The sequence below is a fragment of the Podarcis bocagei genome (assembly GCF_964188305.1).
Source record: "Podarcis bocagei genome assembly, chromosome: 16".
NCBI classification, from domain to species: Eukaryota; Metazoa; Chordata; class Lepidosauria; order Squamata; family Lacertidae; genus Podarcis; species Podarcis bocagei.
The window spans coordinates 65,957-209,281 of record NC_138142.1 but is presented as its reverse complement, the minus strand read 5'-3'; positions in this window follow the sequence as shown (position 1 = coordinate 209,281).

The window sequence follows — 143,325 nt, the reverse complement described above, 5'->3', positions numbered from 1 at the left end:
TGGTCTCATTGCACACACTTTGCGATTTCTGCGTCAATGTGCATTAACAGCAAAGAACACGACATGAAGTAAGTGTAATCCAATATAATTCTTTCTATGTACTTTGAAACCAAAACAACCTGTTTGAGCTTATTACATCGCTTTGCTATTTGTGGGTGAATGAACACCGAAAGAACTTATTCGAAGCTTAATCATCCTTTTTCTATTAACATGGAACCAAGACAACTTTGCTTGATTTGGGCTGATAACAAACATGCCACTGCGATTTTTGGTTGAATGTGCATTCTAACCCCCAAAACACCAACTTGAAATAAGCCCAATCAGAGCTTTATTATCTTCTTTTTATGTAGATAGAACCCGAAACACCTTTTTGCTTTGGTTTTGGTGTGATTCTGGCGCACATCCAAATAACACCATGCGAATTGAAAAAAGCCCAATCAAAGCTTATTCATCTTCTTTCGACGCATATAGAAGCGAAAAGATGGTGTTGTCTTATTTTGGTCTCACTTTGCGATTTCTGTGTCAATCTGCATTAACAGCAAAGAACACGACATGAAGTAAGTGCAATCCAATATAATTCATTCTATGTACTTTGAAACCAAAACAACCTGTTTGGGTTTGTTTAGGCTCATCACACCGCTTTGCTATTTGTGGGTGAATAAACACCGAAAGAGCATTCAAAGCTTATTCGTCCTTTGCCTATTGCGATGGAACCAAAACACCTATGCTTGATTTCCGCTGGTAACAAACATGTCTGCGATTTTTGGTTGAATGTGCATTCTAACCCCAAAAACACCAACTTGAAATAAGCCCAATAAGAGCTTTATTATCTTCTTTTTATGTAGATGGAACCCAAAACACCTTTTTGCTTTGGTTTTGGTGTGATTCTGGCGCACATCCAAATAACACCATGCGAATTGAAAAAAGCCCAATCAAAGCTTATTCTTCTTTCTACGCATATAGAAGCGGAAAGATGGTGTTGTGTTATTTTGGTCTCATTGCACACACTTTGCGATTTCTGCGTCAATGTGCATAAACACCAAAAAACACACCTTGAAATAAGCGCAATCCAAGATTCTTCTTTCTGGGTAGTTGGAAACCAAAACAACCGGATTGGCTTTGTTTAGGATTCGTACACTTCGCTTTGCTATTTGTGGGTGAATGAACACCAAAAGGGCAATCGAAGCTTATTCGTCCTTTTTCTATTGAGATGTTACCATATATTTACTTATGCTTGATTTGGGCTGGTAACAAACATTTCTGCGATTTTTGGTTGAATGTGCATTCTAACCCCCAAAACACCAATTTGAAATAAGCCCAATCAGAGCTTTATTATCTTCTTTTTATGTAGATGGAACCCAAGACTCCTTTTTGCTTTGGTTTTGGTGTGATTCTGGCGCACATCCAAATAACACCATGCGAATTGAAAAAAGCCCAATCAAAGCTTATTCGTCTTCTTTCTACGCATATAGAAGCGGAAAGATGGTGTTGTGTTATTTTGGTCTCATTGCACACACTTTGCGATTTCTGCGTCAATGTGCATTAACAGCAAAGAACACGACATGAAGTAAGTGTAATCCAATATAATTCTTTCTATGTACTTTGAAACCAAAACAACCTGTTTGAGCTTATTACATCGCTTTGCTATTTGTGGGTGAATGAACACCGAAAGAACTTATTCGAAGCATAATCATCCTTTTTCTATTAAAATGGAACAAAGACAACTTTGCTTGATTTGGGCTGATAACAAACATGCCACTGCGATTTTTGGTTGAATGTGCATTCTAACCCCCAAAACACCAACTTGAAATAAACCCAATCAGAGCTTTATTATCTTCTTTTTATGTAGATAGAACCCGAAACACCTTTTTGCTTTGGTTTTGGTGTGATTCTGGCGCACATCCAAATAACACCATGCGAATTGAAAAAAGCCATCAAAGCTTATTCATCTTCTTTCGACGCATATAGAAGCGAAAAGATGGTGTTGTCTTATTTTGGTCTTACTTTGCGATTTCTGTGTCAATCTGCATTAACAGCAAAGAACACGACATGAAGTAAGTGCAATCCAATATAATTCATTCTATGTACTTTGAAACCAAAACAACCTGTTTGGCTTTGTTTAGGCTCATCACACCGCTTTGCTATTTGTGGGTGAATAAACACCGAAAGTGCATTCAAAGCTTATTCGTCCTTTGCCTATTGCGATGGAACCAAAACACCTATGCTTGATTTCCGCTGGTAACAAACGTCTGCGATTTTTGGTTGAATGTGCATTCTAACCCCAAAAACACCAACTTGAAATAAGCCCAATCAGAGCTTTATTATCTTCTTTTTATGTAGATGGAACCCAAAACACCTTTTTGCTTTGGTTTTGGTGTGATTCTGGCGCACATCCAAATAACACCATGCGAATTGAAAAAAGCCCAATCAAAGCTTATTCGTCTTCTTTCTACGCATATAGAAGCGGAAAGATGGTGTTGTGTTATTTTGGTCTCATTGCACACACTTTGCGATTTCTGCGTCAATGTGCATTAACAGCAAAGAACACGACATGAAGTAAGTGTAATCCAATATAATTCTTTCTATGTACTTTGAAACCAAAACAAACTGTTTGGCTTTGTTTAGGCTCATTACACCGCTTTGCTATTTGTGGGTGAATGAACACCGAAAGAGCATTCGAAGCTTATTCGTCCTTTGCCTATTGCGATGGAACCAAAACACCTATGCTTGATTTCCGCTGGTAACAAACATGTCACTCTGCGATTTTTGGTTGAATGTGCATTCTAACCCCCAAAACACCAATTTGAAATAAGCCCAATCAGAGCTTTATTATCTTCTTTTTATGTAGATGGAACCCAAGACTCCTTTTTGCTTTGGTTTTGGTGTGATTCTGGCGCACATCCAAATAACACCATGCGAATTGAAAAAAGCCCAATCAAAGCTTATTCGTCTTCTTTCTACGCATATAGAAGCGGAAAGATGGTGTTGTGTTATTTTGGTCTCATTGCACACACTTTGCGATTTCTGCGTCAATGTGCATTAACAGCAAAGAACACGACATGAAGTAAGTGTAATCCAATATAATTCTTTCTATGTACTTTGAAACCAAAACAACCTGTTTGAGCTTATTACATCGCTTTGCTATTTGTGGGTGAATGAACACCGAAAGAACTTATTCGAAGCATAATCATCCTTTTTCTATTAAAATGGAACAAAGACAACTTTGCTTGATTTGGGCTGATAACAAACATGCCACTGCGATTTTTGGTTGAATGTGCATTCTAACCCCCAAAACACCAACTTGAAATAAACCCAATCAGAGCTTTATTATCTTCTTTTTATGTAGATAGAACCCGAAACACCTTTTTGCTTTGGTTTTGGTGTGATTCTGGCGCACATCCAAATAACACCATGCGAATTGAAAAAAGCCATCAAAGCTTATTCATCTTCTTTCGACGCATATAGAAGCGAAAAGATGGTGTTGTCTTATTTTGGTCTTACTTTGCGATTTCTGTGTCAATCTGCATTAACAGCAAAGAACACGACATGAAGTAAGTGCAATCCAATATAATTCATTCTATGTACTTTGAAACCAAAACAACCTGTTTGGCTTTGTTTAGGCTCATCACACCGCTTTGCTATTTGTGGGTGAATAAACACCGAAAGTGCATTCAAAGCTTATTCGTCCTTTGCCTATTGCGATGGAACCAAAACACCTATGCTTGATTTCCGCTGGTAACAAACGTCTGCGATTTTTGGTTGAATGTGCATTCTAACCCCAAAAACACCAACTTGAAATAAGCCCAATCAGAGCTTTATTATCTTCTTTTTATGTAGATGGAACCCAAAACACCTTTTTGCTTTGGTTTTGGTGTGATTCTGGCGCACATCCAAATAACACCATGCGAATTGAAAAAAGCCCAATCAAAGCTTATTCGTCTTCTTTCTACGCATATAGAAGCGGAAAGATGGTGTTGTGTTATTTTGGTCTCATTGCACACACTTTGCGATTTCTGCGTCAATGTGCATTAACAGCAAAGAACACGACATGAAGTAAGTGTAATCCAATATAATTCTTTCTATGTACTTTGAAACCAAAACAAACTGTTTGGCTTTGTTTAGGCTCATTACACCGCTTTGCTATTTGTGGGTGAATGAACACCGAAAGAGCATTCGAAGCTTATTCGTCCTTTGCCTATTGCGATGGAACCAAAACACCTATGCTTGATTTCCGCTGGTAACAAACATGTCACTCTGCGATTTTTGGTTAAATGTGCATTCCAACCCCCAAAACACCAACTTGAAATAAGCCCAATCAGAGCTTTATTATCTTCTTTTTATGTAGATGGAACCCAAAACACCTTTTTGCTTTGGTTTTGGAGTGATTCTGGCGCACACCCAAATAACACCATGCGAATTGAAAAGTCCAATCAAAGCTTATTCGTCTTCTTTCTACGCATATAGAAGCGGAAAGATGGTGTTGTGTTATTTTGGTCTCATTGCACACACTTTGCGATTTCTGCGTCAATGTGCATAAACACCAAAAAACACACCTTGAAATAAGCGGAATCCAAGATTCTTCTTTCTGGGTAGTTGGAAACCAAAACAACCGGATTGGCTTTGTTTAGGATTAGTACACTTCGCTTTGCTATTTGTGGGTGAATGAACACCGAAAGGGCAATCGAAGCTTATTCGTCCTTTTTCTATTGAGATGTTACCATATGTTTACTTATGCTTGATTTGGGCTGGTAACAAACATGTCTGCGTGTCAGAGCTGCTTCCAGATCCTAGCTCACAGAGGATCACGCTAGCCAGCGGTCACTTGTAAAAGTCTTTATTGAGTTACAGTTTCCATTCTCAAGCTGCTGCGCGCAGCTCTACGTCTTGAGGGTTAGACCGGCGAAGCTCCGTCTGAGTCTCCGCCCCCTGTGCACCAGCTTACTAACCTAGCCTTACTCCACCTTTTCCGCCTGACCGTTCTTCTCTGGGTCCCTCTGCCCCCCGTGGTCTCTTCCTTCCGGGATTCTTCTGACGCTGACCCCCCGGACCCTCCTGTCTCCTTGCGCCGGGCTTTAGGACCTGGCTCCCTTTCCGGGCTGCTTACTGCGCCACCTTCCTGTGCATTTGAACTTGGCGCGCGCGCCCAACCTTCCACTTTCCGCCTGACCGTTTCTTCGCTCCCCGATGGAGGTGTGGCCACTCCTGACTCGTGCCCTCCCTCCTGTTGTGAGCTGCCAGCGCTTGATACCTGGCGCCCTTCCTCTCCCCTGCTCTCTGTTGGTGACGCTGGTCCCGATTTCCAACTGCTCCCCTATGAGCCCCCTCTGGACCCTTCTTCCTGGGGTGTCCCCCTAGGCTCCCCCCTTGCCCTGGCCACTGGTGCTCCTTTCTGTGAATCTTCTGATTCACTGGAAAGACTTGGAGATCTCGGATCGTCGTCATCACTCATCTTTTCTTCTGCCTCCTCCCCCTTGCTCTCTGTTTCCTCCCTTGCCCTTGCCTCTACTCCTGAACCCCTGACACTGCGATTTTTGGTTGAATGTGCATTCTAACCCCAAAAACACCAGTTTGAATTAAGCCCAATCAGAGCTTTATTATCTTCTTTTTATGTAGATGGAACCCAAAACACCTTTTTGCTTTGGTTTTGGTGTGATTCTGGCGCACATCCAAATAACACCATGCGAATTGAAAAATGCCCAATCAAAGCTTATTCGTCTTCTTTCTACGCATATAAGAAGCGGAAAGATGGTGTTGTGTTATTTTGGTCTCATTGCACACTGCGATTTCTGCGTCAATGTGCATTAACAGCAAAGAACACGACATAAAGTAAGTGTAATCCAATATAATTCTTTCTACGTACTTTGAAACCAAAACAACCTGTTTGAGCTTATTACATCGCTTTGCTATTTGTGGGTGAATGAACACCGAAAGAGCTTATTCGAAGCTTAATCATCCTTTTTCTATTGACATGGAACCAAGACAACTTTGCTTGATTTGGGCTGATAACAAACATGTCACTGCGATTTTTGGTTGAATGTGCATTCTAACCCCCAAAACACCAACTTGAAATAAGCCCAATCAGAGCTTTATTATCTTCTTTTTATGTAGATGGAACCCGAAACACCTTTTTGCTTTGGTTTTGGTGTGATTCTGTCGCACATCCAAATAACACCATGCGAATTGAAAAAAAGCCCAATCAAAGCTTATTCGTCTTCTTTCTACGATATAGAAGCGGAAAGATGGTGTTGTGTTATTTTGGTCTCATTGCACACACTTTGCGATTTCTGCGTCAATGTGCATAAACACTAAAAAAAACACACCTTGAAATAAGCGCAATCCAAGATTCTTCTTTCTATGTACTTTGAAACCAAAACAACCTGTTTGGCTTTGTTTAGGCTCATTACACCGCTTTGCTATTTGTGGGTGAATGAACACCGAAAGAGCATTCGAAGCTTATTCGTCCTTTGCCGATTGCGATTGTCAGGGGATTAGGAGCAGAGGCACGGGCAAGGGAGGAGACAGAGAGCGAAGGGGAGGAGGCAGAAGAAAAGATGAGTGATGACGACGACCCGAGATCTCCCAGTCTTTCCAGTGAATCAGAGGATTCACAGAAAGGAGCACCAGTGGCCAGGGCAAGGGGGGACTCAGGGGGGAGCAGCTGGAAATCGGGACCAGCGTCACCGCCAGGAAGCAGGGAAGAGAAAGGGAGCCAGGGGGGAAGCGCTGGCAGCTCACCACAGGAGGGAGGGCATGAGTCAGGAGTGGCCACGCCTCCATCGGGGAGCGAAGAAACGGTTAAGAGGAAAGTGGAAGGTTGGGCGCGCGCGCCAAGTTCAAATGCAGAGGAAGGCGGCGCAGTGAGCAGCCCCGAAAGGGAACCAGGTCCTAAAGCCCGGCGCAAGGAGGCAGGAGGGTCCGGGTCAGCGTCAGAAGAATCCCGGAAGGAAGAAGCCCCGGGGGGTAGAGGGACCCAGAGGAGGACAGTCAGGCGGAAAAGGTGGAGCAAGGCTAGGATATTAAGTTGGTGCACACGGGGCGGAGACTCAGACGGAGCTTCGCCGATCTAGCTACTAGACGTAGAGTTTGCGCGCAGCAGCGTGAGAATGGAAACTGTAATTCAATAAAGACTTTTACTTAATGATCGCTGGCTAGCGTGATCCTCTGTGAGCTAGGATCTTCAAGCAGCTCTGACAGCGATGGAACCAAAACACCTATGCTTGATTTCCGCTGGTAACAAACATGTCACTCTGTGATTTTTGGTTAAATGTGCATTCTCACCCCAAAAACACCAACTTGAAATAAGCCCAATCAGAGTTTTATTATCTTCTTTTTATGTAGATGGAACCCAAGACTCCTTTTTGCTTTGGTTTTGGTGTGATTCTGGCGCACATCCAAATAACACCATGCGAATTGAAAAAAGCCCAATCAAAGCTTATTCGTCTTCTTTCTACGCATATAGAAGTGGAAAGATGGTTGTCAGGGGTTTAGGAGCAGAGGCAAGGGCAAGGGAGGAAACAGAGAGCGAAGGGGAGGAGGCAGAAGAAAAGATGAGTGATGACGACGACCCGAGATCTCCGAGTCTTTCCAGTGAATCAGAGGATTCACAGAAAGGAGCACCAGTGGCCAGGGCAAGGGGGGAGTTTAGGGGGGCACCCCAGGAAGATAGAGCCAGAGGGGACTCAGAGGAGAGCAGTTGGAAATCGGGACCAGCGTCACCGCTAGGGAGCAGGGAGGAGGAAGGGAGCCAGGGGGCAAGCGCTGGCAGCTCACCACAGGAGGGAGGGCATGAGTCAGGAGTGGCCACACCTCCATCGGGGAGCGAAGAAACGGTTAAGCGGAAAGTGGAAGGTTGGGCGCGCGCGCCAAGTTCAAATGCAGAGGAAGGCGGCGCAGTAAGCAGCCCGGAAAGGGAGCCAGGTCCTAAAGCCCGGCGCAAGGAGGCAGGAGGGTCCGGGTCAGCGTCAGAAGAATCCCGGAAGGAAGAAACCCCGGGGGGCAGAGGGACCCAGAGGAGAACAGTCAGGCGGAAAAGGTGGAGCAGGGCTAGGATATTAAGTTGGTGCACAAGGGGCGGAGAATCAGACGGAGCTTCACCGATCTAGCTACTAGACGTAGAGTTGCACGCAGCAGCTTGAGAATGGAAACTGTAACTCAATAAAGACTTTTACTTGATGATCGCTGGCTAGCGTGATCCTCTGTGAGCTAGGATCTTCGAGCAGCTCTGACAGTAAGCTCCGTCTCTCAAGTGTGGGCATCTACAGCCTCGAGGAGGGGAGAGAAGCAGGTGCCTACCAGCGAGCTCACGAACGGCAGCCGACATGACGGCTGAGCAGCAGATAGAGGAACTCAGAAAAGCAGTGTCACAACTGAATGCAGAGGCTCTCGCATCCCGGAAGAGAGAGGAGGAGGCAGCTGCCGCCTGCAGGGATCTCCAAGTCAGGTTAGACGTGCTTACAAAGCAGACACCCAGACAGGAGGGAATTGGGTTGGCGAGACGAACAGGTGGTCTGGTCTCTCACTTCGATGGGAACCTGCAACAGTATCCCAACTTTAGAGCAGATGTACTGTGCGCACTGCAACTGCTGAATAAAGACTTTAGAGATGAGCAAGAGAAGGTGGGATTCATCATGTCCCATTTGCATGGGGATGCTAAAGCATGGCTGCGCAATCTATGGAGAGATAAGGATCCGCTGCTCCAAGATGCGGATGCCTTTATTAAAGCGATGGATGGGTGTTTTTTATCAAGCATTGACGTGGATCTTGCCCGGAAGGAGGTGCATGGACTAAGGCAAGGGAGGGCCAGCGTAAGGCAATATCATGCCCGCTTTTTCGCTTTGGTCAGTGCCCTGGAATGGGACAGAGATTCGGCCCCTGTGAGAGACCTCTTTTGGGAGGGGCTGCACAGCTCGATTAAAGATGAAATCGCGAGGGGGGAGAGACCCCGGACCACCCAGGAGGTCGTTCAGAGGGCACTGGCAGTGGGGGTGCGGCTGGAAGATCGTCCGTGGAGCAGGGACGAAGGGCGTGGAGGGCGCGAACCAGCCAGGGGCCCCTCCTTCCTTCCCAGAGACGCAGCGTGGGCGCAATCCACGCCTCCACCAGGAGGAGGAGCGGAACCTATGGAGGTTGGAGGGGCAAGGGCTCAGTCAGCAACCAGAGCCCTAGCACCGGCAGCAGTGAAAGCGAAGCCTCCTAGAGGGAACAGGAAGTGTTACGTTTGTGAGGAGCCAGGGCACATGGCGAAAGAGTGTCCCCAGAGGCCCCACAAGCTCACTGCAGCCTCAGCAATGGTGACTGCAGCGACGCAGCAAGGTGGACCACAGCAGGGAAACGACGCAGTCTGGCTGGAGGAAGAGGCACTGGGGCCCAGCCAGACGTGTTAGTGACGCAGTCCCCAGAGATTTTACAGCCCGTGAACCCCCTCCCGCCCAAACCAGTAGTGAGGCTCACCGCATCTCTCCAGCTGCCCAATGGAATCACCATGGACGTGCCAATCACCGTGGACTCGGGCAGCAATGCGGACTTTATAGGGCAGGACTTTGTCGACAAACACGCTATACAGTTGCTGCCGGCCACACTGCCCCTGCAGGTTGTCACGGTGGATGGCAGGGAGCTGCTAGGGGGGCAAGTGGTGAAGCAGACGCCACCGATGGTGATGCGCCTTGGGAATCACAAAGAAGTCATCAGCTTCAATGTCACTCAACTATCGGATACGCCCATTGTATTGGGAATGAGTTGGCTGGACAAGCACAGCCCAACGCTGGCTTGGTACCAGAGGCAGCTGATCTTCGGCTCTTCCTTTTGTGCTGAACACTGCATCGTGCCCCGGCAGGAAGGAGAGGAAGAGGAGTCACAGCTGCTGCTAGGCACGCTGCAAGCGATTCCCCACAAGTACGCAGAATTTTTGGAAGTTTTCTGCGAAAAGGAGGCGGACAGACTACCCCCTCACAGACCATATGACTGCAAAATTGACCTGCTGCCGGGGGCGGTGCTGCCTAAAGGGAAACTGTATTCCATGTCAGAGGACGAACTGCAAGAACTCAAGGAGTTCATAGATCATAATTTGGAGCGCGGTTTCATCCGAGAGTCCAAGGCAGCGGGGGGCAGTCCTGTATTCTTTGTTAAAAAGCGAGACACGCCCCAAAAAAGACTGGTCGTGGACTATCGCATTTTAAACAGTGGGACCAAGCCATCGGACTTCCCCATGCCCCGAATCGACGACCTCCTAGCGAAGGTGCGGAAGGGAAAAGTGTTCACCAAGTTGGACCTGCGAGGGGCGTACAACCTCATTCGCATGCGGGAAGGAGATGAGTGGAAGACGGCCATTTTCACGCCACTGGGGACCTACGAATATAGAGTTATGCCTTTTGGATTGCAAAATGGCTCCCACGTTTTTCAAGCTTTCATGCATCACGTGTTGGCGGGCCTTCTCTACAAGACGTGCGTCTGTTTCTTAGATGACATCCTGATCTTTTCGGAATCGCAGCAGGAGCATGACGGGCACGTCAAGGAAGTGCTGAGCAGGCTAAAGCAACATAGGCTCTACGCCAAGCTGGAGAAGTGCCAATTTGACGTGACGGAGGTGGACTTTCTGGGCTACAAGCTGTCTGACAAGGGGCTCGCCATGGACAGCGCCAAGGTTCGAGCGGTGTTGGATTGGAAGAGTCCACGCAACCGGAAGGAGGTCCAACGGTTTGTCGGCTTCGCGAACTTCTATCGCAAGTTTATCAAAGGCTTCGCTATGCAGACAGCGGCCATCACAGACACGCTTAGCTCCAAGAAAAAGAAGTTCGTTTGGACGGAGCAGGCGGAGCAGTCCTTTCAGGCACTCAAGCGTCTCTTCGCGTCGGAAGAGCAGCTGCTTCATGTCAACCCCAGCAGGCCGATGAGGGTGGAGACAGACGCCTCGGACAGAGCCGTGGGGGCGGTCCTGCTGCAGAAGGACCAGCAGGGGGTGTGGCGACCGGGAGCGTTTTACTCCAGGAAGCTCAGCAAGTCCGAGCAGAACTACACCATCTGGGACAGGGAGTTGCTGGCCATTCATGCAGCGTTCAAAGCGTGGAGGCACTTCCTGATCGGCGCCAAGCACACGGTGCAGGTTTGCACGGACCACAAGAATCAGGAGCACTGGCGCACGGCACAGTTCCTAAACCAGAGGCAGATACGTTGGGCTGAGTTCTTTGCGAACTTCGACTTCCGCATAGAGTATGTCCCGGGGGACACTAACATCATGGCGGACGCCCTCTCCCGTAAGCCACAGTATCTGGAGGACGCAACGCCAGCGGCCGCCATGCACATCTTCGCACCAACAGTGTGGGCGTGCGCCGCGGCCACCGTGGACCTGGAGGCGGTGCGACGAGCGTTGCAGGATGACTCCTTCGCGCAAGCAAAGATGGCAGAGGTGCAAAGGGGCAAGGCTGCGGCCGACGGTTTCCAGCTACGAGATGGATTGCTCATCCGTAAAGGGGCCATCTACGTGCCGGGAGACGACCTTCGCGCCAAGGTGCTGCAGCAGCTGCACGACGCGCCCACGGCCGGGCACTTTGGCAAGGAGAAGACGGTGGAATTAGTAGCCAGGGATTTCTGGTGGCCTGGAATGAGAGGGGAGGTCGCAGACTACGTGGCGAGGTGTGACACCTGCCAGAGGGCCAAGCCAGTGCACAGACCGCCGGCCGGACTGTTGGAACCGCTGCAAACTCCGGTCGAACCTTGGGAAAGGGTGGCTCTGGACTTTGTCACAGATCTGCCCAGCTCGAGAGGCAAGACGGCAGTGCTGGTGGTGGTGGACCTGTTTTCCAAGATGGCACATTTCATTCCGTGTGCGAAGGTGGCCACGGCGGAGCAAACCGCCAAACTGTTCATAGACCACGTGTTCAAGGTTCACGGTCTGCCACGGTCTATTCTGTCCGACCGGGGGCGGCAGTTCATCTCGAATTTCTGGCAGAAGCTGATGGGCTTCCTGAACGTCAAGATCAACCTGGCGTCGGCGAGACACCCGCAGACCAACGGACAAGCGGAGCGGGTCAATGCCATCATGCAGCAGTACCTGAGATGTTATGCAAATCAACAGCCTGCGACGTGGGTGGATTACCTGCCGCTTGCCGAGTTCGCCTACAACAACACGAAGCACGTGTCCACGGGGGTCACGCCGTTCTTCGCCAACAATGGGAGGCACCCCAGAACCTTCCCGGGACTGGAAAGAATGGGGGAGGGGGAGCCGCAGACAGCAGATGCGTTCGCGTCGGAGCTGCAGGAAGTCCACGATCAGCTGAGGCGCCACCTGGAGCTGGCCAAACACGCATACAAGGTACAAGCGGACAAGCACAGAAGGGTTGGCGAAGAGCTCCACGTGGGAGACTGGGTCTGGTTAGCAGCCCACGCAGTGCCGGCCAGGTCGTTGGCCAAGATGAAACTAGGGCATAAACAACTGGGGCCCTACCAAGTCGAAGAGCAGGTCAACCCGGTAGCTTTCAGACTGGCACTTCCGGAGGGTTCAAGAATGCATCCGGTGTTCCACAGATCGGTGCTCACTCCCTACAAGGCACCGCACAGGTTCCAGGAACCCGGAACGGCGCCGAGTCCGGTCAGAGACAGAACAGGGCACGCGGGAGTGGCACAGAAGGAGCGCATCAACGAAGTCACGGAGATTTTGGACTCCAGATGGGGGGAGGAGGGGGTAGAATACTTCTTCGAGCAGCTCTGACAATGGTGTTGTGTTATTTTGGTCTCATTGCACACACTTTGCGATTTCTGCGTCAATGTGCATTAACAGCAAAGAACACGACATGAAGTAAGTGTAATCCAATATAATTCTTTCTATGTACTTTGAAACCAAAACAACCTGTTTGAGCTTATTACATCGCTTTGCTATTTGTGGGTGAATGAACACCGAAAGAGCTTATTCGAAGCTTAATCATCCTTTTTCTAGTAACATGGAACCAAGACAACTTTGCTTGATTTGGGCTGATAACAAACATGTCACTGCGATTTTTGGTTGAATGTGCATTCTAACCCCCAAAACACCAACTTGAAATAAGCCCAATCAGAGCTTTATTATCTTCTTTTTATGTAGATGGAACCCAAAACACATTTTTCCTTTGGTTTTGGTGTGATTCTGGCGCACATCCAAATAACACCATGCGAATTGAAAAAAGCCCAATCAAAGCTTATTCGTCTTCTTTCTACGCATATAGAAGCGGAAAGATGGTGTTGTGTTATTTTGGTCTCATTGCACACACTTTGCGATTTCTGCGTCAATGTGCATAAACACCAAAAAACACACCTTGAAATAAGCGCAATCCAAGATTCTTCTTTCTGGGTAGTTGGAAACCAAAACAACCGGATTGGCTTTGTTTAGGATTAGTACACTTCGCTTTGCTATTTGTGGGTGAATGAACACCGAAAGGGCAATCGAAGCTTATTCGTCCTTTTTCTATTGAGATGTTACCATATGTTTACTTATGCTTGATTTGGGCTGGTAACAAACATTTCTGCGATTTTTGGTTGAATGTGCATTCTAACCCCAAAAACACCTGTCAGAGCTGCTCGAAGATCCTAGCTCACAGAGGATCACGCTAGCCAGCGATCATTAAGTAAAAGTCTTTATTGAGTTACAGTTTCCATTCTCAAGCTGCTGCGTGCAACTCTACGTCTAGTAGCTAGATCGGCGAAGCTCCGTCTGATTCTCCGCCCCTTGTGCACCAACTTAATATCCTAGCCCTGCTCCACCTTTTCCGCCTGACTGTTCTCCTCTGGGTCCCTCTGCCCCCCGGGGTTTCTTCCTTCCGGGATTCTTCTGACGCTGACCCGGACCCTCCTGCCTCCTTGCGCCGGGCTTTAGGACCTGGCTCCCTTTCCGGGCTGCTTACTGCGCCGCCTTCCTCTGCATTTGAACTTGGCGCACGCGCCCAACCTTCCACTTTCCGCTTAACCGTTTCTTCGCTCCCCGATGGAGGTGTGGCCACTCCTGACTCATGCCCTCCCTCCTGTGGTGAGCTGCCAGCGCTTGCCCCCTGGCTCCCTTCCTCCTCCCTGCTCCCTAGCGGTGACGCTGCTCCCGATTTCCAACTGCTCTCCTCTGAGTCCCCTCTGGCTCTATCTTCCTGGGGTGCCCCCTAAACTCCCCCCTTGCCCTGGCCACTGGTGCTCCTTTCTGTGAATCCTCTGATTCACTGGAAAGACTCGGAGATCTCGGGTCATCGTCATCACTCATCTTTTCTTCTGCCTCCTCCCCTTCGCTCTCTGTTTCCTCCCTTGCCCTTGCCTCTGCTCCTAAACCCCTGACATCCATCCCCCCCTCGAAGCCCCCCATTCCCCCCTCCCCTCCTTCCGGTGCTGGAGCTGGGTGCTGCTGTCGCAAAGGGACGAACGTCGGATATCGTTCGCTTCCCGTGGCGGGCCTCCATCTGAAGGCTCCCGGGTCTTCCTCCCTGCTCCCGTCGACGACGGTCACCTCCGCTTCCATCTCTGTGCCGCCATGCTCGAAACCAGGGTCGTCCCCGAAAACGTCCATGTCCGTCTCTCCCTCACTTCCTCCTGGCGGCGTTGCTCGTCCTGGGCATTCCAGCCACTTTCTGCGGAACTGCTCCTCTGGTTTATCGTCCCACCAATACGAGGGTTCTGATGCAGATCCCGAGGGTGACCCCTCCGGGGAACGGACGTCTTGTGTCGGGTCCTCGTCCGAGTCGAACCCCCGGAAAGTGCTGGCCGAAAGCGTGGGCGTGAAAAGCCAGTCGTCGAAAAATTCTGCTGGCATTGGTCTATGTGGGAAGAGGGCGTGAAACTCGTCTTTGAGTAGAGGTTCGTCCAAGGCGTAGCCCGGCACCCAGCTGTTCGCACTGGCCGGGGTGCCCTCCTTGGCGAGAAAGTATTCTACCCCCTCTTCCCCCCATCTGGAGTCCAAAATCTCCGTGACTTCGTTGATGCGCTCCTTCTGTGCCACTCCCGCGTGCCCTGTTCTGTCTCTGACCGGACTCGGCGCCGTTCCGGGTTCCTGGAACCTGTGCGGTGCCTTGTAGGGAGTGAGCACCAATCTGTGGAACACCGGATGCATTCTGGAACCCTCCGGAAGTGCCAGTCTGAAAGCTACCGGGTTGACCTGCTCTTCGACTTGGTAGGGCCCCAGTTGTTTATGCCCTAGTTTCTTCTTGGCCAACGACCTGGCCGGCACTGCGTGGGCTGCTAACCAGACCCAGTCTCCCACGTGGAGCTCTTCGCCAACCCTTCTGTGCTTGTCCGCTTGTACCTTGTATGCGTGTTTGGCCAGCTCCAGGTGGCGCCTCAGCTGATCGTGGACTTCCTGCAGCTCCGACGCGAACGCATCTGCTGTCTGCGGCTCCCCCTCCCCCATTCTTTCCAGTCCCGGGAAGGTTCTGGGGTGCCTCCCATTGTTGGCGAAGAACGGCGTGACCCCCGTGGACACGTGCTTCGTGTTGTTGTAGGCGAACTCGGCAAGCGGCAGGTAATCCACCCACGTCGCAGGCTGTTGATTTGCATAACATCTCAGGTACTGCTGCATGATGGCATTGACCCGCTCCGCTTGCCCGTTGGTCTGCGGGTGTCTCGCCGACGCCAGGTTGATCTTGACGTTCAGGAAGCCCATCAGCTTCTGCCAGAAATTCGAGATGAACTGCCGCCCCCGGTCGGACAGAATAGACCGTGGCAGACCGTGAACCTTGAACACGTGGTCTATGAACAGTTTGGCGGTTTGCTCCGCCGTGGCCACCTTCGCACACGGAATGAAATGTGCCATCTTGGAAAACAGGTCCACCACCACCAGCACTGCCGTCTTGCCTCTCGAGCTGGGCAGATCTGTGACAAAGTCCAGAGCCACCCTTTCCCAAGGTTCGACCGGAGTTTGCAGCGGTTCCAACAGTCCGGCCGGCGGTCTGTGCACTGGCTTGGCCCTCTGGCAGGTGTCACACCTCGCCACGTAGTCTGCGACCTCCCCTCTCATTCCAGGCCACCAGAAATCCCTGGCTACTAATTCCACCGTCTTCTCCTTGCCAAAGTGCCCGGCCGTGGGCGCGTCGTGCAGCTGCTGCAGCACCTTGGCGCGAAGGTCGTCTCCCGGCACGTAGATGGCCCCTTTACGGATGAGCAATCCATCTCGTAGCTGGAAACCGTCGGCCGCAGCCTTGCCCCTTTGCACCTCTGCCATCTTTGCTTGCGCGAAGGAGTCATCCTGCAACGCTCGTCGCACCGCCTCCAGGTCCACGGTGGCCGCGGCGCACGCCCACACTGTTGGTGCGAAGATGTGCATGGCGGCCGCTGGCGTTGCGTCCTCCAGATACTGTGGCTTACGGGAGAGGGCGTCCGCCATGATGTTAGTGTCCCCCGGGACATACTCTATGCGGAAGTCGAAGTTCGCAAAGAACTCAGCCCAACGTATCTGCCTCTGGTTTAGGAACTGTGCCGTGCGCCAGTGCTCCAGATTCTTGTGGTCCGTGCAAACCTGCACCGTGTGCTTGGCGCCGATCAGGAAGTGCCTCCACGCTTTGAACGCTGCATGAATGGCCAGCAACTCCCTGTCCCAGATGGTGTAGTTCTGCTCGGACTTGCTGAGCTTCCTGGAGTAAAACGCTCCCGGTCGCCACACCCCCTGCTGGTCCTTCTGCAGCAGGACCGCCCCCACGGCTCTGTCCGAGGCGTCTGTCTCCACCCTCATCGGCCTGCTGGGGTTGACATGAAGCAGCTGCTCTTCCGACGCGAAGAGACGCTTGAGTGCCTGAAAGGACTGCTCCGCCTGCTCCGTCCAAACGAACTTCTTTTTCTTGGAGCTAAGCGTGTCTGTGATGGCCGCTGTCTGCATAGCGAAGCCTTTGATAAACTTGCGATAGAAGTTCGCGAAGCCGACAAACCGTTGGACCTCCTTCCGGTTGCGTGGACTCTTCCAATCCAACACCGCTCGAACCTTGGCGCTGTCCATGGCGAGCCCCTTGTCAGACAGCTTGTAGCCCAGAAAGTCCACCTCCGTCACGTCAAATTGGCACTTCTCCAGCTTGGCGTAGAGCCTATGTTGCTTTAGCCTGCTCAGCACTTCCTTGACGTGCCCGTCATGCTCCTGCTGCGATTCCGAAAAGATCAGGATGTCATCTAAGAAACAGACGCACATCTTGTAGAGAAGGCCCGCCAACACGTGATGCATGAAAGCTTGAAAAACGTGGGAGCCATTTTGCAATCCAAAAGGCATAACTCTATATTCGTAGGTCCCCAGTGGCGTGAACATGGCCGTCTTCCACTCATCTCCTTTCCGCATGCGAATGAGGTTGTACGCCCCTCGCAGGTCCAACTTGGTGAACACTTTTCCCTTCCGCACCTTCGCTAGGAGGTCGTCGATTCGGGGCATGGGGAAGTCCGATGGCTTGGTCCCACTGTTTAAAATGCGATAGTCCACGACCAGTCTTTTTTGGGGCGTGTCTCGCTTTTGAACAAAGAATACAGGACTGCCCCCCGCTGCCTTGGACTCTCGGATGAAACCGCGTTCCAAATTATGATCTATGAACTCCTTGAGTTCTTGCAGTTCGTCCTCTGACATGGAATACAGTTTCCCTTTAGGCAGCGCCGCCCCCGGCAGCAGGTCAATTTTGCAGTCATATGGTCTGTGAGGGGGTAGTCTGTCCGCCTCCTTTTCGCAGAAAACTTCCAAAAATTCTGCGTACTTGTGGGGAATCGCTTGCAGCGTGCCTAGCAGCAGCTGTGACTCCTCTTCCTCTCCTTCCTGCCGGGGCACGATGCAGTGTTCAGCACAAAAGGAAGAGCCGAAGATCAGCTGCCTCTGGTACCAAGCCAGCGTTGGGCTGTGCTTGTCCAGCCAACTCATTCCCAATACAATGGGCGTATCCGATAGTTGAGTGACATTGAAGCTGATGACTTCTTTGTGATTCCCAAGTCGCATCACCATCGGTGGCATCTGCTTCACCACTTGCCCCCCTAGCAGCTCCCTGCCATCCACCGTGACAACCTGCAGGGGCAGTGTGGCCGGCAGCAACTGTATAGCGTGTTTGTCGACAAAGTCCTGCCCTATAAAGTCCGCATTGCTGCCCGAGTCCACGGTGATTGGCACGTCCATGGTGATTCCATTGGGCAGCTGGAGAGATGCGGTGAGCCTCACTACTGGTTTGGGCGGGAGGGGGTTCACGGGCTGTAAAATCTCTGGGGACTGCTTCACTAACACGTCTGGCTGGGCCCCAGTGCCTCTTCCTCCAGCCAGACTGCGTCGTTTCCCTGCTGTGGTCCACCTTGCTGCGTCGCTGCAGTCACCATTGCTGAGGCTGCAGTGAGCTTGTGGGGCCTCTGGGGACACTCTTTCGCCATGTGCCCTGGCTCCTCACAGACGTAACACTTCCTGTTCCCTCTAGGAGGCTTCGCTGTCACTGCTGCCGGTGCTAGGGCTCTGGTTGCTGACTGAGCCCTTGCACCTCCAACCTCCATAGGTTCCGCTCCTCCTCCTGGTGGAGGCGTGGATTGTGCCCGCGCTGCGTCTCTGGGAAGGAAGGAGGGGCCCCTGGCTGGTTCGCGCCCTCCACGCCCTTCGTCCCTGCTCCACGGACGTTCTTCCAGCTGCACCCCCACTGCCAGTGCCCTCTGAACGACCTCCTGGGTGGTCCGGGGTCTCTCCCCCCTCGCGATTTCATCTTTAATCGAGCTGTGCAGCCCCTCCCAAAAGAGGTCTCTCACAGGGGCCGAATCTCTGTCCCATTCCAGGGCACTGACCAAAGCGAAAAAGCGGGCATGATATTGCCTTACGCTGGCCCTCCCTTGCCTTATCATCAACCTTTTATTCGACCGTCAGTCAGAAAAAAGTACAATTGTCAATACACAGTTAAAACATCCAAGAAGATTTTTGAGCTTAGCCAACACTAAAATGGGCTAAACAGATAGCCCCATATCAATACAATCAATTAAAGTCTTGCGACGCTTAAAAGCTAAAAAAAGAAATTTGGCCACCAAGGAAGGTATAGCTCTAGTGACGTTATTCAGCAAGTGTAAAACCTGGTTTTCTCTGGGTAGGGAGCTAAATTGACATAGAAGTGGGTCTATAAAATTTTGTCTAAGCTCTGCATAAGAAGGGCAAGTCAAGAGAATGTGTTCGGTGGACTCAACCACACCCATGGCACAATGACAGGTTCTCTGGGCGTATGGTACTCCCCTGTACCTTCCCCACAATATCGCAGAGTCAAGGACATTTAATCTAGCCGCTGTAAGAAGTCTGCGGTATTCCACATAGTGGATTTCTGCAAGGTAGGGGGCTGGTATGGTCCGATAGATCTGGTCCCCTAGGAACATCCCTGGTTTTACCTGGGCTATGTCCTCTTGCCTAGCAATGTCACTCAGTCTCCGGGAGATCACAGCTCTAGCTTGATTGTACGACATAGACTCAAAGTAAAGGTGAGACAATCCGCAGGCTTGAACCTCATTAGTGACCTCCCTTTCCCATGATGATTGGAAATCGTCCCTCAATATCAAGGGGGCAATACCCACTGGTTTAAAACAAAGCTTGAGCCATAGCCAGAGCTTCGTCTTCAAGGCCACATACCGTAGAGCTTGCCAGCCGACCTCTAATCTCATAACTGCACCCGCTACCGAGGGGGGAATCCTAAGGATGGCTCTAAGGAATCGCGTTTGGATAGAATCCAGTTTCAAAAAGTCCCTACGGGAGCCTAAAGAGATGCCCACCAAAAGAAGGGGGAGGACTTTCATTTGAAAGAGTCTCAAAGCTATCGTCACTGATTGAGCCTGATTCTTAGCATATAGAGATCTAATCTGGATGGCTGCTTTAGATGCATTAGTTGTTATATAGTCTCTATGGGCCAGAAAAGACCTATTTGACCGTATTACTTGTCCCAGATATTTAAAGCAGTTAACCTGCTCTAGGGGGATCCCGTTCATCGACCATCGATAGAGTCTCGGTCGGGCAGAGAAGACCATGATCTTGGTCTTAGCATAGTTGGGTTGGAGCTCATGCTGATCACAGTATTCATGTAGAGCTTGCAACATTCTCCTCAGTCCAATAGGGGATCTAGCAAGAAGTGCGGCGTCATCCGCATACAGAAGAACATTCAGAGATCGGCCTGCTAGTTTGGGGGGGTGGAAAGCATCATTGGCCATGTGAGTCACCAGTGAGTTAATGTAAAAGTTAAACAATGCTGGGGCCAATAAACAACCCTGTCTTACCCCTCTAGTGGTGGTAACGGGGTTGGAGACTAGGCCTTTATTGTCTAGCCTGATTCTCAGAAAGGTGTTTGTATGGAGGCTGATAATCAGATGAAGGAGACGACGATCGATATTTGTTGCAGCCAGTTTTGTCCATAGCTGCTTTCTAGAGATTCGATCAAATGCCTGCTTAAGGTCAATAAAAGCCACATGAAGAACCTTTGGGGCTTTGCCGGCATACTTTTCCGCCAGGTGATTCAAGGTTAATATTTGGTCTGTAGTAGATCTTCCAGGGCGAAAACCCGCCTGTTCATCGGCAATGATATTGTCGTCCTCCATCCATTTCGATAGTTTGTTTAGTAGGTACCCCGAGTAAATCTTCCCAATGACATTTAGCAAGCTGATTGGCCTAAAGTTGCTCGGCTCTGTACGTGGGCCTTTCTTATGTATTAATACAATCAACGCAGAGCTCCAGCTAGAGGGAAATTTTGCTGTTTTGTTTATATGCGTGTAAAGTGCTGCTAAAAGTGGGATCCACCAATCTTTATTTGCTTTGATGGCATCAATGGATATAAGGTCATCACCGGGGGCCTTGCCTGCTTTAAATCGATCTATGAGAGTTTCAACTTCAGGGCATGTAACTGGGTCCCAATCGGGCAGTGCTTCCGGCTCCACCGTATCTCCGCAGGCATCATGGGCTGCATACAGATCGGCGAAGTATCTTTCCCAAGTGTCCGCTGAGATGTGGGGTTCTATTCTTGCAAGCGGCCTACCCAGGTATCTGGAAATTAACTGCCAAAAAGAGGCTGGATTTCTATTCTCTGCAGCTATCAAAAGGTTGTTCCAATTGTTTCTTTCTGCCTCAAGCTTCTTTTCCTTTAGTAGGGCTTTATAACTTCTCCTGAGGGTGATAAGACGGTTACTTGGCATGGGGTCATTTGATGCTCTGTATGCCAACCATTCATTATACAGATGATTCTTGAAGTTTTTGCATTCCTCATCGAACCATTTTTTGTGGAAAAACTGTTTACCATGCTTTGTGGGGGACCGGACTAGTGTTGGTTTTAGAAGTTCTACTATATCGTCATATATTGGTAGAGGCTCATCCGCCTGCATAAGGGAAGCCCTTTTTATTTGGAGCTGATCAGACCAGAGAAGTTCGTTCAACTGCTGGGCCGAATTGGAGGTCCATTTAAGGGCTGTAGGTCTTATCTCCAGATGATCATTTGATAGGTGCACAAAGGAGTGTCTATCAAGTTCGTCAGCCAGAGTCAAGGAAATTTCTAGAGGGAAGTGATCACTCTCCAATCTTGTAGCCACCATAAGCTGGATATTTTTGGGGTAAGGTCAGGAGATATCCATACAAAGTCAATAGTGGATGCACGTGAACCTGACCAATAGGTGAATTCGGCAGGGTAGTCCGAGCTGACTGCCCCATTTAGCAGAAGGAAATTGAGGGCCAGCAAGGTTTGCCTGCATTTGAAACCTGCGTAGGTGGCTATGTTATCTTTGAATTTCCTTGGTAAAAGATCTGTAGTCACAAGAGGTGAAGAAGGGTACTTGCTAAATTTAGAGAATAAGATTTGGTCAGTATGTGACAGGCGTCCATTAAAATCTCCCGCCAACAGAAAAGTGGCTTCGGGGTATTTATCAAAAAGTGTTTCCAATGTCACTTGGATTTCCTGCCATCTCTGATCAACCAAATTTCTCTTATAGATTGGGCATAAGTAGATATTGATCACTACTATCGTTTCCTCTGCTGTTTGCAACTTTATAATCAGCATGAGTGACGACTGGATGTCAATTTTTTCGGCCTGAAAATTTATGGCTAAGGAAACAAAGGTAGCCAAGCCTCCTTGCGGTCTACCATGTGATAACGAGTTCTGTGTGGCATTCAGGTAAAAGCCCTTGTATCCTGTTAGATAGAAGTCCTCACAGGCCCATGACTCTTGGAATAGAAGGATGTGGCTGCCATTTATATAGGCAACAAATGATGGATCTGTCAGTTTGGATTTAATACCAGCCACATTCCATGATAGTAGTGTAAGAGGCCGCTTTGTGTTTCCCTCAAGTCATGATTTCTCTTGCGTGGTTAATCCTGGAGAATCCAAATGGGGGTGCACGCTGCGTGGAGGGGCAGTAGGGTGAAAAAAGGCAGTGATTTTTGATTGTTTGCATTTCAGGTTCAAGTTGTCACATGTCACAGGAGCAGCCAGAGGCTGGGGCGAATTTATAGATCGCTGTAAGAGAAAGTCTTGGTACGAGGGGGTGTTACTAGCCGACAAGTCCATAGACTCGTCGTTTGCCGTATGCTCTATAGTTGCAGGAGTCGTGCCTTGAGGATCGAGGCTTGTTGATGGAAAAGCACTATGTAAGACAGAAGAAAGACATCCTTTTCGGTTAGCTTCCAGTAGCATGTTTAGCCTTGCCACTGCCTCAGTGTTTGTCCAAAGGGCTGCTGGATCTCCCAGAGTCTCTTGCATCGTCATGGTATCAGCACAAGGAATGCAGCCATTTTGAGGACTGGAGATCGTTATCGCTGCAGGGGGGTCCACATGGGCTTGTGTCTGGCAATCTTTAGGAGCATCTATAATAGCCGAAGCTGGACCTGTCAAAGCTCTACCCCTTAAGGCAGTCCCTTCTTGCCGGTGGGATGGTCGGTTAGTAAATCGTGGGGAGGGGTTCATAGGAAGGGTCCGTTGCTGGGAATTCCGATCATAATCCTCAATCCTCCTTGTAGGCCTGCTAACCAAGTTTGCTGAGTTTGGGGTTTTCCCAATAGTGCCCCTACAGTTGTTAAAGAAGCATCTTTGTGGGAAGATTCCAAACCAGTTGAGACGATTTTGAAGTTTGCTCAAAAGTGCAGGAAGCCTGGGAGAGTCGAACTTGAGCAACAAGCGCTTAAATTTTGGAGTCTCTGGCAGCCATTCTAATGATAGGAGACCACCCTGGGCCAAGTAGGACCTGGTCAACCTTCGCAATGAGATCACAGCTGCTTTACAATTTATCCAGGCATAGTAGGGGAAGCAGGAGTGAGCGATGTTCAAGCATATATTGTTAGGAGTGAGTTGGAGGTTTACTAGCTGCTGCCCCCTACTTAGACTCTGTGCCTCATGATTATCAGGTCCCTGATGATTTAATGGCGGATTCAAAATCGAGACAGGGGTTTTGATGAAGGCATTTAGTTTTTCCTCTAACATATTGATGGAAGCTGATAGCACCTTTATTTTGTCAGCCAAGTGCAGGCAAAATTTCTGCAAAGTCCTCAGCTCCACTGATTGTACTATATCACATAAAGATTTACGATGAGGGTCGGGGTAGGGAGAGAGGCCATCTGGGCTGGAGGTTATATCCAACAGCGATTTGTCTCCTGGCAAGGGAGTATTTGCAGTCGTTGCAGGGTCACATGGGCAGTCTACCTGCTTGGAGGTGTTTAAAAGGTTGTTTGGAGTCATTGCAGGATCATGTAGGCAATCTAACTGCTTGGAAGTAACAGGTGAAGGAGGCACAAGGTTGCAGAAAAACTCCTCCAATGATGAGATAGAAGGCTCGAAGATCTTAGGTGGTGAATCCAGCCCAGTAGGCTTCAAAACCTTAGACATAGGTTCTGAGGCATTAAAGGAACAGTCTTCCACAGAGGAGGTACGGCCACGTTTTAGGCTCGTCATCCTAAACCCCTTGAGCGGCTCGGTTATCTAAGAGTCCTTCAAAGGCCAAACAAGAGCTGTGGAAGGCCAGGGAAGCGCGGTCGGTGACTGCCCAAGTTACAGCTTATCAGGTTGTTAGAGAAGCTCATTAAGGAGATTTATGGCGCTGACTTTGCAAGCTTCCACCGGGTGAGTTCCTGGCGTTTTCATCAAAACATTATCGTGCCGACTTCCAGAGAAAAATAGGAGCGGAGTAACTTACAGCATGAACTGGAAAGGGGAGCTCCGACAAGCGTGTCTTACTTCGTCCCCCTCCCTTGCCTTAGTCCATGCACCTCCTTCCGGGCAAGATCCACGTCAATGCTTGATAAAAAACACCCATCCATCGCTTTAATAAAGGCATCCGCATCTTGGAGCGCCGGATCCTTATCTCTCCATAGATTGCGCAGCCATGCTTTAGCATCCCCATGCAAATGGGACATGATGAATCCCACCTTCTCTTGCTCATCTCTAAAGTCTTTATTCAGCAGTTGCAGTGCGCACAGTACATCTGCTCTAAAGTTGGGATACTGTTGCAGGTTCCCATCGAAGTGAGAGACCAGACCGCCTGTTCGTCTCGCCAACCCAATTCCCTCCTGTCTGGGTGTCTGCTTTGTAAGCACGTCTAACCTGACTTGGAGATCCCTGCAGGCGGCAGCTGCCTCCTCCTCTCTCTTCCGGGATGCGAGAGCCTCTGCATTCAGTTGTGACACTGCTTTTCTGAGTTCCTCTATCTGCTGCTCAGCCGTCATGTTGGCTGCCGTTCGTGAGCTCGCTGGTAGGCACCTGCTTTTCTCCCCTCCTCGAGGCTGTAGATGCCCACACTTGTGAGACGGAGCTTACTGTCAGAGCTGCTCGAAGATCCTAGCTCACAGAGGATCACGCTAGCCAGCGATCATTAAGTAAAAGTCTTTATTGAGTTACAGTTTCCATTCTCAAGCTGCTGCGTGCAACTCTACGTCTAGTAGCTAGATCGGCGAAGCTCTGTCTGATTCTCCGCCCCTTGTGCACCAACTTAATATCCTAGCCCTGCTCCACCTTTTCCGCCTGACCGTTCTTCTCTGGGTCCCTCTGCCCCCCGGGGTTTCTTCCTTCCGGGATTCTTCTGACGCTGACCCGGACCCTCCTGCCTCCTTGCGCCGGGCTTTAGGACCTGGCTCCCTTTCCGGGCTGCTTACTGCGCCGCCTTCCTCTGCATTTGAACTTGGCGCGCGCGCCCAACCTTCCACTTTCCGCTTAACCGTTTCTTCGCTCCCCGATGGAGGTGTGGCCACTCCTGACTCATGCCCTCCCTCCTGTGGTGAGCTGCCAGCGCTTGCCCCCTGGCTCCCTTCCTCCTCCCTGCTCCCTAGCGGTGACGCTGGTCCCGATTTCCAACTGCTCTCCTCTGAGTCCCCTCTGGCTCTATCTTCCTGGGGTGCCCCCCTAAACTCCCCCCTTGCCCTGGCCACTGGTGCTCCTTTCTGTGAATCCTCTGATTCACTGGAAAGACTCGGAGATCTCGGGTCGTCGTCATCACTCATCTTTTCTTCTGCCTCCTCCCCTTCGCTCTCTGTTTCCTCCCTTGCCCTTGCCTCTGCTCCTAAACCCCTGACAAACACCATGCGAATTGAAAAGTCCAATCAAAGCTTATTCGTCTTCTTTCTACGCATATAGAAGCGAAAAGATGGTGTTGTGTTATTTTGGTCTCATTGCACACACTTTGCGATTTCTGCGTCAATGTGCATAAACACCAAAAAACACACCTTGAAATAAGCGCAATCCAAGATTCTTCTTTCTGGGTAGTTGGAAACCAAAACAACCGGATTGGCTTTGTTTAGGATTAGTACACTTCGCTTTGCTATTTGTGGGTGAATGAACACCGAAAGGGCAATCGAAGCTTATTCGTCCTTTTTCTATTGAGATGTTACCATATGTTTACTTATGCTTGATTTGGGCTGGTTACAAACATGTCTGCGTGTCAGAGCTGCTTCCAGATCCTAGCTCACAGAGGATCACGCTAGCCAGCGGTCACTTGTAAAAGTCTTTATTGAGTTACAGTTTCCATTCTCAAGCTGCTGCGCGCAGCTCTACGTCTTGAGGGTTAGACCGGCGAAGCTCCGTCTGAGTCTCCGCCCCCTGTGCACCAGCTTACTAACCTAGCCTTACTCCACCTTTTCCGCCTGACCGTTCTTCTCTGGGTCCCTCTGCCCCCCGTGGTCTCTTCCTTCCGGGATTCTTCTGACGCTGACCCCCCGGACCCTCCTGTCTCCTTGCGCCGGGCTTTAGGACCTGGCTCCCTTTCCGGGCTGCTTACTGCGCCACCTTCCTGTGCATTTGAACTTGGCGCGCGCGCCCAGCCTTCCACTTTCCGCCTGACCGTTTCTTCGCTCCCCGATGGAGGTGTGGCCACTCCTGACTCGTGCCCTCCCTCCTGTTGTGAGCTGCCAGCGCTTGATACCTGGCGCCCTTCCTCTCCCCTGCTCTCTGTTGGTGACGCTGGTCCCGATTTCCAACTGCTCCCCTCTGAGCCCCCTCTGGACCCTTCTTCCTGGGGTGTCCCCCTAGGCTCCCCCCTTGCCCTGGCCACTGGTGCTCCTTTCTGTGAATCTTCTGATTCACTGGAAAGACTCGGAGATCTCGGATCGTCGTCATCACTCATCTTTTCTTCTGCCTCCTCCCCCTCGCTCTCTGTTTCCTCCCTTGCCCTTGCCTCTACTCCTGAACCCCTGACACTGCGATTTTTGGTTGAATGTGCATTCTAACCCCAAAAACACCAGTTTGAAATAAGCCCAATCAGAGCTTTATTATCTTCTTTTTATGTAGATGGAACCCAAAACACCTTTTTGCTTTGGTTTTGGTGTGATTCTGGCGCACATCCAAATAACACCATGCGAATTGAAAAATGCCCAATCAAAGCTTATTCGTCTTCTTTCTACGCATATAGAAGCGGAAAGATGGTGTTGTGTTATTTTGGTCTCATTGCACACACTTTGCGATTTCTGCGTCAATGTGCATTAACAGCAAAGAACACGACATAAAGTAAGTGTAATCCAATATAATTCTTTCTACGTACTTTGAAACCAAAACAACCTGTTTGAGCTTATTACATCGCTTTGCTATTTGTGGGTGAATGAACACCGAAAGAGCTTATTCGAAGCTTAATCATCCTTTTTCTATTGACATGGAACCAAGACAACTTTGCTTGATTTGGGCTGATAACAAACATGTCACTGCGATTTTTGGTTGAATGTGCATTCTAACCCCCAAAACACCAACTTGAAATAAGCCCAATCAGAGCTTTATTATCTTCTTTTTATGTAGATGGAACCCAAGACTCCTTTTTGCTTTGGTTTTGGTGTGATTCTGTCGCACATCCAAATAACACCATGCGAATTGAAAAAAGCCCAATCAAAGCTTATTCGTCTTCTTTCTACGCATATAGAAGCGGAAAGATGGTGTTGTGTTATTTTGGTCTCATTGCACACACTTTGCGATTTCTGCGTCAATGTGCATTAACAGCAAAGAACACGACATGAAGTAAGTACAATCCAATATGATTCTTTGAAACCAAAACAACCTGTTTGGCTTTGTTTAGGCTCATTACACGGCTTTGCTATTTGTGGGTGAATGAACACCGAAAGAGCATTCGAAGCTTATTCGTCCTTTGCCGATTGCGATGAACCAAAACACCAATGCTTGATTTCCGCTAGTAACAAACATGTCACTCTGTGATTTTTGGTTAAATGTGCATTCTCACCCCAAAAACACCAACTTGAAATAAGCCCAATCAGAGTTTTATTATCTTCTTTTTATGTAGATGGAGCCCAAGACTCCTTTTTACTTTGGTTTTGGTGTGATTCTGGCGCACATCCAAATAACACCATGCGAATTGAAAAAAGCCCAATCAAAGCTTATTCGTCTTCTTTCTACGCATATAGAAGCGAAAAGATGGTGTTGTGTTATTTTGGTCTCATTGCACACACTTTGCGATTTCTGCGTCAATGTGCATTAACAGCAAAGAACACGACATAAAGTAAGTGTAATCCAATATAATTCTTTCTACGTACTTTGAAACCAAAACAACCTGTTTGAGCTTATTCATCGCTTTGCTATTTGTGGGTGAATGAACACCGAAAGAGCTTATTCGAAGCTTAATCATCCTTTTTCTATTGACATGGAACCAAGACAACTTTGCTTGATTTGGGCTGATAACAAACATGTCACTGCGATTTTTGGTTGAATGTGCATTCTAACCCACAAAACACCAACTTGAAATAAGCCCAATCAGAGCTTTATTATCTTCTTTTTATGTAGATGGAACCCAAGACTCCTTTTTGCTTTGGTTTTGGTGTGATTCTGGCGCACATCCAAATAACACCATGCGAATTGAAAAAAGCCCAATCAAAGCTTATTCGTCTTCTTTCTACGCATATAGAAGCGGAAAGATGGTGTTGTGTTATTTTGGTCTCATTGCACACACTTTGCGATTTCTGCGTCAATGTGCATTAACAGCAAAGAACACGACATGAAGTAAGTGCAATCCAATATGATTCATTCTATGTACTTTGAAACCCAAACAACCTGTTTGGCTTTGTTTAGGCTCATTACACCGCTTTGCTATTTGTGGGTGAATGAACACCGAAAGAGCATTCGAAGCTCATTCGTCCTTTGCCGATTGCGATGGAACCAAACCCCTATGCTTGATTTCCGCTGGTAACAAACATGTCACTCTGTGATTTTTGGTTAAATGTGCATTCTCACCCCAAAAACACCAACTTGAAATAAGCCCAATCAGAGTTTTATTAACTTCTTTTTATGTAGATGGAACGCAAGAATCCTTTTTGCTTTGGTTTTGGTGTATTTCTGGCGCACATCCAAATAACACCATGCGAATTGAAAAAAGCCCAATCAAAGCTTATTCGTCTTCTTTCTACGCATATAGAAGCGGAAAGATGGTGTTGTGTTATTTTGGTCTCATTGCACACACTTTGCGATTTCTGCGTCAATGTGCATTAACAGCAAAGAACACGACATGAAGTAAGTGCAATCCAATATGATTCTTTCTATGTACTTTGAAACCAAAACAACCTGTTTGGCTTTGTTTAGGCTCATTACACCGCTTTGCTATTTGTGGGTGAATGAACACCGAAAGAGCATTCGAAGCTCATTCGTCCTTTGCCGATTGCGATGGAACCAAAACACCTATGCTTGATTTCCGCTGGTAACAAACATGTCACTCTGCGATTTTTGGTTAAATGTGCATTCCCCCCAAAAAAACACCAACTTGAAATAAGCCCAATCAGAGCTTTATTGTCAGGGGTTCAGGAGCAGAGGCGAGGGCAAGGGAGGAAACAGAGAGCGAGGGGGAGGAGGCAGAGGAAAAGATGAGTGATGACGACGACCCGAGATCTCCGAGTCTTTCCAGTGAATCAGAAGATTCACAGAAAGGAGCACCAGTGGCCAGAACAAGGGGGGAACCTAGGGGGACACCCCAGGAAGAAGGGTCCAGAGGGGGCTCAGAGGGGAGCAGTTGGAAATCGGGACCAGCGTCACCAACAGAGAGCAGGGGAGAAGAAGGGCGCCAGGTATCAAGCGCTGGCAGCTCGCAACAGGAGGGAGGGCACGAGTCAGGAGTGGCCACACCTCCATCGGGGAGCGAAGAAACGGTCAGGAGGAAAGTGGAAGGCTGGGCGCGCGCGCCAAGTTCAAATACACAGGAAGGCGGCGCAGTAAGCAGCCCGGAAAGGGAGCCAGGTCCTAAAGCCCGGCGCAAGGAGACAGGAGGGTCCGGGGGGTCGGTGTCAGAAGAATCCAGGAAGGAAGAGACCCCGGGGGGCAGAGGGACCCAGAGGAGAACAGTCAGGCGGAAAAGGTGGAGCAGGGCTAGGATATTAAGTTTGTGCACAAAGGGCAGAGACTCAGACGGAGCTTCGCCGATCTAGCCACTAGACGTAGAGTTGCACGCAGTAGCTTGAGAAAGGAAACTGTAACTCAATAAAGACTTTTACTTAATGATCGCTGGCTAGCGTGATCCTCTGTGAGCTAGGATCTGGAAGCAACTCTGACAGTAAGCTCCGTCCCTTAATTGTGGGCATCTACAGCCTCGAGGTGAGGAGAGAAGCAGGTGCCTACTAGTGAGCTCACGAACGGCAGACGACATGACGGCTGAGCAGCAGATAGCGGAACTCAGAGAAGCAGTGTCACAACTGAATGCCGAGGCTCTCGCATCCAGGAAGAGAGAGGAGGAGGCAGCTGCCGCCTGCAGGGATCTCCAGGTCAGGTTGGACATGCTTACTAAGCAAGGGCAACTGACACCCAAACAGGAGGGAATTGGGTTGGCGAGACGAACAGGCGGTCTGGTCTCTCACTTCGATGGGAATCTGCAACAGTACCCCAACTTTAGAGCAGATGTAATGTGTGCACTGCAACTGCTGAAAACAGACTTTAGAGATGAGCAAGAGAAAGTGGGATTCATCATGTCCCATTTGCATGGAGATGCAAAAGCATGGCTGCGCAATTTGTGGAGGGATGGGGATCCGGCGCTCCAAAATGCGGATGCCTTTATTAAAGCGATGGATGGGTGTTTTTTATCAAGCATTGACGTGGATCTTGCTCGGCAGCAGATACATGGACTGAAGCAAGGGAGGGCCAGCGTCAGGCAGTACCATGCACGCTTTTTCGCTTTGGTCAGTGCCCTGGAATGGGACGGAGATTCGGCTCCTGTAAGAGACCTGTTTTGGGAGGGATTGCACGGCTCGGTTAAAGATGAAATTGCGAGGGGGGAGAGACCCCGGACCACGCAGGAGATCGTTCAGAGGGCGCTGGCAGTGGGGGTGCGGCTGGAAGAACGTCCGTGGAGCAGGGACGAAGGGCGTGGCGGGCGCGAACCAGCCAGGGGCTCCTCCTTCCTTCCCAGAGAAGCAGCGCGTGCGCAATCCACGCATCCACCAGGAGGAGGGGTGGAACCTATGGAGGTTGGAAGTCCAAGGGCTCAGTCAGCAGCCAGAGCCCTAGCACCGGCAACAGTGAAAGCGAAGCCTCCTAGAGGGAACAGGAAGTGTTATATCTGCGAGGATCCACAGCATATGGCGAAAGAGTGTCCCCGGAGGCTCCACAAGCACACTGCAGCCTCAGCAATGGTAACTGCAGCAACGCAGCAAGGAGTACCACAGCAGGGAAACGACGATGTCTGGCTGGAGGAAGAGGCACTGGGGCCCAGCCAGACGTGTCAGTGAAGCAGTCCCCAGAGATTTTACCGCCCATGGACCCCCTCCCGCCCAAACCAGTGGTGAGGCTCACCGCATCGCTCCAGCTGCCCAATGGAATCACCATGGACGTGCCAATCACCATTGACTCAGGAAGCAATGCGGACTTTATAGGGCAGGACTTTGTCGACCGGCACGCTATACAGTTGCTGCCTGCCACGCTGCCCCTGCAGGTTGTCACGGTGGATGGCAGGGAGCTGCTAGGGGGGCAAGTGGTGAAGCAGACGCCACCAATGGTGATGCGGCTTGGGAATCACAGGGAAATCATCAGCTTCAACGTCACTCAACTATCGGACACGGCCATTGTATTGGGCATGAGTTGGCTGGACAAGCACAGCCCAACGCTGGCTTGGTACCAGAGGCAACTGACCTTCGGCTCTTCCTTTTGTGCTGAACACTGCATCATGCCCCGGCAGGATGGAGAGGAAGAGGAGTCACAGCTGATGCTAGGCACGCTGCAAGCGATTCCCCACAAGTACGCAGAATTTTTGGAGGTTTTCTGCAAGAAGGAGGCAGACAGGCTGCCCCCCCACAGACCATATGACTGCAAAATTGACCTGCTGCCAGGGGCGGCGCTGCCTAAAGGAAAGCTGTATTCCATGTCTGAGGACGAACTGCAGGAACTCAAAGAGTTCATAGATCATAATTTGGAGCGCGGTTTCATCCGGGAGTCCAAGGCAGCGGGGGGCAGTCCTGTATTCTTTGTTAAGAAGCGGGACACGCCCCAAAAAAGGCTTGTAGTGGACTATCGCATCTTAAACAGTGTGACCAAGCCATCGGACTTCCCCATGCCCCGAATCGATGACCTCCTCGCAAAGGTACGGAAGGGCAGCGTGTTCACCAAGTTAGACCTGCGAGGGGCGTACAACCTCATTCGCATGCGGGAAGGAGATGAGTGGAAGACAGCCATGTTCACGCCACTGGGCACCTACGAATATAGAGTTATGCCTTTTGGATTGCAAAATGGCTCCCACGTTTTTCAAGCGTTCATGCATCACGTGTTGGCGGGGCTCCTCTACAAGACGTGCGTCTGTTTCTTAGATGACATCCTGATCTTTTCGGAATCGCAGCAGGAGCATGACAGACACGTCAAGGAAGTGCTGAGCAGGCTGCAGCAGCATAGGCTCTACGCCAAGCTGGAGAAGTGCCAATTCGACGTGACGGACGTGGATTTTCTGGGCTACAAGTTGTCTGAGAAGGGGCTCACCATGGACAGCGCCAAGGTTCGAGCGGTGTTGGATTGGAAAAGCCCACGCAACCGGAAGGAGGTCCAACGGTTTGTCGGCTTTGCGAACTTCTATCGCAAGTTTATCAAAGGCTTCGCTATGCAGACAGCGGCCATCACGGACACGCTTAGCTCCAAGAAAAAGAAGTTCATCTGGACAGAGCAGGCGGAGCAGTCCTTTCAGGCACTCAAACGTCTCTTCGCGTCGGAAGAGCAGCTGCTGCATGTCGACCCCAGCAGGCCGATGAGGGTCGAGACAGACGCCTCGGACAGAGCCGTGGGAGCAGTCCTGCTGCAGAAAGACCCGCAGGGGGTTTGGCGTCCGGGAGCGTTTTACTCCAGGAAGCTCAGCAAGTCCGAACAGAACTACACCATCTGGGACAGGGAGTTGCTGGCCATTCATGCAGCGTTCAAAGCGTGGAGGCACTTCCTGATCGGCGCCAAGCACACAGTGCAGGTCTGCACGGACCACAAGAATCTGGAGCACTGGCACACGGCACAGTTCCTGAACCAGAGGCAGATACGTTGGGCTGAGTTCTTTGCGAACTTCGACTTCCGAATAGACTACCTCCCGGGGGACCCCAACATCATGGCGGACGCTCTCTCCCGTAAGCCACAGTATCTGGAGGACGCCACGCCAGCGGCCGCCATGCACATCTTCGCACCAACAGTGTGGGCGTGCGCTGCGGCAACAGTGGACCTGGAGGCGGTGCGACGAGCGTTGCAGGATGACTCCTTCGCGCAAGCAAAGATGGCAGAGGTGCAAAGGGGCACGGCAGCGACCAACGAGTTCCAGCTGAGAGATGGATTGCTCATCCGTAAAGGGGCCATCTACGTGCCGGGAGACGAACTTCGCGCCAAGGTACTGCAGCAGCTGCACGACGCGCCCACTGCTGGGCACTTTGGCAAGGAGAAGACGGTGGAATTAGTCGCCAGGGACTTCTGGTGGCCGGGAATGAGAGGGGAGGTCGCGGACTACGTGGCGAGGTGTGACACCTGCCAGAGGGCCAAACCAGTGCACAGACCGCCGGCCGGACTGTTGGAACCGCTGCAAACTCCGGTTGAACCATGGGAGAGAGTGGCCCTGGACTTTGTCACGGATCTGCCCAGCTCGAGGGGCAAGACGGCCGTGCTGGTGGTGGTGGACTTGTTCTCCAAGATGGCACATTTCATCCCGTGTGCTAAGGTGGCCACGGCGGAGCAAACCGCCAAACTGTTCATAGACCACGTGTTCAAGGTTCACGGTCTGCCACGGTCTATTCTGTCCGACCGGGGGGCGGCAGTTCATCTCGAATTTCTGGCAGAAGCTGATGGGCTTCCTGAACGTCAAGATCAACCTGGCGTCGGCGAGACACCCGCAGACCAACGGGCAAGCGGAGCGGGTCAATGCCATCATGCAGCAGTACCTGAGGTGTTATGCGAATCAACAGCCTGCGACGTGGGTGGATTACCTGCCGCTCGCCGAGTTCGCCTACAACAACACGAAGCACGTGTCCACGGGGGTCACGACGTTCTTCGCCAACAACGGGAGGCACCCCAGAACCTTCCCGGGACTGGAAAGAATGGGGGAGGGGGAGCCGCAGACAGCAGATGCGTTCGCGTCGGAGTTGCAGGAGGTCCACGATCAGCTGCGGCGGCACCTGGAGCTGGCCAAACATGCATACAAGGTGCAGGCGGACAAACACAGAAGAGTTGGCGAAGAGATCCATGTGGGGGACTGGGTCTGGTTAGCAGCCCACGCAGTGCCGGCCAGGTCGTTGGCCAAGAAGAAGCTGGGGCATAAGCAACTGGGGCCCTACCAAGTCGAAGAACAGGTCAACCCGGTGGCTTTCAGGCTGGCGCTTCCGGAGGGTTCCAGAATGCATCCGGTGTTCCACAGATCGGTGCTCACTCCCTACAAGGCACCGCACAGGTTTCAGGAACCCGGAACGGCACCGAGTCCGCTCAGAGAAAGAACCGGGCACGCGGGAGTGGCACAGGAGGAGCGCATCAACGAAGTCACAGAGATTTTGGACTCCAGATGGGGGGAAGAGGGGGTAGAATACCTTCTCGCCAAGGAGGGCACCCCGGCCAGTGCGAACAGCTGGGTGCCGGGCTACGCCTTGGACGAACCTCTGCTCAAAGACGAGTTTCATGCCCTCTTCCCACATAGACCAATGCCAGCAGACTTTTTCGACGACTGGCTTTTCACGCCCACGCTTTCTGCCAGCACGTTCCGGGGGTTCGACTCGGACGAGGACCCGATACGAGACGCCCGTTCCCCGGAGGGGTCACCCTCGGGATCTGCCTCAGAACCCTCGTATTGGTGGGACGATAGACCAGAGGAGCAGTGGCGCAGGAAGTGGCTGGAAGGTCCAGGACGAGCAACGCCGCCAGGAGGAAGTGAGGGAGAGACGGACATGGACGTTTTCGGGGACGACCCTGGTTTCGAGCACGGCAGCACAGAGATGGAAGAGGAGGTGACCGTCGTCGACGAGAGCAGGGAGGAAGAACCGGGAGACTTCAGATGGAGGCCCGCCACGAGAAGCGAACTGTATCCGACGTTCGTCCCTCTGACACAGCAGCACCCAGCTCCCACACCGGAAGGAGGGGAGGGGGGAACGGGGGGCTTCGAGGGGGGGATGGATTTCAGGGGTTCAGGAGCAGAGGCAAGGGCAAGGGAGGAAACAGAGAGCGAGGGGGAGGAGGCAGAAGAAAAGATGAGTGATGACGACGACCCGAGATCTCCGAGTCTTTCCAGTGAATCGGAAGATTCACAGAAAGGAGCAGCAGTGGCCAGGGCAAGGGGGGAGCCTAGGGGCACACCCCAGCAAGATAGAGCCAGAGGGGACTCAGAGGAGAGCAGTTGGAAATCGGGACCAGCGTCACCGCCAGAGAGCAGGGAAGAGGAAGGGAGCCAGGGATTAAGCGCTGGCAGCTCACAACAGGGGGGAGGGCATGAATCAGGAGTGGCCACACCTCCATCGGGGAGCGAAGAAACGGTCAGACGGAAAGTGGAAGGTTGGGCGCGCGCGCCAAGTTCAAATGCACAGGAAAGTGACGCAGTAGGCAGCCCTGAAAGAGAGCCAGGTCCTAAAGCCCGGCGCAAGGAGACAGGAGGGTCTGGGGGGTCGGCGTCAGAAGAATCCAGGAAGGAAGAGACCCCGGGGGGCAGAGGGACCCAGAGGAGAACAGTCAGGCGGAAAAGGTGGAGCAGGGCTAGGATATTAAGTTGGTGCACAAAGGGCGGAGACTCAGACGGAGCTTCGCCGATCTAGCCACTAGACGTAGAGTTGCACGCAGTAGCTTGAGAATGGAAACTCTAACTCAATAAAGACTTTTACTTAATGATCGCTGGCTAGCGTGATCCTCTGTGAGCTAGGATCTGGAAGCAACTCTGACAACGTCCATGTCCGTCTCTCCCTCGTTTCCTTCTGGGGACGTTGCTCGTCCTGGACCCTCCAGCCACTTCCTGCGCCACTGCTCCTCTGGTCTATCGTCCCACCAATACGAGGGTTCTGAGGCAGATCCCGAGGGTGACCCCTCTGGGGAACGGGCGTCTCGTGTCGGTTCCTCGTCCGAGTCGAACCCCTGGAACGTGCTGGCTGAAAGCGTGGGCGTGAAAAGCCAGTCGTCGAAAAAGTCTGCTGGCATGGGTCTATGTGGGAAGAGGGCATGAAACTCGTCTTTGAGCAGAGGTTCCTCTAAAGCGTAGCCCGGCACCCAGCTGTTGGCACTGGCCGGGGTGCCCTCCTTGGCGAGAAGGTATTCTACCCCCTCTTCCCCCCATCTGGAGTCCAAAATCTCTGTGACTTCGTTGATGGGCTCCTCCTGTGCCACTCCCCCTTGCTCGGTTCCCTCTCGGAGCAGACTCGGTGCCGTTCCTGGTGCCTGAAATCTGTGAGGTGCCTTGTAGGGAGTGAGCACCGATCTGTGGAACACCGGATGCATCCTGGAGCCCTCTGGAAGCGCCAGCCTGAAAGCCACCGTGTTGACCTGCTCTTCTACTTGGTAGGGCCCCAGTTGTTTATGCCCTAGTTTCTTCTTCGCCAACGACCTGGCCGGTACTGCGTGGGCTGCTAACCAGACCCAGTCTCCCACATGAATCTCTTCGCCAACCCTCCTGTGTCTGTCCGCTTGTACCTTGTATGCGTGTTTAGCCAGCTCCAGGTGCCGCCGAAGCTGATCGTGGACCTCCTGCAACTCCGACGCGAACGCATCCGCAGTCTGCGGCTCCCCCTCCCCCATTCTTTCCAGTCCCGGGAAAGTTCTGGGGTGCCGTCCGTTGTTGGCGAAGAACGGCGTCACCCCCGTGGACACGTGCTTCGTGTTGTTGTAGGCGAACTCGGCGAGAGGCAGGTAATCTACCCACGTCGCAGGCTGTTGAGTAGCATAACATCTCAGGTACTGCTGCATGATGGCATTGACCCGCTCCGCTTGTCCGTTGGTCTGCGGGTGTCTAGCCGAAGCCAGGTTGATCTTGACGTTCAGGAAGCCCATCAGCTTCTGCCAGAAGTTCGAGATGAACTGCCGCCCCCGGTCGGACAGTATAGACCGCGGTAGACCGTGAACCTTGAACACGTGATCTATGAACAGCTTGGCGGTTTGTTCCGCCGTGGCCACCTTCGCACACGTAATGAAATGTGCCATCTTGGAGAACAAGTCCACCACCACCAGCACTGCCGTCTTGCCCCTTGAGCTGGGTAGATCCGTGACAAAGTCCAGGGCCACTCTCTCCCACGGTTCGAACGGGGTTTGCAGCGGTTCCAGCAGTCCCGCCGGCGGTCTGTGTACTGGTTTGGCCCTCTGGCAGGTGTCGCACCTCGCCACGTAGTCTGCGACCTCCCCTCTCATTCTGGGCCACCAGAAGTCCCTGGCGACTAATTCCATTGTCTTCTCCGTGCCAAAGTGCCCGGCAGTGGGTGCGTCGTGCAGCTGCTGCAGTACCTTGGCGCGAAGATCGTCCCCCGGCACGTAGATGGCCCCTTTACGGAGGAGTAATCCATCGCGAACTTGGAACTCGCCGGTCGCCGCCGTGCCCCTTTGCGCCTCTGCCATCTTTGCTCGCGCGAAGGTGTCGTCCTGCAACGCTCTCCTCACCGCATCCAGGTCAACTGTCGCCGAAGCGCACGCCCACACCGTCGGCGCGAAGATGTGCATGGCAGCCGCTGGCGTCGCCTCCTCCAGACACTGTGGTTTACGGGATAGGGCATCCGCCATGACGTTGGTGTCCCCCGGGACATACTCTATTCGGAAGTCGAAGTTTGCAAAGAATTCGGCCCAACGTATCTGCCTCTGGTTCAGGAACTGCGCCGTGCGCCAGTGCTCCAGATTCTTGTGGTCCATGCAGACCTGCACCGTGTGCTTGGCGCCGATCAGGAAGTGCCTCCACGCCTTGAATGCTGCATGAATGGCAAGCAACTCCCTGTCTCAGATGGTGTAGTTCTGTTCAGACTTGCTGAGCTTCCTGGAGTAAAACGCTCCAGGCCTCCAAGCCCCCTGCGGGTCTCGCTGCAACAGGACTGCTCCCACGGCTCTGTCCGAGGCGTCTGTCTCGACCCTCATCGGCCTGCTGGGGTCGACATGCAGCAGCTGCTCTTCCGACGCGAAGAGACGCTTGAGTGCCTGAAAGGACTGCTCCGCCTGTTCCGTCCAGATGAATTTCTTTTTCTTGGAACTGAGCGTGTCCGTGATGGCCGCTGTTTGCATAGCGAACCCCTTGATAAACTTGCGATAGAAGTTCGCAAAGCCAACAAACCGCTGGACCTCCTTCCGGTTGCGCGGGCTCTTCCAGTCCAACACTGCACGAACCTTGGCGCTGTCCATGGCGAGCCCCTTGTCTGACAACCTGTAGCCCAGGAAATCCACCTCCGTCACGTCGAACTGGCACTTTTCCAGCTTGGCGTAAAGCCTATGCTGCTGTAGTCTGCTCAGCACTTCCTTGACGTGTCTGTCGTGATCCTGCTGCGATTCAGAAAATATCAGGATGTCATCCAAGAAGCAGACACACGTCTTGTAGAGGAGCCCCGCCAGCACGTGATGCATGAAAGCTTGAAAACAGTGGGAGCCATTTTGCAATCCAAAAGGCATAACTCTGTATTCGTAGGTGCCCAGGGGCGTGAACATGGCTGTCTTCCACTCATCACCCTCCCGCATGCGAATGAGGTTGTACGCCCCACGCAGGTCCAACTTGGTGAACACGCGGCCCTTGCGTACCGTCGCGAGGAGGTCGTCGATCCTGGGCATGGGGAAATCCGATGGCTTGGTCACACTGTTCAAGATCCGGTAGTCCACTACAAGTCTTTTTTGGGGCGTGTCCTTCTTCTTAACAAAGAATACAGGACTGCCTCCCACTGCCTTGGACTCTCGGACGAAACCGCGCTCCAAATTATGATCTATGAACTCTTTGTGTTCCTGTAGTTCGTCCTCCGACATGGAATACAGCTTCCCTTTGGGCAGCGCCGCCCCTGGCAGTAGGTCAATCTTGCAGTCATATTGTCAGAGCTGCTTCCAGATCCTAGCTCACAGAGGATCACGCTAGCCAGCGGTCACTTGTAAAAGTCTTTATTGAGTTACAGTTTCCATTCTCAAGCTGCTGCGCGCAGCTCTACGTCTTCAGGGTTAGACCGGCGAAGCTCCGTCTGAGTCTCCGCCCCCTGTGCACCAGCTTACTAACCTAGCCTTACTCCACCTTTTCCGCCTGACTGTTCTTCTCTGGGTCCCTCTGCTTCCCGTGGTCTCTTCCTTCCGGGATTCTTCTGACGCTGACCCCCCGGACCCTCCTGTCTCCTTGTGCCGGGCTTTAGGACCTGGCTCCCTTTCCGGGCTGCTTACTGCGCCACCTTCCTGTGCATTTGAACTTGGCGCGCGCCCAACCTTCCACTTTCTGCCTGACCGTTTCTTCGCTCCCCGATGGAGGTGTGGCCACTCCTGACTCATGCTCTCCCTCCTGTTGTGAGCTGCCAGCGCTTGATACCTGGCGCCCTTCCTCTCCCCTGCTCTCTGTTGGTGACGCTGGTCCCGATTTCCAACTGCTCCCCTCTGAGCCCCCTCTGGACCCTTCTTCCTGGGGTGTCCCCCTAGGCTCCCCCCTTGCCCTGGCCACTGGTGCTCCTTTCTGTGAATCTTCTGATTCACTGGAAAGACTCGGAGATCTCGGGTCGTCGTCATCACTCATCTTTTCTTCTGCCTCCTCCCCCTCGCTCTCTGTTTCCTCCCTTACCCTTGCCTCTCCTCCTGAACCCCTGACACATATGATCTGTGGGGGGGGGGTAGCTTGTCCGCCTCCTTCTCGCAGAAGACCTCTAAAAATCCCGCGTATTTGTGGGGGATTGCTTGCAGCGTCCCCAGCTGCAGCTGCGCTTCCTCCCCCTCTCCCTCCTGCCGGGGCAGAATGCAGTGTTCAGCGCAGTATGATGAGCCAAAGACTAGCTGCCGCTGGTACCAAGCCAACGTCGGACTGTGTCTGTCCAGCCAACTCATGCCCAAGACAATAGGCGTGTCCGACAGTCTGGTGACATTAAAAGTGATGATTTCCCTGTGATTCCCAAGTCGCATCACCATTGGTGGCGTTTGCTTCACCACCTGCCCCCCTAGCAGCTCCCTGCCATCCACCGTGACGACCTGCAGGGGCAGCGTGGCAGGCAGCAGCTGTATAGCGTGTTTATCGACAAAGTCCTGCCCTATAAAGTCCGCATTGCTTCCTGAGTCAACGGTGATTGGCACGTCTAGAGTGAGGCCATTGGGTAGCTGAAGCGATGCAGTGAGCTGCAGTACTGGTTTGGGCGGGAGGGGGTCTGTGGGTTGCAAAATCTCTGGGGACTGCTTCACTGACTCGTCTGGCTAGGCCCCAGTCCCTCTGTCTCCAGCCAGACTCCGTCGTTTCCCTGCTGTGCGTCTCCGTGCTGCGTAGCTGCAGTCACCGTCGCAGAGGCTGCATTGAGCTTGTGGATCCTCTGGGGACACTCTTTCGCCATGTGCTGCGGACTTTCGCAGATGTAACACTTCCTGTTCCCTCTAGGAGGCTTCGCTTTGACTGCTCCCGGTGCTGTGGCTCTGGTTGCTGACTGAGCCCTGGCACCGCCAACCTCCATCGGTTCCGCTCCCCCTCCTGGCGGAGGCGTGGATTGCGCACGCGCAGCTTCCCTGGGAACGAAGGAGAACCCTCTCGCTGGTTCGCGCCCTCCACGTCCTTCGTCCCTGCTCCATGGACGTTCCTCCAGCCGCACTCCCACCGCCAGCGCCCTCTGAACGACCTCCTGCGTGGTCCGGGGTCTCTCCCCCCTTGCAATTTCGTCTTTAACCGCACTGTTCAATCCTTCCCAAAATAGGTCTCTGACTGGAGCTGAATCTCTGTCCCATTCCAAGGCACTGACCAATGCAAAAAAGCGGGCATGGTACTGTCTTACGCTGGCCCTCCCTTGCTTCAGCCCATGTACCTCCTTCCGGGCAAGATCCACGTCTATGCTAGATAAAAAGCAGCCATCCATCGCTTTAATAAAGGCATCCGCGGTTCGGAGCGCCGGATCCTTATCTCTCCACAAATTGCGCAGCCATGCTTTAGCCTCTCCATGCAAATGGGACATGATAAATCCCACCTTCTCTTGCTCATCTCTAAAGTCTTTGTCCAGCAGTTGCAGTGCACACTGTACATCTGCTCTAAAGTTGGGGTACTGTTGTAAATTCCCATCGAAGTGAGAGACTAGACCGCCTGTTCTTCTCCCCAACCCAATCCCCTCCGGTTTGGGTGTCAGTTGCCCTTGCTTCGTAAGCACTTCCAACCTGACCTGGAGATCCCTGTAGGCGGCAGCTGCGTCCTCCTCTCTCTTCCTGGATGCAAGTATCTCGGCATTCAGTCGTGTCACTGCTTCTCTGAGTTCTCCTATCTGCTGTTCGGCCGTCATATTGTCTGCCGTTCATGAGCTGAGTCGTAGGCACCCGCCTTCTCTCCTGTCCGCGAGGCTGTAGATGCCCACAACGTGAGACGGAGCTTACTGTCAGAGCTGCTTCCAGATCCTAGCTCACAGAGGATAACGCTAGCCAGCGGTCACTTGTAAAAGTCTTTATTGAGTTACAGTTTCCATTCTCAAGCTGCTGCGAGCAGCTCTACGTCTTATGGGTTAGACCGGCGAAGCTCCGTCTGAGTCTCCGCCCCCTGTGAACCAGCTTACTAACCTAGCCTTACTCCACCTTTTCCGCCTGACCGTTCTTCTCTGGGTCCCTCTGCCCCCCGTGGTCTCTTCCTTCCGGGATTCTTCTGACGCTGACCCCCCGGACCCTCCTGTCTCCTTGCGCCGGGCTTTAGGACCTGGCTCCCTTTCCGGGCTGCTTACTGCACCACCTTCCTGTGCATTTGAACTTGGCGCGCGCGCCCAACCTTCCACTTTCCGCCTGACCGTTTCTTCGCTCCCCGATGGAGGTGTGGCCACTCCTGACTCGTGCCCTCCCTCCTGTTGTGAGCTGCCAGCGCTTGATACCTGGCGCCCTTCCTCTCCCCTGCTCTCTGTTGGTGACGCTGGTCCCGATTTCCAACTGCTCCCCTCTGAGCCCCCTCTGGACCCTTCTTCCTGGGGTGTCCCCCTAGGCTCCCCCCTTGCCCTGGCCACTGGTGCTCCTTTCTGTGAATCTTCTGATTCACTGGAAAGACTCGGAGATCTCGGGTTGTCGTCATCACTCATCTTTTCTTCTGCCTCCTCCCCCTCGCTCCCTTGCCCTTGCCTCTACTCCTGAACCCCTGACAACACCAATTTGAAATAAGCCCAATCAGAGCTTTGTTATCTTCTTTTTATGTAGATGGAACCCAAAACACCTTTTTGCTTTGGTTTTGGTGTGATTCTGGCGCACATCCAAATAACACCATGAGAATTGAAAAAAGCCCAATCAAAGCTTATTCGTCTTCTTTCTACGCATATAGAAGCGGAAAGATGGTGTTGTGTTATTTTGGTCTCATTGCAAACACTTTGCGATTTCTGCGTCAATGTGCCTTAACAGCAAAGAACACGACATGAAGTAAGTGCAATCCAATATAATTCTTTCTATGTACTTTGAAACCAAAACAACCTGTTTGGCTTTGTTTAGGCTCATTACACCGCTTTGCTATTTGTGGGTGAATGAACACCGAAAGAGCCTTCGAAGCTTATTCGTCCTTTGCCTATTGCGATGGAACCCAAACACCTATGCTTGATTTCCGCTGGTAACAAACATGTCACTCTGCGATTTTTGGTTAAATGTGCATTCCCCCCCAAAAAACACCAACTTGAAATAAGCCCAATCAGAGCTTTATTGTCAGGGGTTCAGGAGCAGAGGCGAGGGCAAGGGAGGAAACAGAGAGCGAGGGGGAGGAGGCAGAGGAAAAGATGAGTGATGACGACGACCCGAGATCTCCGAGTCTTTCCAGTGAATCAGAAGATTCACAGAAAGGAGCACCAGTGGCCAGAACAAGGGGGGAACCTAGGGGGACACCCCAGGAAGAAGGGTCCAGAGGGGGCTCAGAGGGGAGCAGTTGGAAATCGGGACCAGCATCACCAACAGAGAGCAGGGGAGAAGAAGGGCGCCAGGTATCAAGCGCTGGCAGCTCGCAACAGGAGGGAGGGCACGAGTCAGGAGTAGCCACACCTCCATCGGGGAGCGAAGAAACGGTCAGGAGGAAAGTGGAAGGTTGGGCGCGCGCGCCAAGTTCAAATACACAGGAAGGTGGCGCAGTAAGCAGCCCGGAAAGGGAGCCAGGTCCTAAAGCCCGGCGCAAGGAGACAGGAGGGTCCGAGGGGTCCGCGTCAGAAGAATCCCGGAAGGAAGAGACCACAGGGGGCAGAGGGACCCAGAGGAGAACGGTCAGGCGGAAAAGGTGGAGTAAGGCTAGGTTAGTAAGCTGGTGCACAGGGGACGGAGACTCAGACGGAGCTTCGCCGGTCTAACCCTTAAGACGTAGAACTGCGCGCAGCAGCTTGAGAATTGAAACTGTAACTCAATAAAGACTTTTACAAGTGACCGCTGGCTAGCGTGATCCTCTGTGAGCTAGGATCTGGAAGCAGCTCTGACAGTAAGCTCCGTCTCACGTTGTGGGCATCTACAGCCTCGCGGACAGGAGAGAAGGCGGGTGCCTACGACCCAGCTCACGAACGGCAGACAATATGACGGCCGAACAGCAGATAGGAGAACTCAGAGAAGCAGTGACACGACTGAATACCGAGATACTTGCATCCAGGAAGAGAGAGGAGGACGCAGCTGCCGCCTACAGGGATCTCCAGGTCAGGTTGGAAGTGCTTACGAAGCAGGGGCAACTGACACCCAAACCGGAGGGGATTGGGTTGGGGAGAAGAACAGGCGGTCTAGTCTCTCACTTCGATGGTAATTTACAACAGTACCCCAACTTTAGAGCAGATGTACAGTGTGCACTGCAACTGCTGGACAAAGACTTTAGAGATGAGCAAGAAAAGGTGGGATTTATCATGTCCCATTTGCATGGAGATGCTAAAGCATTGCTGCGCAATTTGTGGAGAGATAAGGATCCGGCGCTCCAAACCGCGGATGCCTTTATTAAAGCGATGGATGGCTGCTTTTTATCCAGCATAGACGTGGATCTTGCCAGGAAGGAGGTACATGGGCTGAAGCAAGGGAGGGCCAGCGTAAGACAGTACCATGCCCGCTTTTTTGCATTGGTAAGTGCCCTGGAATGGGACAGAGATTCAGCTCCAGTCAGAGACCTATTTTGGGAAGGATTGAACAGTGCGGTTAAAGACGAAATTGCGAGGGGGGAGAGACCCAGGATCACGCAGGAGGTCGTTCAGAGGGCGCTGGCGGTGGGGGTGCGGCTGGAGGAACGTCCATGGAGCAGGGACGAAGGGCGTGGAGGGCGCGCACCAGCGAGAGGATTCTCCTTCGTTCCCAGGTAAGCTGCGCGTCCGCAATCCACGCCTCCGCCAGGAGGGGGAGCGGAACCGATGGAGGTTGGAGGTGCCAGGGCTCAGTCAGCAACCAGAGCCACAGCACCGGGAGAAGTCAAAGCAAAGCCTCCTAGAGGGAACAGGAAGTGTTACATCTGCGAAAGTCCGCAGCACATGGCGAAAGAGTGTCCCCAGAGGCTCCACAAGCACACTGCAGCCTCAGCAATGGTGACTGCAGCTACTCAGCACGGAGACGCACAGCAGGGAAACGACGGAGTCTGGCTGGAGACAGAGGCACTGGGGCCCAGCCAGACGAGTCAGTGAAGCAGTCCCCAGAGATTTTGCAGCCCACAGACCCCCTCCCGCCCAAACCAGTAGTGCAGCTCACTGCTACGCTTCAGCTACCCGATGGCCTCACTCTAGACGTGCCAATCACCGTTGACTCAGGAAGCAATGCGGACTTTATAGGGCAGGACTTTGTCGATAAACACGCTATACAGCTGCTGCCTGCCACGCTGCCCCTGCAGGTCGTCACGGTGGATGGCAGGGAGCTGCTAGGGGGGCAGGTGGTGAAGCAAACACCTCCAATGGTGATGCGACTTGGAAATCACAGGGAAATCATCAGTTTTAATGTCACCAGACTGTCGGACACGCCTATTGTCTTGGGCATGAGTTGGCTGGACAGACACAGTCCGACGTTGGCTTGGTACCAGCGGCAGCTAGTCTTTGGCTCCTCATACTGCGCTGAACACTGCATTCTGCACCGGCAGGAGGGGGAGGAGGAGGAAGCGCAGATGCAGCTGGGGACGCTGCAAGCAATCCCCCACAAATATGCGGGATTTTTAGAGGTCTTCTGCGAGAAGGAGGCGGACAAGCTACCCCCCCACAGATCATATGACTGCAAGATTGACCTGCTGCCAGGGGCGGCGCTGCCCAAAGGGAAGCTGTATTCCATGTCGGAGGACGAACTACAGGAACTCAAGGAGTTCATAGATCACAATTTGAAGCGCGGTTTCATCCGAGAGTCCAAGGCAGTGGGGGGCAGTCCTGTATTCTTTGTTAAGAAGAGGGACACGCCCCAAAAAAGACTTGTAGTGGACTATCGGACCTTGAACAGTGTGACCAAGCCATCGGACTTCCCCATGCCCAGGATCGACGACCTCCTCACGACGGTGCGCAAGGGACGCGTCTTCACCAAGTTGGACCTGCGAGGGGCATACAACCTCATTCGCATGCGGGAGGGTGATGAGTTCACGCCCCTCGGCACCTACGAATACAGAGTTATGCCTTTTGGATTGCAAAATGGCGCCCACTGTTTTCAAGCTTTCATGCATCACGTGCTGGCGGGGCTCCTCTACAAGACGTGTGTCTGCTTCTTGGATGACATCCTGATATTTTCTGAATCGCAGCAGGATCACGACAGACACGTCAAGGAAGTGCTGAGCAGACTACAGCAGCATAGGCTTTACGCCAAGCTGGAAAAGTGCCAGTTCGACGTGACGGAGGTGGATTTCCTGGGCTACAGGTTGTCAGACAAGGGGCTCGCCATGGACAGCGCCAAGGTTCGTGCAGTGTTGGACTGGAAGAGCCCGCGCAACCGGAAGGAGGTCCAGCGGTTTGTTGGCTTTGCGAACTTCTATCGCAAGTTTATCAAGGGGTTCGCTATGCAAACTGCAGCTGTCAGAGCTGCTTCCAGATCCTAGCTCACAGAGGATCACGCTAGCCAGCGATCATTAAGTAAAAGTCTTTATTGAGTTACAGTTTCCATTCTCAAGCTGCTGCGTGCAACTCTACGTCTAGTGGTTAGATCGGCGAAGCTCCGTCTGAGTCTCCGCCCCTTGTGCACCAACTTAATATCCTAGCCCTGCTCCACCTTTTCCGCCTGACTGTTCTCCTCTGGGTCCCTCTGCCCCCCGGGGTCTCTTCCTTCCGGGATTCTTCTGACGCCGACCCCCCGGACCCTCCTGTCTCCTTGCGCCGGGCTTTAGGACCTGGCTCCCTTTCCGGGCTGCCTACTGCGTCACTTTCCTCTGCATTTGAACTTGGCGCGCGCGCCCAACCTTCCACTTTCCGTCTGACCGTTTCTTCGCTCCCCGATGGAGGTGTGGCCACTCCTGACTCGTGCCCTCCCCCCTGTTGTGAGCTGCCAGCGCTTGATCCCTGGCGCCCTTCCTCTTCCCTGCTCTCTGGCGGTGACGCTGGTCCCGATTTCCAACTGCTCCCCTCTGAGTCCCCTCTGGCTCTATCTTCCTGGGGTGTCCCCCTAGGCTCCCCTCTTGCCCTGGCCACTGCTGCTCCTTTCTGTGAATCTTCTGATTCACTGGAAAGACTCGGAGATCTCGGGTCGTCGTCATCACTCATCTTTTCTCCTGCCTCCTCCCCCTCGCTCTCTGTTTCCTCCCTTGCCCTTGCCTCTGCTCCTGAACCCCTGACATCCATCCCCCCCTCGAAGCCCCCTCTTCCCCCCTCCCCTCCTTCCGGTGCGGGAGCTGGGTGCTGCTGTGTCAGGGGGACGAATGTCGGATACAGTTCTCTTCCCGTGGCGGGCCTCCATCTGAAGTCTTCCGGTTCTTCCTCCCTGGTCTCGTCGACAACGGTCTCCTCCGCTTCCATCTCTGTGCCGCCGTGCTCGAAACCCGGGTCGTCCCCGAAAACGTCCATGTCCGTCTCTCCCTCGCTTCCTTCTGGCGGCGTTGCTCGTCCTGGACCCTCCAGCCACTTTCTGCGCCACTGCTCCTCTGGTCTATCGTCCCACCAATACGAGGGTTCTGAGGCAGATCCCGAGGGTGACCCCTCCGGGGAACGGGCGTCTCGTGTCGGTTCCTCCTCCGAGTCGAACCCCCGGAACGTGCTGGCTGAAAGCGTGGGCGTGAAAAGCCAGTCGTCGAAAAAGTCTTCTGGCATTGGCCTATGCGGGAAGAGGGCATGAAACTCTTCTTTGAGCAGAGGTTCGTCCAAAGCGTAGCCCGGCACCCAGCTGTTGGCACTGGCCGGGGTGCCCTCCTTGGCGAGAAGGTATTCTACCCCATCTTCCCCCCATCTGGAGTCCAAAATCTCTGTGACTTCGTTGATGCGCTCCTCCTGTGCCACTCCCGCGTGCCCGGTTCTCTCTCTGAGCGGACTTGGTGCCGTTCCTGGTTCCTGAAACCTGTGCGGGGCCTTGTAGGGTGTGAGTACCGATCTGTGGAACACCGGATGCATCCTGGAGCCCTCCGGAAGCGCCAGCCTGAAAGCCACCGGGTTGACCTGCTCTTCGACTTGGTAGGGCCCCAGTTGCTTATGCCCTAGTTTCTTCTTCGCCAACGACCTGGCCGGCACTGCGTGGGCTGCTAACCAGACCCAGTCTCCCACATGGATCTCTTCTCCAACCCTTCTGTGTTTGTCCGCTTGTACCTTGTATGCGTGTTTGGCCAGCTCCAGGTGCCGCCGCAGTTGATCGTGGACCTCCTGCAACTCCGACGCGAACGCATCTGCTGTCTGCGGCTCCCCCTCCCCCATTCTTTCCAGTCCCGGGAAGGTTCTGGGGTGCCTCCCGTTGTTGGCGAAGAACGGCGTGACCCCCGTGGACACGTGCTTCATGTTGTTGTAGGCGAACTCGGCGAGAGGCAGGTAATCCACCCACGTCGTAGGCTGTTGATTCGCATAACATCGCAGGTACTGCTGCATGATGGCATTGACCCGCTCCGCTTGCCCATTGGTCTGCGGGTGTCTAGCCGACGCCAGGTTGATCTTGACGTTCAGGAAGCCCATCAGCTTCTGCCAGAAGTTCGAAATGAACTGTCGCCCTCGGTCGGACAGAATAGACCGCGGCAGACCGTGAACCTTGAACACGTGGTCTATGAACAGTTTGGCGGTTTGTTCCGCCGTGGCCACCTTCGCACACGGAATGAAATGTGCCATCTTGGAGAACAAGTCCACAACCACCAGCACGGCCGTCTTGCCCCTCGAGCTGGGCAAATCCGTGACAAAGTCCAGGGCCACTCTCTCCCATGGTTCGACCGGAGTTTGCAGCGGTTCCAACAGTCCGGCCGGCGGTCTGTGCACAGGTTTGGCTCTCTGGCAGGTGTCACACCTCGCTACGTAGTCCGCGACCTCCCCTCTCATTCCGGGCCACCAGAAGTCTCTGGAGACTAATTCCACCGTCTTCTCCTTGCCAAAGTGCCCGGCAGTGGGCGCGTCATGCAGCTGCTGCAGTACCTTGGCGCGAAGTTCGTCTCCCGGCACGTAGATGGCCCCTTTACGGATGAGCAATCCATCTCTCAGCTGGAACTCGTTGGTCGCTGCCGTGCCCCTGTGCACCTCTGCCATCTTTGCTTGCGCGAAGGAGTCATCCTGCAACGCTCGTCTCACCGCCTCCAGGTCAACTGTTGCCGCAGCGCACGCCCACACTGTTGGTGCGAAGATGTGCATGGCGGCCGCTGGCGTTGCCTCCTCCAGATACTGCGGCTTACGGGAGAGAGCATCCGCCATGATGTTGGTGTCCCCCGGGACATATTCTATTCGGAAGTCGAAGTTCGCAAAGAACTCAGCCCAACGTATCTGCCTCTGGTTCAGGAACTGTGCCGTGCGCCAGTGCTCCAGATTCTTGTGGTCCGTGCAGACCTGCACCGTGTGCTTGGCGCCGATCAGGAAGTGCCTCCACGCTTTGAACGCTGCATGAATGGCCAGCAACTCCCTGTCCCAGATGGTGTAGTTCTGTTCGGACTTGCTGAGCTTCCTGGAGTAAAACGCTCCCGGCCTCCAAACCCCCTGCGGGTCTTTCTGCAGCAGGACTGCTCCCACGGTTCTGTCCGAAGTGTCTGTCTCCACCCTCATCGGCCTGCTGGGGTTGACATGAAGCAGCTGCTCTTCCGACGCGAAGAGACGCTTGAGTGCCTGAAAAGACTGCTCCGCCTGCTCTGTCCAGATGAACTTCTTTTTCTTGGAGCTGAGCGTGTCCGTGATGGCCGCTGTCTGCATGGCAAAGCCTTTGATAAACTTGCGATAGAAGTTCGCGAAGCCGACAAACCGTTGGACCTCCTTCCGGTTGCGTGGGCTTTTCCAATCCAACACTGCACGAACCTTGGCGCTGTCCGTGGCGAGCCCCTTGTCAGACAACTTGTAGCCCAGGAAATCCACCTCCGTCACGTCGAATTGGCACTTCTCCAGCTTGGCGTAAAGCCTATGCTGCTGTAGCCTGCTCAGCACTTCCTTGACGTGTCCGTCATGCTCCTGCTGCGATTCCGAAAAGATCAGGATGTCATCCAAGAAACAGATGCACGTCTTGTAGAGGAGCCCCGCCAACACGTGATGCATGAACGCTTGAAAAACGTGGGAGCCATTTTGCAATCCAAAAGGCATAACTCTATATTCGTAGGTGCCCAGGGGCGTGAACATGGCTGTCTTCCACTCATCTCCTTCCCGCATGCGAATGAGGTTGTACGCCCCCGCAGGTCCAACTTGGTGAACACGCTGCCCTTCCGTACCTTTGCGAGGAGGTCGTCGATTCGGGGCATGGGGAAGTCCGATGGCTTGGTCACACTGTTTAAGATGCGATAGTCCACCACAAGCCTCTTTTGGGGCGTGTCCCGCTTCTTAACAAAGAATACAGGACTGCCCCCCACCGCCTTGGACTCTCGGATGAAACCGCGCTCCAAGTTATGATCTATGAACTCTTTGAGTTCCTGCAGTTCGTCCTCAGACATGGAATACAGCTTCCCTTTGGGCAGCGCCGCCCCCGGCAGCAGGTCAATTTTGCAGTCATATGGTCTGTGGGGGGGTAGCCTGTCTGCCTCCTTCTCGCAGAAAACCTCCAAAAATTCTGCGTACTTGTGGGGAACCGCTTGCAGCGTGCCTAGCTGCAGCTGTGACTCCTCTTCCTCTCCTTCCTGCCGGGGCACGATGCAGTGTTCAGCACAAAAGGAAGAGCCGAAGGTCAGCTGCCTCTGGTACCAAGCCAGCGTTGGGCTGTGCTTGTCCAGCCAACTCATACCCAATACAATGGGCGTGTCCGATAGTTGAGTGACGTTGAAGCTGATGATTTCCCTGTGATTCCCAAGTCGCATCACCATTGGTGGCGTCTGCTGCACCACTTGCCCCCCTAGCAGCTCCCTGCCATCCACCGTGACAACCTGCAGGGGCAGCGTGGCAGGCAGCAACTGTATAGCGTGCCGGTCGACAAAGTCCTGCCCTATAAAGTCCGCATTGCTTCCTGAGTCAATGGTGATTGGGACGTCCATGGTGATTCCATTGGGCAGCTGGAGCGATGCGGTGAGCCTCACTACTGGTTTGGGCGGGAGTAAAATCTCTGGGGACTGCTTCACTGACACGTCTGGCTGGGCCCCAGTGCCTCTTCCTCCAGCCAGACTCCGTCGTTTCCCTGCTGCGTTGCTGCAGTTACCATTGCTGAGGCTGCAGTGTGCTTGTGGAGCCTCCGGGGACACTCTTTCGCCATATGCTGTGGATCATCGCAGATGTAACACTTCCTGTTCCATCTAGGAGGCTTCGCTTTCACTGCTGCCGGTGCTAGGGCTCTGGCTGCTGACTGAGCCCTTGCACTTCCAACCTCCATAGGTTCCGCCCCTCCCCCTGGCGGAGGCGTGGATTGCGCACGCGCTGCTTCTCTGGGAAGGAAGGAGGAGCCCCTGGCTGGTTCGCGCCCTCCACGCCCTTCGTCCCTGCTCCACGGACGTTCTTCCAGCCGCACCCCCACCGCCAGCGCCCTCTGAACGATCTCCTGCGTGGTCCGGGGTCTCTCCCCCCTCGCAATTTCATCTTTAACCGAGCCGTGCAATCCCTCCCAAAACAGGTCTCTTACAGGAGCCGAATCTCTGTCCCATTCCAGGGCACTGACTAAAGCGAAAAAGCGGGCATGGTACTGCCTTACGCTGGCCCTCCCTTGCTTCAGTCCATGTATCTGCTGCCGAGCAAGATCCACGTCAATGCTTGATAAAAAGCACCCATCCATCGCTTTAATAAAGGAATCCGCATTTTGGAGCACCGGATCCTTATCCCTCCACAAATTGCGCAGCCATGCTTTAGCATCTCCATGCAAATGGGACATGATGAATCCCACTTTCTCTTGCTCATCTCTAAAGTCTTTGTTCAGCAGTTGCAGTGCACACATTACATCTGCTCTAAAGTTGGGGTACTGTTGCAGGTTCCCATCGAAGTGAGAGACCAGACCGCCTGTTCGTCTCCCCAACCCAATTCCCTCCTGTTTGGGTGTCAGTTGCCCTTGCTTCGTAAGCATTTCCAACCTGACCTGGAGATCCCTGTAGGCGGCAGCTGCCTCCTCCTCTCTCTTCCTGGATGCAAGAGCCTCGGCATTCAGTTGTGACACTGCTTCTCTGAGTTCCGCTATCTGCTGCTCAGCCGTCATGTTGTCTGCCGTTCGTGAGCTCGCTAGTAGGCACCCGCCTTCGCTCCTCTCCTTGAGGCCGTAGATGCCCACAATTAAGAGACGGAGCTTACTGTCAGAGCTGCTTCCAGATCCTAGCTCACAGAGGATCACGCTAGCCAGCGATCATTAAGTAAAAGTCTTTATTGAGTTACAGTTTCCATTCTCAAGCTGCTGCGTGCAACTCTACGTCTAGTGGTTAGATCGGCGAAGCTCCGTCTGAGTCTCCGCCCCTTGTGCACCAACTTAATATCCTAGCCCTGCTCCACCTTTTCCGCCTGACTGTTCTCCTCTGGGTCCCTCTGCCCCCCGGGGTCTCTTCCTTCCGGGATTCTTCTGACGCCGACCCCCCGGACCCTCCTGTCTCCTTGCACCGGGCTTTAGGACCTGGCTCCCTTTCCGGGCTGCCTACTGCGTCACTTTCCTCTGCATTTGAACTTGGCGCGCGCGCCCAACCTTCCACTTTCCGTCTGACCGTTTCTTCGCTCCCCGATGGAGGTGTGGCCACTCCTGACTCGTGCCCTCCCCCGTGTTGTGAGCTGCCAGCGCTTGATCCCTGGCGCCCTTCCTCTTCCCTGCTCTCTGGCGGTGACGCTGGTCCCGATTTCCAACTGCTCCCCTCTGAGTCCCCTCTGGCTCTATCTTCCTGGGGTGTCCCCCTAGGCTCCCCCCTTGCCCTGGCCACTGGTGCTCCTTTCTGTGAATCTTCTGATTCACTGGAAAGACTCGGAGATCTCGGGTCGTCGTCATCACTCATCTTTTCTTCTGCCTCCTCCCCCTCGCTCTCTGTTTCCTCCCTTGCCCTTGCCTCTGCTCCTGAACCCCTGACAGCAGCCATCACGGACACGCTCAGTTCCAAGAAAAAGAAGTTCATCTGGACGGAACAGGCGGAGCAGTCCTTTCAGGCACTCAAGCGTCTCTTCGCGTCGGAAGAGCAGCTGTTGCATGTCGACCCCAGCAGGCCAATGAGGGTGGAGACGGACGCATCAGACAGAGCCGTGGGAGCAGTCCTGTTGCAGAAAGACCCGCAGGGGTCCTGGAGGCCGGGAGCGTTTTACTCCAGGAAGCTCAGCAAGTCTGAACAGAACTACACCATCTGGGACAGGGAGTTGCTTGCCATTCATGCAGCATTCAAGGCGTGGAGGCACTTCCTGATCGGCGCCAAGCACACGGTGCAGGTCTGCACGGACCACAAGAATCTGGAGCACTGGCGCACGGCGCAGTTCCTGAACCAGAGGCAGATACGTTGGGCCGAATTCTTTGCAAACTTCGACTTCCGCATAGAGTATGTCCCGGGGGACACCAACGTCATGGCGGATGCCCTATCCCGTAAACCACAGTATCTGGAGGAGGCGACGCCAGCGGCTGCCATGCACATCTTCGCACCGACGGTGTGGGCGTGCGCTTCGGCTACAGTTGACCTGGATGCGGTGAGGAGAGCGTTGCAGGACGACACCTTCGCGCGAGCCAAGATGGCAGAGGCGCAAAGGGGCAAGGCGGCGACCGGCGAGTTCCAAGTTCGCGATGGATTACTCCTCCGTAAAGGGGCCATCTACGTGCCGGGGGACGATCTTCGCGCCAAGGTACTGCAGCAGCTGCACGACGCACCCACTGCCGGGCACTTTGGCCCGGAGAAGACGATGGAATTAGTCGCCAGGGACTTCTGGTGGCCCAGAATGAGAGGGGAGGTCGCGGACTACGTGGCAAGGTGCGACACCTGCCAGAGGGCCAAACCAGTACACAGACCGCCTGCGGGACTGCTGGAACCGCTGCAAACCCCGTTCGAACCGTGGGAGAGAGTGGCCCTGGACTTTGTCACGGATCTGCCCAGCTCGAGGGGAAAGACGGCAGTGCTGGTGGTGGTGGACTTGTTCTCCAAGATGGCACATTTCATCCCGTGTGCGAAGGTGGCCACGGCGGAACAAACCGCCAAACTGTTCATAGATCACGTGTTCAAGGTTCACGGTCTGCCGCGGTCTATACTGTCCGACAGGGGGCGCCAGTTCATCTCGAACTTCTGGCAGAAGCTGATGGGCTTCCTGAACGTCAAGATCAACCTGGCTTCGGCTAGACACCCGCAGACCAACGGACAAGCAGAGCGGGTCAATGCCATCATGCAGCAGTACCTGAGATGTTATGCGAATCAACAGCCCGCGACGTGGGTGGATTATCTGCCCCTCGCCGAGTTCGCCTACAACAACACGAAGCACGTATCCACGGGGGTGACGCCGTTCTTCGCCAACAACGGACGGCACCCCAGAACCTTCCCGGGACTGGAAAGAATGGGGGAGGGGGAGCCGCAGACAGCAGATGAGTTCGCGTCGGAGTTGCAGGAGGTCCACGATCAGCTTCGGCGGCACCTGGAGCTGGCCAAGCACGCATACAAGGTACAAGCAGACAAACACAGGAGGGTTGGAGAAGAGATTCATGTGGGAGACTGGGTCTGGTTGGCAGCCCACGCAGTACCGTCCAGGTCGTTAGCGAAGAAGAAACTAGGGCATAAACAACTGGGGCCCTACCAAGTCGAAGAGCAGGTCAACCCGGTGGCTTTCAGGCTGGCGCTTCCGGAGGGCTCCAGGATGCATCCGGTGTTCCACAGATCGGTGCTCACTCCCTACAAGGCACCCCACAGGTTTCAGGGACCAGGAACGGCACCGAGTCCGCTTCGAGAGGGAACCGAGCAAGGGGGAGTGGCACAGGAGGAGCCCATCAACGAAGTCACAGAGATTTTGGACTCCACATGGGGGGAAGAGGGGGTAGAATACCTTCTCGCCAAGGAGGGCACCCCGGCCAGTGCCAACAGCTGGGTGCCGGGCTACGCTTTGGAGGAACCTCTGCTCAAAGACGAGTTTCACGCCCTCTTCCCACATAGACCCATGCCAGCAGACTTTTTCGACGACTGGCTTTTCACGCCCACGCTTTCAGCCAGCACGTTCCAGGGGTTCGACTCGGACGAGGAACCGACATGAGACGCCCGCTCCCCGGAGGGGTCACCCTCGGGATCTGCCTCAGAACCCTCGTATTGGTGGGACGATAGACCAGAGGAGCAGTGGTGCAGGAAGTGGCTGGAGGGTCCTGGGCGAGCAACGCCCCTAGGAGGGACTGACGAAGAGGCGGACATGGACGTGTTCGGGGACGATCCGGGTTTCGAGCACGGCGGCACAGAGATGGAAGCGGAGGTGACCGTTGTCGACGAGAGCAGGGAGGAAGAACCGGAAGCCTTCAGTTGGAGGCCCGCCAAGGAAAGCGATCTGTATCTGACATTTGTCCCCATGACACGGCAGTACCCAGCTCCCGCACCGGAAGGAGGGGAGGGGGGAAGGGGGGGCTTCGAGGGGGGGATGGATGTCAGGGGTTCAGGAGCAGAGGCGAGGGCAAGGGAGGAAACAGAGAGCGAGGGGGAGGAGGCAGAGGAAAAGATGAGTGATGACGACGACCCGAGATCTCCGAGTCTTTCCAGTGAATCGGAAGATTCACAGAAAGGAGCACCAGTGGCCAGAGCAAGGGGGGAACCTAGGGGGACACCCCAGGAAGAAGGGTCCAGAGGGGGCTCAGAGGGGAGCAGTTGGAAATCGGGACCAGCGTCACCAACAGAGAGCAGGGGAGAAGAAGGGCGCCAGGTATCAAGCGCTGGCAGCTCGCAACAGGAGGAAGGGCACGAGTCAGGAGTAGCCACACCTCCATCGGGGAGCGAAGAAACGGTCAGGAGGAAAATGGAAGGTTGGGTGCGCGCGCCAAGTTCAAATACACAGGAAGGTGGCGCAGTAAGCAGCCCGGAAAGGGAGCCAGGTCCTAAAGCCCGGCGCAAGGAGACAGGAGGGTCCGGGGGGTCCGCGTCAGAAGAATCCCGGAAGGAAGAGACCCCGGGGGGCAGAGGGACCCAGAGAAGAACGGTCAGGCGGAAAAGGTGGAGTAAAGCTAGGTTAGTAAGCTGGTGCACAGGGGGCGGAGACTCAGACGGAGCTTCGCCGGTCTAACCCTTAAGACGTAGAGCTGCGCGTAGCAGCTTGAGAATGGAAACTGTAACTCAATAAAGTCTTTTACAAGTGACCGCTGGCTAGCGTGATCCTCTGTGAGCTAGGATCTGGAAGCAGCTCTGACATTTATTATCTTCTTTTTATGTAGATGGAACCCAAAACACCTTTTTGCTTTGGTTTTGGAGTGATTCTGGCGCACACCCAAATAACACCATGCGAATTGAAAAGTCCAATCAAAGCTTATTCGTCTTCTTTCTACGCATATAGAAACTAAAAGATGGTGTTGTGTTATTTTGGTCTCATTGCACACACTTTGTGATTTCTGCGTCAATGTGCATAAACAACAAAAAACACACCTTGAAATAAGCGCAATCCAAGATTCTTCTTTCTGGATAGTTGGAAACCAAAACAACCGGATTGGCTGTTTAGGATTAGTACACTTCGCTTTGCTATTTGTGGGTGAATGAACACCGAAAGGGCAATCGAAGATTATTCGTCCTTTTTCTATTCAGATGTTACCATATGTTTACTTATGCTTGATTTGGTCTGGTAACAAACATGTCTGCGATTTTTGGTTGAATGTGCATTCTAACCCCAAAAACACCAATTTGAAATAAGCCCAATCAGAGCTTTATTATCTTCTTTTTATGTAGATGGACCCCAAAACACCATTTTGCTTTGGTTTTGGTGTGATTCTGGCGCACATCCAAATAACACCATGCGAATTGAAAAAAGCCCAATCAAAGCTTATTCGTCTTCTTTCTACGCATATAGAAGCGGAAAGATGGTGTGTTATTTTGGTCTCATTGCACACAATTTGCGATTTCTGCGTCAATTTGCATTAACAGCAAAGAACACGACATGAAGTAAGTGTAATCCAATATAATTCTTTCTATGTACTTTGAAACCAAAACAACCTGTTTGAGCTTATTACATCGCTTTGCTATTTGTGGGTGAATGAACACCGAAAGAGCTTATTCGAAGCTTAATCATGCTTTTTCTATTGAGATGGAACCAAGACAACTTTGCTTGATTTGGGCTGATAACAAACATGTCACTGCGATTTTTGGTTGAATGTGCATTCTAACCCCCAAAACACCAACTTGAAATAAGCCCAATCAGAGCTTTATTATCTTCTTTTTATGTAGATGGAACCCAAAACACCTTTTTGCTTTGGTTTTAGTGTGATTCTGGCGCACATCCAAATAACACCATGCGAATTGAAAAAAGCCCTATCAAAGCTTATTCGTCTTCTTTCTACGCATATAGAAGCGGAAAGATGGTGTTGTGTTATTTTGGTCTCATTGCACACACTTTGCGATTTCTGCGTCAATGTGCATTAACAGCAGAGAACACGACATGAAGTAAATGTAATCCAATATAATTCTTTCTATGTACTTTGAAACCAAAACAACCTGTTTGAGCTTATTACATCGCTTTGCTATTTGTGGGTGAATGAACACCGAAAGAGCTTATTCGAAGCTTAATCATCCTTTTTCTAATGAGATGGAACCAAGACAACTTTGCTTTATTTGGGCTGATAAAAAACATGTCACTGCGATTTTTGGTTGAATGTGCATTCTAACCCCCAAAACACCAACTTGAAATAAGCCCAATCAGAGCTTTATTACCATCTTTTTATGTAGATGGAACCCAAAACACCTTTTTGCTTTGGTTTTGGTGTGATTCTGGCGCACATCCAAATAACACCATGCGAATTGAAAAAAGTCCAATCAACGCTTATTCGTCGTCTTTCTACGCATATAGAAGCGGAAAGATGGTGTTGTATTATTTTGGTCTCATTGCACACACTTTGCGATTTCTGCGTCAATGTGCATTAACAGCAAAGAACACGACATGAAGTGTGCAATCCATTATAATTCTTTCTATGTACTTTGAAACCAAAACAAACTGTTTGGCTTTGTTTAGGCTCATTACACCACTTTGCTATTTGTGGGTGAATGACACCGAAAGAGCATTCGAAGCTTATTCGTCCTTTGCCTATTGCGATGGAACCAAAACACCTATGCTTGATTTCCGCTGGTAACAAACATGTCACTCTGTGATTTTTGGTTAAATGTGCATTCCCCCCCAAAAAACACCAACTTGAAATAAGCCCAATCAGAGCTTTATTATCTTCTTTTATGTAGATGGAACCCAAAACACCTTTTTGCTTTGGTTTTGGAGTGATTCTGGCGCACACCCAAATAACACCATGCGAATTGAAAAAAGCCCAATCAAAGCTTATTCGTCTTCTTTCTACGCATATAGAAGCGGAAAGATGGTGTTGTGTTATTTTGGTCTCATTGCACACACTTTGCGATTTCTGCGTCAATGTGCATTAACAGCAAAGAACACGACATGAAGTGTGCAATCCATTATAATTCTTTCTATGTACTTTGAAACCAAAACAACCTGTTTGGCTTTGTTTAGGCTCATTACACCGCTTTGCTATTTGTGGGTGAATGCACACCGAAAGAGCATTATGAACACCGAAAGAGCATTCGAAGCTTATTCGTCCTTTGCCTATTGCGTTTGAACCAAAACACCTATGCTTGATTTCCGCTCGGAACAAACATGTCACTGCGATTTTTTGTTAAATGTGCATTCCCCCCAAAAAAACACCAACTTGAAATAAGCCCAATCAGAGCTTTATTATCTTCTTTTTTTGTTGATGGAACCCAAAAAACCTTTTTGCTTTTGTTTTGGAGTGATTCTGGCGCACACCCAAATAACACCATGCGAATTGAAAAGTCCAATCAAAGCTTATTCGTCTTCTTTCTACGCATATAGAAGCGAAAAGATGGTGTTGTGTTATTTTGGTCTCATTGCACACACTTTGCTATTTCTGCGTCAATGTGCATAAACACCAAAAAACACACCTTGAAATAAGCGCAATCCAAGATTCTTCTTTCTGGGTAGTTGGAAACCAAAACAACCGGATTGGCTTGGTTTAGGATTAGTACACTTCGCTTTGCTATTTGTGGGTGAATGAACACCGAAAGGGCAATCGAAGCTTATTCTTCCTTTTTCTATTGAGATGTTACCATGATTACTTATGCTTGATTTGGGCTGGTAACAAACATGTCTGCGATTTTTGGTTGAATGTGCATTCTAACCCCCATAACACCAACTTTAAATAAGCCCAATCAGAGCTTTATTATCTTCTTTTTATGTAGATGGAACCCAAAACACCTTTTTGCTTTGGTTTTGGAGTGATTCTGGCGCACACCCAAATAACACCATGCGAATTGAAAAAAGCCCAATCAAAGCTTATTCGTCTTCTTTCTACGCATATAGAAGCGAAAAGATGGTGTCATTTTGGTCTCATTGCACACACTTTGCGATTTCTGCGTCAATGTGCATTAACAGCAAAGAACACGACATGAAGTAAGTGCAATATAATTCTTTCTATGTACTTTGAAACCAAAATAACCTGTTTAGCTTTGTTTAGGCTCATTACACCGCTTTGCTATTTGTGGGTGAATGAACACCGAAAGAGCATTCGAAGCTTATTCGTCCTTTGCCTATTGCGATGGAACCAACACACCTATTCTTGATTTCCTCTGGTAACAAACATGTCACTGCGATTTTTGGGTAAATGTGCATTCTAACCCCCAAAACACCAACTTGAAATAAGCCCAATCAGAGCTTCATTATCTTTTTTTTATGTAGATGGAACCCAAAACACCTTTTTGCTTTGGTTTTGGAGTGATTCTGGCGCACACACAAATAACACCATGCGAATTGAAAAAAGCCCAATCAAAGCTTATTCGTCTTCTTTCTACGCATATAGAAGCGGAAAGATGGTGTTGTGTTATTTTGGTCTCATTGCACACACTTTGCGATTTCTGCGTCAATGTGCATTAACAGCAAAGAACACGACATGAAGTGCAATCCAATATAATTCTTTCTATGTACTTTGAAACCAAAACAACCTGTTTGAGCTTATTACACCGCTTTGCTATTTGTGGGTGAATGAACACCGAAAGAGCTTATTCGAAACTTAATCATCCTTTTTCTATTGAGATGGAACCAAGACAACTTGGCTTGATTTCGGCTGATAACAAAAATGTCACTGCGATATTTGGTTGAATGTGCATTCTAACCCCCAAAACACCAACTTGAAATAAGCCCAATCAGAGCTTTATTATCTTCTTTTTGTGTAGATGGAACCCAAAACAGCTTTTTGCTTTGGTTTTGGTGTGATTCTGGCGCACATCCAAATAACACCATGCGAATTGAAAAAAGCCCAATCAAAGCTTATTCGTCTTCTTTCTACGCATATAGAAGCGGAAAGATGGTGTTGTGTTATTTTGGTCTCATTGCACACACTTTGCGATTTCTGCGTCAATGTGCATTAACAGCAAAGAACACGACATGAAGTAAGTGCAATCCAATATAATTCTTTCTATGTACTTTGAAACCAAAACAACCTGTTTGAGCTTATTACACCGCTTTGCTATTTGTGGGTGAATGAACACCGAAAGAGCTTATTCGAAGCTTAATCATCCTTTTTCTATTGAGATGGAACCAAGACAACTTGGCTTTATTTGGGCTGATAACAAACATGTCACTGCGATTTTTGGTTGAATGTGCATTCTAACCCCCAAAACACCAACTTGAAATAAGCCCAATCAGAGCTTTATTACCATCTTTTTATGTAGATGGAACCCAAAACACCTTTTTGCTTTGGTTTTGGTGTGATTCTGGCGCACATCCAAATAACACCATGCGAATTGAAAAAAGTCCAATCAACGCTTATTCGTCGTCTTTCTACGCATATAGAAGCGGAAAGATGGTGTTGTATTATTTTGGTCTCATTGCACACACTTTGCGATTTCTGCGTCAATGTGCATTAACAGCAAAGAACACGACATGAAGTAAGTGCAATCCAATATAATTCTTTCTATGTACTTTGAAACCAAAACAAACTGTTTGGCTTTGTTTAGGCTCATTACACCACTTTGCTATTTGTGGGTGAATGACACCGAAAAAGCATTCGAAGCTTATTCGTCCTTTGCCTATTGCGATGGAACCAAAACACCTATGCTTGATTTCCGCTGGTAACAAACATGTCACTCTGCGATTTTTGGTTAAATGTGCATTCCCCCCCCAAAAAAACACCAACTTGAAATAAGCCCAATCAGAGCTTTATTATCTTCTTTTTTTGTTGATGGAACCCAAAACACCTGTCAGAGCTGCTTCAAGATCCTAGCTCACAGAGGATCACGCTAGCCAGCGGTCATTAAGTAAAAGTCTTTATTGAATTACAGTTTCCATTCTCACGCTGCTGTCTGCAACTCTACGTCTACTAGCTAGATCGGCGAGGCTCCGTCTGAGTCTCCGCCCCGTGCGCACCAACTTAATATCCTAGCCTTGCTCCACCTTTTCCTCCTGACTGTCCTCCTCTGGGTCCCTCTACCCCCCGGGGCTTCTTCCTTCCGGGATTCTTCTGACGCTGACCCGGACCCTTCTGCCTCCTTGCGCCGGGCTTTAGGACCCGGTTCCCTTTCGGGGCTGCTCACTGCGCCGCCTTCCTCTGCATTTGAACTTGGCGCGCGCGCCCAACCTTCCACTTTCCTCTTAACCGTTTCCTCGCTCCCCGATGGAGGTGTGGCCACTCCTGACTCCTGCCCTCCCTCCTGTGGTGAGCTGCCAGCGCTTCCCTCCTGGCTCCTTTCCTCTTCCCTGCTTCCTGGCGGTGACGCTGGTCCCGATCTCCAGCTGCTCCCCCCTGAGTCTCCTCTGGCTCTATCTTCCTGGGGTGCCTCCCTAGACTCCCCCCTTGCCCTGGCCACTGGTGCTCCTTTCTGTGAATCCTCTGATTCACTGGAAAGACTGGGAGATCTCGGGTCGTCGTCATCACTCATCCTTTCCTCTGTCTCCTCCCCTTCGCTCTCTGTTTCCTCCCTTGCCCGTGCCTCTGCACCTAAACCCCTGACAACACCTTTTTGCTTTGGTTTTGGAGTGATTCTGGCGCACACCCAAATAACACCATGCGAATTGAAAAGTCCAATCAAAGCTTATTCGTCTTCTTTCTACGCATATAGAAGCGAAAAGATGGTGTTGTGTTATTTTGGTCTCATTGCACACACTTTGCGATTTCTGCGTCAATGTGCATTAACAGCAAAGAACACAACATGAAGTAAGTGCAATCCAATATAATTCTTTCTATGTACTTTGAAACCAAAACAACCTGTTTGGCTTTGTTTAGGCTCATTACACCGCTTTGCTATTTGTGGGTGAATGAACACCGAAAGAGCATTCGAAGCTTATTCGTCCTTTGCCTATTGCGTTTGAACCAAAACACCTATGCTTGATTTCCGCTCGGAACAAACATGTCACTGCGATTTTTTGTTAAATGTGCATTCCCCCCAAAAAAACACCAACTTGAAATAAGCCCAATCAGAGCTTTATTATCTTCTTTTTTTGTTGATGGAACCCAAAAAACCTTTTTGCTTTTGTTTTGGAGTGATTCTGGCGCACACCCAAATAACACCATGCGAATTGAAAAGTCCAATCAAAGCTTATTCGTCTTCTTTCTACGCATATAGAAGCGAAAAGATGGTGTTGTGTTATTTTGGTCTCATTGCACACACTTTGCTATTTCTGCGTCAATGTGCATAAACACCAAAAAACACACCTTGAAATAAGCGCAATCCAAGATTCTTCTTTCTGGGTAGTTGGAAACCAAAACAACCGGATTGGCTTGGTTTAGGATTAGTACACTTCGCTTTGCTATTTGTGGGTGAATGAACACCGAAAGGGCAATCGAAGCTTATTCTTCCTTTTTCTATTGAGATGTTACCATGATTACTTATGCTTGATTTGGGCTGGTAACAAACATGTCTGCGATTTTTGGTTGAATGTGCATTCTAACCCCCATAACACCAACTTTAAATAAGCCCAATCAGAGCTTTATTATCTTCTTTTTATGTAGATGGAACCCAAAACACCTTTTTGCTTTGGTTTTGGAGTGATTCTGGCGCACACCCAAATAACACCATGCGAATTGAAAAAAGCCCAATCAAAGCTTATTCGTCTTCTTTCTACGCATATAGAAGCGAAAAGATGGTGTCATTTTGGTCTCATTGCACACACTTTGCGATTTCTGCGTCAATGTGCATTAACAGCAAAGAACACGACATGAAGTAAGTGCAATATAATTCTTTCTATGTACTTTGAAACCAAAATAACCTGTTTAGCTTTGTTTAGGCTCATTACACCGCTTTGCTATTTGTGGGTGAATGAACACCGAAAGAGCATTCGAAGCTTATTCGTCCTTTGCCTATTGCGATGGAACCAACACACCTATTCTTGATTTCCTCTGGTAACAAACATGTCACTGCGATTTTTGGGTAAATGTGCATTCTAACCCCCAAAACACCAACTTGAAATAAGCCCAATCAGAGCTTCATTATCTTTTTTTTATGTAGATGGAACCCAAAACACCTTTTTGCTTTGGTTTTGGAGTGATTCTGGCGCACACACAAATAACACCATGCGAATTGAAAAAAGCCCAATCAAAGCTTATTCGTCTTCTTTCTACGCATATAGAAGCGGAAAGATGGTGTTGTGTTATTTTGGTCTCATTGCACACACTTTGCGATTTCTGCGTCAATGTGCATTAACAGCAAAGAACACGACATGAAGTGCAATCCAATATAATTCTTTCTATGTACTTTGAAACCAAAACAACCTGTTTGAGCTTATTACACCGCTTTGCTATTTGTGGGTGAATGAACACCGAAAGAGCTTATTCGAAACTTAATCATCCTTTTTCTATTGAGATGGAACCAAGACAACTTGGCTTGATTTCGGCTGATAACAAAAATGTCACTGCGATATTTGGTTGAATGTGCATTCTAACCCCCAAAACACCAACTTGAAATAAGCCCAATCAGAGCTTTATTATCTTCTTTTTGTGTAGATGGAACCCAAAACAGCTTTTTGCTTTGGTTTTGGTGTGATTCTGGCGCACATCCAAATAACACCATGCGAATTGAAAAAAGCCCAATCAAAGCTTATTCGTCTTCTTTCTACGCATATAGAAGCGGAAAGATGGTGTTGTGTTATTTTGGTCTCATTGCACACACTTTGCGATTTCTGCGTCAATGTGCATTAACAGCAAAGAACACGACATGAAGTAAGTGCAATCCAATATAATTCTTTCTATGTACTTTGAAACCAAAACAACCTGTTTGAGCTTATTACACCGCTTTGCTATTTGTGGGTGAATGAACACCGAAAGAGCTTATTCGAAACTTAATCATCCTTTTTCTATTGAGATGGAACCAAGACAACTTGGCTTGATTTCGGCTGATAACAAAAATGTCACTGCGATATTTGGTTGAATGTGCATTCTAACCCCCAAAACACCAACTTGAAATAAGCCCAATCAGAGCTTTATTATCTTCTTTTTGTGTAGATGGAACCCAAAACAGCTTTTTGCTTTGGTTTTGGTGTGATTCTGGCGCACATCCAAATAACACCATGCGAATTGAAAAAAGCCCAATCAAAGCTTATTCGTCTTCTTTCTACGCATATAGAAGCGGAAAGATGGTGTTGTGTTATTTTGGTCTCATTGCACACACTTTGCGATTTCTGCGTCAATGTGCATTAACAGCAAAGAACACGACATGAAGTAAGTGCAATCCAATATAATTCTTTCTATGTACTTTGAAACCAAAACAACCTGTTTGGCTTTGTTTAGGCTCATTACACCGCTTTGCTATTTGTGGGTGAATGAACACCGAAAGAGCATTCGAAGCTTATTCGTCCTTTGCCTATTGCGATGGAACCAACACACCTATTCTTGATTTCCTCTGGTAACAAACATGTCACTGCGATTTTTGGGTAAATGTGCATTCTAACCCCAAAAACACCAACTTGAAATAAGCCCAATCAGAGCTTCATTATCTTCTTTTTATGTAGATGGAACCCAAAACACGTTTTTGCTTTGGTTTTGGTGTGATTCTGGCGCACATCCAAATAACACCATGCGAATTGAAAAAAGCCCAATCAAAGTTTATTCGTCTTCTTTCTACGCATATAGAAGCGGAAAGATGGTGTTGTGTTATTTTGGTCTCATTGCGCACACTTTGCGATTTCTGCGTCAATGTGCATAAACACCAAAAAACACACCTTGAAATAAGCGCAATCCAAGATTCTTTTTCTGTGTATTTGGAAACCAAAACAACCGGATTGGCTTTGTTTGGAATTAGTACACTTCGCTTTGCTATTTGTGGGTGAATGAACACCGAAAGGGCAATCGAAGCTTATTCTTCCTTTTTCTATTGAGATGTTACCATGTTTACTTATGCTTGATTTGGGCTGGTAACAAACATGTCTGCTGTCAGAGCTGCTTCAAGATCCTAGCTCACAGAGGATCACGCTAGCCAGCGGTCATTAAGTAAAAGTCTTTATTGAATTACAGTTTCCATTCTCACGCTGCTGTCTGCAACTCTACGTCTACTAGCTAGATCGGCGAGGCTCCGTCTGAGTCTCCGCCCCGTGCGCACCAACTTAATATCCTAGCCTTGCTCCACCTTTTCCTCCTGACTGTCCTCCTCTGGGTCCCTCTACCCCCCGGGGCTTCTTCCTTCCGGGATTCTTCTGACGCTGACCCAGACCCTTCTGCCTCCTTGCGCCGGGCTTTAGGACCCGGTTCCCTTTCGGGGCTGCTCACTGCGCCGCCTTCCTCTGCATTTGAACTTGGCGCGCGCGCCCAACCTTCCACTTTCCTCTTAACCGTTTCTTCGCTCCCCGATGGAGGTGTGGCCACTCCTGACTCCTGCCCTCCCTCCTGTGGTGAGCTGCCAGCGCTTCCCTCCTGGCTCCTTTCCTCTTCCCTGCTTCCTGGCGGTGACGCTGGTCCCGATTTCCAGCTGCTCCCCCCTGAGTCTCCTCTGGCTCTATCTTCCTGGGGTGCCTCCCTAGACGCCCCCCTTGCCCTGGCCACTGGTGCTCCTTTCTGTGAATCCTCTGATTCACTGGAAAGACTGGGAGATCTCGGGTCGTCGTCATCACTCATCCTTTCCTCTGTCTCCTCCCCTTCGCTCTCTGTTTCCTCCCTTGCCCGTGCCTCTGCACCTAAACCCCTGACATCCATCCCCCCCTCGAAGCCCCCCAGTCCCCCCTTCCCTCCTTCCGGTGCTGGAGCTGGGGGCTGCTGTTGCAAAGGGACGAACGTCGGATATCGGTCGCTTCCCGTGGCAGGCCTCCAGCGGAACTCTTCCAGGTCTTCCTCTCTGCTCTCGTTGACGACAGTCACCTCCTCTTCCATCTCTGTGCCGCCGTGCTCGAAACCAGGGTCGTCCCCGAAAATGTCCATGTCCGTCTCTCCCGCACTTCCTCCAGGCGGCGTTGCTCGGCCGGAACAGTCCAGCCACTTCCTGCGGAACTGCTCCTCCGGCCTATCGTCCCACCAATACGAGGGTTCTGAGACAGATCCCGAGGGTGACCCCTCCGGGGAACGGACGTCTCGTGTTGGTTCCTCGTCCGAGTCGAACCCCCTGAACGTGCTGTCCGAAAGCGTGGGCGTGAAAAGCCAGTCGTCGAAAAAGTCTGCTGGCATAGGTCTATGTGGGAAGAGGGCATGAAACTCGTCTTTGAGCAGAGGTTCGTCTAAAGCGTAGCCCGGCACCCAGCTGTTCGCACTGGCCGGGGTGCCCTCCCTGGCGAGAAAGTATTCTACTCCCTCTTCCCCCCATCTGGAGTCCAAAATCTCCGTGACTTCGTTGATGCGCTCCTCCTGTGCCACTCCCGCGTGCCCCGTTCCTTCTCTGAGCGGACTCGGCGCCGTTCCGGGTTCCTGGAACCTGTGCGGTGCCTTGTAGGGAGTGAGCACCGATCTGTGGAACACCGGATGCATTCTGGAACCCTCCGGAAGCGCCAGCCTGAAAGCCACCGGGTTGACCTGCTCTTCGACTTGGTAGGGCCCCAGTTGTTTATGCCCTAGTTTCTTCTTGGCCAACGACCTGGCCGGCACTGCGTGGGCTGCTAACCAGACCCAGTCTCCCACGTGGAGCTCTTCGCCAACCCTTCTGTGTTTGTCCGCTTGTACCTTGTATGCGTGTTTAGCCAGCTCCAGGTGGCGCCGCAGCTGATCGTGGACGTCCTGCAGCTCCGACGCGAACGCATCTGCTGACTGCGGCTCCCCTTCTCCCCTGCATTCCAGTCCCGGAAAGGTTCTAGGGTGCCGCCCGTTGTTGGCGAAGAACGGCGTGACGCCCGTGGATACGTGCTTCGTGTTGTTGTAGGCAAACTCTGCAAGCGGCAGGTAATCCACCCACGTCGCAGGCTGTTGGTTTGCATAACATCTCAGGTACTGCTGCATGATGGCATTGGCTCGCTCCGCTTGCCCGTTGGTCTGCGGGTGTCTCGCCGACGCCAGGTTGATCTTGACGTTCAGGAAGCCCATCAGTTTCTGCCAGAAGTTCGAGATGAACTGCCGCCCGCGGTCGGACAGAATAGACCGTGGCAGACCGTGAACCTTGAACACGTGGTCTATGAACAGTTTGGCGGTTTGCTCCGCCGTGGCCACCTTAGCACACGGAATGAAATGCGCCATCTTGGAGAACAGGTCCACCACCACCAACACTGCCGTCTTGCCCCTTGAGCTGGGCAGATCCGTGACAAAGTCCAGAGCCACCCTTTCCCAAGGTTCGACCGGAGTTTGCAGCGGCTCCAACAGTCCAGCCGGCGGTTTGTGCACCGGCTTTGCCCTCTGGCAGGTGTCACACCTCGCTACGTAGTCTGCGACCTCCCCTCTCATTCCAGGCCACCAGAAATCCCTGGCTACTAATTCCACCGTCTTCTCCTTGCCAAAGTGCCCGGCCGTGGGTGCGTCGTGCAGCTGCTGTAGCACCTTGGCTCGAAGTTCGTCACCCGGCACGTAGATGGCCCCTTTACGGATGAGCAAGCCATCTCGTAGCTGGAAACCGTCGGCCGCTGCCTTGCCCCCTCGCACCTCTGCCATCTTCGTTTGTGCGAAGGAGTCCCCCTGCAACGCTCGCCGCACCGCCTCTAGGTCCACGGTCGCCGCGGCGCACGCCCACACTGTCGGTGCAAAGATGTGCATGGCGGCCGCTGGTGTTGCGTCCTCCAGATACTGTGGCTTGCGGGAGAGAGCGTCTGCCATGATGTTGGTGTCCCCCGGGACATACTCTATTCGGAAGTCGAAGTCCGCAAAGAACTCAGCCCAACGTATCTGCCTCTGGTTCAGGAACTGTGCCGTGCGCCAGTGTTCCAGATTCTTGTGGTCCGTGCAAACCTGCACCGTGTGCTTGGCGCCGATCAGAAAGTGCCTCCACGCCTTGAACGCTGCATGAATGGCCAGCAACTCCCTGTCCCATATGGTGTAGTTCTGCTCGGACTTGCTGAGCTTCCTGGAGTAAAACGCTCCCGGCCGCCACACGCCCTGCGGGTCCTTCTGCAGCAGGACCGCCCCCACTGCTCTGTCCGAAGCGTCTGTCTCCACCCTCATCGGCATGCTGGGGTTGACATGAAGCAGCTGCTCTTCCGACGCGAAGAGACGCTTGAGGGCCTGAAAGGACTGCTCCGCCTGCTCTGTCCAGATGAACTTCTTCCTCTTGGAGCTAAGGGTGTCAGTGATGGCCGCCGTCTGCATCGCGAAGCCCTTGATAAACTTGCGATAGAAGTTCGCAAAGCCGACAAACCGTTGGACCTCCTTCCGGTTGCGTGGGCTCTTCCAATCCAACACCGCTCGAACCTTGGCGCTGTCCATGGCGAGCCCCTTGGCAGACAGCTTGTAGCCCAGAAAATCCACCTCCGGCACGTCAAATTGGCACTTCTCCAGCTTGGCGTAGAGCCTGTGTTGCTTTAGCCTGCCCAGCACTTCCTTGACGTGCTTGTCATGTTCTTGCTGCGACTCCGAAAAGATCAGGATGTCATCCAAGAAACAGACGCACGTCTTGTAGAGAAGTCCCGCCAACACGTGATGCATAAATGCTTGAAAAACGTGAGCGCCATTTTGTAGTCCAAAAGGCATAACTCTGTATTCGTAGGTACCCAGTGGCGTGAACATGGCTGTCTTCCACTCATCACCTTCCCGCATGCGAATGAGGTTGTACGCCCCCCGCAGGTCCAACTTGGTGAACACCTTTCCTTTCCGTACCTTCGCCAGGAGGTCGTCGATGCGGGGCATGGGGAAGTCCGACGGCTTGGTCACACTGTTCAAAATCCTGTAATCCACTACGAGTCTTTTTTGGGGCGTGTCTCGCTTCTTAACAAAGAATACAGGACTGCCCCCCACTGCCTTAGACTCCCGGATGAAACCGCGCTCCAAATTATGATCGATGAAGTCTTTGAGTTCCTGCAGTTCGTCCTCAGACATGGAATACAGCTTCCCTTTAGGCAGCGCCGCCCCCGGCAGCAGGTCAATTTTGCAGTCATATGGTCTGTGAGGGGGTAGCCTGTCCGCCTCCCTCTCGCAGAAAACTTCCAGAAATTCTGCGTACTTGTGGGGAATCGCTTGCAGCGTGCCTAGCAGCAGCTGTGACTCCTCTTCCTCTCCTTCCTGCCTGGGTACGATGCAGTGTTCAGCACAAAAGGAAGAGCCGAAGACCAGCTGCCTCTGGAACCAAGCCATCGTTGGGCTGTGCTTGTCCAGCCAACTCATACCCAATACAATGGGCGTGTCAGACAGTTGAGTGACGTTGAAGCTGATGACTTCCCTGTGATTCCCAAGTCGCATCACCATTGGCGGCGTCTGCTTCACCACTTGCCCCCCTAGCAGCTCCCTGCCATCCACCGTGACAACCTGCAGGGGCAGTGTGGCCGGCAGCAACTGCACAGCGTGCCTGTCGACAAATTCCTGCCCTATAAAGTCCGCGTTGCTGCCGGAGTCGATGGTGATTGGCACGTCCATGGTGATTCCATTGGGCAGCTGGAGAGATGCTGTGAGCCTCACTACTGGTTTGGGCGGGAGGGGGTTCACTGGCTGTAAAATTTCTGGGGACTGCGTCACTAACACGTCTGGCTGGGCCCCAGTGCCTCTTCCTCCAGCCAGACATTGTCGTTTCCCTGCTGTGGTCCTCCCTGCTGCGTTGCTGCAGTCACCATTGCTGAGGCTGCAGTAAGCTTGTGGGACCTCTGGGGACACTCTTTCGCCATATGCCCTGGCTGCTCACAGACGTAACACTTCCTGGTCCCTCTAGGAGGCTTCGCCTTCACTGCTGCCGGTGCTAGGGCTCTGGTTGCTGACTGAGCCCTTGCACCTCCAACCTCCATAGGTTCGGCTCCTCCTCCTGGCGGAGGCGTGGATTGCGTTCGCGCTGCTTCTCTGGGAAAGAAGGAGGGGCCCCCGGCTGGTTCGCGCCCTCCACGTCCTTCGTCCTTGCTCCACGGACGTCCTTCCAGCCTCACCCCCACGGCCAGTGCCCTCTGAACGACCTCCTGGGTGGTTCGGGGTCTCTCCCCCCTCGCTATCTCATCTTTAATCGAGTTGTGCAGTCCCTCCCAAAAGAGGTCTCTTACAGGAGCCGAATCTCTGTCCCATTCCAGGGCGCTGACCAAGGCGAAAAAGCGTGCATGATACTGTCTGACGCTGGCCCTCCCTTGTCTCAGCCCATGCACCTCCTTCCGTGCAAGATCAATGTCAATACTTGATAAGAAACACCCATCCATCGCTTTAATAAAGGCATCCGCATTCTGGAGCGCCGGATCGTTATCTCTCCATAAATTGCGCAACCATGCTTTCGCCTCCCCATGCAGATGGGACATGATGAACCCCACTCTCTCCTGTTCATCTCTAAAGTCTTTATGCAACAGTTGCAGTGCGCACAGTACGTCGGCTCTAAAGTTGGGATACTGTTGCAGGTTCCCATCGAAGTGAGAGAGCAGCCCGCCTGTCCGTCTCGCCAACCCAATTCCCTCCTGCCGGGGTGGTTGCTTTGCCAGTACGTCTAACCTGACCTGGAGATCCCTGCAGGCGGCAGCTGCCTCGTCCTCTCTCTTCCTGGATGCGAGAACCTCGGCGTTCAGTTGTGCCACTGCTTTTCTGAGGTCCTCTATCTGCTGCTCAGCCGTCATGTCTCCTGCCGTTCGTGAGCTCGCTAGTGGGCGCCTGTTTCTCTCCTCTCCTCGAGGCTGCAGATGCCCACAATGTGGAGACGGAGCCTACTGTCAGAGCTGCTTCAAGATCCTAGCTCACAGAGGATCACGCTAGCCAGCGGTCATTAAGTAAAAGTCTTTATTGAATTACAGTTTCCATTCTCACGCTGCTGTCTGCAACTCTACGTCTACTAGCTAGATCGGCGAGGCTCCGTCTGAGTCTCCGCCCCGTGCGCACCAACTTAATATCCTAGCCTTGCTCCACCTTTTCCTCCTGACTGTCCTCCTCTGGGTCCCTCTACCCCCCGGGGCTTCTTCCTTCCGGGATTCTTCTGACGCTGACCCAGACCCTTCTGCCTCCTTGCGCCGGGCTTTAGGACCCGGTTCCCTTTCGGGGCTGCTCACTGCGCCGCCTTCCTCTGCATTTGAACTTGGCGCGCGCGCCCAACCTTCCACTTTCCTCTTAACCGTTTCTTCGCTCCCCGATGGAGGTGTGGCCACTCCTGACTCCTGCCCTCCCTCCTGTGGTGAGCTGCCAGCGCTTCCCTCCTGGCTCCTTTCCTCTTCCCTGCTTCCTGGCGGTGACGCTGGTCCCGATTTCCAGCTGCTCCCCCCTGAGTCTCCTCTGGCTCTATCTTCCTGGGGTGCCTCCCTAGACGCCCCCCTTGCCCTGGCCACTGGTGCTCCTTTCTGTGAATCCTCTGATTCACTGGAAAGACTGGGAGATCTCGGGTCGTCGTCATCACTCATCCTTTCCTCTGTCTCCTCCCCTTCGCTCTCTGTTTCCTCCCTTGCCCGTGCCTCTGCACCTAAACCCCTGACATCTGCGATTTTTGGTTGAATGTGCATTCTAACCCCCATAACACCAACTTTAAATAAGCCCAATCAGAGCTTTATTATCGTCTTTTTATGTAGATGGAACCCAAAACACCTTTTTGCTTTGGTTTTGGAGTGATTCTGGCGCACACCCAAATAACACCATGCGAATTGAAAAAAGCCCAATCAAAGCTTATTCGTCTTCTTTCTACGCATATAGAAGCGAAAAGATGGTGTTGTGTTATTTTGGTCTCATTGCACACACTTTGCGATTTCTGCGTCAATGTGCATTAACAGCAAAGAACACGACATGAAGTAAGTGCAATATAATTCTTTCTATGTACTTTGAAACCAAAATAACCTGTTTAGCTTTGTTTAGGCTCATTACACCGCTTTGCTATTTGTGGGTGAATGAACACCGAAAGAGCATTCGAAGCTTATTCGTCCTTTGCCTGTTGCGATGGATCCAAAACACCTATGCTTGATTTCCGCTGGTAACAAACATGGCAAGAGCAAGGGAGGAAACAGAGAGCGAAGGGGAGAGGCAAGAGCAAGAGAGGCAAGAGCAAGGGAGGAAACAGAGAGCGAAGGGGAGGAGGCAGAAGAAAAGATGAGTGATGACGACGACCCGAGATCTCCGAGCCTTTCCAGTGAATCAGAAGATTCACAGAAAGGAGCACCAGTGGCCAGGGCAAGGGGGGAGTCTAGGGGGGCACCCCAGGAAGATAGAGCCAGAGGGGACTCAGAGGAGAGCAGTTGGAAATCGGGACCAGCGTCACCGCCAGAGAGCAGGGAATAGGAAGGGAGCCAGGGAGCAAGCGCTGGCAGCTCACAACAGGGGGGAGGGCATGAGTCAGGAGTGGCCACACCTCCATCGGGGAGCGAAGAAACGGTCAGGAGGAAAGTGGAAGGTTGGGCGCGCGCGCCAAGTTCAAATGCACAGGAAAGTGACGCAGTAGGCAGCCCTGAAAGAGAGCCAGGTCCTAAAGCCCGGCGCAAGGAGACAGGGGGGTCCGGGGGGTCGGCGTCAGAAGAATCCCGGAAGGAAGAGACCCCGGGGGGCAGAGGGACCCAGAGGAGAACAGTCAGGCGGTGTCAGAGCTGCTTCAAGATCCTAGCTCACAGAGGATCACGCTAGCCAGCGATCATCAAGTAAAAGTCTTTATTGAATTACAGTTTCCATTCTCAAGCTGCTCCGTCTGAGTCTCCGCCCCTTGTGCACCAACTTAATATCCTAGCCCTGCTCCACCTTTTCCGCCTGACTGTTCTCCTCTGGGTCCCTCTGCCCCCCGGGGTTTCTTCCTTCCGGGATTCTTCTGACGCTGACCCGGACCCTCCTGCCTCCTTGCGCCGGGCTTTAGGACCTGGCTCTATCTTCCTGGGGTGCCCCCCTAGACTCCCCCCTTGCCCTGGCCACTGGTGCTCCTTTCTGTGAATCTTCTGATTCACTGGAAAGGCTCGGAGATCTCGGGTCGTCGTCATCACTCATCTTTTCTTCTGCCTCCTCCCCTTCGCTCTCTGTTTCCTCCCATGCTCTTGCCTCTGCTCCTGAACCCCTGACAGGCGGAAAAGGTGGAGCAGGGCTAGGATATTAAGTTGGTGCACAAGGGGCGGAGACTCAGACGGAGCTTCGCCGATCTAGCCACTAGACGTAGAGTTGCACGCAGCAGCGTGAGAATGGAAACTGTAATTCAATAAAGACTTTTACTTAATGATCGCTGGCTAGCGTGATCCTCTGTGAGCTAGGATCTTGAAGCAGCTCTGACAGTAAGCTCCGTCTCTCTATTGTGGGCATCTACAGCCTCGAGGAGAGGAGAGAAGCAGGTGCCTACTAGCGAGCTCACGAACGGCAGCCGACATGATGGCTGAGCAGCAGATAGCGGAACTCAGAGAAGCAGTGTCACAACTGAATGTCGAGGCTCTCGCATCCAGGAAGAGAGAGGAGGAGGCAGCTGCCGCCTGCAGGGATCTCCAGGTCAGGTTGGACATGCTTACGAAGCAAGGGCAACTGACACCCAGACAGGAGGGAATTGGGTTGGCGAGACGAACTGGCGGTCTGGTCTCTCACTTCGATGGGAACCTGCAACAGTACCCCAATTTTAGAGCAGACGTAATGTGCGCACTGCAACTGCTGAATAAAGACTTTAGAGATGAGCAAGAGAAAGTGGGATTCATCATGTCCCATTTGCATGGGGATGCTAAAGCATGGCTGCGCAATTTGTGGAGGGATAATGATCCGGCGCTCCAAAATGCGGATGCCTTTATTAAAGCGATGGATGGATGTTTTTTATCAAGCATTGACGTGGATCTTGCTCGGCAGCAGATACATGGACTGAAGCAAGGAAAGGCCAGCGTAAGGCAGTACCATGCCCGCTTTTTCACTTTGGTCAGTGCCCTGGAATGGGACAGAGATTCGGCCCCTGTAAGAGACCTGTTTTGGGAGGGATTGCACGGCTCTGTTAAAGATGAAATTGCGAGGGGGGAGAGACCCCGGACCACGCAGGAGATCGTTCAGAGGGCGCTGGCGGTGGGGGTGCGGCTGGAAGAACGTCCGTGGAGCAGGGACGAAGGGCGTGTAGGGCGTGAACCAGCCAGGGGCTCCTCCTTCCTTCCCAGAGAAGCAGCGCGTGCGCAATCCACGCCTCCGTCTGGAGGAGGGACAGAACCTATGGAGGTTGGAAGTGCAAGGGCTCAGTCAGCAGCCAGAGCCCTAGCACCGACAACAGTGACGGCGAAGCCTCCTAGAGGGAACAGGAAGTGTTACATCTGCGAGGAGCCAGGGCATATGGCGAAAGAGTGTCCCCGGAGGCTCCACAAGCACACTGCAGCCTCAGCAATGGTAACTGCAGCAACGCAGCACGGAGGACCACAGCAGGGAAACGACGCAGTCTGGCTGGAGGAAGAGGCACTGGGGCCCAGCCAGACGTGTCAGTGAAGCAGTCCCCAGAGCTTTTACAGCCCGTGAACCCCCTCCCGCCCAAACCAGTAGTGAGGCTCACCGCATCGCTCCAGCTGCCCAATGGAATCACCATGGACGTGCCAATCACCATTGACTCAGGAAGCAATGCGGACTTTATAGGGCAAGACTTTGTCGACCGGCACGCTATACAGTTGCTGCCGGCCACGCTGCCCCTGCAGGTGGTCACGGTGGATGGCAGGGAGCTGCTCGGGGGGCAAGTGGTGAAGCAGACGCCACCAATGGTGATGCGACTTGGGAATCACAGGGAAATCATCAGCTTCAACGTCACTCAACTATCGGACACGCCCATTGTATTGGGCATGAGTTGGCTGGACAAGCACAGCCCAACGCTGGCGTGGTACCAGAGGCAGCTGACCTTCGGCTCTTCCTTTTGTGCTGAACACTGCATCGTGCCCCGGCAGGAAGGAGAGGAAGAGGAGACACAGCTGCTGCTAGGCACGCTGCAAGCGATTCCCCACAAGTACGCAGAATTTTTGGAGGTTTTCTGCGAGAAGGAGGCAGACAGGCTACCCCCTCACAGACCATATGACTGCAAAATTGACCTGCTGCCGGGGGCGGCGCTGCCTAAAGGGAAGCTGTATTCCATGTCTGAGGACGAACTGCAAGAACTCAAGGAGTTCATAGATCATAATTTGGAGCGCGGTTTCATCCGGGAGTCCAAGGCAGCGGGGGGCAGTCCTGTATTCTTTGTTAAGAAGCGGGACACGCCCCAAAAAAGACTTGTCGTGGACTATCGCATCTTAAACAGTGTGACCAAGCCATCGGACTTCCCCATGCCCCGGATCGACGACCTCCTCGCTAAGGTACGGAAGGGCAGCGGGTTCACCAAGTTAGACCTGCGAGGGGCGTACAACCTCATTCGCATGCGGGAAGGGGATGAGTGGAAGACAGCCATGTTCACGCCACTGGGCACCTACGAATATAGAGTTATGCCTTTTGGATTGCAAAATGGCTCCCACGTTTTTCAAGCATTCATGCATCACGTGCTGGCGGGCCTTCTCTACAAGACGTGCGTCTGTTTCTTAGATGACATCCTGATCTTTTCGGAATCGCAGCAGGAGCATGACAGACACGTCAAGGAAGTGCTGAGCAGGCTAAAGCAGCATAGGCTCTACACCAAGCTGGAGAAGTGCCAATTCGATGTGACTGAGGTGGATTTTCTGGGCTACAAGCTGTCTGACAAGGGGCTCGCCATGGACAGCGCCAAGGTGCGAGCGGTGTTGGATTGGAAAAGCCCACGCAACCGGAAGGAGGTCCAACGGTTTGTCGGCTTTGCGAACTTCTATCGCAAGTTTATCAAAGGCTTTGCTATGCAGACAGCGGCCATCACGGACACGCTTAGCTCCAAGAAAAAGAGGTTCATCTGGACAGAGCAGGCGGAGCAGTCCTTTCAGGCACTCAAGCGTCTCTTCGCGTCGGAGGAGCAGCTGCTGCATGTCGATCCCAGCAGGCCGATGAGGGTCGAGACAGACGCCTCGGACAGAGCCGTGGGGGCCGTCCTGCTGCAGAAAAACCCGCAGGGGGTTTGGCGGCCGGGAGTGTTTTACTCCAGGAAGCTCAGCAAGTCCGAGCAGAACTACACCATCTGGGACAGGGAGTTGCTGGCCATTCATGCAGCGTTCAAAGCCTGGAGGCACTTCCTGATCGGCGCCAAGCACACGGTGCAAGTTTGCACGGACCACAAGAATCTGGAGCACTGGCGCACGGCACAGTTCCTGAACCAGAGGCAGATACGTTGGGCCGAGTTCTTTGCAAACTTCGACTTCCGAATAGAGTATGTCCCGGGGGACACCAACATCATGGCGGACGCTCTCTCCCGTAAGCCACAGTATCTGGAGGACGCAACGCCAGCGGCCGCCATGCACATCTTCGCACCAACAGTGTGGGCGTGCGCCGCGGCAACCGTGGACCTGGAGGCGGTGCGACGAGCATTGCAGGATGACTCCTTCGCGCAAGCAAAGATGGCAGAGGTGCAAAGGGGCACGGCAGCGACCGACGGGTTCCAGCTGAGAGATGGATTGCTCATCCGTAAAGGGGCCATCTACGTGCCGGGAGACGATCTTCGCGCCAAGGTGCTGCAGCAGCTGCACGACGCGCCCACTGCCGGGCACTTTGGCAAGGAGCAGATGGTGGAATTAGTTGCCAGGGATTTCTGGTGGCCCCGAATGAGAGGGGAGGTCGCGGACTACGTGGCGAGGTGTGACACCTGCCAGAGGGCCAAGCCAGTGCACAGACCGCCGGCCGGACTGTTGGAACCGCTGCAAACTCCGGTCGAACCATGGGAGAGGGTGGCCCTGGACTTTGTCACGGATCTGCCCAGCTCGAGGGGCAAGACGGCAGTGCTGGTGGTGGTGGACTTGTTTTCCAAGATGGCACATTTCATTCCGTGCGCTAAGGTGGCCACGGCGGAGCAAACCGCCAAACTGTTCATAGACCACGTGTTCAAGGTTCACGGTCTGCCACGGTCTATTCTGTCCGACCGGGGGCGGCAGTTCATCTCGAATTTCTGGCAGAAGCTGATGGGCTTCCTGAACGTCAAGATCAACCTGGCGTCGGCGAGACACCTGCAGACCAACGGGCAAGCGGAGCGGGTCAATGCCATCATGCAGCAGTACCTTGGATGTTATGCGAATCAACAGCCTGCGACGTGGGTGGATTACCTGCCGCTCGCTGAGTTCGCCTACAACAACACGAAGCACGTGTCCACGGGGGTCACGCCGTTCTTCCCCAACAACGGGAGGCACCCCAGAACCTTCCCGGGACTGGAAAGAATGGGGGAGGGGGAGCCGCAGACAGCAGATGCGTTCGCGTCGGAGTTGCAGGAAGTCCACGATCAGCTGCTGCGGCAGTTGGAGCTGGCCAAACACGCATACAAGGTACAAGCGGACAAACACAGAAGGGTTGGCGAAGAGATCCATGTGGGAGACTGGGTCTGGTTAGCAGCCCACGCAGTGCCGGCCAGGTCGTTGGCCAAGAAGAAACTAGGGCATAAGCAACTGGGGCCCTACCAAGTCGAAGAGCAGGTCAACCCGGTAGCTTTCAGGCTGGCGCTTCCGGAGGGTTCCAGAATGCATCCGGTGTTCCACAGATCGGTGCTCACTCCCTACAAGGCACCGCACAGGTTTCAGGAACCCAGAACGGCACCGAGTCCACTCAGAGAAAGAACCGGGCACGCGGGAGTGGCACAGGAGGAGCGCATCAACGAAGTCACGGAGATTTTGGACTCCAGATGGGGGGAAGAGGGGGGTAGAATACTTTCTCGCCAAGGAGGGCACCCCGGCCAGTGCGAACAGCTGGGTGCCGGGCTACGCCTTGGATGAACCTCTGCTCAAAGACGAGTTTCATGCCCTCTTCCCACATAGGCCAATGCCAGCAGACTTTTTCGACGACTGGCTTTTCACGCCCACGCTTTCTGCCAGCACGTTCCGGGGGTTTGACTCGGACGAGGACCCGATACGAAACGCCCGTTCCCCGGAGGGGTCCCCCTCGGGATCTGCCTCAGAACCCTCGTATTGGTGGGACGACAGACCAGAGGAGCAGTGGCGCAGGAAGTGGCTGGAAGGTCCAGGACGAGCAACGCCGCCAGGAGGAAGTGAGGGAGAGACGGACGTGGACGTTTTCGGGGACGACCCTGGTTTCGAGCACGGCGGCACAGAGATGGAAGCGGAGGTGACTGTCGTCGACGAGGGCAGGGAGGAAGAACCGGGAGACTTCAGATGGAGGCCCGCCACGGGAAGCGAACTGTATCCGACGTTCGTCCCTTTGACACAGCAGCACCCAGCTCCCGCACCGAAAGGAGGGGAGGGGGGAACGGGGGGCTTCGAGGGGGGGATGGATGTCAGGGGTTCAGGAGCAGAGGCAAGAGCAAGGGAGGAAACAGAGAGCGAAGGGGAGGAGGCAGAAGAAAAGATGAGTGATGACGACGACCTGAGATCTCCGAGCCTTTCCAGTGAATCAGAAGATTCACAGAAAGGAGCACCAGTGGCCAGGGCAAGGGGGGAGTCTAGGTGGGCACCCCAGGAAGATAGAGCCAGAGGGGACTCAGAGGAGAGCAGTTGGAAATCGGGACCAGCGTCACCGCCAGAGAGCAGGGAAGAGGAAGGGAGCCAGGGAGCAAGCGCTGGCAGCTCACAACAGGGGGGAGGGCATGAGTCAGGAGTGGCCACACCTCCATCGGGGAGCGAAGAAACGGTCAGACGGAAAGTGGAAGGTTGGGCGCGCGCGCCAAGTTCAAATGCACAGGAAAGTGACGCAGTAGGCAGCCCTGAAAGAGAGCCAGGTCCTAAAGCCCGGCGCAAGGAGACAGGGGGGTCCGGGGGGTCGGCGTCAGAAGAATCCCGGAAGGAAGAGACCCCGGGGGGCAGAGGGACCCAGAGGAGAACAGTCAGGCGGAAAAGGTGGAGCAGGGCTAGGATATTAAGTTGGTGCACAAGGGGCGGAGACTCAGACGGAGCTTCGCCGATCTAGCCACTAGACGTAGAGTTGCACGCAGCAGCTTGAGAATGGAAACTGTAATTCAATAAAGACTTTTACTTAATGATCGCTGGCTAGCGTGATCCTCTGTGAGCTAGGATCTGGAAGCAGCTCTGACAAGTGCTGTTGCAGCAAGACCCACAGGGGGCGTGGAGACTGGGAGCGTTCTACTCCAGGAAGCTCACCAAGTCAGAACAGAACTACACCATCTGGGACAGGGAGTTGCTTGCCATTCAAGCAGCCTTTAAGGCGTGGAGGCACTTCCTGATCGGAGCCAAGCACACGGTGCAGGTCCGCACGGACCACAAGAACCTGGAGCACTGGCGCACGGCGCGGTTCCTGAACCAGAGGCATATACGTTGGGCAGAGTTCTTTGCGGACTTCGACTTCCGCATAGAGTATGTCCCGGGGGACACCAACATCATGGCGGACGCCCTCTCCCGCAAACCGCAATACCTCGAGGAGGCGACGCCAGCGGCGGCCATGCACATCTTCGCACCGACAGCGTGGGCGTGCGCTTCCGCGACTGTTGACCTGGAGGCGGTTCGACGTGCGTTGCAGGACGACTCCTTCGCGAGAGCGAAGATGGCAGAGGCACGCAGGGGCACGACGGCGACCGGCGAGTTCCAGGTTCGAGACGGATTACTCCTCCGTAAAGGGGCCATCTACGTGCCGGGGGACGATCTTCACGCCAAGGTACTGCAGCAGTTGCACGACGCGCCCACCGCTGGGCACTTTGGCACAGAGAAGACGATAGAATTAGTAGCCAGAGACTTCTGGTGGCCCAGAATGAGAGGGGAAGTCGCGGACTACGTGGCGAGGTGCGACACCTGCCAAAGGGCCAAACCAGTACACAGACCGCCGGCGGGACTGCTGGAACCGCTGCAAACCCCGTTCGAACCATGGGAGAGAGTGGCCCTGGACTTTGTCACGGATCTGCCCAGCTCGAGAGGCAAGACGGCAGTGCTAGTGGTGGTGGACTTGTTCTCCAAGATGGCACATTTCATTCCGTGTGCGAAGGTGGCCACGGCGGAACAGACCGCCAAACTGTTCATAGATCACGTGTTCAAGGTTCACGGTCTGCCGCGGTCTATACTGTCTGACACCATTCCATTCTCAAGCTGCTGCGCGCAACTCTACGTCTTAAGGGTTAGACCGGCGAAGCTCCGTCTGAGTCTCCGCCCCCTGTGCACCAGCTTACTAACCTAGCTTTACTCCACCTTTTCCGCCTGACCGTTCTTCTCTGGGTCCCTCTGCCCCCCGGGGTCTCTTCCTTCCGGGACTCTTCTGACGCGGACCCCCCGGACCCTCCTGTCTCCTTGCGCCGGGCTTTAGGACCTGGCTCCCTTTCCGGGCTGCTTACTGCGCCACCTTCCTGTGCATTTGAACTTGGCACGTGCGCCCAACCTTCCACTTTCCTCCTGACCGTTTCTTCACTCTCCGATGGAGGTGTGGCCACTCCTGACTCGTGCCCTCCCTCCTGTTGCGAGCTGCCAGCGCTTGATGCCTGGCGCCCTTCTTCTCCCCTGCTCTCTGTTGGTGACGCTGGTCCCGATTTCCAACTGCTCCCCTCTGAGCCCCCTCTGGACCCTTCTTCCTGGGGTGTCCCCCTAGGCTCCCCCCTTGCTCTGGCCACTGGTGCTCCTTTCTGTGAATCTTCTGATTCACTGGAAAGACTCGGAGATCTCGGGTCGTCGTCATCACTCATCTTTTCTTCTGCCTCCTCCCCCTCGCACTCTGTTTCCTCCCTTGCCCTCGCCTCTGCTCCTGAACCCCTGACATCCATCCCCCCTCGAAGCCCCCCCTTCCCCCCTCCCCTCCTTCCGGTGCGGGAGCTGGGTGCTGCCGTGTCATGGGGACGAATGTCGGATACAGTTCGCTTCCCGTGGCGGGCCTCCAACCGAAGGCTTCCGGTTCTTCTTCCCTGCTCTCGTCGACAACGGTCACCTCCGCTTCCATCTCTGTGCCGCCGTGCTCGAAACCCGGGTCGTCCCCGAACACGTCCATGTCCGCCTCGTCGTCGGTCCCTCCTGGGGGCGTTGCTCGCCCGGGACCCTCCCGCCACTTCCTGCGCCACTGCTCCTCTGGTCTATCGTCCCACCAATACGAGGGTTCTGAGGCAGACCCCGAGGGTGACCCCCCCCGGGGAACGGGCGTCTCGTGTCGGTTCCTCGTCCGAGTCGAACCCCTGGAACGTGCTGGCTGAAAGCGTGGGTGTGAAAAGCCAGTCGTCGAAAAAGTCTGCTGGCATGGGTCTATGTGGGAAGAGGGCGTGAAACTCGTCTTTGAGCAGAGGTTCCTCCAAAGCGTAGCCCGGCACCCAGCCGTTGGCACTGGCTGGGGTGCCCTCCTTGGCGAGAAGGTATTCTACCCCCTCTTCCCCCCATCTGGAGTCCAAAATCTCTGTGACTTCGTTGAGGGGCTCCTCCCGTGCCACTCCCCCTTGCTCGGTTCCCTCTCGAAGCGGACTCGGTGCCGTTCCTGGTTCCTGAAATCTGTGAGGTGCCTTGTAGGGAGTGATCGCCGATCTGTGGAACACCGGATGCATCCTGGAACCCTCCGGAAGCGCCAGCCTGAAAGCCACCGGGTTGACCTGCTCTTCGACTTGGTAGGGCCCCAGTTGTTTATGCCCTAGTTTCTTCTTCGCTAACGACCTGGCCGGCACTGCGTGGGCTGCCAACCAGACCCAGTCTCCCACATGGATCTCTTCGCCAACCCTCCTGTGTTTGTCTGCTTGTACCTTGTATGCGTGCTTGGCTAGCTCCAGGTGCCGCCGAAGCTGATCGTGGACCTCCTGCAACTCCGACGCGAACACGTCTGCTGTCTGCGGCTCCCCCTCTCCCATTCTTTCCAGTCCCGGGAAGGTTCTGGGGTGCCTTCCGTTGTTGGCGAAGATGGGCGTCACCCCCGTGGACACGTGCTTCGTGTTGTTGTAGGCGAACTCGGCGAGAGGCAGGTAATCCACCCACGTCGCGGGCTATTGATTCGCATAACATCTCAGGTACTGCTGCATGATGGCATTGACTCGCTCCGCTTGTCCGTTGGTCTGCGGGTGTCTAGCCGAAGCCAGGTTGATCTTGACGTTCAGGAAGCCCATCAGCTTCTGCCAGAAGTTCGAGATGAACTGCCGCCCCCGGTCGGACATATAGACCGCGGCAGACCGTGAACCTTGAACACGTGATCTATGAACAGTTTGGCGGTCTGTTCCGCCGTGGCCACCTTCGCACACGGGATGAAATGTGCCATCTTGGAGAACAAGTCCACCACCACCAGCACTGCCGTCTTGCCCCTCGAGCTGGGCAGATCCGTGACAAAGTCCAGGGCCACTCTCTCCCACGGTTCGAACGGGGTTTGCAGCGGTTCCAGCAGTCCCGCCGGCGGTCTGTGCACTGGTTTGGCCCTCTGGCAGGTGTCGCACCTCGCCACGTAGTCCGCTACCTCCCCTCTCATTCTGGGCCACCAGAAGTCCCTGGCGACTAATTCCATCGTCTTCTCTGTGCCAAAGTGCCCGGCAGTGGGTGCGTCGTGCAACCGCTGCAGTACCTTGGCGCGAAGATCGTCCCCCGGCACGTAAATGGCCCCTTTACGGAGGAGTAATCCATCGCGAACCTGGAACTTGCCGGTCGCCGCCGTGCCCCTTTGCGCCTCTGCCATCTTGGCTCGCGCGAAGGAGTCATCCTGCAACGCTCTCCTCACCGCATCCAGGTCAACTGTAGCCGAAGCGCACGCCCACACCGTCGGTGCGAAGATGTGCATGGCAGCCGCTGGCTTCGCCTCCTCCAGATACTGTGGTTTACGGGATAGGGCATCCGCCATGACGTTGGTGTCCCCCGGGACATACTCTATTCGGAAGTCGAAGTTTGCAAAGAATTCGGCCCAACGTATCTGCCTCTGCTTCAGGAACTGCGCCGTGCGCCAGTGCTCCAGATTCTCGTGGTCCGTGCAGACCTGCACCGTGTGCTTGGCGCCGATCAGGAAGTGCCTCCACGCCTTGAATGCTGCATGAATGGCAAGCAACTCCCTGTCCCAGATGGTGTACTTCTGTTCAGACTTGCTGAGCTTCCTGGAGTAAAACGCTCCTGGCCTCCAGGACCCCTGCGGGTCTTTCTGCAACAGGACTGCTCCCACGGCTCTGTCTGATGCGTCCGTCTCCACCCTCATTGGCCTGCTGGGGTCGACATGCAACAGCTGCTCTTCCGACGCGAAGAGACGCTTGAGTGCCTGAAAGGACTGCTCCGCCTGTTCCGTCCAGATTAACTTCTTTTTCTTGGAACTGAGCGTGTCCGTGATGGCCGCAGTTTGCATAGCGAACCCCTTGATAAACTGCGATAGAAGTTCGCAAAGCCAACAAACCGCTGGACCTCCTTCCGGTTGCGCGGGCTCTTCCAGTCCAACACTGCACGAACCTTGGCGCTGTCCATGGCGAGCGCCTTGTCTGACAACCTGTAGCCCAGGAAATCCACCTCCGTCACGCCGAACTGGCACTTTTCCAGCTTGGCGTAAAGCCTATGCTGCTGTAGTCTGCTCAGCACTTCCTTGACGTGTCTGTCATGATCCTGCTGCGATTCAGAAAATATCAGGATGTCATCCAAGAAGCAGACACACGTCTTGTAGAGGAGCCCCGCCAGCACGTGATGCATGAAAGCTTGAAAACAGTGGGAGCCATTTTGCAATCCAAAAGGCATAACTCTGTATTCGTAGGTGCCCAGGGGCGTGAACATGGCTGTCTTCCACTCATCACCCTCCCGCATGCGAATGAGGTTGTATGCCCCTCGCAGGTCCAACTTGGTGAAGACGCGTCCCTTGCGCACCGCCGCGAGGAGGTCGTCGATCCTGGGCATGGGGAGGTCCGATGGCTTGGTCACACTGTTCAAGGTCCGATAATCCACTACAAGTCTTTTTTGGGGCGTGTCCCACTTCTTAACAAAGAATACAGGACTGCCCCCCACTGCCTTGGACTCTCGGATGAAACCGCGCTTCAAATTGTGATCTATGAACTCCTTGAGTTCCTGTAGTTCGTCCTCTGACATGGAATACAGCTTCCCTTTGGGCAGCACCGCCCCTGGCAGTAGGTCAATCTTGCAGTCATATGATCTGTGGGGGGGGGGTAGCTTGTCCGCCTCCTTCTCGCAGAAGACCTCTAAAAATCCCGCATATTTGTGGGGGATTGCTTGCAGCGTCCCCAGCTGCAGCTGCGCTTCCTCCTCCTCTCCCTCCTGCCGGGGCAGAATGCAGTGCTCAGCGCAGTATGAGGAGCCAAAGACTAGCTGCCGCTGGTACCAAGCCAACGTCGGACTGTGTCTGTCCAGCCAACTCATGCCCAAGACAATAGGCGTGTCCGACAGTCTGGTGACATTAAAACTGATGATTTCCCTGTGATTTCCAAGTCGCATCACCATTGGAGGTGTTTGCTTCACCACCTGCCCCCCTAGCAGCTCCCTGCCATCCACCGTGACAACCTGCAGGGGCAGCGTGGCAGGCAGCAGCTGTACAGCGTGTTTATCGACAAAGTCCTGCCCTATAAAGTCCGCATTGCTTCCTGAGTCAACGGTGATTGGCACGTCTAGAGTGAGGCCATTGGGTAGCTGAAGCGATGCAGTGAGCTGCACTACTGGTTTGGGTGGGAGGGGGTCTGTGGGCTGCAAAATCTCTGGGGACTGCTTTACTGACTCGTCTGACTGGGCCCCAGTGCCTCTGTCTCCAGCCAGACTCCGTCGTTTCCCTGCTGTGTGTCTCTGTGCTGAGTAGCTGCAGTCACCGTCGCAGAGGCTGCAGTGTGTTTGTGGATCCTCTGGGGACACTCTTTCGCCATGTGCTGCGGACTTTCGCAGATGTAACACTTCCTGTTCCCTCTAGGAGGCTTCGCTTTGACTGCTCCCGGTGCTGTGGCTCTGGTTGCTGACTGAGCCCTGGCACCTCCAACCTCCATCGGTTCCGCTCCCCCTCCTGGCGGAGGCGTGGATTGCGCACGCGCAGCTTCCCTGGGAACGAAGGAGAAGCCTCTCGCTGGTTCGCGCCCTCCACGCCCTTCGTCCCTGCTCCATGGACGTTCCTCCAGCCTCACTCCCACTGCCAGCGCCCTCTGAACGACCTCCTGCGTGGTCCTGGGTCTCTCCCCCCTTGCAATTTCGTCTTTAACCGCACTGTTCAATCCTTCCCAAAATAGGTCTCTGACTGGAGCTGAATCTCTGTCCCATTCCAGGGCACTGGCCAGTGCAAAAATGCGGGCATGGTACTGTCTTACGCTGGCCCTCCCTTGCTTCAGCCCATGTACCTCCTTCCTGGCAAGATCCACGTCTATACTGGACAAAAAGCAGCCATCCATCGCTTTAATAAAGGCATCCGCGGTTTGGAGCGCCGGATCCTTATCTCTCCACAAATTGCGCAGCCATGCTTTAGCATCTCCATGCAAATGGGACATGATAAATCCCACCTTTTCTTGCTCATCTCTAAAGTCTTTGTTCAGCAGTTGCAGTGCACACTGTACATCTGCTCTAAAGTTGGGGTACTGTTGTAAATTCCCATCGAAGTGAGAGACTAGACCGCCTGTTCTTCTCCCCAACCCAATCCCCTCCGGTTTGGGTGTCAGTTGCCCTTGCTTCGTAAGCACTTCCAACCTGACCTGGAGATCCCTGTAGGCGGCAGCTGCGTCCTCCTCTCTCTTCCTGGATGCAAGTATCTCGGCATTCAGTCGTGTCACTGCTTCTCTGAGTTCTCCTATCTGCTGTTCGGCCGTCATATTGTCTGCCGTTTGTGAACTGAGTCGTAGGCACCCGCCTTCTCTCCTGTCCGCGGGGCGGTAGATGCCCACAACAGGAGACGGAGCTTACTGTCAGAGCTGCTTCCAGATCCTAGCTCACAGAGGATCACGCTAGCCAGCGGTCACTTTATAAAAGTCTTTATTGAGTTACGGTTTCCATTCTCAAGCTGCTGCGCGCAACTCTACGTCTTAAGGGTTAGACCGGCGAAGCTCCGTCTGAGTCTCCGCCCCCTGTGCACCAGCTTACTAACCTAGCTTTACTCCACCTTTTCCGCCTGACCGTTCTTCTCTGGGTCCCTCTGCCCCCCGGGGTCTCTTCCTTCCGGGACTCTTCTGACGCGGACCCCCCGGACCCTCCTGTCTCCTTGCGCCGGGCTTTAGGACCTGGCTCCCTTTCCGGGCTGCTTACTGCGCCACCTTCCTGTGCATTTGAACTTGGCACGCGCGCCCAACCTTCCACTTTCCTCCTGACCGTTTCTTCACTCTCCGATGGAGGTGTGGCCACTCCTGACTCGTGCCCTCCCTCCTGTTGCGAGCTGCCAGCGCTTGATGCCTGGCGCCCTTCTTCTCCCCTGCTCTCTGTTGGTGACGCTGGTCCCGATTTCCAACTGCTCCCCTCTGAGCCCCCTCTGGACCCTTCTTCCTGGGGTGTCCCCCTAGGCTCCCCCCTTGCTCTGGCCACTGGTGCTCCTTTCTGTGAATCTTCTGATTCACTGGAAAGACTCGGAGATCTCGGGTCGTCGTCATCACTCATCTTTTCTTCTGCCTCCTCCCCCTCGCTCTCTGTTTCCTCCCTTGCCCTCGCCTCTGCTCCTGAACCCCTGACAGCTGGTATCACTTTCGTTTATAGTATCCCCGAAGGTTGACTTTATTTTGAGTGTGTGCAGTGCTGTTGGCCAAATTTTAAGCTAGCCGTGGGTGGGAGCATTAATTTGAGTTCCTTTAATATTGCTATGAGACTTAGATTCTCAAGAGCAGAAGCAGGGAGGCCTATTCGGCCTGCACATAACTTCCAAGCCTAGTCTGCTACAGGTAGCAGTTAATTGTTAAGTCTCTGACACGTGACTCATTCTCGCTATAGGAATGTATCTGCTTGTAGGCCCAGTTGCTGCTAATGTATATCTGAGGCAGAGGGCCCAGAGGCTCCCTGTGCCTCCAAGGACTATGAGCACTTTGTATATGCTCTTGAACTATGCTGTTTCTGAACAAGTTTATTTTCTTTAAGTTTGTTTTGCCCTGATAGTGGCGACTGCCGTTTTAGAGATGAGCCTAGGACCTGGGAGACAGGGTTCATATCCCCCTCTTAGCCATTGTTATAACAAAACAAAACAAACTGCTCCTTTTGGGCTATTCTGTTGCTGGGCAGTTCGGCCCATTTGTGATAAAAGAACTTTGGGTTTCTTGAAGGGGTGCTTCCCTCTAAAAGGGCAAGCAGGGGTACCTGGACAAGCGGTGGGCTACCTCAACTCTGCTATTTCACTGGAAACATTTATGCCTGGCCTAGCAGGTGATCCTAGGGCTTTGCCCTAGAATTCGATGGCCTGGAAGCGTTTCCGGCCTGAATAGTGTCCCCATGTGGTCCATAAAGCATTGGTTTCACTGGGTCAGCGCATAGTGCTGGTAATGCGTGGGTTGCAGGATTGGTCCCTGTATGGGACAGCTGCATGCTCCCCCATTGCTCTACCTGGACACTTAAGTCCTTTTGGTGGTTACCTCACTGCGAGGGATGTAACGGGCGCCACGTTTGCAATATGCAAGTGGGAGAAAGCACCTTTGCGTGCCCGCATTGCAGTTTGCTCTGTGCGTTGCAGGGCACGGCACTGCACGGGCTGCAATTGCATTGCATTGCATGAGAGATTTGCAGTTGCAATGCACGGAGCGTTGTGTGCATTGCATGGAGGGTGTGTGTGCATTGCACGGAGGGTGTAGTTGCATTGCACGGAGTGTGTTGTTGCATTGTACGGAAGGTGTGGTTGCATTGCACGGAAGGTGTGTGTGTGTGTGTGTGCATTGCACGGAGTATGTAGTTGCATTTCACGGAGTGTGTGTGTGCATTGCATGGAGGGTGTAGTTGCATTGCACAGTGTGTTTTTTGCATTGCACAGAGTGTTTGTGCATTGCACGGAGTGTGTAGTTGCATTGAAAGGATGGTGTGTGCATTGCACGGAGTGTGTAGTTGCATTGCACGGAGTGTCGGTGCATTGCATGGAGTGTTGTTGCATTGCACGGAGTGTGTGCATTGCAGGGAGTGTGTTTTGCATTGCACGGAGTGTAGTTGCATGGAGTGTAGTTGCATTGCATTGCAGGGAGTGTGTGTGCATTGCAGGGAGTGTGTTTTGCATTGCACGGAGTGTGTAGTTGCATTGCATGGAGTGTAGTTGCATTGCAGGGAGTGTGTGTGCATTGCAGGGAGTGTGTTTTGCATTGCACGGAGTGTGTAGTTGCATTGCACGGAGGGTTTGTGTGTGCATTGCACAGAGTGTGTAGTTGCATTGCATGGAGTGTGTGCACTGCATGGAGTATGTTTTTGCATTGCACAGAGTGTGTGTCTGAAAAGGAAGCTGGCTCGGCGGCAGCTTTGTCGGGACTTCTTTAAGGGTTCTGGCCAGCGTCGGCCCTGTAAATTTACATATCATCATGGCAGCACAAGATGCCCCCTGCCCAAGCGGGGGCTGGAAGCTGGCAAGCAATAGCTCAATACCTTTTGCCCATATTCCCATTTTATTTAGGGATCCAGTTGGATATCGTTGCTAAAACATACCACTTGCCTATGGAGAAGCTGTCTGCCTTGAAGGAAGTTATTTTGTAATACTTCCCCTGTAGCAAGTGATGCTTAATCAGATCCGATCTTGCTGGGTCACTTAACTAATCTTCCCACTAGGCTAGGCTGCCTGCGGCCTGAGGTCCCCTTACCTTTGTGTACGCCTACCAAGTGTGGTGAAGGCAGATATCAGGCGATGATAGCAACTCCTGAATGTATGCAATAGTAGTTCGCCATGGCAGGATACCTGCCATGGGATTTTCAGGTTCATGCTGGTGCTGCTGGATCTTTGCCCTTTGGTTTTTATTTCAAGGGCTGCTGGTGTGCAAAGCTATGGCCTCAAGCCCGGTGTGGTGAGGCAATCATGTGACATAACTTTTCTTGAGTTTTCCCCATTGTAGTAGCAGTTCACATGTGGCCCGAGGAGTTCAGTGACCATCGGATCTGCTTTTGGTCTGATAACCAGGTAGTGGTGAGCGTCTTGGCAAAACAGTCCTCATGCTCTAGCACAGTCTCCGCCCCTCCGTTCATGCTTTCGAGCTGCGCCGCTTAAGGTTTAATATTGTGATTTCTACTCTCCAAATTACAGGATCCTCTATGATGTCGCTGGCACTCTATCCCATTTTCAGATGAAGCGCTTCAGATCCTGGGCTCCAGACTCAGCTATTGCCAGACTTTTCCAGACCACCTGTGGCATTTTGACAACAATTAGTAATTACAGAGAGCAGCAGCTTCCATTTCCCCTTCTGCTTTTAGCTCTTATGGGAAGGCCTGGATGGATTTCTTAGCCTTAAGCTGGCAGTCCTCGGCCATTCAGATGAACTGGCCCCCATCCTCTGAGCAGATCCGCAGTATTTGGTCCATCTGCTGCAGATTGGGCATGCGGGTATAACTATCAGAACTCAGTCCGCTGCAATGTCTGTTACACTGAAGCTTTATTTTTCAGAGACCCTTGTATAAAGTTTGTAGTGTGCAGGGCCTTGGAAGGTTGGAATAGGCTCCAACCTCATAGGACAGTGGGCAGGAAGTCGGTCAATTTTTACCTATGCAGTATCTGCAACAAGTTAAAACTTGTCTGCTGGTTAAAGATCAAGGCGAGACTCCTTTCAGTAGTCCATTGCATTTTCGCACTGAGGGTTGGGAAAATGGTTGTTGGAGCCAGCACGGGGCTGAGTCTGGAGGCTTATTGCTTCAGGACTTTTCCTTATTGTCAGAGCTGCTTCCAGGTCCCAGCTCACAGAGGACCACGCTAGCCGGTATTACTGTACAAAAGTCTTTATTGAGTTACAAGTTCCATTCTCAAGCCGCAGCGTGCAGCTCTACGTCTTAGAAGCTAGACCGGCGAAGCTCCGTCTGAGTCTCCGCCTCCAGTACACCAACTTAATACTCTAGCCTTACTCCACCTCTTCCGTCTTCCCTTCCTCCTCTGGGTCCCTCTACCCCCCGTGGTCTCTTCCTTCCTGGACTCTTCTGACGCCGACCCCCCGGACTCTGCTCCCTCTTTGCGGCGGGCTTTAGGACCTGGCTCCCTATCCGGACTGCTTACTGTGCCGCCTTCCTGTGCATTTGAACTTGGCGCGCGCGCGCAGCCTACGACCTTCCTCTTGACCGTTTCCTCGCTCCCCGATGGAGGTGTGGCCAATCCTAACTCCTGCCTTCCCGCTTGCGGCGAGCCGCCAGCTTCCGATGCCTGCGACCCCTCCCCCCTACTGTGCTCTGGTGGGGAAGCTGGTCCCGATTTCCAACTGCTGCTCTCTGAGTCTCCTCTGGTCCCTTCTTCCTGGTGTGTCCCCCTAGGCGCCCCCCTTGCTCTGGCCACTGGCGCCCCTTTCTGTGAATCTTCCGATTCACTGGAAAGACTCGGAGATCTCGGGCCGCTGTCATCGCTCATATTTCCTTCGGATTCCTCCCCCTCGCTCTCTGTTTCCTCCCTTTCCTGTGCCCCTGCTCCTGAACCCCTGACATCCCCCCTCGAAGCCCCCCCTTCCCCCCTCCCCTCCTCCAGGCGTGGGTGTAGGGTGCTCCGTTGTTACGGGGGTAAGTGCCGGATACAGTTCGTTTCCCGTGGCGTCCATCCAACTGGACAAGTCCGGCTCTTCTTCCCTGCACTCGCCGACGTCGATCTCCTCTGCTTCCATCTCCGTGCCGCCGTGCTCGAACCCAAGGTCCTCCCCGAACACGTCCATGTCCGTCTCGTCATCGGTCCCTCCTGGGGGCGTTGCTCGCCCGGGACCCTCCAGCCACTTCCTGCGCCACTGCTCCTCTGGTCGATCATCCCACCAATACGAGGGTTCTGAGGCAGATCCCGAGGGTGACCCCTCCGGGGAGCGTGTGCCCAGTGTCGGCTCCTCGTCCGAGTCAAACCCCCGGAACGTGCTGGCGGAAAGCGTGGGTGTGAAAAGCCAGTCGTCGAAAAACTCGGCTGGCATGGGTCTGTGTGGGAAAAGGGCATGAAACTCGTCTTTGAGCAGAGGTTCTTCCAAAGCGTAGCCCGGCACCCAGCTGTTGGCACTGGCTGGGGTGCCCTCTCTGGCGAGAAGGTATTCTACTCCCTCTTCCCCCCATCTAGAGTCTAAAATCTCTGTGACCTCGTTGATGGGCTCCCCCTCTGGCGACCCCCCCTGCGTGGTCCTTTCCCTGAGCGGGCTCGGTGCCGTCCCCGGCTCTTGAAACCTGTGAGGTGCCTTGTAGGGAGTGAGCACTGATCTATGGAATACCAGATGCATCCTGGATCCCTCCGGAAGTCTCAGCCGGAAAGCCACCGGATTGACCTGTGCCTCGACTTGGTAGGGCCCCAGCTGCTTATGTCCGAGCTTCTTTTTCGCTAACAATCTGGCCGCCACTGCCTGGGCTGCCAACCAAACCCAGTCTCCCACCTGTATTTCTTCCCCAACCCTCCTGTGTCTGTCAGCCTGCAGTTTGTATGCGTGCTTAGCTAGCTCTAACTGCCTTCGAAGCTGGTTGTGGACCTCCTGCAACTCTGACGCGAAAGCGTCCGCTGCCTGTGGCTCCCCCTCCCCCACTCTCTCTAGTCCCGGGAAGGTTCTGGGATGCCTCCCATTGTTGGCGAAGAACGGCGTCACCCTGGTGGACACGTGCTTCGTGTTGTTGTAGGCGAACTCGGCGAGTGGCAGGTAGTCCACCCACGTTGCAGGCTGTTGATTTGCGTAACATCTCAGGTACTGCTGCATGATGGCATTGACCCGCTCCGCTTGTCCGTTGGTCTGCGGGTGTCTCGCCGACGCCAGGTTGATCTTGACGTTCAGGATGCCCATCAGCTTCTGCCAGAAGTTCGAGATGAACTGTCGCCCCCGGTCGGACAGTATAGACCGAGGCAGCCCGTGAACCTTGAACACGTGATCTATGAACAGTTTGGCGGTCTGTTCCGCCGTGGCCACCTTCGCACACGGAATGAAATGTGCCATTTTGGTTAACAAGTCCACCACCACTAGCACTGCTGTCTTGCCCCTCGAGCTGGGCAGATCCGTGACAAAGTCCAGGGCCACCCTCTCCCACGGTTTGAGCGGAGTTTGTAGCGGTTCCAGCAGTCCCGCCGGCGGTTTATGCACTGGCTTAGCCCTCTGGCAGGTGTTGCACCTCGCGACGTAATCCGCTACCTCCCCCCGCATCTTGGGCCACCAGAAGTCTCTGGCGACTAATTCTATCGTCTTTTCTGTGCCATAGTGCCCGGCGGTGGGTGCGTCGTGCAACTGCTGCAGTACCTTGGCGCGGAGGTCATCTCCCGGCACGTAGAGGGCCCCTTTGCGGATGAGCAACCCCTCGCGTATCTGGAACTCGTCGCCCTTCGCCGTGCCTCTGTGCACCTCCTCCATCTTCGCTCGTGCGAAGGAGTCTTCCTGCAGCGCGCTACTTACAGCATCCAGGTCTACGGTTGCCGAAGCACACGCTTCTGGTGCGAAAATGTGCTTGGCTGCCGCTGGCATCGCCTCCTCGAGGCATTGCGGCTTCCTGGACAGTGCATCCGCCATGACGTTGTTGTCACCAGGGACGTACTCTATCCTGAAGTCGAAATCCGCAAAGAACTCCGCCCAACGTATGTGCCTCTGGTTCAGGAACTTCGCCGTGCGCCAGTACTCCAGATTCTTATGGTCCGTGCGGACCTGCACTGGGTGTTTGGCTCCGATCAGGAAGTGCCTCCACGCCTTGAATGCTGCATGAATGGCAAGCAACTCCCTGTCCCAGATGGCGTAGTTCTGCTCCGACTTGCTGAGCTTCCTGGAGTAGAAGGCGCACGGCCTCCAATCCCCATGCGGGTCTTGCTGCAACAGGACTGCTCCCACGGCTCTGTCTGAGGCGTCTGTTTCAACCCTCATCGGTTTGCCGGGATTTACATGCAGTAGCTGCTCTTCGGACGCGAAGAGACGCTTGAGTTTCTGAAAGGACTGCTCCGCCTGCTCCGTCCAGATGAATTTCTTCTTCTTGGAGCTGAGCGTGTCGGTAATGGCCGCCGTCTGCATCGCGAACCCTTTGATGAACTTGCGATAGAAGTTGGCAAAACCGACAAACCGCTGGACCTCCTTCCGGCTGCGCGGGCTCTTCCAGTCCAACACTGCGCGAACCTTGGCGCTGTCCATGGCGAGCCCCTTGTCCGACAATTTGTAGCCCAGGAAATCCACCTCCGTCACGTCGAACTGGCACTTCTCCAGCTTGGCGTACAGTCTATGCTCCCGTAGCCTTTGCAGAACTTCCTTGACGTCACTGTCGTGAACCTCCTGAGATTCTGAAAATATCAGGATGTCGTCCAGAAAGCAGACACACTTCTTGTAGAGGAGCCCCGCTAACACGTGATGCATGAAAGCTTGAAAACAGTGGGAACCATTTTGTAATCCAAATGGCATAACTCTGTATTCGTAGGTGCCCAGGGGTGTGAACATGGCCGTCTTCCACTCGTCGCCCTCCCGTATGCGAATAAGGTTGTACGCCCCTCGCAGATCCAACTTGGTGAACACACGTCCCTTGCGCACCGTCGCGAGGAGGTCGTCGATTTTGGGCATGGGGAAAGCCGTGGGCTTGGTTTTTGAGTTCAAAATCCGATAGTCCACCACAAGTCTTTTCTGGGGCCTGTCCTTCTTCCTCACAAAGAATACGGGACTGCCCCCCACTGCCTTGGACTCCCGGATGAATCCGCGCTCCAAATTATGATCTATGAACTCCCTGAGTTCCTGCATCTCATCTTCAGACATGGAATACAGTTTCCCTGTCGGCAGCGTCGCCCCTGGCAGGAGGTCAATCTTGCAGTCATAGGGCCTGTGGGGAGGCAGCTTGTCCGCCTCCTTCTCGCAGAAAACTTCCAAAAATTCTGCGTACTTGCGGGGGACTGCTTGCAGCGTGCCCAATTGCAGCTGTGCGTCCTCTTCTTCCCCCTCCGGTCTGGACAGGATGCAGTGTTCTGCACAGTAAGAGGAGCCGAAGATTAGTTGCCGCTGGTACCAAGCCAACGTTGGACTGTGCCTGTCCAGCCAACTCATGCCCAATACTATAGGCGTGTCCGACAGCTGGGTGACATTAAAGCTGATGACTTCTCTGTGATTGCCAATTTGCATCACCATCGGTGGCGTTTGCTGCACCACCTGCCCCCCTAGCAATTCCCTGCCATCCACCGTGACAACATTCAGGGGCAGCGTGGCTGGCAGTAGCGTTATATTGTGCTGCTCGATGAAATCCTGTCCTATAAAGTCCGCGTTGCTACCAGAGTCAATGGTAATTGGCACTTCCATTGTAAGTCCATTGGGTAGCTGGAGCGATGCGGTGAGCTGCACTACTGGTTTGGGCGGGAGGGGGTCTGTGGGCTGCAAAATCTCTGGGGACTGCTTCACTGACCCGTCTGGCTGGGCCCCAGTGCCTCTGTTTCCAGCCAGACTCCGTCGTTTCCCTGCTGTGGTTCTCTCTGCTGAGTTGCTTCTGTTACCGTCGCGGAGGCTGCAGTGTGCTTGTGGAGCCTCTGGGGACACTCTTTTGCCATGTGCTGAGGACTGTCACAGAGGTAGCACTTCCTGTTCCCTCTAGGAGGCTTCGCTTTGACTGCTCCCGGTGCTAGGGCTCTGGTTGCTGATTGAGCCCTGGCACCTCCAACCTCCATAGGTTCCCCTCCTCCTCCTGGCGGAGGCGTGGAGTGCGCACGCGCTGCATCCCTGGGAAAGAAGGAAGGTGCTCTTGCTGCCTCGCATCCTCCACGCCCTTCGTCCCTGCTCCATGGATGGTCTTCTACCCGCACCCCAATCGTCAGCGCCCTCTGAACGATCTCCTGAGTGCTCCGGGGTCTCTCCCCCCTCGCAATTTCGTCCTTTACTGCACTGTTCAAACCTTCCCAGAAAAGGTCTCTGACTGGAGCTGAATCTTTGTCCCATTCCAGTGCACTGACCAGTGCAAAAAAGCGGGAATGATACTGCCTTACACTGGCCCTCCCTTGTTTCAGCCCATGTATCTCTATTCTGGCGATATCAACGTCTATATTTGATAAAAAACACGAATCCATCGCTTTAATGAAGGCATCCGCACTTCGGAGTGCCGGATCCTTATCTCTTTAGCGTCTCGCTTTAGCGTCTCCATGCAAATGGGATAGAATAAACCCCACCTTCTCTTGCTCATCTCTAAAATCTTTGTCCAGCAGTTGCAGCGCAAACTGCACATCTGCTCGGAAGTTGGGGTACTGCTGTAAATTCCCATCGAAATGAGATACAAGGCTGCCTCCTCTTCTCCCCAGCCCAATTCCCTCCGATTTGGGTCCCGGTTGCCCCTGCTTAGTAAGCACTTCCAACCTGACTTGGAGATCCTTGTAGGCGGCGGCCGCTTCTTCTTCCCTCTTCCTGGATGCGAGTATCTCAGTGTTTAGATGTGACACTGCATTTTGCAGGGCTGCTATCTGCTGTTCAGTATTCATCTCGTCCGACTTTCGTGAGCTCGCAAAGCACCAATCTTCACCCCTCGCTGCTTCCACTCACGCTGCGAGGCTTTTGGTGCAACTGGGGACGGAGCTTACTGTCAGAGCCGCTTCCAGGTCCCAGCTCACAGAGGACCACGCCAGCCGGTATTACTGTACAAAAGTCTTTATTGAGTTACAAGTTCCATTTTCAAGCCGCAGCGTGCAGCTCTACGTCTTAGAAGCTAGACCGGCGAAGCTCCGTCTGAGTCTCCGCCTCCTGTACACCAACTTAATACTCTGGCCTTCCTCCACCTCTTCCGTCTTTCCTTCCTCCTCTGGGTCCCTCTACCCCCCGTGGTCTCTTCCTTCCTGGACTCTTCTGACGCCGACCCCCCGGACTCTGCTCCCTCTTTGCGGCAGGCTTTAGGACCTGGCTCCCTATCCGGACTGCTTACTGTGCCGCCTTCCTGTGCATTTGAACTTGGCGCGCGCGCGCAGCCTTCGACCTTCCTCTTGACCGTTTCCTCGCTCCCCGATGGAGGTGTGGCCAATCCTAACTCCTGCCTTCCCGCTTGCGGCGAGCCGCCAGCTCCCGATGCCTGCGACCCCTCCCCCCTACTGTGCTCTGGTGGGGAAGCTGGTCCCGATTTCCAACTGCTGCTCTCTGAGTCTCCTCTGGTCCCTTCTTCCTGGTGTGTCCCCCTAGGCGCCCCCCTTGCTCTGACCACTGGCGCCCCTTTCTGTGAATCTTCCGATTCACTGGAAAGACTCGGAGATCTCGGGCCGCTGTCATCGCTCATATTTCCTTCGGATTCCTCCCCCTCGCTCTCTGTTTCCTCCCTTTCCTGTGCCCCTGCTCCTGAACCCCTGACAGGTGTGATTCTGGCGCACATCCAAATAACACCATGCGAATTGAAAAAAGCCCAATCAAAGCTTATTCGTCTTCTTTCTACGCATATAGAAGCGGAAAGATGGTGTTGTGTTATTTTGGTCTCATTGCACACACTTTGCGATTTCTGCGTCAATGTGCATTAACAGCAAAGAACACGACATGAAGTAAGTGCAATCCAATATAATTCTTTCTATGTACTTTGAAACCAAAACAAAATGTTTGGCTTTGTTTAGGCTCATTACACCGCTTTGCTATTTGTGGGTGAATGAACACCGAAAGAGCATTCGAAGCTTATTCGTCCTTTGCCTATTGCGATGGAACCAACACACCTATGCTTGATTTCCGCTGGTAACAAACATGTCACTCTGCGATTTTTGGTTAAATGTGCATTCTAACCCCAAAAACACCAACTTGAAATAAGCCCAATCAGAGCTTTATTATCTTCTTTTTATGTAGATGGAACCCAAAACACCTTTTTGCTTTGGTTTTGGAGTGACTCTGGCGCACACCCAAATAACACCATGCGAATTGAAAAGTCCAATCAAAGCTTATTCGTCTTCTTTCTACGCATATAGAAGCGAAAAGATGGTGTTATTTTGGTCTCATTGCACACACTTTGCGATTTCTGCGTCAATGTGCATAAACACCAAAAAACACACCTTGAAATAAGCGCAATCCAAGATTCTTCTTTCTATGTAGTTGGAAACCAAAACAACCTGATTGGCTTTGTTTAGGCTTGGAACGGACAGCTCATGGAAGAACCCCGACCAAACCTAAGAGGAGGCGTGTAGTGGTGATAGGGGATTCCCTACTGAGGGGAACAGAAGCAGTGATCTGTGGGCCTGACAAGATGTCTCGGGAAGTGTGCTGTCTCCCCGGGGCTAAGATCCAAGATGTAACTGAACGACTGCAAGGAATCATAAAACCCACTGACAAATACCCCTTCCTCTTGGTTCATGTGGGAACCAATGACACTGCAAGCAATAGCCTCCAGAAGATCAAAAGAGACTACGAGGCTCTCGGCAGGAAATTGAAGCAACTAAATGCACAAATTGTCATCTCATCTCTCCTCCCAGTTGAACGACGTGGCCCAGAGAGAGAGGGGAAAATAGTGGAAGTGAACAGCTGGCTTCGCAGATGGTGTAAACAGGAACGGTTTGGATTCTTAGATCACGGACTGCAGTTTCTTGAAGATGGACTTCTGGCAAGCGATGGGCTGCACCTCACAACAGTTGGGAGAAATGTTTTTGCCAAAAATCTCAGAAACCTCATCAGGAGGGCTTTAAACTGACTAATGTGGGGGAGGGAGACAGTGCTCCTGAAGGTAGGAGCCTATCAACTGATGAAGATGATCATCCAAATGTCATAGACCAAATGGAGCAAACAGCACGCAGACCTAGTGGTGGGAGGAAAAAATCCTTAAATAAGAGACACGGGGGAATGATTAATGGACTTCAATGTCTGTACACTAATGCGCAAAGCATGGGAAATAAACAAGATGAGCTTGAGCTCTTGGTACAGCAAACTAAATATGACATAATAGGCATCACTGAAACCTGGTGGGATAAGTCCCACGATTGGAATGTAATAATGGGGGGATACAATCTATTTCAGAGAAACAGACCAGACAAGAAAGGAGGAGGAGTGGCGTTATATGTCAGGGATGTGTATACCTGTGAAGAGATCCAAGATTTAGAACATCAAAGCCAAAGTGAGAGCATTTGGGTCAAAATTAAGGGAGAGAAGAATAACAGGGACCTCATTGTGGGAGTTTACTATAGATCCCCAAGCCAAACGGAGGACATAGATGATGCCTTCCTGGAACAGATGGCCAAGCATGCAAAAGGAAGGGAGATAGTAGTAATGGGGGACTTCAATTACCCGGATATTTGTTGGATGTCAAACTCAGCCAAGAGCATAAGGTCAAACAGATTCCTCACTGGCCTTGCAGACAACTTCATTGTCCAGAAAGTGGGAGAAGCAACAAGAGGAACAGCCATTTTAGATCTGGTCCTAACCAATGTTGATGACCTGGTTAGTGGGGTAGAAGTGGAAGGATCATTAGGCGCGAGTGATCATGCTCTTCTGAAGTTTACTATACAGCGGAAAGGAGCAGCCAAGCATACTAGGACTCAATTTCTTGACTTTAAGAAAGCCGACTTCATAAAACTTAGGGAAGTGCTGGGTGAGATCCCATGGACAGTAATACTAAAAGGAAAGGGAGTTCATGATGGCTGGGAGTTTGTTAAGAGGGAGATACTAAAAGCACAACGTCAGGCAATACCAATGAGAGGGAAACATGGAAGGTGCCTAAAGAAGCCAGGGTGGCTATCTAAAGAACTTTTAACTGAGTTAAGATTAAAAAAGGATGTGTACAAAAAATGGAAAAGGGGGGAAACCACCAAAGAGGAATTCAAACAAATAGCCAGCACGTGTAGACACAAAGTCAGAAAAGCTAAAGCACAGAATGAACTCAGGCTTGCTAGAGAGGTTAAAAGCAACAAAAAAGGCTTCTATGGGTATGTTCGTAGCAAAAGGAAGAGCAAAGAAACAGTGGGGTCACTCAGAGGAGAAGATGGTGAAATGCAAACAGGGGACACAGAAAGGGCTGAACTCCTCAATGCCTTCTTTGCCTCAGTCTTCTCCGATAAGGAAAACAATGCCCGACCTGTAGAATTTGGAGCAAATGATTCAGCAAAGGAAACACAGCCCAGAATAACTAAGGAGATAGTACAAGAATACTTGGCCAGTTTAGATGTATTCAAGTCTCCAGGGCCAGATGAACTGCATCCAAGAGTATTAAAAGAACTGGCAGATGTGATCTCAGAACCACTGGCAGTCATCTTTGAGAATTCCTGGAGAACAGGCGAAGTCCCGGCAGACTGGAGGAGGGCAAATGTTGTCCCTATTTTCAAAAAGGGGAAAAGAGAGGACCCAAATAATTACCGCCCAGTCAGTCTGACATCAATACCAGGGAAGATTCTGGAGCAGATCATTAAGCAAACAGTCTGTGCGCACCTAGAAAGGAATGCTGTGATCACCAATAGTCAGCATGGATTTCTGAAAAATAAGTCATGTCAGACTAACCTGATCTCGTTTTTTGACAGAATTACAAGCCTGGTAGATGAAGGGAACGCAGTGGATGTAGCCTACCTTGATTTCAGCAAGGCATTTGACAAGGTGCCCCATGATATTCTTGTAAAGAAACTGGTAAAATGTGGTCTTGACTATGCTACCACTCAGTGGATTTGTAACTGGCTGACTGACCGAACCCAAAGGGTGCTCATCAATGGTTCCTCTTCATCCTGGAGAAGAGTGACTAGTGGGGTGCCACAGGGTTCTGTCTTGGGCCCGGTCTTATTCAACATCTTTATCAACGACTTGGATGATGGACTCAAGGGCATCCTGATCAAATTTGCAGATGACACCAAACTGGGAGGGGTGGCTAACACCCCAGAGGACAGGATCACACTTCAAAACGACCTTGACAGATTAGAGAACTGGGCAAAAACAAACAAGATGAATTTTAACAGGGAGAAATGTAAAGTATTGCACTTGGGCAAAAAAAATGAGAGGCACAAATACAAGATGGGGGACACCTGGCTTGAGAGCAGTACATGTGAAAAGGATCTAGGAGTCTTGGTTGACCACAAACTTGACATGAGCCAACAGTGTGACGCGGCAGCTAAAAAAGCCAATGCAATTCTGGGCTGCATCAATAGGAGTATAGCATCTAGATCAAGGGAAGTAATAGTGCCACTGTATTCTGCTCTGGTCAGACCTCACCTGGAGTACTGTGTCCAGTTCTGGGCACCACAGTTCAAGAAGGACACTGACAAACTGGAACGTGTCCAGAGGAGGGCAACCAAAATGGTCAAAGGCCTGGAAACGATGCCTTATGAGGAACGGCTAAGGGAGCTGGGCATGTTTAGCCTGGAGAAGAGGAGGTTAAGGGGTGATATGATAGCCATGTTCAAATATATAAAAGGATGTCACATAGAGGAGGGAGAAAGGTTGTTTTCTGCTGCTCCAGAGAAGCGGACACGGAGCAATGGATCCAAACTACAAGAAAGAAGATTCCACCTAAACATTAGGAAGAACTTCCTGACAGTAAGAGCTGTTCGACAGTGGAATTTGCTGCCAAGGAGTGTGGTGGAGTCTCCTACTTTGGAGGTCTTTAAGCAGAGGCTTGACAACCATATGTCAGGAGTGCTCTGATGGTGTTTCCTGCTTGGCAGGGGGTTGGACTCGATGGCCCTTGTGGTCTCTTCCAATTCTATGATTCTATGATTCTATGATTCTAGTACACTTCGCTTTGCTATTTGTGCGTGAATGAACACCGAAAGGGCAATCGAAGCTTATTCGTCCTTTTTCTATTGAGATGTTACCATATGTTTACTTATGCTTGATTTGGGCTGGTAACAAACATGTCTGCGATTTTTGGTTGAATGTGCATTCTAACCCCAAAAACACCAACTTGAAATAAGCCCAATCAGAGCTTTATCAACTTCTTTTTATGTAGATGGGAACCAGAAGACCTTTTTGCTTTGGTTGGGGGTGATTCTGGTGCACACCTAAAAAACACCATGCTAATTGAAATAAGCCGAATCAAAGCTTATTCGTCGTCTTTCTACGCATATGGAAGCGAAAAGACGGTGTTGTGTTATTTTGGTCTCATTCCACACACTTTGCGATTTCTGGGTCAATATGCATTAACACCAAAGAACAGGAGTTGAAATAAGCGCAATCCAAGATTCTTCTTTGTATGTAACTGGAATCCAAAACAACCTGTTTGGCTTTGTTTAGGCTTATTACACTTCACTTTGCTATTTGTGTGTGAATGAACACCGAAAGAACAATCCAAGCTTATTCGTCCTCTTTCTGTTGACATGGAACCAAGACACCTATGCTTGATTTGGGCTGATAACAAACATGTCACTCTGCGATTTTTGGGTGAATGTGCATTCAAACCCCAAAACCCCCAATTTGAAATAAGCCCAATCAGAGCTTTATCATCTTCTTTTTATGTAGATGGGAACCAGAAGACCTTTTTGCTTTGGTTGGGGGTGATTCTGCTGCACACCCAAAAAACACCATGCGAATTGAAATAAGCCCAATCAAAGCTTATTCGTATTCTTTCTACGCATATGGAAGCGAAAAGATGGTGTTGTGTTATTTTGGTCTCATTCCACACACTTTGCGATTTCTGGGTCAATGTGCATAAACGCCAAAGAACAGGAATTGAAATAAGCGCAATCCAACATTCTTCTTTTTATGTAGCTGGAACCCAAAACAACCTGTTTGGCTTTGTTTAGGCTTATTACACTTTGCTTTGCTATTTGTGGGTGAATGAACATGGAAAGAACAGTCCAAGCTTATTCATCCTCTTTCTATTGAGATGGAAAAAATACACCTATGCTTGATTTGGGCTATAACAAAGATGTCACTCCGATTTTTGGGTGAATGCGCATTCTAACCCCCAAAACCCCAATTTGAAATAAGCCCAATCAGAGCTTTATCATCTTCTTTTTATGTTGATGGGAACCAGAAGACCTTTTTGCTTTGGTTGGAGGTGATTATGGTGCACACCCAAAAAACACCATGCGAATTGAAATAAACCCAATCAAAGCTTATTCGTCTTCTTTCTACGCATATGGAAGCGAAAAGATGGTGTTGTGTTATTTTGGTCTCATTGCACACACACTGCGATTTCTGAGTCATGTGCATTAACACCAAAGAACACGACGTGAAATAAGCGCAATCCAAGATTCTTCTTTCTATGTAACTGGAATCCAAAACAACCTGTTTGGCTTTGTTTAGGCTTATTACACTTCACTTTGCTATTTGTGGGTGAATGAACAAGGAAAGAACAATCCAAGCTTATTCGTCCTCTTTCTATTGAGATGGAACGAATTGATTTGGGCTGATAACAAACATGTCACTCTGCGATTTTTGGGCGAATGTGCATTCTAACCCCCAAAACACCAATTTGAAATAAGCCCAATCAGAGCTTTTTCAACTTCTTTTTATGTAGATGGAACCCAAAGGCCTTTTTGCTTTAGTTGGGGGTGATTCTGGTGCACACCCAAAAAATAGCAAGCGAATTGAAATAAGCCCAATCAAAGCTTATTCGTCATCTTTCTACCAATATTGAAGCGAAAAGACGGTGTTTTGTAATTTTGGTCTCATTACACACACTTTGCAATTTCTGGGTCAATGTGCATTAACACCGAAGAACATGATTTGAAATAAGGGCAATCCAAGATTATTCTTTCTATGTAGCTGGAACCCAAAATAACCTGTTTCTCTTTGTTTCCGCTTATTACACTTCGCTTTGCTAAATGTAGGTGAATGAACACGGAAAGAACAATCCAAGCTTATTTGTCCTCTTTCTATTGAGATGGAACCAATACACCTATGCTTTATTTGGGCTATAACAAACATGTCACTCTCCGATTTTTGGATGAATGTGCATTCCAACCCCAAAAACACCAATTTGAAATAAGCCCAATCAGAGCTTTATCATCTTCTTTTTATGTACATGGAACCCAAAACACCATTTTGCTTTGGTTGGGGGTGATTCTGGTGTACACCCAAAAAAACACCATACTGTCAGAGCTGCCCAAGGTCCCAGCTCACCAAGGACCAACGCCAGTTCGTCGTTATATACAAAAGTCTTTATTGAAGTTCATTTACACATCGACAGCTGCAGCGTGCAGCTCTACATCTGAAACTCTAGACCGCCGAAGCTCCGTCTGAATCTCCTCCCCCCATACACCAATTTAAGATTCTAGCCCTGCTCCACCTTTTCCGCTGCTCTTTCCGCCTCTGGCTCCGCCTGTCAGCTGGGGTCTCGCCCTTCCTAGACTCTTCTGACGCTGAATCCCCTGACTCTTCTCCTTGCCTCCGGTGGGCTTTAGGACCTGGTTCCCAATCTGGGTTTTCTGCTGTCCTGCGCGCCTGTACATTTGAACTTGGCGCGCGCGCCCAGCCGGCAACCCTCCTCCTGACCGTTACACTGCTCCTGTCACTGCTTCCCCCTTCGGGGGGGGGCCTAGCTGGACCCGACCTCCCTTCCATTCCCTCACTCTCCGATGGAGGCGTGGTCAGCCCTGACTCATCTTCTCTCCCTGCTGGAGGAGACGCTGGCCCTGCCCCATGGGACTCTTCCCCCCACTACCCTCTGGTGGGGAAGCTGGTCCTGATTTCCAGCTGCTGCTTTGGGAGTCCCCGCTGGCCCCTTGTTTCTGGTGTGTCCCCCCCCCCCCCGGGACCCCCCTTGCCCTGACCATGGGCGCCTCCTTCTGGGAATCTTCTGATTCGCTGGAGAAGCTCATGGAATCTCTCGGGTCACTGTCGTATTCCCCTACGCTGCCCTCAGATTCTTCCCCTTCGCTTTCCATTTCCTCTCTCCCCTGTACCTCTGCTCCTGAGCCCCTGACATATGTCATATAATTTAGACAGTGTTTTGCTCTTACCTTCTACTATCTCTATTTTAAATTTTGATTTTTTTGTCATCAAAGCCCGTTTTCCTTTTATCTTCTTTTAGCAGATCATTCACCTGATGGTATTGTAACCAACCAGAGAATAGATCTTTTATTTCTTCATAAGGTTTAAGTTTGGGCCCTTGTTCTGTTTTTCTTACCAAATCTTCATAGGTGGCGTTCTTCCCCTCCATATTGGTTTTTTTTATTGCTAAGACCTCTACTGGTGAGATCCACCAGGGTGTCTTTCTTTCGAGAAGGTTCTTATTTCTCTCCCAGACCTGATATATTGGTCCCCTAAAAATATGGTTTAAAAAAGCCCTGTGCACTTTCACTTTCTCATACCAGAGATATGCATGCCACCCATACCAATTATTGAAACCTTCTAGGTCCAGTAAGTCTCGATTCTCCAATTTTATCCAATCTTTTAACCAGAGTAGGCACGCTGCTTCATAGTATAAACTCAGGTCTGGGAGAGCAAAACCTCCTCTTTCCGTTTTGTCCGTCAATATTTTCATTTTAATCCTTGGTCTTTTCCCCTGCCAGATGTATTTCGCCAGGGTTCTCTGCCATTCTTTGCATTGTTTTAAACCTTTAATGACTGGGAGAGTTTGAAATAAGAACAACATCCTTGGCAAAATGTTCATTTTAACCACTGCTATCCTCCCTAAAAAGGAGAATTTCATCCTCCCCCAAATTTCCAGATCTTTCTTTATTTTCTTCCATGTAACTTCATAGTTGTCCTTATATAGGTTTAGATTTTTGGCCGTAATCCACACTCCCAAATATTTCACTTTCTTAACCACCGTAATTTCCGCCTTTCGTTCTAGTTCTATCGTTTCTTCCTTAGTTAGATTTTTAACCAGCATTTTGGTTTTGTTCTTATTTACCCTAAAACCTGCCACATCTCCAAATTCCTCAATTTTTTGTAGGGCTTCTTTTACACTATCTTTTGGGTCTTCCAAGGTCAGTACAATATCATCTGCATAGGCTTTGATTTTAAATTCCTTCTTTCCTACCTTAATTCCTTTCACTTCTGTTACTTCCCTCAGTCTCTTATTGAGTATTTCCAAAACTGTTATAAATAATAAGGGGGACAGGGGACAACCTTGTCTAGTCCCTTTGTAAATATTAAAATATTCTGTTGTGGTATTGTTTATCACCAACTTTGCTTTCTGTTCCTTGTATATTGCTTCTATACCTCTTTAAATTTTCCCCCTATTCCCATCATTTCCAAAGTCTTCTTTAGGAAGTTCCACGAAATATTATTGTCAGGGGTTTAGGAGCAGAGGCAAGGGCAAGGGAGGAAACAGAGAGCGAAGGGGAGGAGGCAGAAGAAAAGATGAGTGATGACGACGACCCGAGATCTCCGAGTCTTTCCAGTGAATCAGAGGATTCACAGAAAGGAGCACCAGTGGCCAGGGCAAGGGGGGAGAGTAGGGGGGCACCCCAGGAAGATAGAGCCAGAGGGGACTCAGAGGAGAGCAGTTGGAAATCGGGACCAGCGTCACCGCTAGGGAGCAGGGAGGAGGAAGGGAGCCAGGGGGCAAGCGCTGGCAGCTCACCACAGGAGGGAGGGCATGAGTCAGGAGTGGCCACACCTCCATCGGGGAGCGAAGAAACGGTTAAGCAGAAAGTGGAAGGTTGGGCGCGCGCGCCAAGTTCAAATGCAGAGGAAGGCGGCGCAGTAAGCAGCCCGGAAAGGGAGCCAGGTCCTAAAGCCCGGCGCAAGGAGGCAGGAGGGTCCGGGTCAGCTTTATCATCTTCTTTTTATGTAGATGGGTACCAGAAGACCTTTTTGCTTTTGTTGCGGGTGATTCTGCTGCACACCCAAAAAACACCATGCGAATTGAAATAAGCCCAATCAAAGCTTATTCGTCTTCTTTCTACGCATATGGAAGCGAAAATACGGTGTTGTGTTATTTTGGTCTCATTCCACACACTTTGCGATTTCTGGGTCAATGTGCATAAACACCAAAGAACAGGAATTGAACAAAGCGTAATCCAAGATTCTTCTATTTATGTCAGAGCCAGCAGGAAAGCAGTTGAAGAAGGAGCAAAAAGGGTTTTCTCTTGTGTGTTTGTGTTTCTTTGTGGCTGATTAGCTGTTCTCCCTGGGCAAAGGTCAGAGGGGGCAGGGTTTCTGTTGAGGAAGGTGATTAGCTGTGGGAGGAGCTTATCAGAGCCAGCAGGAAAGCAGTTGAAGAAGGAGCAAAAAGGGTTTTCTCTTGTGTGTTTGTGTTTCTTTGTGGCTGATTAGCTGTTCTCCCTGGGCAAAGGTCAGAGGGGGCAGGGTTTCTGTTGAGGAAGGTGATTAGCTGTGGGAGGAGCTTATCGGAGCCAGCAGGAAAGCAGTTGAAGAAGGAGCAAAAAGGGTTTTCTCTTGTGTGTTTGTGTTTCTTTGTGGCTGATTAGCTGTTCTCCCTGGGCAAAGGTCAGAGGGGGCAGGGTTTCTGTTGAGGAAGGTGATTAGCTGTGGGAGGAGCTTATCGGAGCCAGCAGGGAAGCAGTTGAAGAAGGAGCAAAAAGGGTTTTCTCTTGTGTGTTTGTGTTTCTTTGTGGCTGATTAGCTGTTCTCCCTGGGCAAAGGTCAGAGGGGGCAGGGTTTCTGTTGAGGAAGGTGATTAGCTGTGGGAGGAGCTTATCAGAGCCAGCAGGGAAGCAGTTGAAGAAGGAGCAAAAAGGGTTTTCTCTTGTGTGTTTGTGTTTCTTTGTGGCTGATTAGCTGTTCTCCCTGGGCAAAGGTCAGAGGGGGCAGGGTTTCTGTTGAGGAAGGTGATTAGCTGTGGGAGGAGCTTATCAGAGCCAGCAGGGAAGCAGTTGAAGAAGGAGCAAAAAGGGTTTTCTCTTGTGTGTTTGTGTTTCTTTGTGGCTGATTAGCTGTTCTCCCTGGGCAAAGGTCAGAGGGGGCAGGGTTTCTGTTGAGGAAGGTGATTAGCTGTGGGAGGAGCTTATCGGAGCCAGCAGGGAAGCAGTTGAAGAAGGAGCAAAAAGGGTTTTCTCTTGTGTGTTTGTGTTTCTTTGTGGCTGATTAGCTGTTCTCCCTGGGCAAAGGTCAGAGGGGGCAGGGTTTCTGTTGAGGAAGGTGATTAGCTGTGGGAGGAGCTTATCAGAGCCAGCAGGGAAGCAGTTGAAGAAGGAGCAAAAAGGGTTTTCTCTTGTGTGTTTGTGTTTCTTTGTGGCTGATTAGCTGTTCTCCCTGGGCAAAGGTCAGAGGGGGCAGGGTTTCTGTTGAGGAAGGTGATTAGCTGTGGGAGGAGCTTATCAGAGCCAGCAGGGAAGCAGTTGAAGAAGGAGCAAAAAGGGTTTTCTCTTGTGTGTTTGTGTTTCTTTGTGGCTGATTAGCTGTTCTCCCTGGGCAAAGGTCAGAGGGGGCAGGGTTTCTGTTGAGGAAGGTGATTAGCTGTGGGAGGAGCTTATCAGAGGCAGCAGGGCAGCGGCGCGCGCCTAACGGCGCGCGCAGTTTGATCCATCTTTTAGATTTAGGAGAGCTAGTCTCAAACGTTTGTTGGGGGAGACCTAGGTGTTTTTTTTTGTGGGGGGAGTTATTTGTCCTGTCTTCACGCTTTTTATGATGGAGGACCGCTGTAGCCACCCCCAACGACACATTCTCAAGATGGAGGGGGAGGGAACAGCTGCTGTCGCCTGCGGTTCCTGCGCAATGTTTGCCATCTTGCCAAAGGTTGCAGGCAGCTTTACCTGCAGCAATTGCATGTTGATTGCACTCTTAAAAGACAAAGTCCAGCAACTGGAGGAACGTGTAGCTACGCTTCAAAGAATTAGAGAGCTGGAGCTCTTCTTGGAAGCAACAGACCACACCGTCTCCATCAAAGAGGAGACAGGGGACTCCCCTGAGAAGGAGGCTAGTTCACCAACACAGGAGCCAGATATATGGAGAAACGTGACTCAAAGAAGTAGGAGGCCCAGGGTTCGTTCTGATTGTTTAGAAATACACAATCGCTTTGAGGTCCTCTCCCCTAGCATGGAAGACGAAGAGCAGACTCCATTTGAGGATCTCTCCCTCATTTCAGTCGATCAGGTAAATGAAGACGAGCAGCAAAGTCAGTCCTCAGGGAATGTGCAGGCGACCTTGGAACGGACAGCTCATGGAAGAACCCCGACCAAACCTAAGAGGAGGCGTGTAGTGGTGATAGGGGATTCCCTACTGAGGGGAACAGAAGCAGTGATTTGTGGGCCTGACAAGATGTCTCGGGAAGTGTGCTGTCTCCCCGGGGCTAAGATCCAAGATGTAACTGAACGACTGCAAGGAATCATAAAACCCACTGACAAATACCCCTTCCTCTTGGTTCATGTGGGAACCAATGACACTGCAAGCAATAGCCTCCAGAAGATCAAAAGAGACTACGAGGCTCTCGGCAGGAAATTGAAGCAACTAAATGCACAAATTGTCATCTCATCTCTCCTCCCAGTTGAACGACGTGGCCCAGGGAGAGAGGGGAAAATAGTGGAAGTGAACAGCTGGCTTCGCAGATGGTGTAAACAGGAACAGTTTGGATTCTTAGATCACGGACTGCAGTTTCTTGAAGATGGACTTCTGGCAAGCGATGGGCTGCACCTCACAACGGTTGGGAGAAATGTTTTTGCCAAAAATCTCAGAAACCTCATCAGGAGGGCTTTAAACTGACTAATGTGGGGGAGGGAGACAGTGCTCCTGAAGGTAGGAGCCTATCAATTGATGAAGATGATCATCCAAATGTCATAGACCAAATGGAGCAAACAGCACGCAGACCTAGTGGTGGGAGGAAAAAATCCTTAAATAAGAGACACGGGGGAATGATTAATGGACTTCAATGTCTGTACACTAATGCGCAAAGCATGGGTAATAAACAAGATGAGCTTGAGCTCTTGGTACAGCAAACTAAATATGACATAATAGGCATCACTGAAACCTGGTGGGATAAGTCCCATGATTGGAATGTAATAATGGGGGGATACAATCTATTTCAGAGAAACAGACCAGACAAGAAAGGAGGAGGAGTGGCGTTATATGTCAGGGATGTGTATACCTGTGAAGAGATCCAAGATTTAGAACCTCAAAGCCAAAGTGAGAGCATTTGGGTCAAAATTAAGGGAGAGAAGAATAACAGGGACCTCATTGTGGGAGTTTACTATAGATCCCCAAACCAAACGGAGGACATGAATTTTAACAGGGAGAAATGTAAAGTATTGCACTTGGGCAAAAAAAATGAGAGGCACAAATACAAGATGGGGGACACCTGGCTTGAGAGCAGTACATGTGAAAAGGATCTAGGAGTCTTGGTTGACCACAAACTTGACATGAGCCAACAGTGTGACGCGGCAGCTAAAAAAGCCAATGCAATTCTGGGCTGCATCAATAGGAGTATAGCATCTAGATCAAGGGAAGTAATAGTGCCACTGTATTCTGCTCTGGTCAGACCTCACCTGGAGTACTGTGTCCAGTTCTGGGCACCACAGTTCAAGAAGGACACTGACAAACTGGAACGCGTCCAGAGGAGGGCAACCAAAATGGTCAAAGGCCTGGAAACGATGCCTTATGAGGAACGGCTAAGGGAGCTGGGCATGTTTAGCCTGGAGAAGAGGAGGTTAAGGGGTGATATGATAGCCATGTTCAAATATATAAAAGGATGTCACATAGAGGAAGGAGAAAGGTTGTTTTCTGCTGCTCAAGAGAAGCGGACACGGAGCAATGGATTCAAACTACAAGAAAGAAGATTCCACCTAAACATTCGGAAGAACTTCCTGACAGTAAGAGCTGTTCGACAGTGGAATTTGCTGCCAAGGAGTGTGGTGGAGTCTCCTACTTTGGAGGTCTTTAAGCAGAGGCTTGACAACCATATGTCAGGAGTACTCTGATGGTGTTTCCTGCTTGGCAGGGGGTTGGACTCGATGGCCCTTGTGGTCTCTTCCAACTCTATGATTCTATGATTCTATGTGGCTGGAACCCAAAACAACCTATTTGGCTTTGTTTAGGCTTATTACACTTCGCTTTGCTATTTGTGGGTGAATGAACACCGAAAGAACAATCCAAATTTATTCATCCTCTTTCTATTGAGGTGGAAACCATACACCTATGCTTGATTTGGGCTATAACAAAAATGTCACTCCGATTTTTGGGTGAATGTGCATTCTAACCCCTAAAAACTCCAATTTGAAATCAGCCCAATCAGAGCTTTATCATCTTCTTTTTATGTAGATGGACTCCAAAACACCTTTTTGCTTTGGTTGGGGGTTATTCTGGTGCACACCCAAAAAATAGCATGCAAATTGAAAAAAGCCCAATCAAAGCTTATTTGTCTTCTTTCTATGCATATGGAAGCGACAAGACGGTTGTCAGGGGTTCAGGGACAGAGGCACAGGGGAGGCAGGAGATGGAGAGCGATTGGGAAGAATCCGAGGACAGCGAGGAGGATGACAGCGATCCGAGGGATTCCATGAGCCTCTCCAGCGAATCAGAGGATTCCCAGAAGGGGGCGCCTGTGGTCAAGACAAGGGGAGTCCCAGGGGGGACGCATCAGGGGCAAGGGGCCAGCAGGGAATCCCAAAGCGGCAGCTGGAAATCAGGACCAGCTTCCCCACCAGAGCGTGGGGAGGGGGGGGAAGTTCCAGTGTGTCAGGGGAAGCAGCTCCGTCAGCAGGAATGGAGGGAAGGTCAGAACAAGCCATCCTCCCAGAAGGGGAGGGAAGCAGTGAGGGGAGTAATGTAACGATCAGAAGGAAGGTTAGGAGCTGGGCGCGCGCGCCAAGTTCAAATGTGCAGGCGCTTGGGGAAACAGAGAGCCCGGATGGGGAGCCAGGTCCTAAAGCCCGCCGGAGGGAGGGGGAGCAATCTGTGGAATCAGCGTCAGAGGAGTCCAGGAGGGGCGAAACCCCGTCGGGCAGGAAGACCCTGCGGAAAGGGGGAGAAAGAAAGAGGTGGAGCAGAGCGACACTCTTAAACTGGTGCAGGGGAGGGACTGACTCAGAGGGGACTTCAGCGGTCTAGCGTAACAGACGTGGGGCTGCGCGCCTCGGCTGTGAAGCGGAAAATGAACTGCAATAAACATTTCTGTATATAAAGAGAAACTGGCGTTGGTCCTTTGTGAGCTGGGACCTGAGGCAGCCCTGACAACGGTTGTCAGAGCTGCTTCAAGATCCTAGCTCACAGAGGATCACGCTAGCCAGCGGTCATTAAGTAAAAGTCTTTATTGAGTTACAGTTTCCATTCCCAAGCTGCTGCGTGCAACTCTACGTCTAATGGCTAGATCGGCGAAGCTCCGTCTGAGTCTCCGCCCCTTGTGCACCAACTTAATATCCTAGCCCTGCTCCACCTTTTCCGCCTGACTGCTCTCCTCTGGGTCCCTCTGCCCCCCGGGGTCTCTTCCTTCCGGGATTCTTCTGACGCCGACCCCCCGGAACTCCCTGTCTCCTTGCGCCGGGCTTTAGGACCTGGCTCCCTTTCCTGGCTGCCTACTGCGTCACTTTCCTGTGCATTTGAACTTGGCGCGTGCGCCCAACCTTCCACTTTCCGTCTGACCGTTTCTTCGCTCCCCGATGGAGGTGTGGCCACTCCTGACTCGTGCCCTCCCCCCTGTTGCGAGCTGCCAGCGCTTGATCTCTGGCGCTCCTCCTCTTCCCTGCTCTCTGGCTGTGACGCTGGTCCCGATTTCCAACTGCTCTCCTCTGAGTCCCCTCTGGCTCTATCTTCCTGGGGTGTCCCCCTAGGCTCCCCCCTTGCCCTGACCACTGGTGCTCCTTTCTGTGAATCTTCTGATTCACTGGAAAGACTCGGAGATCTCGGGTCGTCGTCATCACTCATCTTTTCTTCTGCCTCCTCCCCCTCGCTCTCTGTTTCCTCCCTTGCCCTTGCCTCTGCTCCTGAACCCCTGACATCCATCCCCCCCTCGAAGCCCCCCGTTCCCCCCTCCCCTCCTTCCGGTGTGGGAACTGGGTGCTGCTGTGTCAGAGGGACGAACGTCGGATACAGTTCGCTTCCCGTGGCGGGCCTCCATCTGAAGTCTCCCGGTTCTGCCTCCCTGCTCTCGACGACGACGGTCACCTCCGCTTCCATCTCTGTGCCGCCATGCTCGAAACTAGGGTCGTCCCCGAAAACGTCCATGTCCGTCTCTCCCTCACTTCCTCCTGGCGGCGTTGCTCGTCCTGGACCTTCCTGCCACTTCCTGCGCCACTGCTCCTCTGGTCTATCGTCCCACCAATACGAGGGTTCTGAGGCAGATCCCGAGGGTGACCCCTCCGGGGAACGGGCGTCTCGTATCGGGTCCTCGTCCGAGTCGAACCCCCGGAACGTGCTGGCAGAAAGCGTTGGCGTGAAAAGCCAGTCGTCGAAAAATTCTGCTGGCATTGGTCTATGTGGGAAGAGGGCATGAAACTCGTCTTTGAGCAGAGGTTCGTCCAAGGCGTAGCCCGGCACCCAGCTGTTCGCACTGGCCGGGGTGCCCTCCTTGGCGAGAAGGTATTCTACCCCTTCTTCCCCCCATCTGGAGTCCAAAATCTCCGTGACTTCGTTGATCCGTTCCTTCTGTGCCACTCCCGCGTGCCCGGTTCCTTCTCTGAGCGGACTCGGTGCCGTTCCGGGTTCCTGAAACCTGTGCGGTGCCTTGTAGGGGGTGAGCACCGATCTGTGGAACACCGGATGCATTCTGGAACCCTCCAGAAGCGCCAGCCTGAAAGCCACCGGGTTGACCTGCTCTTCGACTTGGTAGGGCCCCAGTTGCTTATGCCCCAGCTTCTTCTTGGCCAACGACCTGGCCGGCACTGCGTGGGCTGCTAACCAGACCCAGTCTCCCACATGGATCTCTTCGCCAACCCTCCTGTGTTTGTCCGCTTGCACCTTGTATGCATGCTTGGCCAGCTCCAGGTGTCGCCGCAGCTGATCGTGGACCTCCTGCAACTCCGAAGCGAACGCATCTGCTGTCTGCGGCTCCCCCTCCCCCATCCTTTCCAGTCCCGGGAAGGTTCTGGGGTGCCTCCCGTTGTTGGCGAAGAACGGCGTGACCCCCGTGGACACGTGCTTCGTGTTGTTGTAGGCAAACTCGGCGAGCGGCAGGTAATCCACCCACGTCACAGGCTGTTGATTCGCATAACATCTCAGGTACTGCTGCATGATGGCATTGACCCGCTCCGCCTGCCCGTTGGTCTGCGGGTGTCTCGCTGACGCCAGGTTGATCTTGACGTTCAGGAAGCCCATCAGCTTCTGCCAGAAATTCGAGATGAACTGCCGCCCCCGGTCGGACAGAATAGACCGTGGCAGACCGTGAACCTTGAACATGTGGTCTATGAACAGTTTGGCGGTTTGCTCCGCCGTGGCCACCTTGGCACACGGAATGAAATGTGCCATCTTGGAGAACAAGTCCACCACCACCAGCACGGCCGTCTTGCCCCTCGAGCTGGGCAGATCCGTGACAAAGTCCAGGGCCACTCTCTCCCATGGTTCGACCGGAGTTTGCAGCGGTTCCAACAGTCCGGCCGGCGGTTTGTGCACCGGTTTGGCCCTCTGGCAGGTGTCACACCTCGCCACGTAGTCCGCGACCTCCCCTCGCATTCCGGGCCACCAGAAGTCCCTGGCGACTAATTCCACCGTCTTCACCTTGCCAAAGTGCCCGGCAGTGGGCGCGTCGTGCAGCTGCTGCAGTACCTTGGCGCGAAGTTCGTCTCCCGGCACGTAGATGGCCCCTTTACGGATGAGCAATCCATCTCTCAGCTGGAACTCGTCGGTCGCTGCTGTGCCCCTGTGCACCTCTGCCATCTTTGCTTGCGCGAAGGAGTCATCCTGCAACGCTCGCCGCACCGCCTCCAGGTCCACTGTTGCCGCAGCGCACGCCCACACTGTTGGTGCGAAGATGTGCATGGCGGCCGCTGGCTTGGCGTCCTCCAGATATTGTGGCTTACGGGAGAGAGCGTCCGCCATGATGTTGGTGTCCCCCGGGACGTACTCTATTCGGAAGTTAAAGTTCGCAAAGAACTCAGCCCAACGTATCTGCCTTTGGTTCAGGAACTGTGCCGTGCGCCAGTGCTCTAGATTCTTGTGGTCCGTGCAGACCTGCACCGTGTGCTTGGCGCCGATCAGGAAGTGCCTCCACGCTTTGAATGCTGCATGAATGGCCAGCAACTCCCTGTCCCAGATGGTGTAGTTCTGTTCGGACTTGCTGAGCTTCCTGGAGTAAAACGCTCCCGGCCGCCAAACCCCCTGCGGGTCTTTCTGCAGCAGGACAGCTCCCACGGCTCTGTCTGAGGCGTCTGTCTCGACCCTCATCGGCCTGCTGGGGTCGACATGCAGCAGCTGCTCTTCCGACGCGAAGAGACGCTTGAGTGCCTGAAAGGACTGCTCCGCCTGCTCTGTCCAGATGAACTTCTTTTTCTTGGAGCTAAGCGTGTCCGTGATGGCCGCTGTCTGCATAGCGAAGCCTTTGATAAACTTGCGATAGAAGTTCACGAAGCCGACAAACCGTTGGACCTCCTTCCGGTTGCGAGGGATTTTCCAGTCCAACACCGCTCGAACCTTGGCGCTGTCCATGGCGAGCCCCTTGTCAGACAACTTGTAGCCCAGGAAATCCACCTCCGTCACGTCGAATTGGCACTTCTCCAGCTTGGCGTAGAGCCTATGCTGCTGTAGCCTGCTTAGCACTTCTTTGACGTGTCTGTCATGCTCCTGCTGCGATTCCGAAAAGATCAGGATGTCATCTAAGAAACAGACGCACGTCTTGTAGAGGAGCCCCACCAACACGTGATGCATGAACGCTTGAAAAACGTGGGAGCCATTTTGCAATCCAAAAGGCATAACTCTATATTCGTAGGTGCCCAGCGGCGTGAACATGGCTGTCTTCCACTCATCCCCTTCCCGCATGCGAATGAGGTTGTACGCCCCTCGCAGGTCTAACTTGGTGAACACGCTGCCCTTCCGTACCTTTGCGAGGAGGTCGTCGATTCGGGGCATGGGGAAGTCCAATGGCTTGGTCACACTGTTTAAGATGCGATAGTCCACGACAAGTCTTTTTTGGGGCGTGTCCCGCTTCTTAACAAAGAATACAGGACTGCCCCCCGCTGCCTTGGACTCCCGGATGAAACCGCGCTCCAAATTACGATCTATGAACTCTTTGAGTTCCTGCATTTCGTCCTCAGACATGGAATACAGCTTCCCTTTAGGCAGTGCCGCCCCCGGCAGCAGGTCAATTTTGCAGTCATATGGTCTGTGGGGGGGTAGCCTGTCTGCCTCCTTCTCGCAGAAAACCTCCAAAAATTCTGCGTACTTGTGGGGAATCGCTTGCAGCGTGCCTAGCAGCAGCTGTGTCTCCTCTTCCTCTCCTTCCTGCCGGGGGACGATGCAGTGTTCAGCACAAAAGGAAGAGCCGAAGGTCAGCTGCCTCTGGTACCAAGCCAGCGTTGGGCTGTGCTTGTCCAGCCAACTCATGCCCAATACAATGGGCGTGTCCGATAGTTGAGTGACGTTGAAGCTGATGATTTCCTTGTGATTCCCAAGGCGCATCACCATTGGTGGCGTCTGCTTCACCACTTGCCCCCCTAGCAGCTCCCTGCCATCCACCGTGACCACCTGCAGGGGCAGCGTGGCCGGCAGCAACTGTATAGCGTGCCGGTCTACAAAGTCTTGCCCTATAAAGTCCGCATTGCTTCCCGAGTCAATGGTGAGCGGCACGTCCATGGTGATTCCATTGGGCAGCTGGAGCGATGCGGTGAGCCTCACTACTGGTTTGGGCGGGAGGGGGTCCATGGGCTGTGAAATCATAGAATCATAGAATCATAGAATCATAGAGTTGGAAGAGACCACAAGGGCCATCGAGTCCAACCCCCTGCCAAGCAGGAAACACCATCAGAGCACTCCTGACATATGGTTGTCAAGCCTCTGCTTAAAGACCTCCAAAGTAGGAGACTCCACCACACTCCTTGGCAGCAAATTCCACTGTCGAACAGCTCTTACTGTCAGGAAGTTCTTCCTAATGTTTAGGTGGAATCTTCTTTCTTGTAGTTTGGATCCATTGCTCCGTGTCCGCTTCTCTGGAGCAGCAGAAAACAACCTTTCTCCCTCCTCTATGTGACATCCTTTTATATATTTGAACATGGCTATCATATCACCCCTTAACCTCCTCTTCTCCAGGCTAAACATGCCCAGCTCCCTTAGCCGTTCCTCATAAGGCATCGTTTCCAGGCCTTTGACCATTTTGGTTGCCCTCCTCTGGACACGTTCCAGTTTGTCAGTGTCCTTCTTGAATTGTGGTGCCCAGAACTGGACATAGTACTCCAGGTGTGGTCTGACCAGAGCAGAATACAGTGGCACTATTACTTCCCTTGATCTAGATGCTATACTCCTATTGATGCAGCCCAGAATTGCATTGGCTTTTTTAGCTGCCGCGTCACACTGTTGGCTCATGTCAAGTTTGTGGTCAACCAAGACTCCTAGATCCTTTTCACATGTACTGCTCTCAAGCCAGGTGTCACCCATCTTGTATTTGTGCCTCTCATTTTTTTTGCCCAAGTGCAATACTTTACATTTCTCCCTGTTAAAATTCATTTTGTTTGTTTTTGCCCAGTTCTCTAATCTGTCAAGGTCGTTTTGAAGTGTGATCCTGTCCTCTGGGGTGTTAGCCACCCCTCCCAGTTTGGTGTCATCTGCAAATTTGATCAGGATGCCCTTGAGTCCATCATCCAAGTCGTTGATAAAGATGTTAAATAAGACCGGGCCCAAGACAGAACCCTGTGGCACCCCACTAGTCACTCTTCTCCAGGATGAAGAGGAACCATTGATGAGCACCCTTTGGGTTCGGTCAGTCAGCCAGTTACAAATCCACTGAGTGGTAGCAGAGTCAAGACCGCATTTTACCAGCTTCTTTACAAGAATATCATGGGGCACCTTGTCAAATGCCTTACTGAAATCAAGGTAGGCTATATCCACTGAGTTCCCTTCATCTACCAGGCTTGTAATTCTGTCAAAAAATGAGATCAGGTTAGTCTGACATGACTTATTTTTCAGAAATCCATGCTGACTATTGGTGATCACAGCATTCCTTTCTAGGTGCTCACAGACTGTTTGCTTAATGATCTGCTCCAGAATCTTCCCTGCTATTGATGTCAGACTGACTGGGCGGTTATTATTTGGGTCCTCTCTTTTCCCCTTTTTGAAAATAGGGACAACATTTGCCCTCCTCCAGTCTGCCGGGACTTCGCCTGTTCTCCAGGATTTCTCGAAGATGACTGCCAGTGGATCTGAGATCACATCTGCCAGCTCTTTTAATACTCTTGGATGCAGTTCATCTGGCCCTGGAGACTTGAATACATCTAAACTAGCCAAATATTCTTGTACTGTCTCCTTAGTTATTCTGGGCTGTGTTTCCTTTGCTGAATCATTTGCTCCAAATTCTTCAGGTCGGGCATTGTTTTCTTTATCGGAGAAGACTGAGGCAAAGAAGGCATTGAGGAGTTCAGCCCTTTCTGTGTCCCCTGTTTGCATTTCACCATCTTCTCCTCTGAGTGACCCCTCCGGGGACTTCTTCACTGACACGTCTGGCTGGGCCCCATTGCCTCTTCCTCCAGCCAGACATCGTCGTTTCCCTGCTGTGGTCCTCCTTGTTGCGTTGCTGCAGTTACCATTGCTGATGCTGCAGTGTGCTTGTGGAGCCTCCGGGGACACTCTTTCGCCATATGCCCTGGATCCTCGCAGATGTAACACTTCCTGTTCCCTCTATGAGGCTTCGCTTTCACTGTTGTCGGTGCTAGGGCTCTGGCTGCTGACTGAGCCCTTGCACCTCCAACCTCCATAGGTTCCCCTCCTCCTCCTGGTGGAGGCGTGGATTGCGCACGCGCTGCTTCTCTGGGAAGGAAGGAGGAGCCCCTGGCTGGTTCGCGCCCTCCACGCCCCTCGTCCCTGCTCCACAGACGTTCTTCCAGCCGCACCCCCACGGCTAGCGCCCTCTGAACGATCTCCTGCGTGGTCCGGGGTCTCTCCCCCCTCGCAATTTCATCTTTAACAGAGCCGTGCAATCCCTCCCAAAACAGGTCTCTTACAGGAGCCGAATCCCTGTCCCATTCCAGAGCACTGACCAAAGCGAAAAAGCGGGCATGATACTGCCTTACGCTGGCCCTCCCTTGTTTCAGTCCATGTATCTGCTGCCGAGCAAGATCCACGTCAATGCTTGATAAGAAACACCCATCCATCGCTTTAATAAAGGCATCCGCATTTTGGAGCGCCGGATCCTTATCCCTCCACAAATTGCGCAGCCATGCTTTAGCTTCCCCATGCAAATGGGACATGATGAACCCCACTTTCTCTTGCTCATCTCTAAAGTCTTTTTTCAGCAGTTCCAGTGCGCACATTACATCTGCTCTAAAGTTGGGGTACTGCTGCAGGTTCCCATCGAAGTGAGAGACCAGACCGCCTGTTCGTCTCGCCAACCCAATTCCCTCCTGTCTGGGTGTCAGTTGCCCGTGCTTCGTAAGCATGTCCAACCTGACCTGGAGATCCCTGCAGGCGGCAGCTGCCTCCTCCTCTCTCTTCCTGGATGCGAGAGCCTCGGCAGTCAGTTGTGACACTGCTTTTCTGAGTTCCTCTATCTGCTGCTCAGCCGTCATGTTGTCTGCCGTTCGTGAGCTAGCTAGTAGGCACCTGCTTCTCTCCTCTCCTCGAGGCTGTAGATGCCCACAATTTTTGGAGACGGAGCTTACTGTCAGAGCTGCTTCAAGATCCTAGCTCACAGAGGATCACGCTAGCCAGCGGTCATTAAGTAAAAGTCTTTATTGAGTTACAGTTTCCATTCCCAAGCTGCTGCGTGCAACTCTACGTCTAATGGCTAGATCGGCGAAGCTCCGTCTGAGTCTCCGCCCCTTGTGCACCAACTTAATATCCTAGCCCTGCTCCACCTTTTCCGCCTGACTGCTCTCCTCTGGGTCCCTCTGCCCCCCGGGGTCTCTTCCTTCCGGGATTCTTCTGACGCCGACCCCCCGGAACTCCCTGTCTCCTTGCGCCGGGCTTTAGGACCTGGCTCCCTTTCCTGGCTGCCTACTGCATCACTTTCCTGTGCATTTGAACTTGGCGCGCGCGCCCAACCTTCCACTTTCCGTCTGACCGTTTCTTCGCTCCCCGATGGAGGTGTGGCCACTCCTGACTCGTGCCCTCCCCCCTGTTGCGAGCTGCCAGCGCTTGATCTCTGGCGCTCCTCCTCTTCCCTGCTCTCTGGCTGTGACGCTGGTCCCGATTTCCAACTGCTCTCCTCTGAGTCCCCTCTGGCTCTATCTTCCTGGGGTGTCCCCCTAGGCTCCCCCCTTGCCCTGACCACTGGTGCTCCTTTCTGTGAATCTTCTGATTCACTGGAAAGACTCGGAGATCTCGGGTCGTCGTCATCACTCATCTTTTCTTCTGCCTCCTCCCCCTCGCTCTCTGTTTCCTCCCTTGCCCTTGCCTCTGCTCCTGAACCCCTGACAACGGTGTTGTGTTATTTTGGTCTCATTAAACACACTTTGCGATTTCTGGGTCAATGTGCATTAACACCAAAGAACACGATTTGAAATAAGCGAAATCCAAGATGCTTCCTTCTATGTAGCTGGAACCCAAGACAACCTGTTTGGCTTTGTTTAGGCTTATTACACGTCGCTTTCCTAGGGTTAGGGTTAGGGTTAGGGTTAGGGTTAGGGTTAGGGTTAAGATGAATGAACATCGAAAGAACAATCCAAACTTATTCGTCCCCTTCATATTGAGATGGAACCAAAACACCTATGCTTGATTTGGGCTGATAACAAAAGACTCTCCTCCCTGGAAGAGAGGGGAGTGGTTGTGGGCGGGACCTGAGCGTTGGTCCTTTGTGAGCTGGGACCTGAGACAGCCCAGACAGTAAGTCCCCTCTCACCGCAAAAAATTTTTTGCAAGCTCACGAAGGTTGGCAGACATGACTACGGAGGAGAAACTGGCAGCCCTGCAGAATGCAGTCGCGGAGCTTTCCACTGAGGTAGTGGTCTCCAGAAAGAAAGGAGAGGAAGCAGAAGCGCGATGCAAGGATCTGCAAGCCAGGTGGGAACGTGCGTGCAAGGAAGGCTTCCCGGGGTCCAGGTCGGAGGGAATTGGACTCGGACGGCGGGGGAGCAGCTTAGTAGCCCACTTCGATGGGAACCTGAAGCATTATCCCAGTTTCAGAGCAGACGTCGTTTATGCGCTGCATTTGCTTCGGAAAGACTTTAGAGATGAGGAGGAGAAAGTAGGCTTCATAATAGCCCACCTGCATGGGGAAGCTAAAGCCTGGCTGCGCAATTTATGGCGCGACGTTAATCCTGCCCTCAGGGATTCAGACGCATTTATCGCGGCCATGGACGCTTGCTTCCAATCTACCGTGGACGTGGATGTAGCGAGGCGGGAAATGCATGGATTGCGGCAAGGCAAGGCTACAGTACGACAGTACCACTCCCGCTTTTTTGCATTACTGAATGTGCTGGGCTGGGAAAAGGACTCCGTGGCAGTGAGAGATTTGTTCTGGGAGGGACTTAACGGCTCTGTAAAAGATGAGTTGGCAAGGGGGGACAGACCTCGAACCCTCGCAGACGTAGTACAGAGAGCGCTCACGATAGGAGTGCGCCAGGAAGAACGCCCTTGGAACAGAGATGAGGGTCGCCAGGTGCGCGCACCAGCTAGAGCGCCTCCTTTTCTTCCCAGGGACCTGGGACGCACGCACCCCACGCCTCCGCTGGGGGAGGGGGAGGAACCGATGGAGATTGGTGGTGCCAAGGCTCAGACAGCAGCCAGAGCCCCAGCACCAGGAGCAGCCAAGATGAAGCCTCCTAGAGGGAGCAGGAAGTGTTACATCTGTGACAGTGCGCAACACATGGCCAAAGAGTGTCCCCAGAGGTTCCAGAAGCACACTGCAGCCTTAGCAACAGTAACAGAGGCAGTGCACCACGGGGAGCAGTTTCAGGGAAACGACAATGCCTGGCTGGAAGCAGAGATGCTGGGGCTCAGCCAGGCAAGTCAGTGAAGCAGTGCCCAGCGATCTTGCAGCCTACGGATCCCCTCCCGCCCAAACCAGTGGTGCAGCTCACAGCATCTCTCCAGTTACCTAATGGCTTCAACCTGGAAGTCCCTAATTCCATTGACTCCAGTAGTAATGCAGACTTCGTGGGGGTGGAGTTCATCAAGCAGCATCGCATAGCGCTCCTACCAGCCACGCTGCCCTTAAACGTCGTCACAGTCGATGGCAGGAAGCTGCTAGGCGGGCAGGTGGTACAACAAACACCACCCATGGTGATGCAGATTGGAAATCACCGCGAGGTCATCAGTTTCAACGTCACCCGCCTGTCAGACACGCCTATAGTGTTGGGCATGAGTTGGCTGGATAGACACAGCCCAGCATTAGCGTGGTACCAGCGACAGCTGACGTTTGGCTCATCCTACTGCGGACAGCACTGCATCCAGACCGGCCAGGAAGAGGAGGGCCAGGAGGATGGGCAGCAGATGCACCTAGGCATGGTGCAGGCGGTGCCCCACAAGTACAAGGACTTTTTGGAGGTTTTCTGTGAAAAGGAGGCTGACCAGTTGCCCCCCCACCGGCCCTACGACTGCGCGATTGACCTCCTGCCAGGAGCGACGCTGCCGACGGGGAAGCTGTATTCCATGTCCGAGGACGAGATGCAGGAACTCAGGGAGTTCATAGAGCACAATTTGAAGCGGGGATTCATCCAAGAATCCAAGGCAGTGGGGGGCAGTCCCGTGTTTTTCGTGAAGAAGAAAGACACGCCCCAGAAAAGGCTGATCGTAGATTACAGGCTCATAAACTCGAAGACGAAGCCCAAAGCCTTTCCCATGCCCAAGATTGACAACCTGCTCGCGACGGTGCGGAAGGGGAGGATCTTCACCAAGTTGGATCTACGTGGCGCATACAATCTCATACGCATGCGGGAGGGCGATGAGTGGAAGACGGCCAATGTTCACGCCGTTAGGCACCTATGAATACAAAGTTATGCCGTTTGGTCTCCAAAATGGCTCCCACTGCTTCCAAGCGTTTATGCACCACGTGTTGGCGGGACTCCTCTACAAGAAGTGCATATGCTTCCTCGACGACATCCTGATCTCGGAATCGCAGGAAGCTCACAAGAGTGACGTACAGGAGGTCCTGCAGAGACTCCAGGAGCACAGACTTTACGCCAAACTGGAGAAGTGCCAGTTCAACGTGACGGAGGTGGACTTTCTGGGCTACAAACTGTCCGACAAGGGACTCGCCATGGACAGCACCAAGGTCCGCGCGGTGTTGGACTGGAAGAGACCGCGTAATCGGAAGGAGGTCCAGTGGTTTGTCGGATTCGCCAACTTTTACCGCAAGTTCATCAGGGGCTTCGCGAAGGAGACGGCGGCTATCACAGACACCCTCAGTTCCAAAAAGAAAAAGTTCACCTGGACGGACCAGGCAGAACAGTCTTTTCGGAGACTCAAGAGCCTCTTCGCGTCTGAAGAACAGCTGATACACGTGAATCCCTGCAGACCAATGCGGGTTGAGACTGACGCCTCAGACAGAGCGGTGGGAGCAGTCCTCTTGCAGAAGGATCCGCAAGGGGACTGGAGGCCCTGCGCCTTCTACTCCAGGAAGCTCAACAAATCGGAACAGAACTACACCATCTGGGACAGGGAGTTGCTGGCCATTCATGCGGCCTTCAAGGCGTGGAGGCACTTCCTCATCGGAGCCAGACACACCGTGCAGGTCCGCACAGACCACAAAAACCTGGAGTATTGGCGCACGGCGAAGCTCCTGAGCCAGAGGCACATACGCTGGGCAGAGTTCTTTGCGGATTTCGACTTCAGGATAGAATACATCCCGGGAGACAACAACGTCATAGCAGATGCACTCTCCAGGAAACCGCAGTATCTCGAGGAAGCAGCACCGGTGGCGGCCAAACACATTTTCGCACCGCAGGCGTGGGCATGCGCTTCAGCCACCGTGGACCTGGACGCGGTGCGTCGCGCGCTGCGGACAGATCCGTTTGCACAATGCAAGATGGAGGAGGTGCGAAGGGGCACAGCGAAGGGCGACGAGTTCCAGATACGCGACGGACTGCTAACCCGCAAGGGTGCTCTCTACGTGCCGGGGGACGCCCTACGCGTGAAAGTCCTGCAGCAGTTGCACGACGCGCCCAGCGCGGGTCAGTTCGGCAAGGAAAAAACGGCGGACTTAGTAGCCAGAGACTTTTGGTGGCCCCAGATGCGAGGAGAAGTCGCGGATTACGTCGCCAGGTGTGACACTTGCCAGAGATCCAAACCAGTGCACAGGAAGCCGGCGGGATTGCTGGAACCTTTGCAGACGCCACTAGAGCCGTGGGAGAAGGTGGCCCTGGACTTTGTTACTGATCTGCCCAGTTCGCGAGGCAAGACGGCGGTACTAGTGGTTGTAGACCTGTTCACCAAGATGGCACACTTCATTCCTTGCGCGAAGGTGGCCACAGCGGAACAGACCGCCAAGCTGTTCATAGACCACGTGTTCAGAGTTCACGGCTTGCCACGGTCCATCCTGTCCGACCGCGGTCGCCAATTCATCTCCAGTTTCTGGCAGAAGCTGCTAGGTATCCTGAACGTCAAGATTAACTTAGCGTCGGCGAGACATCCGCAGACCAACGGCCAAGCGGAGAGGGTCAACGCCATCATGCAGCAGTACCTGCGATGCTACGCGAATCAACAGCCTGTGAATTGGGTGGACTACCTACCGCTGGCCGAGTTTGCCTACAACAACACGAAGCACGCGTCAACGGGGGTGACACCGTTCTTCGCCAACAATGGGCGGCATCCCAGAACCTTCCCGGGGTTAGAGATGACGGCGGAGGGGGAGCCGCAGGGAGCAGAGCACTTAGCAGCAGAGTTGCAGGAGGTCCACGAGGAACTCCGAAGGCACTTGGAACTAGCTAAACACGCCTACAAAGTGCAGGCAGATAGGCACAGGAGAGCAGGGGAAGACATCCAGGTGGGGGACTGGGTATGGTTAGCGGCCCAGGCGGTGCCGGCCAAATCGTTAGCTAAGAAGAAGCTAGGACACAAGCTGCTAGGGCCGTACCAAGTCGAAGCACAAATCAATCCAGTAGCCTTCCGGTTAACCCTCCCAGAAGTTTCCAGAATGCACCTGGTCTTTCATAGGTCGGTGCTCACACCCTACAAGGCACAACACAGGTTTCAGGAGCCAGGGACCGCAGCAGACCCACGCAGAAAGTCACCAGAGGGGGGGAAGTCACCGAGGGCGACGACACTCAACGAGGTCACGGAAATTTTGGACTCGAGAGGGAGGGAGTAGAATATCTCCTCGCCAGGGAAGGTACCCCGGCCAGCGCCAACAGTTGGGTGCCGGACTATGCCCTGGAGGAACATTTTCTCAAAGACGAGTTCCATGCACTCTTCCCACACAGACCCATGCCAGCGGATTATTTCGACGACTGGCTTTTTACGCCCACACTTTCAGCCAGCACGTTCCAGGGGTTCTCCTCCGCGGAGGAGACGACGCCGGAATCGAGCCCACCAAGGGGATCATGCTCGGGGGTGGACACAGACCGCTCTTATTGGTGGGACGATCAACCAGAGGTGGGGTGGAGCAGAGGGCTGCTAAGGGGGCCTTGGCACGCAGCATCGCCCGAGGTAACGGGGGGGGGGGAGAGACGGACATGGACGTGTTGGGGGAGGATCCTGGGTTCGAGCATGAATACACAGAGATGGAAGCAGAGGAGATCGACGTTGACGAGCTTGTTACGGACTGGCCGGATCCAGAAGGGAGGCGGCACACCGGGGGGAATGAACAGTTTCCAGCACTAACCCCCGCAGCGATGGAGTACCCGGAACCTGCACCCGAGCAGCGGGAGGGGGGAAGGGGGGCTTCGAGCCGTCCGGGACAGCGGAGAAACGCGCTGCCTTTCTCCGCTCTCCTGGGAAGGCAGGCGGAGAAAGAGGTCCTGGAACGCTTCTGAAGGCGGGCAGGGGGCGAAAGTCTTTGCTCCCCCCCGCCTGCCTTCAAAAGCCGTCCGCAATAGCGGGAAGCGCTTCCCTGCTATCCCGGACTGCTTTTAAAATGCTGGCGGTGGGGAGCAAAGCCTTTCGGCCCCCGCCGCCCTTCCTGGACCTCTTCTGAAGGCCGGAGGGGGGAAAAGGCTTTGCTCCCCACCACCAGCATTTAAGAGAGGTCCCCGGAGATTTCCCTATGGGCTTTCTTCTTGCGAAGCAAGCCCATAGGGAAATTCGTCTTGCGAAACGCCTCCAAAACAGAAAACCCTTTCGTCTTGCGGGTTTTCCGTCTTGCGAGGCATTCGTCTTGCGAGGTACCACTGTACATAAATAACTCAAATAATAATAATAATAAGGGGGGATTTATATATTAATAATTGTCAGGGGTTCAGGAGCAGAGGCACAGGAAAGGGAGGAAACAGAGAGCGAGGGGGAGGAATCCGAAGGAAATATGAGCGATGACAGCGGCCCGAGATCTCCGAGTCTTTCCAGTGAATCGGAAGATTCACAGAAAGGGGCGCCAGTGGTCAGAGCAAGGGGGGCGCCTAGGGGGACACACCAGGAAGAAGGGACCAGAGGAGACTCAGAGAGCAGCAGTTGGAAATCGGGACCAGCCTCCCCACCAGAGCACAGTAGGGGGGAGGGGTCGCAGGCATCGGGAGCGGGCGGCTCGCCGCAAGCGGGAAGACAGGAGTTAGGATTGGCCACACCTCCATCGGGGAGCGAGGAAACGGTCAAGAGGAAGGTCGAAGGCTGCGCGCGCGCGCCAAGTTCAAATGCACAGGAAGGCGGCACAGTAAGCAGTCCGGATAGGGAGCCAGGTCCTAAAGCCCGCCGCAAAGAGGGAGCAGAGTCCGGGGGGTCGGCGTCAGAAGAGTCCAGGAAGGAAGAGACCACGGGGGGTAGAGGGACCCAGAGGAGGAAGGGAATACGGAAGAGGTGGAGTAAGGCTAGAGTATTAAGTTGGTGTACAGGAGGCGGAGACTCAGACGGAGCTTCGCTGGTCTAGCTTCTAAGACGTAGAGCTGCACGCTGCGGCTTGAAAATGGAACTTGTAACTCAATAAAGACTTTTGTACAGTAATACCGGCTAACATGGTCCTCTGTGAGCTGGGACCTGGAAGCAGCTCTGACAGTAAGCTCCGTCCCCAGTTGCACCAAAAGCCTCGCAGCGTGAGTGGACGCAGCGAGGGGTGAAGATTGGTGCTTTGCGAGCTCACGAAAGTCAGACGAGATGAATACTGAACAGCAGATAGCAGCCCTGCAAAATGCAGTGTCACATCTAAACACTGAGATACTCGCATCCAGGAAGAGGGAAGAAGAAGCGGCCGCCGCCTACAAGGATCTCCAAGTCAGGTTGGAAGTGCTTACAAAGCAGGGGCAACCGGGACCCAAATCGGAGGGAATTGGGCTGGGGAGAAGAGGAGGCAGCCTTGTATCTCATTTCAATGGGAATTTACAGCAGTACCCCAACTTCCGAGCAGATGTGCAGTTTGCGCTGCAACTGCTGGACAAAGACTTTAGAGATGAGCAAGAGAAGGTGGGGTTTATTCTATCCCATTTGCATGGAGACGCTAAAGCGTGGCTGCGCAATCTGTGGAGAGATAAGGATCCGGCACTCCGAAGTGCGGATGCCTTCATTAAAGCGATGGATTCGTGTTTTTTATCAAATATAGACGTTGATATCGCCAGAATAGAGATACATGGGCTGAAACAAGGGAGGGCCAGTGTAAGGCAGTATCATTCCCGCTTTTTTGCACTGGTCAGTGCACTGGAATGGGACAAAGATTCAGCTCCAGTCAGAGACCTTTTCTGGGAAGGTTTGAACAGTGCAGTAAAGGACGAAATTGCGAGGGGGGAGAGACCCCGGAGCACTCAGGAGATCGTTCAGAGGGCGCTGACGATTGGGGTGCGGCTAGAAGACCGTCCATGGAGCAGGGACGAAGGGCGTGGAGGACGCGAGGCGGCAAGAGCACCTTCCTTCTTTCCCAGGGATGCAGCGCGTGCGCACTCCACGCCTCCGCCAGGAGGAGGAGGGGAACCTATGGAGGTTGGAGGTGCCAGGGCTCAATCAGCAACCAGAGCCCTAGCACCGGGAGCAGTCAAAGCGAAGCCTCCTAGAGGGAACAGGAAGTGCTACCTCTGTGACAGTCCTCAGCACATGGCGAAAGAGTGTCCCCAGAGGCTCCACAAGCACACTGCAGCCTCCACGACGGTAACAGAAGCAACTCAGCAGAGAGAACCACAGCAGGGAAACGACGGAGTCTGGCTGGAAACAGAGGCACTGGGGCCCAGCCAGACGAGTCAGTGAAGCAGTCCCCAGAGATTTTGCAGCCCACAGACCCCCTCCCGCCCAAACCAGTAGTGCAGCTCACCGCATCGCTCCAGCTACCCAATGGACTTACAATGGAAGTGCCAATTACCATTGACTCTGGTAGCAACGCGGACTTTATAGGACAGGATTTCATCGAGCAGCACAATATAACGCTACTGCCAGCCACGCTGCCCCTGAAGGTTGTCACGGTGGATGGCAGGGAATTGCTAGGGGGGCAGGTGGTGAAGCAAACGCCACCGATGGTGCTGCAAATTGGCAATCACAGAGAAGTCATCAGCTTTAATGTCACCCAGCTGTCGGACACGCCTATAGTATTGGGCATGAGTTGGCTGGACAGGCACAGTCCAACGTTGGCTTGGTACCAGCGGCAACTAACCTTCGGCTCCTCTTACTGTGCAGAACACTGCATCCTGTCCAGACCGGAGGGGGAAGAAGAGGACGCACAGCTGCAATTGGGCACGCTGCAAGCAGTCCCCCGCAAGTACGCAGAATTTTTGGAAGTTTTCTGCGAGAAGGAGGCGGACAAGCTGCCTCCCCACAGGCCCTATGACTGCAAGATTGACCTCCTGCCAGGGGCGACGCTGCCGACAGGGAAACTGTATTCCATGTCTGAAGATGAGAACTCAGGGAGTTCATAGATCATAATTTGGAGCGCGGATTCATCCGGGAGTCCAAGGCAGTGGGGGGCAGTCCCGTATTCTTTGTGAGGAAGAAGGACAGGCCCCAGAAAAGACTTGTGGTGGACTATCGGATTTTGAACTCAAAAACCAAGCCCACGGCTTTCCCCATGCCCAAAATCGACGACCTCCTCGCGACGGTGCGCAAGGGACGCGTGTTCACCAAGTTGGATCTGCGAGGGGCGTACAACCTTATTCGCATACGGGAGGGCGACGAGTGGAAGACGGCCATGTTCACACCCCTGGGCACCTACGAATACAGAGTTATGCCATTTGGATTACAAAATGGTTCCCACTGTTTTCAAGCTTTCATGCATCACGTGTTAGCGGGGCTCCTCTACAAGAAGTGTGTCTGCTTTCTGGACGACATCCTGATATTTTCAGAATCTCAGGAGGTTCACGACAGTGACGTCAAGGAAGTTCTGCAAAGGCTACGGGAGCATAGACTGTACGCCAAGCTGGAGAAGTGCCAGTTCGACGTGACGGAGGTGGATTTCCTGGGCTACAAATTGTCGGACAAGGGGCTCGCCATGGACAGCGCCAAGGTTCGTGCAGTGTTGGACTGGAAGAGCCCGCGCAGCCGGAAGGAGGTCCAGCGGTTTGTCGGTTTTGCCAACTTCTATCGCAAGTTCATCAAAGGGTTCGCGATGCAGACGGCGGCCATTACCGACACGCTCAGCTCCAAGAAGAAGAAATTCATCTGGACAGAGCAGGCGGAGCAGTCCTTTCGGAAACTCAAGCGTCTCTTCGCGTCCGAAGAGCAGCTACTGCATGTAAATCCCGGCAAACCGATGAGGGTTGAAACAGACGCCTCAGACAGAGCCGTGGGAGCAGTCCTGTTGCAGCAAGACCCGCATGGGGATTGGAGGCCGTGCGCCTTCTACTCCAGGAAGCTCAGCAAGTCGGAGCAGAACTACGCCATCTGGGACAGGGAGTTGCTTGCCATTCATGCAGCATTCAAGGCGTGGAGGCACTCCCTGATCGGAGCCAAACACCCAGTGCAGGTCCGCACGGACCATAAGAATCTGGAGTACTGGCGCACGGCGAAGTTCCTGAACCAGAGGCACATACGTTGGGCAGAGTTCTTTGCGGATTTCGACTTCAGGATAGAGTACGTCCCTGGTGACAACAACGTCATGGCGGATGCACTGTCCAGGAAGCCGCAATACCTCGAGGAGGCGACGCCAGCGGCAGCCAAGCACATTTTCGCACCAGAAGCGTGGGCGTGTGCTTCGGCAACCGTAGACCTGGATGCTGTAAGTAGCGCGCTGCAGGAAGACTCCTTCGCACGAGCGAAGATGGAGGAGGTGCACAGAGGCACGGCGAAGGGCGACGAGTTCCAGATACGCGAGGGGTTGCTCGTCCGCAAAGGGGCCCTCTACGTGCCGGGAGACGACCTCCGCGCCAAGGTACTGCAGCAGTTGCACGACGCACCCACCGCCGGGCACTATGGCACAGAAAAGACGATAGAATTAGTCGCCAGAGACTTCTGGTGGCCCAAGATGCGGGGGGAGGTAGCGGATTACGTCGCGAGGTGCGACACCTGCCAGAGGGCTAAGCCAGTGCATAAACCGCCGGCGGGACTGCTGGAACCGCTACAAACTCCGCTCGAACCGTGGGAGAGGGTGGCCCTGGACTTTGTCACGGATCTGCCCAGCTCGAGGGGCAAGACAGCAGTGCTAGTGGTGGTGGACTTGTTAACCAAAATGGCACATTTCATTCCGTGTGCGAAGGTGGCCACGGCGGAACAGACCACCAAACTGTTCATAGATCACGTGTTCAAGGTTCACGGGCTGCCTCGGTCTATACTGTCCGACCGGGGGCGACAGTTCATCTCGAACTTCTGGCAGAAGCTGATGGGCATCCTGAACGTCAAGATCAACCTAGCGTCGGCGAGACACCCTCAGACCAACGGACAAGCGGAGCGGGTCAATGCCATCATGCAGCAGTACCTGAGATGTTACGCAAGTCAACAGCCTGCAACGTGGGTGGACTACCTGCCACTCGCCGAGTTCGCCTACAACAACACGAAGCACGGTGACGCCGTTCTTCGCCAACAATGGGAGGCATCCCAGAACCTTCCCGGGACTAGAGAGAGTGGGGGAGGGGGAGCCACAGGCAGCGGACCACCAAACTGTTCATAGATCACGTGTTCAAGGTTCACGGGCTGCCTCGGTCTATACTGTCCGACCGGGGGCGACAGTTCATCTCGAACTTCTGGCAGAAGCTGATGGGCATCCTGAACGTCAAGATCAACCTGGCGTCGGCGAGACACCCGCAGACCAACGGACAAGCGGAGCGGGTCAATGCCATCATGCAGCAGTACCTGAGATGTTACGCAAATCAACAGCCTGCAACGTGGGTGGACTACCTGCCACTCGCCGAGTTCGCCTACAACAACACGAAGCACGTGTCCACCAGGGTGACGCCGTTCTTCGCCAACAATGGGAGGCATCCCAGAACCTTCCCGGGACTAGAGAGAGTGGGGGAGGGGGAGCCACAGGCAGCGGACGCTTTCGCGTCAGAGTTGCAGGAGGTCCACAACCAGCTTCGAAGGCAGTTAGAGCTAGCTAAGCACGCATACAAACTGCAGGCTGACAGACACAGGAGGGTTGGGGAAGAAATACAGGTGGGAGACTGGGTTTGGTTGGCAGCCCAGGCAGTGGCGGCCAGATTGTTAGCGAAAAAGAAGCTCGGACATAAGCAGCTGGGGCCCTACCAAGTCGAGGCACAGGTCAATCCGGTGGCTTTCCGGCTGAGACTTCCGGAGGGATCCAGGATGCATCTGGTATTCCATAGATCAGTGCTCACTCCCTACAAGGCACCTCACAGGTTTCAAGAGCCGGGGACGGCACCGAGCCCGCTCAGGGAAAGGACCACGCAGGGGGGGTCGCCAGAGGGGGAGCCCATCAACGAGGTCACAGAGATTTTAGACTCTAGATGGGGGGAAGAGGGAGTAGAATACCTTCTCGCCAGAGAGGGCACCCCAGCCAGTGCCAACAGCTGGGTGCCGGGCTACGCTTTGGAAGAACCTCTGCTCAAAGACGAGTTTCATGCCCTTTTCCCACACAGACCCATGCCAGCCGAGTTTTTCGACGACTGGCTTTTCACACCCACGCTTTCCGCCAGCACGTTCCGGGGGTTTGACTCGGATGAGGAGCCGACACTGGGCACACGCTCCCCGGAGGGGTCACCCTCGGGATCTGCCTCAGAACCCTCGTATTGGTGGGATGATCGACCAGAGGAGCAGTGGCGCAGGAAGTGGCTGGAGGGTCCCGGGCGAGCAACGCCCCCAGGAGGGACCGATGACGAGACGGACATGGACGTGTTCGGGGAGGACCTTGGGTTCGAGCACGGCGGCACGGAGATGGAAGCAGAGGAGATCGACATCGGCGAGTGCAGGGAAGAAGAGCCGGACTTGTCCAGTTGGATGGACGCCACGGGAAACGAACTGTATCCGGCACTTACCCCCGTAACAACGGAGCACCCTACACCCACGCCTGGAGGAGGGGAGGGGGGAAGGGGGGGCTTCGAGGGGGGATGGATGTCAGGGGTTCAGGAGCAGGGGCACAGGAAAGGGAGGAAACAGAGAGCGAGGGGGAGGAATCCGAAGGAAATATGAGCGATGACAGCGGCCCGAGATCTCCGAGTCTTTCCAGTGAATCGGAAGATTCACAGAAAGGGGCGCCAGTGGCCAGAGCAAGGGGGGCGCCTAGGGGGACACACCAGGAAGAAGGGACCAGAGGAGACTCAGAGAGCAGCAGTTGGAAATCGGGACCAGCTTCCCCACCAGAGCACAGTAGGGGGGAGGGGTCGCAGGCATCGGAAGCTGGCGGCTCGCCGCAAGCGGGAAGGCAGGAGTTAGGATTGGCCACACCTCCATCGGGGAGCGAGGAAACGGTCAAGAGGAAGGTCGTAGGCTGCGTGCGCGCGCCAAGTTCAAATGCACAGGAAGGCGGCACAGTAAGCAGTCCGGATAGGGAGCCAGGTCCTAAAGCCCGCCGCAAAGAGGGAGCAGAGTCCGGGGGGTCGGCGTCAGAAGAGTCCAGGAAGGAAGAGACCACGGGGGGTAGAGGGACCCAGAGGAGGAAGGGAAGACGGAAGAGGTGGAGTAAGGCTAGAGTATTAAGTTGGTGTACTGGAGGCGGAGACTCAGACGGAGCTTCGCCGGTCTAGCTTCTAAGACGTAGAGCTGCACGCTGCGGCTTGAGAATGGAACTTGTAACTCAATAAAGACTTTTGTACAGTAATACCGGCTAGCGTGGTCCTCTGTGAGCTGGGACCTGGAAGCAGCTCTGACAATAAGGAAAAGTCCTGAAGCAATAAGCCTCCAGACTCAGCCCCGTGCTGGCTCCAACAACCATTTTCCCAACCCTCAGTGCGAAAATGCAATGGACTACTGAAAGGAGTCTCGCCTTGATCTTTAACCAGCAGACAAGTTTTAACTTGTTGCAGATACTGCATAGGTAAAAATTGACCGACTTCCTGCCCACTGTCCTATGAGGTTGGAGCCTATTCCAACCTTCCAAGGCCCTGCACACTACAAACTTTATACAAGGGTCTCTGAAAAATAAAGCTTCAGTGTAACAGACATTGCAGCGGACTGAGTTCTGATAGTTATACCCGCATGCCCAATCTGCAGCAGATGGACCAAATACTGCGGATCTGCTCAGAGGATGGGGGCCAGTTCATCTGAATGGCCGAGGACTGCCAGCTTAAGGCTAAGAAATCCATCCAGGCCTTCCCATAAGAGCTAAAAGCAGAAGGGGAAATGGAAGCTGCTGCTCTCTGTAATTACTAATTGTTGTCAAAATGCCACAGGTGGTCTGGAAAAGTCTGGCAATAGCTGAGTCTGGAGCCCAGGATCTGAAGCGCTTCATCTGAAAATGGGATAGAGTGCCAGCGACATCATAGAGGATCCTGTAATTTGGAGAGTAGAAATCACAATATTAAACCTTAAGCGGCGCAGCTCGAAAGCATGAACGGAGGGGCGGAGACTGTGCTAGAGCATGAGGACTGTTTTGCCAAGACGCTCACCACTACCTGGTTATCAGACCAAAAGCAGATCCGATGGTCACTGAACTCCTCGGGCCACATGTGAACTGCTACTACAATGGGGAAAACTCAAGAAAAGTTATGTCACATGATTGCCTCACCACACCGGGCTTGAGGCCATAGCTTTGCACACCAGCAGCCCTTGAAATAAAAACCAAAGGGCAAAGATCCAGCAGCACCAGCATGAACCTGAAAATCCCTGTGCGGGTTCAAGGTATCCTACCATGGCGAACTACTATTGCATACATTCAGGAGTTGCTATCATCGCCTGATATCTGCCTTCACCACACTTGGTAGGCGTACACAAAGGTAAGGGGACCTCAGGCCGCAGGCAGCCTAGCCTAGTGGGAAGATTAGTTAAGTGACCCAGCAAGATCGGATCTGATGAAGCATCACTCAGACGGAGCTTCGCCGGTCTAGCTTCTAAGACGTAGAGCTGCACGCTGCGGCTTGAAAATGGAACTTGTAACTCAATAAAGACTTTTGTACAGTAATACTGGCTAGCGTGGTCCTCTGTGAGCTGGGACCTGGAAGCAGCTCTGACAACGTGTTTGTTTGTTTTTGTGTGTATATTTTTGTTAGGGTTAGGGTTAGGGTTACGGTTACGGTTACGGTTACGGATAGGGTTGGGGTTAGGGTTAGGGTTAGGGTTAGGCTCAGGGTGAATGACCACCGAAAGAACAATCCAAGCTTATTTCTCCTCCTTCTATTGAGATGGAACCAGAACACCTATGCTTGATTTGGGCTGATAACAAACATGTCACTCTGCAATTTTTGAGTGAATGTGCATTCTAACCCCCAAAACACCAATTTGAAATAAGCCCAATCAGAGTTTTATCATCTTGTTTTTATGTAAATGGCACGCAAAACACCTTTTTGCTTTGGTCGGGGCTGATTCCCAAAAAACACCATGCGAATTGAAATAAGTCCAGTCAAAGCTTATTCGTCTTCTTTCTACGCATATGGAAGCGAAAAGACGGTGTTGTGTTATTTTGGTCTCATTACACACACTTCGCGATTTCTGGGTCAATGTGCATTAACACCAAAGAACACGACTTGAAATAAGCGAAATCCAATATTCTTCTTTATATGTAGCTGGAACACAAAACAACCTGTTTGGTTTTGTTTAGGCTTATTACACTTCGCTTTGCTAGGGTTAGGGTTAGGGTTAAGGTTAAGGTTAAGGATAGGGTTAGGGTTAGGGTTAGGGTTAGGGTTGGGGTTGGGGTTGGGGTTGGGGTTGGGGTTAGGGTTAGGGTTAGGGTTAGGGTTAGGGTTAGGGTTAGGGTTAGGGTTAGGGTTAGGGTTTGGGTTAGGGTTAGGGTTAGGGTTAGGGTTAGGGTTAGGGTTAGTCTCATGGTTAGGGTTAGGCTTATGTTTAGGGTTACGGTTAAGGTTAGGGTTATGGTTAGGCTCAGGGTGAATGACCACCGAAATAACAATCCAAGCTTATTTGTCCTCCTTCTATTGACATGGAACCGAAACACCTATGCTTGTTTTCGGCTGATAAAAAACATGTCATTCTGCCATTTTGGGGTGAATGTGCATTCTAACCCCAAAAACACCAATTTGAAATAAGCCCAATCAGAGCTTTATCATCTTCTTTTTTATATTGATGGAACCCAAAATACCTTTCTTCTTTGGTTGGGGGTGATTCTGGTGCACACCCAAAAAACAACATGCGAATTGAAATAAGTCCATTCAAAGCTTATTCGTCTTCTTTCTACGCATATGGAAGCGAAAAGACGGTGTTGTGTTATTTTGGTCTCATTACACACACTTTGTGATTTCTGGGTCAATGTGCATTAACACCAAAGAAGACGACATGAAATAAGCGAAATCCAAGATTCTTCTTTCTATGTAGCTGGATCTCAAAACAACCTGTGTAGCTTATTATACTTCGCTTTGCTAGGGTTAGTGTTAGGGTTAGGGTTAGCGTTAGGGTTACGGTTATGGTTTTGGTTAGGGTTAGGGTTAGGGTTGTTGGGAATCAAGCCTTTATCAGGAGAAACTGGCCACTCTCCAGGCACCCGTCTTGATCTCCGGTTGACCTCCCTGTCTGCATTTCCCGGCAGGATACAGGCTAGGTCGTGATAGGCGATCCTTCTCAGCGTGAGAAGAACACACCCCCTCTTTCCTGCCCCCCTGCGCAGGGGAAAGAGATAGACAGAAACGTATTTACATGCCTTTATTTCTGTCTTTGCAGCGTTACAGAAAAACACGTCTGCTCTCTTCAAACTCCAACAGCCGAGAGACAAACTCCTCCTGTACTTCCTGTACAGCTCATATTACACTCTGAGCTAATTCCGGTGCTTCGCACTGTGAATTGATTGTCCCTTTGTTTCCCACGGAACAGTCCCAACATTCCCATTATGTTTTGCTTCCAAGCTAGCAGCAGCTCGCGGCCGCATTGCTTCTATATCGTAACATATTCCCCCATATGAATCAATGTGCGCTGTGAGCAAAGCATGATCCAGAGAAGAAAACAAACAGTTGTTATACATATAACACTCCCCTGTTGTTTCAGTTCCACCCTTGGAACTACCCGCCACTGGTCTCCCCAGTGTACCTCTCTGGTTGTCTGACTTCCAAGGAATGAGTGCATCTTTATTTCCTTGGCTAGGGAATGTAGTGTTGCGCTTAGCAACTCTCTGTTGTGTCTTTGTCTCTGACTTAGACACACCTTTAACCTGTCTTGAGTTGTCAACAATAGTAACACATGCTACAGCTGAGTTAGCAAACTCTTTTTAATACCTCTTGGGTGGTACACCCTTTGTAACTCTCTCAGACCTACGTTCGAGGTGTTGATCCTCTCTGCTCACTGGTTCAGTCTCAGGACTCTTTGGAGAACCAGTTCCAATAGTAAACAGTGGTTCATCCTTCATTTGTGAAGGTCTTTCCATTGTGTGAGATTTCCTCTCAATGACTGTGTCAACTGAGCTCTTTGAGCTATCACTGTCATTTTCAGTATCACTGTAATCAGTAAAATCATCATCATCATCATCTGAATTGTCCTCAGTGGGAAATGTGTGAACAATTACTCTCTCCTGTTCAGGAGCACTCTCTAGAAATTTTGTGAGAATCACTTGACCAGATTCAGACAAAATTACTCTGTAGAGACCCTTTTCATAACCCACAAAAATGCCTCTAGCATTCTTTACTCCACCTGGAGCTTCTGTTTTCACATGAGACCCAAAAACCTTAAAGTGGGCAACAGAAGGTTTTCTATGGAGCAGCTTCTCAAAAGGAGACCTTCCCAAATCCTTTGAAACCTTTCTCAACCAAGTGTAACAATAACACAATATCGACTCCGCCCAATATTCATGTGGCAAATGTGAACTCAGCAATTGCGCCTTCATGCCACTTTGCAATTCTTTGTTCAATTGCACACAGACACTTCTGTTCCATGCTTCTGCTGAAACAGCAGTCTTGTGCCTTATCCCTTTCTTATCCAGGAAATCCTGAAAATCCTGTAAAAGAAAAACTGGCTTTTCATCTGTGAAAAGACAATCAATGTTAGAATCAGATGCATTACAATTCATGCAATCACTTTGATCAAAAGTCAACAAATACAGTCCATCTTTCTCTCTGGCAGAAAGATACAGCTCTCCATCTTTGAAGATTTTGCAGCTTTCTCTATCATAGGACAAAGTCAGTCCTTTCTTTGTGATCTGCGAAACACTCAGCAGATTGAACTTTAAATCAGGAACCAAATACACATTGTTAATAGTCAAGGTCAGACTTTCAAGATATACAGTTCCAAACCCGGTCGCTTCCAGCTCCCGACCGTTGGCCTGTTTCACAGGGAAGCTTTGCTTCTTAAACGTTAAAAACAGTCCTTTGCGTGACGTCATGTGTTGCGTTGCTCCAGTGTCCAAAATAAAAGCGTTCTCCGTTGAAAATGCAGCTTTTGTTGACAGCAATGCTTTTGCAGGTTTCACCTGGGACTTGGTACGACTTTTGCCTGACGCTTCAGGCTTTGCAGAGCTCCCCTTAGCTCCTTTCTCTTGACGTGGCTTCTTATGCTGAAGATGCCCACTCTGTCCACAATTGAAACAACGGACAACGTTCAAAGCAACAGCCTGTTCTTCACTAGCAATAGCAGTGGGGGTGTCAGAACTCTGAGCTTCTCTCCCCCTGTCTTTGACATCTATTGCAGCAAGGCGATCTCTCTCATTGAGAACCACGGCACAGATTCTCTCCATCGTGAGATCTGCGGCAGGTAGAGAACCAAGCTGACTTGCAATCGTTTTATAAGTCCGATTAAGGCTGTTAATAATCATGAAGCAGAATATCTCTTCCTGTAGAGCAGGGGTGTCAAACTCAAATTCATCGGGGGCCGCACCAGCAGTTTGGTCACCCTCAAAGGGCCGGTTGTATCGGCCTAAAATATTTGAGCAGGCTGAGACCCCTGAAGTTGATGGGCTTTTACCGTATTTTTCGCTCTATTGGACGCACCGGACCACAGGACGCACCTAGTTTTTACAGGGGAAAATCAAGGAAAAAAATATTATCCCTCCCCCCCAGCCCCAAAGAGCAACGGACAGGCTGCGTGCAGCCTGTCTGCTTCTCCCAGAGCTTCTCGGGGCTGCGGGGGAAGCCCGGGTTCCCCCACCAGCCCCAAAGAGCAAAGAAGCCAAGACAGCGCACGGGATCCATAGCCGCGCAACCTCTCCAGCCAGGAGCTAAACCTCTCCAGCGCGGCTAAAGAAGACAAGGCAGTGAGTGCGATCCATCCCACTCACTGCCCTGGCTTCCTCTTTAGCCTTGCGCAGCATCTTTAGTCTTGCGCAACGGGATGGATTGCGCCCGCTGTCCACCGGGGCTGGACTAGATGACTCCTGGGGTTCCCTTCCAACCCTGCAATTCTATGACCTTGGAAGGTGTTTGGGGTCTCCACCACTGGAGGCTTTTAAGCAGCGGTTGGGGGACCATCTGTCTGGCGTTCTTTAGCTGTGATTCCTACATTGTGAGGGGGCTGGGCTAGATGACCCTCGGGTGGCCCTCCCAACTCTATACAGTCCTACAGTTCTGCAGCAGGAGATCCACAGCCACTTAGAATCATAGAATCATAGAGTTGGAATAGACCACAAGTGTCATCAAGTCCAACCCCCTGCCAAGTAGGAAACACTATCAGAGCACTTCATACAATGCCCACACCATCCGAGCACTTCACACAATGCCCACCATCAGACCACTTCACACAATGTCCACTCCCAATTTTCATCTGAGAGACATGTGGCTTCAGTGTCTAGGCAGGTACCCCCCTACCTGCCACACTTCCCCCACCCCACTTAAGCTAAGGGAATTCCTGCCCAGAGAAGCTCCCAGGTGAGGCAAGGGTTAAGATCTACCTCTGGTAGATCTCTTGCGGCTGGAGAGGCACGCAAGGCTAAAGAGGAAGCCAGGGCAGTGGGATGGATCGCGCTCGGAGAGGCACGCAAGGCTAAAGAGGAAGCCAGGGCAGTGGGATGGATCGCGCTCGCTGCCCTGGCTTCCTCATTAGCCTTGCGAAGCCTCCTCCCCCCCCCAGAGGCGCGCAAGTCTAAAGAGGAAGCCAGAGCAGCGAACGGGATGGATCGCGTTCCCTGCCCTGGCTCCCTCTTTAGCCTTGCGAAGCCTCCCCCCCCCTGGAGAGGCGCGCAAGTCTAAAGAGGAAGCCAGAGCAGCGAACGGGATGGATCGCGTTCCCTGCCCTGGCTTCCTCTTTAGCCTTGCGAAGCCTCCTCCCCCCCCCCCCCGGCGCGCAAGGCTAAAGAGGAAGCCAAGGCAGCGAACGGGATGGATCGCGCTCGCTGCCCTGGCTTCCTCTTTAGCCTTGCGAAGCCTCCCCCCCCCCGGAGAGGCGCGCAAGTCTAAAGAGGAAGCCAGAGCAGCGAACGGGATGGATCGCGCTCGCTGCCCTGGCTTCCTCTTTAGCCTTGCGAAGCCTCCCCCCCCCCTGGAGAGGCGCGCAAGTCTAAAGAGGAAGCCAGAGCAGCGAACGGGATGGATCGCGTTCCCTGCCCTGGCTTCCTCTTTAGCCTTGCGAAGCCTCCTCCCCCCCCCAGGCACGCAAGGCTAAAGAGGAAGCCAAGGCAGCGAACGGGATGGATCGCGCTCGCTGCCCTGGCTTCCTCTTTAGCCTTGCGAAGCCTCCCCCCCCCCCCGGAGAGGCGCGCAAGTCTAAAGAGGAAGCCAGAGCAGCGAACGGGATGGATCGCGCTCGCTGCCCTGGCTTCCTCTTTAGCCTTGCGAAGCCTCCCCCCCCCTGCCAGAGACGCGGCAGCCCGTGGGACGAGGCGGGCGGCCTGCGGGGTCGCGCCGGTGGGGGACCTCCGGAGGCGGCCTCTCTGCTCACCACCTCCTTCGTGCTGAAAGGCGACGCGGCGCACAACCAGGCGATGGTGCACTGGACGGGCGAGAACGGCGGCTACGCGGGCCACATGACGAGGTCTGGCGGGCCGGATTCGGCCCGCGGGCCTTGTGTTTGACACCCGTGCTGTAGAGGGAAATTGCGTCCCGCCATCTGCTGGCGTAAGAACTTCATCTCTGTCAAATGCGCTTGTACATCTCCATCAGGCGCTAGCCTCAGATTGATCAGCTTTTCAAAATGCAGCAATGCGGAAGAACCAGCATCTCTTTGATGTATTCTACGCAGCGTCTGCCAAATCTCACGCGTGTATTCCAAATTCAGAATATGCACGAGTTGGTCATCTGAGATACACAGAATTATGGCCGTCCTGGATTTCACATTCTGTGAATTACAACCTGGGGTTGGTGCAGCAGGGATGGGGTTTTCAATCACCCCAAAAATCCTCTGATTTTGAAGCAGGGATTTCATCTTTACAGACCATGAGGAATAATCGTCATTAGTCAGTGGAGGTGGGTAAGGTAAGACTCCCCCCTTCCTGGCATCCATTTTGAATCCAAGCCTCAGCTCTCACTCTCGAGCCTGTAAAATTCCAAGAGTCTATTGGCTGTTTACTGCCTCACACTTGGCAGTTAAACGCAAGAAGCTTTGAAAGACCTTTGAAAGTTAGGGTTAGGGTTAGGGTTAGGGTTAGGGTTAGGGTTAGGGTTAGGGTTAGGGTTAGGGTTAGGGTTAGGGTTAGGGTTAGGGTTCGGGTAAGGGTGAATGACCACCGAAAGAACAATCCAAGATTATTCGTCCTTTTTCTATTGAGATGCAACCAAAACACGTATGCTTGATTTGGGCTGATAACAAACATGTCACTCTGCAATTTTTGAGTGAAAGTGCATTCTAACCCCAAAAACACCAATTTGAAATAATGCTAATCAGAGCTTTATCATCTTCTTTTTATATAGATGGAACTAAAAACACCTTTTTGATTTGGTTGGGGGTGATTCTGGTGCACACCCAAAAAACACCATGCGAATTGAAATAAGTCCAATCAAAGCTTATTCGTCTTCTTTCTATGCATATGTGTTAGAGCTGCTTCCAGATCCTAGCTCACAGAGGATCACGCTAGCCAGCGGTCACTTTATAAAAGTCTTTATTGAGTTACAGTTTCCATTCTCAAGCTGCTGCGCGCAACTCTACGTCTTAAGGGTTAGACCAGCGAAGCTCCGTCTGAGTCTCCGCCCCCTGTGCACCAGCTTACTAACCTAGCTTTACTCCACCTTTTCCGCCTGACCGTTCTTCTCTGGGTCCCTCTGCCCCCTGTGGTCTCTTCCTTCCGGGACTCTTCTGACGCGGACCCCCCGGACCCTCCTGTCTCCTTGCGCAGGGCTTTAGGACCTGGCTCCCTTTCCGGGCTGCTTACTGCGCCACCTTCCTGTGCATTTGAACTTGGCGCGCGCGCCCAACCTTCCACTTTCCTCCTGACCGTTTCTTCACTCTTCCCCCCTCCCCTCCTTCCGGTGCGGGAGCTGCGTGCTGCCGTGTCATGGGGACGAATGTCGGATACAGTCCGCTTCCCGTGGCGGGCCTCCAACCGAAGGCGTCCGGTTCTTCCTCCCTGCTCTCGTCGACAACGGTCACCTCCGCTTCCATCTCTGTGCCGCCGTGCTCGAAACCCGGGTCGTCCCCGAACACGTCCATGTCCGTCTCTTCATCGGTCCCTTCTGGAGGCGTTGCTCGCCCGGGACCCTCCCGCCACTTCCTGCGCCACTGCTCCTCTGGTCTATCGTCCCACCAATACGAGGGTTCTGAGGCAGATCCCGAGGGTGACCCCCCCGGGGAACGGGCGTCTCGTGTCGGTTCCTCGTCCGAGTCGAACCCCTGGAACGTGCTGGCTGAAAGCGTGGGTGTGAAAAGCCAGTCGTCGAAAAAGTCTGCTGTCATGGGTCTATGTGGGAAGAGGGCATGAAACTCGTCTTTGAGCAGAGGTTCCTCCAAAGCGTAGCCCGGCACCCAGCTGTTGGCACTGGCCGGGGTGCCCTCCTTGGCGAGAAGGTATTCAACCCCCTCTTCCCCCCATCTGGAGTCCAAAATCCCTGTGACTTCGTTGATGGGCTCCTCCTGTGCCACTCCACCTTGCTCGGTTCCCTCTCGGAGCGGACTCGGCGCCGTTCCTGGTTCCTGAAATCTGTGAGGTGCCTTGTAGGGAGTGAGCACCGATCTGTGGAACACCGGATGCATCCTGGAGCCCTCCGGAAGCGCCAGCCTGAACGCCACCGGGTTGACCTGTTCTTCGACTTGGTAGGGCCCCAGCTGTTTATGCCCCAGTTTCTTCTTCGCTAACGACCTGGCCGGCACTGCGTGGGCCGCTAACCAGACCCAGTCTCCCACATGGATCTCTTCGCCAACCCTCCTGTGTCTGTCCGCTTGTACCTTGTATGCGTGTTTAGCCAGCTCCAGGTGCCGCCGAAGCTGATCGTGGACCTCCTGCAACTCCGACGCGAACGCATCCGCTGTCTGCGGCTCCCCCTCCCCCATTCTTTCCAGTCCCGGGAAAGTTCTGGGGTGCCTTCCGTTGTTGGCGAAGAACGGCGTTACCCCCTTGGACACGTGCTTCGTGTTGTTGTAGGCGAACTCGGTGAGAGGCAGGTAATCGACCCACGTCGCAGGCTGTTGATTAGCATAACATCTCAGGTACTGCTGCATGATGGCATTGACCCGCTCCGCTTGCCCGTTGGTCTGCGGGTGTCTAGCCGAAACCAGGTTGATCTTGACGTTCAGGAAGCCCATCAGCTTCTGCCAGAAGTTCGAGATGAACTGCCGCCCCCGGTCGGACAGTATAGACCGCGGCAGACCGTGAACCTTGAACACGTGATCTATGAACAGTTTGGCGGTCTGTTCCGCCGTGGCCACCTTCGCACACGGGATGAAATGTGCCATCTTGGAGAACAAGTCCACCACCACCAGCACTGCCGTCTTGCCCCTCGAGCTGGGCAGATCCGTGACAAAGTCCAGGGCCACTCTCTCCCACGGTTCGAACGGGGTTTGCAGCGGTTCCAGCAGTCCCGCCGGCGGTCTGTGTACTGGTTTGGCCCTCTGGCAGGTGTCGCACCTCGCCACGTAGTCCGCTACCTCCCCTCTCATTCTGGGCCACCAGAAGTCCCTGGCGACTAATTCCATCGTCTTCTCTGTGCCAAAGTGCCCGACCGTGGGTGCGTCGTGCAACTGCTGCAGTACCTTGGTGCGAAGATCGTCCCCCGGCACGTAGATGGCCCCTTTACGGAGGAGTAATCCATCGCGAACCTGGAACTCGCCGGTCACTGCCGTACCCCTTTGCGCCTCTGCCATCTTGGCTCGTGCGAAGGAGTCGTCCTGCAACGCTCTCCTCACCGCATCCAGGTCAACTGTAGCCGAAGCGCACACCCACACCGTCGGTGCGAAGATGTGCATGGCAGCGGCTGGCGTCGCCTCCTCCAGATACTGTGGTTTACAGGATAGGGCATCCGCCATGACGTTGGTGTCCCCCGGGACATACTCTATTCGGAAGTCGAAGTTTGCAAAGAATTCGGCCCAACGTATCTGCCTCTGGTTCAGGAACTGCGCCGTGCGCCAGTGCTCCAGATTCTTGTGGTCCGTGCAGACCTGCACCGTGTGCTTGGCGCCGATCAGGAAGTGCCTCCACGCCTTGAATGCTGCATGAATGGCAAGCAACTCCCTGTCCCAGATGGTGTAGTTCTGTTCAGAGTTGCTGAGCTTCCTGGAGTAAAACGCTCCCGGCCTCCAAGCCCCCTGCGGGTCTTGCTGCAACAGTACTGCTCCCACGGCTCTGTCTGATGCGTCCGTCTCCACCCTCATTGGCCTGCTGGGGTTGACATGCAACAGCTGCTCTTCCGACGCGAAGAGACGCTTGAGTGCCTGAAAGGACTGCTCCGCCTGTTCCGTCCAGATGAACTTCTTCTTCTTGGAACTGAGCGTGTCCATGATGGCCGCTGTTTGCATAGCGAACCCCTTGATAAACTTGCGATAGAAGTTCGCAAATCCAACAAACCGCTGGACCTCCTTCCGGTTGCGCGGGCTTTTCCAGTCCAACACTGCACGAACCTTGGCGCTGTCCATGGCGAGCCCCTTGTCTGACAACCTGTAGCTGAGGAAATCCACCTCCGTCACGTCGAACTGGCATTTTTCCAGCTTGGCGTAAAGCCTATGCTGCTGCAGTCTGCTCAGCACTTCCTTGACGTGTCTGTCGTGATCCTGCTGCGATTCAGAAAATATCAGGATGTCATCCAAGAAGCAGACACACGTCTTGTA